General features: G+C 37.5%; 9 protein-coding genes across 12 annotated transcripts; 6 read left to right on the top strand and 3 right to left on the bottom strand.

Moving 5' to 3' along the window:
* Positions 1–2248: 2248 nt before the first annotated feature.
* Positions 2249–7137, top strand: LOC111191601 (lipid droplet assembly factor 1-A). The gene is made up of 5 exons (XM_022667037.2): positions 2249–2352; positions 2878–2987; positions 4900–5068; positions 5392–5527; positions 6862–7137. Exons 2-5 carry the CDS (start codon positions 2961–2963, stop codon positions 6911–6913), a joined length of 384 nt encoding a protein of 127 aa, XP_022522758.1. The 5' UTR covers positions 2249–2352; positions 2878–2960; the 3' UTR covers positions 6914–7137.
* Positions 7138–8851: 1714 nt separating this feature from the next.
* Positions 8852–15608, bottom strand: kdelr2a (KDEL endoplasmic reticulum protein retention receptor 2a). Its single transcript, XM_007241251.4, has 5 exons — positions 15320–15608; positions 11876–11976; positions 11592–11750; positions 10791–11043; positions 8852–10038 (listed from the first exon to the last, which is right to left on the bottom strand). Exons 1-5 carry the CDS (start codon positions 15408–15410, stop codon positions 10004–10006), a joined length of 639 nt encoding a protein of 212 aa, XP_007241313.2. The 5' UTR covers positions 15411–15608; the 3' UTR covers positions 8852–10003.
* Positions 15609–17314: 1706 nt separating this feature from the next.
* Positions 17315–23878, top strand: si:ch211-139g16.8 (immunoglobulin superfamily member 6). 2 transcript variants are annotated; one of them, XM_022667038.2, is made up of 6 exons: positions 17315–17457; positions 18663–19001; positions 20896–20993; positions 21106–21159; positions 22753–22866; positions 22956–23878. In XM_022667038.2, exons 1-6 carry the CDS (start codon positions 17409–17411, stop codon positions 23019–23021), a joined length of 720 nt encoding a protein of 239 aa, XP_022522759.1. In that variant the 5' UTR covers positions 17315–17408; the 3' UTR covers positions 23022–23878. The 2 variants fall into 2 exon arrangements, with proteins under 2 accessions (XP_022522759.1, XP_022522761.1); XM_022667040.2 differs by having other exon boundaries at positions 17333–17457; positions 18666–19001.
* A 2087-nt stretch (positions 23879–25965) lies between these two features.
* LOC103041837 (RING finger protein 151) lies at positions 25966–31483 on the top strand. The gene is made up of 4 exons (XM_049467869.1): positions 25966–25977; positions 26697–26866; positions 28338–28434; positions 29788–31483. The coding sequence occupies exons 1-4, from the start codon at positions 25966–25968 to the stop codon at positions 30253–30255; spliced, it is 747 nt and encodes a 248-aa protein (XP_049323826.1). The 3' UTR covers positions 30256–31483.
* Positions 31484–32755: 1272 nt separating this feature from the next.
* rps2 (ribosomal protein S2) lies at positions 32756–36169 on the top strand. The gene is made up of 8 exons (XM_007241252.4): positions 32756–32803; positions 33309–33446; positions 34432–34521; positions 34630–34737; positions 34824–34997; positions 35099–35258; positions 35870–35961; positions 36048–36169. The coding sequence occupies exons 2-8, from the start codon at positions 33312–33314 to the stop codon at positions 36126–36128; spliced, it is 840 nt and encodes a 279-aa protein (XP_007241314.1). The 5' UTR covers positions 32756–32803; positions 33309–33311; the 3' UTR covers positions 36129–36169.
* Positions 36170–37265: 1096 nt separating this feature from the next.
* ndufb10 (NADH:ubiquinone oxidoreductase subunit B10) lies at positions 37266–40161 on the bottom strand. Its single transcript, XM_022667031.2, has 4 exons — positions 39883–40161; positions 38715–38853; positions 38266–38405; positions 37266–37439 (listed from the first exon to the last, which is right to left on the bottom strand). The coding sequence occupies exons 1-4, from the start codon at positions 40028–40030 to the stop codon at positions 37345–37347; spliced, it is 522 nt and encodes a 173-aa protein (XP_022522752.2). The 5' UTR covers positions 40031–40161; the 3' UTR covers positions 37266–37344.
* Positions 40162–42420: 2259 nt separating this feature from the next.
* Positions 42421–55546, top strand: LOC103042136 (60S ribosomal protein L3-like). Its single transcript, XM_022667032.2, has 10 exons — positions 42421–42497; positions 43495–43687; positions 44370–44538; positions 44691–44826; positions 49498–49684; positions 52081–52241; positions 52337–52438; positions 52518–52613; positions 54400–54519; positions 55419–55546. Exons 1-10 carry the CDS (start codon positions 42495–42497, stop codon positions 55479–55481), a joined length of 1230 nt encoding a protein of 409 aa, XP_022522753.1. The 5' UTR covers positions 42421–42494; the 3' UTR covers positions 55482–55546.
* Positions 55547–57064: 1518 nt separating this feature from the next.
* Positions 57065–91390, bottom strand: LOC103042457 (testis expressed 2, like). Of its 2 annotated transcripts, XM_022667033.2 has the most exons (14): positions 90762–91390; positions 79241–79653; positions 76956–77779; positions 72798–72998; positions 70839–71151; positions 69869–70074; positions 68461–68610; positions 65964–66063; positions 64565–64700; positions 63489–63530; positions 63197–63334; positions 59939–60148; positions 59699–59819; positions 57065–57903 (listed from the first exon to the last, which is right to left on the bottom strand). In XM_022667033.2, the coding sequence occupies exons 2-14, from the start codon at positions 79500–79502 to the stop codon at positions 57739–57741; spliced, it is 2868 nt and encodes a 955-aa protein (XP_022522754.2). In that variant the 5' UTR covers positions 79503–79653; positions 90762–91390; the 3' UTR covers positions 57065–57738. The 2 variants fall into 2 exon arrangements, with proteins under 2 accessions (XP_022522754.2, XP_022522755.2); XM_022667034.2 differs by lacking the exon at positions 63489–63530 and having other exon boundaries at positions 90762–91389.
* A 5635-nt stretch (positions 91391–97025) lies between these two features.
* Positions 97026–102881, top strand: msrb1a (methionine sulfoxide reductase B1a). 2 transcript variants are annotated; one of them, XR_007427173.1, is made up of 5 exons: positions 97026–97181; positions 99512–99654; positions 99954–100068; positions 101146–101666; positions 101772–102881. XR_007427173.1 is itself a non-coding variant. In XM_022667036.2 (4 exons), the coding sequence occupies exons 1-4, from the start codon at positions 97127–97129 to the stop codon at positions 101160–101162; spliced, it is 330 nt and encodes a 109-aa protein (XP_022522757.1). In that variant the 5' UTR covers positions 97026–97126; the 3' UTR covers positions 101163–102881. The 2 variants fall into 2 exon arrangements, 1 of the variants encoding a protein (XP_022522757.1); XM_022667036.2 differs by having other exon boundaries at positions 101146–102881.
* The last annotated feature ends 21782 nt before the right edge of the window (positions 102882–124663 follow it).

Here is a 124663-nt window from a genome sequence, read left to right on the forward strand (position 1 = left end):
ATACACTACTGCAACAAAATGAAAATTAAATTTTATCATTGCATACAATATCATATGGCACACCCCTAACTGAGATATTAAAAAAATACAACAATTTTATCAGATTTGTAGCAAGTCAATAATACTCCAGAATGTCATGATACTAATAATAATGCACTCCAAATATCTCCATATATCCAAGACGAAAATTAAATTAAAGTAATATAAATTATATGAATTTGTCTTTTGCTAAAAACAGCAGAAAATTAGGACCTTAATGTGATAATTGGGGGTGGGAGATATTTCAGACGATATTTCAGGATATAATATTGTTAGCAATATTGAAAAACATTGGTAATATTATTGCATATGATATTATATGGCACACTCTTACAGAAGCTTTGCAAATTGTAACAGATTAACTGTTAGAAACTGTAACAGCTTTCAAAACCAATGTAACAATATTGCGAATTGTTACTACCTTTCTGGATTTTACAAGCTGGAGCAGCTTTGCAAATTGATACAAATTAAAACAGTTGTAACAATTGTAACAATTATTCAAGTTCAAAAGCTGCCCTAGCTTGTAACATTCAGCTGTAACAATTTTCTAAGCTGTAACAGTGGATTTCAGACTTGTTACGATGTGTAATTATACAGCTGAAACAATTCTATTTTTTTTACTGTTACTTCTCTCCTGGATGATACAAACTGGAATAACTTTGCCTGTTGTCACAAACTAGAGCAAACTGTTAAATAATTTCTACAGGCTGTGCAGAGCATTATACATGGTAATAGATTTACAAAACAGTTACAAACTGTTTAAAAAAATTAACAGGTGTACAAATGATTGGCGTTTTTAAAAAATTTGAAAATGATTGTTACAATATTAAGAACAATGTTATGAACAGTGCCAGCTTTATAAACTGTATAAATAATAATAAATATATTACAGATTGCCACTTACTTTTTCAAATTTGCAAACAACTTTACAACTTCACTGAAAGGTATTTTATTATTTTAAAGTTATTTTTATTTTAGAGACAAAATAAAGTGCAAATTGTTTGTAAAAATGAAAAAAAAATTCTGAATTGCATCCTGGTAAGATTTACATTTTGTAGTCCAATACATCTCCAAATAGAATGAAAACTGTATTGGTGGTGGTGGGTGGAGGGGGTCGACATAATATTTTATTAATAAGCCAAACCACATTGTTTTCATATCAGGAACAAAGTATATCTGCAACAAAATTGAGAAACTAAGCGGACCTACAGTGCTACAGAGAAAGCTCGGGACACGTCAGATTTACCAGTTGCCAGATTTAATGGTTGCCAGATGTTCCTTGGAAGAGGAAGATCATAAAATGTATAAAGAACTTACAACGCCAAAGCAGAAAAGTTTAGGACAATATGGAAAATGAAAATACAAAATACTGTGTTTCTTGGATTTCCTTACTTTTTTTGTTCATTGCAAATACAGTATTTTTTTTTCTGTTCAGCTTCATTTCATTTATTAATAAACATCCATCTATGCATTTTAGGCCTTCAACATATTCAAGATATTGGGACATTAAAGTTATTTTGCAATATTGAAGTATGTTGATTTAAATCTGTAGGTGGAATGTAATAGTTTTTTTATTAATGAGTAGTTACTGTAAAGGAGACTAGTTAATTAGTAAGTAGTTAATTTGTAAGTAATTCTAGGCATAGACTACAGGAATCATGTTAAACTTTTAATTTCTAAGTACTATTAGACATACTTCTTTTATTTATTTTATTTATTTTAGATTTACCTTTTGTCCTTTATATTTTTTTTCTTATTTCTTCATTTTAATTATTTTATTTTAAAATTTTAATTAAATTTTTAGTTTATTTATTTGTTTATTTTTATTTTTTTTGTTTTTACCTTTTTATTTCTCCCTTATATTTATTTTATTTTCTGTTTGACCTTTTTTATTGATACCCTTTACCCTTTTTATAATCTTTATAAATGTTTGTCATATTATTTTTTGTTTGTGTTTGTTATTTTATTTTGCTATTGCTCTAATTATTTATCTTTATTTGACTGCTTTAAAATTTGAGCCTGTCAACTTTATTATGTCCTTTTATTCTGAATTATTTAATTTTTTCTTAATTAAATCATAATTGTTTGTTTCTTTTTCTAATGCCTTTGCCATTTCATTTTTATAGTTTGGTTATGAACCCTTTTTTTTAGAAGTTGAAAATAAAGGTTGATTGAAATAATACAGTACGTGGCGCCCCCTCTGTACACAACCTACTTACAGCTGTATTGTACAGCGTGGATATCTGGCAACCCAGTTTCAAACTCACGTTTGTTTCTAAAGAAAGGAAGTGTCGGTTTTAATGGAATCAACAGGTACCTGGATTACTTTACTCATTAAAACATTACAGTCTGGACTAATAACATGGTGCTTAAGGGAACGTTTAGCCAGGTTATTGACTGTAACACCCAGGCTGGTCAGATAAATAACCTACCTTGTTACCTTTTTGAGTTAGCTAGCAAGCAAGCTATATAAGTTATTGTCGGATTTGCTTGTTGTTAAAGAGTTTAATTTTGCATTAGCTGGCTACATTGTTAGCTAGGAGCAATGGTTAGGTCTGGGTAGAGTGAATATTGCAAAACTTTTACTAAAATAATGAGTTGGTTTGTAGCTAGTTAAACTGTGTAATCTCAGCTGCAGCAGCTGCTTCTTCTTCTTCAGGTAGTGAGGTAACAAACAGCAGAAGCAACACAGCCCCACAACTAACCAACTAACTAATAATTAAACCATTAAATATTTAGTTAAAGACACATGTCATGGTCTACAGCTGCAGATATATTCATTTTGTATGTTGTACTGTTATATACAAGCTGTCTGACTGCTCTGTCCTTGCCACCCAGTGTAGGTGTAGGACAGGGCAGGGTGGCAATGAACCTCTGCTGCCTACAGGGACGCTGGAGCTCCAGGGAAACTTCACACCATCATGGAGAATTTACACTGTGACCCAAGGGTGAGATATCTTTATACAGTAGATTTACCCTAAATTAAGACCAGTGATAAAAATACTAACTCAGATTTGTCTGGTAAAAGCTCGAATTCAAGATATTTATTATATACTGTAGTTGATAATAGTAGAAGCTCTTATTTAGGATACAATCTATGAAATGTTTACTAGTGATAAAATCAAATCAAATCAACAAGATGAAACAGCTCTGGAAAAAAAATTGACCACCTAAAATTATGAGTTTCTTTAATTTTACCAAACTGAAAACCTCTGGAATCACAAGCCATCAAACCAAGTTGAACTGCGTGTATTTTTGCACCAGGAGTGGCATAAAGTTATCCAAAAGCAGTGTGTAAGACTGGTGGAGAAAAATATGCCAAGATGCATGAAAACTGTGATTAAAAACCAGGGTTATTCCACCAAATATTGATTTCTGAACTCTTAAAACTTTATGAATATGAACTTGTTTTCTTTGCATTATTTGAGGTGTAAAAGCTCTGCATCTTTTTTGTTACTTCAGCCATTTCTCCTTTTCTGCAAATAAATGCTCTAAATAACAATACTTTTTTTGGAATTTGGGAGAAATTTATTGAAGTTTATTGAATAAAACAACTATTTTTATTTTACTCAAACAAATACCTATAAATAGCAAAATCAGAGAAACTTTTTTTTTTTCCAGAGCTGTATATCCTGTAATTCTCACTAGTTATATGCTGTAAACCCACAGTTAGATTGAACTCAAACAAATTAAGTCTGTTTTATGTAAAATTGGATAGTTCCAAATATTACTTAACTATTCAAACAGAGATCTTTGAGTTGAAGCAACTTAATAATAATTAAGTTTAGTCTCTTGCCATTGGCAGCTTCTTTTCTTTTCATTGGCTTCTGGCAGAATGTATTTGCATTCTGGGTGTCCCCCCCAGTTTCTGACACCACCCCCCAGGACCTTAGGTAAACTTGTAGATAATATATTATGATTAACTGTCAGGTTTGTGTGTTATAGGCTGTAAGAACTTTTGGAGATGCTGCCATTTTTGGAGCTGCTGACTCTGTATTAGTTGTGCACTATACTGTCCTCTCTATAGATCTGCTTCAAATTATTGTGCAAAACAATTGACATGTAATTGTCAATTGATATTGGATGTGTCAATTGATAGTTGAGCAAAAAAATAAAAATAAATGAAATGTACTTTTAAATTAGGCATAATAACAAAAAGATTTTGGTCTAATTAACTCAAGTGTTCAGTTAACATTACTTTAAGATCTTAAGTCAACCGGTTTCCTAATTAAACTTATCCAGGCTTACAATGTTTATGATTATTGATGTACACAGAGCCTCATTTTCTCTTACGTTGTGTCCACTTACAGATATCTTATTACTACTTTATAACTGGTAGAAACTGAATTTTTTCCAAATCTTGCCAAAAGTATTCACTCACCCGTGTTAATAATTAGAGCTGTGAGGTTTGGATGGAGCTGCTCAGCCATGGAAACCAATTGTTCAATGAAGCTCTCTACACTCTACTGTTCTTGAGCTGATCTGAAGGCCACAATAAATTTGGAGGTGCACTATGCTCCTCAGCATCCGCTGACCCCGCTCTGTTATTTTACACTGACAGAGCACAGAGTCACTGTCGTTCCCAGTCTTTTTCACTGTGTTATAATATCACTGACAGTTGGCTGTGGAATATTTAGTAGTGAGTAGGAGTTTGATGATTTGGATGGGTGAGCGAATACTTTTGGCAGCATAGTGTATCTACACTGTAATTCAGACAGTAAAAACAGTAAATGAGACAGTAAAAAATTTGCAAATGAATTCTGGGTAGTACGTATACTAGATATTTAAGATATCTCTAGTTTGGACATACCCGTTAACCACAGCCACTGCAAATAAATGTATTGATCTCCATTCTTTTAGGTTGAGGAGCTCTTAAACACTAAGCTGGGGAAGTACCTCAGTGAACATCCCTTCTTAGCAGTGGTGCTGCTTGTGTTCGGTGTAACATCTGCACTTCCCATTGGTCTTTTCCTGATATTTGCTGCTGTTACGTCTATTGCTGTTACAGTATCCTTCGTGTTTGTTGAAGGTACGTAAGAAGTGGAATATTGAAGTGGAGTAGGACCCCCAATGTCGCAATATAAGTACTGCTCTGATTAATATTTTAAAACAATGTAATTTGCTTTTTAACACACTTTTGATATTTCTCATTCAAATTTGGCCAAGTATATTAGTATTATTGTAGTTTTCCATGAGTCACACAGGTGTTAAATTGCTCAGTGATCAGCAAAGAGGGTCTCTTTGTAACTGCCCTACCTGCAGTTTAGGCGTTTACAACACTGGGTGTACACAAAAGCCCAAATTCAGCTTTATATGAAGTCTAAATAATTTGTATTTCTTTTTCCTGTACAGTTTTCCTTCTGCTGATAGCAGGGACCACCTTGCTGTGTGTTCTCGTCTGCCTTGTTGTGGTTGCCTTCTGGGTTTCCTGTGTACTGAGTGCCTCCTACATCATTATATCACATGGGCTCAATTACTTTTCCATTAGGTATAGTATCTTCTATAAGAATGTTCACAATTTTACATCAGTCTTACACACTGACATGCCACCAGAGCTGTTTCAAGGCATTTGGTGGCAACCGGCAAAATGGAGGGATAACTCTGATTCATGGTTGCTGAAGTTACATATTTTGCCGGATGCAGGAATGACGAATCTCCCTTGAGGGGGAATCCAAAAACAGTATTGTACTTTTTTTGCATTGACCATCACAGAATTTAAAGGGGTGCTCCCTCACAGTTTGTAGTTGCATTCAATTGATAAACAGTGGTTGTCTGTTTGGGGCCCTAGGCAGTTGATTGGTTGGCTTGCCTTGTTGCAATGGGCCTGCCAAAAACGAGTATTTTGTATTGTGAATTTTGCCATGCCCCATTGAAGCAAAAGAACGCTGCAATAGCTTGTTAGATTGGTGTGTAGAGCCTTCTGCATTGAGTGTGGATGTGATTTTTGTTGTATGGACAGTTTTAGTCAGACGCCACTGGTCACAATCATCATTACCACCTACTGTGCTGTCCATTTTGGGTGTCTCTGGATGGAAATAGATAATAGTAGTCCCATCCATCTGCCACCCACTATTAGCCCTTTACTCACCTCACAACTTATAAAACAGGCACGGTCATTCCCAAACCCTCTCCTGAGGTAGCGCTTCATGATCAATTTACATATTGCTATCCCATGACTTTTTGCATGTCAGTGTACAATACTGCAACTATACAGCTCTGGAAAAAATTAAGAGACCGCTTCAGTTTCTGAATCATATTTGAGTAAAATGAAAATGTTTTTTTTTTAATCTATAAACTACGGACAACATTTCTCCCAAATTACAAATCATCCAGATCGTTTACTTGCAGAAAATGAGAAATGGCTGAAATAAAAAAGATGCAGAGCTTTCAGACCTCAAATAACACAAAGAAAACAAGTTCATATTCATAAAGTTTTAAAAGTTCAGAATTAATCACAGTTTTTATGCATCTTGGCATATACCCCTTCACCAGTCTTACACGCTGCTTTTGAATAACTTTATTCCACTTCTGGTGCAAAAATTCAAACAGTTCAGCTTGGTTTGATAGCTTGTGATCATCCATTTCCCTCTTGAGGTTTTCAATTGATTACAAATCAAAGAAGCTCATCATTTTTAAGTGACCTTTTATTTTTTTCCAGAGCTGTATATTATTGAAAATACACTGCTAAAGTAACATTTTAACCATACATGCTAATGTTGCTAACAGTTAATGAATACTAGTAGTCCATTGTCACTTGCATCCTCTGTTAGCAATATGCTCACTATTATCTAAACCATTGCTTCAATTTTTTTTTTTTTTTAGAATGCCTGAACAGACCATCTCTGCTGAGGAGACGGAAACCAAAGAAAACTGAGTATATACAATTTTGTTACACACTCCATCAAAACTCTCAGCCAGTGAGAATGCCTGACTTTATCTTCTTGAAAACCTCAGGAAAAAACAAAACAAAATGATCACTATTAGCACAGCCTGCAATCTGCACTTATTCTGGGAGAGGGAACGCAGCTATCTAATATGTTTACTATGCTATGCTTGTTACAGACCTTCTTCCAACAAATAAAGTGTCATTTTATTTTGTAGGGTATTTTTTATATACAGAATATGGACAAAAGTATTGGGACACCTAAACCAGCTTTTTTATGATTTTCCATTTTAAAGCCATAGACTCATTAGTGTGGAAGTCAGTCCTCCTTGACAGCTTCATTTACTATCTTTAAATGAGTCGGAGAAGTTTGTAATTGTGTTTCTGATTCATCACTAATCATCCTACATCAGTACCTGACCTCAGTAATGCTGGTGCAGTTGAGGGCAATCAAATCCTTGCAGCAATGTTCCACAATCTAGTAAGAAGGCTTTCCCAAAAATAGGGCCTGTTATTGCAGCAATGGGGGAACAAAATATTTTGTTTTGTTTATTTCACTAAATCAGCAGTTGTCCAAAAACGTTTGGCCATATAGTGTTATATAATGTTACTATTGCAAGCTACAGGATTATTATGGCACAGCCATAGTGTGTACTATATGCACTCAATGTTACTTGGCATAAATGAATAGGCAATTATAAGGTATTGACAATGAGAGTAAGTAGGGCTGTACATTGAGAATTTTTATTTTGTATCAAGCAAGCTATAACTCAATGGAAGTACTTCAATTGTGGATTAAAATCATCTTCATTTTGCCAAGAGGTATTATATAGGATACAGCTCTGGAACAAAATAAGAGAGCACCTAAAAATTATGTTTTTTTATTTTATTTTACCTAATTGAAAACCTCTGGAATATAATCAAGAGGATGATGGATGACCACAAGCCATCAAACCAAACTGAACTGCTTGAATTTTTGCACCAGTAGTAGCATAAAGTTATCCAAAAGCAGTGTGTAAGACTGGTGGAGGAGAACTTTGCAAGATGCATGAAAACTGTGATTAAAAACCAGGGTTATTCCACCAAACAGTGATTTCTGAACTCTTAAACCTTTATGAATATGAACTTGTTTTCTTTGCACTATTCGAAGTCTGAAAGCTCCGCATCTTTTTTATTTCAGCCATTTCTCATTTGTTTTGCAAATAAATACTGTAAATGAGAATGTTTTTATTTGGAATTTGGGAGAAATGTTGTCTGTAGTTTATAGAATAAAACAACAGTGTTCATTTTACTCAAACATCTACCTATAAATAGCAAAATCAGAGAAACTGATTCAGAAACTAAAGTGGTCTCTTCATTTTTTCCAGAGCTATATAACCTATAAAGCTATAATATAAACATTTTGTGCAGCCCAATGATAAACTTCTGGTGTTACTTTCTCTGTTAGTGTCATACAGAATCTCTCTTAGTTATTAGCCATAAAATGAGCTCCACCGAGCACGTAGGTGCACTTTTTTTCTCTGCATACTTTATTGTTATCCTCATTTCGCACTGTTCTTTAATCTTTAAAAAATACAGAAAAGCTATTTTTTGGGTGGCGGATCATTGTGGATCAATAGGCAGGTGGTGTTAATGTTATGGCTGATCAGTGGAAATGGTTATTAAAAAAAAGATGTAATCACTAAAAAAAAATCAATCTTTGCATTTTTTTAAATACATAAATGTGTATGGTACTTTTTGCTTTAAGTATATATAAATGTAAACTAATATAAACTCTGCTATAATGTGCATTTGTATTTTTGTCTAGATTGCAGTGATTAAAAAGTGTGTAATGCAGAGTGTGTATCATATTGTAACTGCAGTCAGTTCCACACAGTGCTGAAAATTACATTATTTATTTATAAGAATGAAACACACAACACTACACTGTAAAGCCTGTAAAATGTTTTTTTTTTTTTATTGGAGGTGGTAATATGTAAAAACGAAACAAAAAGAAAAAATTAAACCCTACAGGAATGACTCAGGTCAGGGGACGTATCTATGATGTTGAACCTAGAAATGAGCATCTTAATAACCTAAAAAAAAGTAAGTATTCTGTGAAAGCCATATACACACACTCCAGATTGCTCATATGCACACCATGTTCAATCCCATGGCCTCTCCTTTTTTGCAATAAATTACTGCATGTGAACAACAAATATTAAGCTGCAAGATCCTATTATCAGTATTATACCATAGCCTGGGTTGTGCATGTTGTATGTTACACCATGACCACTGATGAATGACTAAATCCCTAACGGATACAAAACCCACAGTAATCTGGAGCCAATACGTAAAGAGTACAAACTCAGTGCTGAATGAATTGGCAGTACAAAACATCCTCATATTCTCCTCTTTACACAAATACATTTACACGGGGGGGGGGGTTGATTCTCTGCTTATATACTGTACATACATAGTGTAGCTGAAATAAGGCATTTGAGTGAATGTGTGTGTGTTTGCGGTTGTTTTATGTTATATGGCTGATGGAAAAACGTGAAAAATACTTATAAAAATAATATAAAATAACAAAAAAGCATGGGATGTAAAATAACTGTTGTTACTATTATTCTACATATTTCAGAACATGTTTGCTTTTCAGCATCCTTGGAAATGTGTGGCAATATGGCAAGATGGTGAATATTCAAAAGTACATGTAATAAGCAGAGTTTGTAGGGTTTTTTTCTTTTTTTTTAATCAAGTCAATCTTTAACATGTGGTGCTTCATCCTGTAGAACACCTCACATAGAAAAGTTAGATTTTTTTTTTTTTGTTTTTTTTTTGTTTTTTACAGCACTAAAAAGGTATTGCAAGATGCTGAACACAAAAAACTTGGTTGCCAGATCCGAGAGAAATCCTCATTGCAGCTCTTGGCGCTGTTTCATTTTTTTTTTAATCCAGGTGACGTTTCACAAAAAAAAAAAGGAAAAACAGCAACAGTTTCACATACGCTTTCTGTCTTCGGCCTCTTGCTGTGGAATTACTGGCCCATGCCCCCCTGCGAGTCTGATTGGTGACATAGGTCTCTGTTATTTGGCACTCTTACGCTGGCAGGCTCAGCTTCTTTCCTTTCAGCACTGGTGTGAACAAGAGAGACAGACCATGTCAGGGATTTTAAATAAAAAGGTGTACAACAATTGCTGTTTAACTCTTTACGAAAATAAAATAAAAGAAATACATCAGTGTTTACAATCCCAAATTGTCCATCAGACTTTTTGTTCTGTGGCTAAAATAGATCATTTATATTACTATTTATATAGTAGCTAAGATGGCCACAGAATGGGGGCGCTAACAGAATTTTATATATAAACACTCACTGAAAATGAGTGGTGGAAAAGAAGGGGAGGGGAGGAAGAAGAAAAAGTTTTGCTGTAGTGGATAACACCACCTCCTGCCAGTGAGCTACCATGTGGGAGACTGGGAGGTCTGGGTGACTTTACTGCTCTGAGTCCTTGGGCAAGACTCCCAACACTACATTGGCCCACCTCTGTAAAGAGAATAACTTTTTATGTCCCTTTCGCTAAAAGCGTCAGCTAAATTATGTAAATGTAACATAATGTAATATAATTAGGGGTCCAGCTAAAGACTATTTTAGTAGTTAACTAATCAGTCAATTAGTATTTTGATTAGTTGATTAGTCCGCGCTTCTTTTTGTTCTTTATCATTTGTATGTTATTTGTCTATTATTGTTGTTCTATACATTTATAAAATCAGCATTCTCGATTAGGCATGGTCCACTAATTGTTACAGTCCTTCATATAATGTGGAAAAAAAAAATACTGTAAATAAAACACAAAACCTTTAGAAGTGCAGGTTCTCAAAAGCTCACCTTTTGTGACGTAAAGGTAGAAAAAGTCACAATACAGGATAGTCTGGACCACCCCAGCCACGATGGCGATCATGTCAAAGAAGCCCTCAAAGTAGAACCTCCAGATCCAGTTGAAAAGGTACAGAGCACGGTAGACCCCCAGGGAGAACAGATAGTGGGTAGTGATGGTCTCAGCCTCTCCTGTCTTGCTGATCAGGAAGAGCTGAGGCAGAATGGCCACTGACTCCAAGTAGATGGAGAAGGTCCACATGATCTGTTTACATAATAGATAATATTACATAGGCACCTATTGACAATGTAGGATAAAGCGTGTGCAACCATTTAAATCAACACAATGTAATACAAATACATTGCAAGTGCATAACATGAAAACAACCATATTGATTATATCAATATTTTCTTATCTAAATATACTTAATTATACATACAGGTATTTAATTAGCACTGCAGACAATCTACTGAAGAGCTGCATTAAGTCAATTGGACATAAAAGCTACTGTGTGTGTAATGTTTAGAAATCTGTATACTTCTGTATATATGGTGTACTTTAAATATTTGTTTAAAATAACCAAATTATGACATGTTTACGGACACACAAAAACCTTGAATCTCAATATTGGTAACTTTACAAAAGAAGGAAAAACTTCAGCCCAAACTGTGACAAGGTTTTTGTCATATAGTGGTAATATTCCATCACAGAGCATCTTTGTAACATTTTCCAACTATGGTTAATGCACATATTTGCAGACTAGGCAATTGCTGCCATAGGTACCGACTGCTAGACTTTTAGATCCTACATACCTCCAATGGAGAGAAGTCATGGTTGACCAGGAAGGCCAGACCTCCAACTGGAACGATAAGGAACTCAATCCTGAAAGTGTCATGGTTCCCATCATAAGTGGCTTTGAATTTCATATAGATCAGGTAGACAGTGGCATAGGCGCATCCGATGTAGATGACCTGTAGTTAGAAATAAGAAACCATATTTTGATGATTACAAACAGTATACTGTGTATTAGTCCAACCAGCATCCATTTGTTCTAGATCGTTTCACGGGTTCTGATATGATACGATGTATTGGTTACCTTCATGCATGTGTTGTAGAGGGATATGAAGGACGTGAGGAGATCCAGGTAGCGTGTTGTGAAAACCAAGGCAAAGAGTATCTGGCTCTTCCCAGAGATTCCTGTGGAGCAGAATGAAGTTCAGCCATTGGTTTCCAACTTTCAGAACATGTTTGCTTGATTGAGCCTAATAATAATAATAATAATAATAATAATAATAGTAATACTTATACTACTACTCACAATAAGGACAGTGCTGAGATAAAGGCATGCCCCTGTACAGCACATACACTATATTGCCAAAAATATTTGCTTACCCATTCAACTCATTGAACTTAGGTTCCAATCACATTTGTAGCCACCTTCTGTACCATCAATTACCTAGGCATGTTGACTGCTTCTACAAACATTAAGTGAACGAATGGGGCTCTCTCAGGAGCTCAGTGAACTCCAGAGTGGTATGATAGGATGCAACACCTGTGCAAGTCCAGTCGTGAAATTTCACTACTCACTACTAAACGCCAACTGTAAGTGGCTTTACAACAAAGTGAAAGCGACTAGTGCACAAAGGTCACTTTCTGCAGAGTCAATCATTACAGACCTCTATCAAAATTGATCGGTTTTATCTCTTTTTGATTGATTGATTGATTGATTGACTTGTGGCTGACCACAAAAAACTATCTAACGGTAGAAATGAAGTAAAAAAAATTAAATAAAAATTTAAGAAGTCACTGCTTGCAAGAGCTTAAGATAACCCTTAAATGAGCTTGAGGATTTACTGGTAAATCTCTTGCTTAATTTATTAACAAACTAGCTATCTCTGTAATTATGTTTTTATTAGCTAGCTTAGCTTATCTTGTAGAAATTCTGTTTAGCTACTACTAATAATACTACAAATAATAATATCATAATATCAGATCTATACATGCAAAAATCTATACATTTATTAGTTAGGACCATATATCTTTAATGTAATTCTGGCCTGTCATATGTTAACTAGCTTATCTATTAGTGGAAGCGACTGCTGCAGAACACAACTTTCTGCAGAGTCAATCACTACAGAACTCTTCTTGATTGATTGATTGATTGATTGATTGACTTGTGGATAACCACAAAAACCTAACACTAGCTATAAAGTGAAACTTACATTAAAAAATAAACTTATGTCACTGCTTGCAAGATCTTGAGACCTCCATCAAAATCCATGTGCCTACAGATTAGTGCAAGAACTGTAGGGCTTTGAAAACTTCATGGAATGGGTTTCCATAGCTGAGCAGCTCAATCCAAGCCTCATACATGTAACTATACTTTTGGCCATATAGTGTACCATTTACCTTCCATGCAAGTGCTGTGTGACTTATATCTTCCTAGCTAGCTAGCTAGCTAGCTAGCTGAGCTAGCTAACATACTGCCACGTCAAAAGAAAGCAAGTCATCTGTGGAGTGCATGCATGAGATGAAAGGGTTTAAAGTATCTCCAAAAACTCCAACATCTCCAACTGTCCTTCTCTCTCCACTTTGCAGAGATATGCTTAGTTTGATCATACTCATCACAATACTGCATTATCATACTCATCAATGCAATACTGAATTGAAGCATTGATCTCTTCTTGATTGGTTGATTGACTTGTGGGTGATAATAAAAAAAACTTTTGAAGAAAGCAACTTGCAAGATCTTGAGATCAAAATGAGACTCGGGATTTAGTGGTAAATCTCTAGCCTTATTCATTAACTAACTAATTAGCTATCTATTTAAACCTGTTTTCATTAGCTAGCTTAGCTTAACTAGTAGAGATTCTCGTTTGAGAAATGTTTAACTACTAGTCATAATATCAGATGTATTCATCCATAAATCTATAGCTTACATGTATTAGTTAGGACCATTTATCCTTAATATAACGTTAATTCTGGCTAGTCACATGTTAAAACTTGCTTTTAGCTCCCACTGATTTAACCTAACTACATAAAATTTCACTTTATTATCTAGCAAACTATAGCTAATTAGTTAACATAACTAGCCAGCATTACATCAAGAATACTTCGTCCCAACTAATTTTATAAATGTATGGATGTATAGAGCTGAGCTATTTATGTGGCTGCCACTGCAACTAGGCAATATAACTTAGCTAGTAGCTAGAAAGTTGTAGTTTCCAAATATGTAGGATCCTATTGTATGTTAAGTTAACTTACTTAATTTAAAAACTAAAAAATAAGGTTTTATATATAGCTAAATAATGTTGGTAACAAAACCGTTAACTTGCTTGCTAGTGCTAGTTAGCGTTAGCCAGCACTGCTAACTCTAACAAGCTAAGTAACTTAAGTTACTCCTTTAGCAGCAAAGAAACGGCAACAAATACAACAATAACTATCAAGCGAACTAATATATCTAAACAATGATAATATAAATCACACATCTCATTGGAATAAGCATTAAAATGTGCTAAAATAAGCTCTGTATCCATGCTAGATCAATTCAGATGATTATGGCTAAGCTAGCTAGCTAGTTAGCACCAGCTAAGTGTACTGCTTGGTAACGATAGCGACAGCTAGATAGTTAGCGTTAGCTAACAAGCTAGTTATATAACTTACGAAGTTATTCCTTTAGAAGCAAATGGCAACACGTACAGCAATACATATCAAGCAAACTAAGTTAACGTTACATATCTAAACAATAATAAAAATCATACATACAGCTCTGGAAAAGAGACGACTTCAGTTTCTGAATCAGTTTCTCTGATTTTGCTATTTATAGGTAAGTTAACATTAACCTAACGTTATATGTTTGAGTAAAATGAACATTGTTGTTTTATTCTATAAACTACGGACAACATTTCTCCCAAATTCCAAATAAATATAGTAATTTAGAGCATTTATTTGAAGTGAGAAAATAATAAAAAAAGATGCAAAGCCTTCAGACCTCAAATAATGCAAAGAAAACAAGTTCATATTCATCAAGTTTTAAGAGTTTAGAAATCAATATTTAATCACCGTTTTCGTGCATCTTAGCATGTTCTCCTCCACCAGTTTTACACACTGCTTTTGAATAACTTTATGCCACTCCTGGTGCAAAATTAATGCAGTTCAGTTCATCCATCTCCCTCCTGGTTATATTATTATATTATAAGGGGTCTCTCTTTTCCAGAGCTGTATCTCATTGGAATTATCATTAAAATAAGCTAAAATACACAAAAATAAGCTCTATATCCCTGCTCAGATCAGTTCAGATGATTAAGGCTAAGCTAGCTAGCTAAAGCTATGTAAAGATAGCGATAGCTAGCTAGTTAGCCTAGCTGCTAGCTGTTAGCTCTCATAGGGCAGCACAAGCAACACATAATGCAGCTATTTATCCAGCTAACTAAGCTGAGTTATATTTCCATTTACATCCAGCAGACAACCCTCCAGCACACAATCAGAGCACTAAACGCGTGAAATCTGCTCAGTTTATCAGCTACCCAGCTCAGCTTACCTGCGCAGGACCTGGTTTTCCATATTTTCAGCAGCAGGATGATGATAGCTGCTAAGTGGGACAGGTCTCCAGCCAGTCTAAAGATGTTCATTGTGGCTTTTCTGTTTAGTTTAATGTGTTTAAGGGGGTAAAATGAGATGGCGAGCTTTCAGTCTGCTGTTATTCCAAGTGTGAAACGCCTGAAATCCGCTTTAACCGGGTTTCTGCACTTTTCCAGCGCATTCCTCCAAGAAATATGGCGAACACGGGGCGACGTGGCCGGTGGACGTGGCCAAGAGTTAAATTACAATGCAAGCCGGGAAAAGTAGTGAGAGAGAGACGCGGGGCGAGCCGAGGCAGAGCAGTCCGCCTACAACAGTTGGGGGAGCCAACACTCTAATATTTCATATTTTACTGCTTTAGGAGTGAAATAGTTTTAATTTAGCAGCCTTAATTCAGATAAAGTAAGGAGCTTAAGCAGGTGAAAGTACAAATACTCTGTTACCTTACTTAAGTAGAAATATCTAGGCCATTTCACCGAATGGGTGCCATTTGATTTTTGTAACTTTTCCAAATTAAACTTATTTTTAAAATATTTTTTCAACTCTGAATCTAATAACACACATATTAAACTATTCAAAACATGTACTGGTCAAACTCAGGCAGCTTTGCTTATTTTTTCACAAGGTTTCCAAGCCAAAGAGGGTTGCAAAACTCATCAAAATGTGACATTTAAAAAGCCTGTTTAAAAGAAGCAAGTCCACTAATACCTTTAAATTTCTAAAATTCTTTATTTAAAAAAAAAGTGGTTGACTGCATGTTCATTAAAAAAAAAAAACCTGATAATGGCACTTATTCCTGTGACTGGCACTCATTCCTGTTACTTTTTATGTTATGAGTAACAGGAATTAAAGTAATAGGACCGAGTTTTTAGCATAGAATTAGCAAAAACATGAAAAATAGCTAAATGGAGGCTATGCTAATAGCATGAGGACACTGAGCAAATTCTAGTGATTTTCCTAAAATGTGTATTTTAAAAATAAACAAATAAGATCTAAGAATTAATTTAGCAAAATGACAGAGTTTTGAGATTGACCTTGTTAGTTCTAATAAGATCAAATATACAGAAAAACTAATTTTAAAAAACTTTATTTTGGTCTTCCCATGATCTTCAGAAGAACCAGCTGATGTCACTTCCTGTTGTAGATGTGATTTGTAGAATGTTCCAGATGTTTCAGATGGGGCAATGTGTTACAGTTACAAGAAACCCAGGGACACAACTAAAATGTGCATTTTAACTTAAATATTATGGATTTAGTATGAAAAAATATGTATTTTTAGAGCATAGATGGGATTTGAAGTCACACAACAACGCACAAAAGTTACATCTCAGAAGGATTTTAATAATTGTATTTCATGGTAAAGTTTATAGTTAGTGGGGACAGGTAACAAACAAAAAGTAACTTTTATAATTTTTTTTAAAGGACATATTTTACTTTTGCAATTAGGTCAATGTACAAGATACTATGCTTAATAATAAAATGTATTTTAAAGTTATTTTTTGTGCACATTCAAATATGTAATTTCCTAGGGACAGAAATGGCACCCTTTCAGAGGAATGGCCCATTTATACTTTACTGGAGTTATTATTTTTCATATGACTTTTTACTTCTACTTCTTACATTTACACAAAATTATCGGAACTTTCTACTCCTTACATTTTAAAAATAGCCTCATTACCCCTATTTCATTTCATTATGATTTTACAGTGTATAAAAATAACAAGCAGATTAAAGTGTATTTCTTTGTAAATTTCACACACATTAGTGTTGCCATTCTATATTTAGAAAACCGAACTGTTGCAGTATTTTTACCCTCATATACTGCCTGTGTTGCAAATTCCTCTTATGTCATAAAACAAACACCAAACATGACTCATTTGCAGCACTGGTCACTCCATTAGAGGAAGGAAGAGCCATGAAGACGGAGCAAGATCACTTCTCTCTTTTATCACATACAGTTTCTGTTCATCCGTCCCTCTGAAAAACCCTCATTTCAACAGACGACAGAGGACCGAGAGGTGTTACATTTAACCAAACCACTTACCAACATGGTCCTTTACATCTTTCAGATTACGCTGTTTCTCCTTTTTATCACAGGTAAGGGTGTTAAAGCTTGTTGGTTGGCTGAGATTGTTCAGTGTAAATATTGCTCTGTTGTGTTATAATTGTTTAAAACAGCTAAGACTTAATCCCAGTGTAACCGTGGTATATATATTAATACACCACAATTGTGACAATGTTTAGCTGTGTTAACTCATTAAAAACTATGTTAACTGTACTATCTTGTGCTTTGTCTGTTTAGGCATGGCTGTTTTTATATTTGAACTACATTATTTGTATGTAGACCACAAATAGCAGAAGAACAAAATGTGTGCTGTTTCAGCACATAACTGCACCCTGCTATACAAACGCAACAACTTCTTTAAAAGAGAAAATGCCAAACCTATTTTAAAACTCACAGGAGTGTATAGTTGTATTTCTTTTTAATCATTTTACTTGTACACAGGTTAATACGGTCAAAGTCTATACTTGTCTTGGTTTGACACTTTGTTAAATGCAATATGTAAATTTGGTGAAGTTGATCTGTGTTAAAGAGTCATACAGTACAAGTAAAAAATTTGGAAATGCCTTAATTTCAGTTGGTTTTCTTTAAAATGTAGTCAGTTAAACATTTCAAGAACTTTGAAAATATACCCAAGTGCAGTTTTAAAGACCATCAAAAATGTTGATGAATGATGAAAATGATGAAATTGGCACTCATCAGGACTGCCCCAGGAGTGGAAGATCAAGAATATGTTCATCAGACTTAAAAACATCCCAGATAAGAGCAGCTTTATTGCTTTACAAAGTATTTGGGTTTATGTAACACTTTTAAGTCACTACATGATTGTAGACGATATTACACTTTTTATAAACTGTTATAATTTTATTCGAAAAAGATTTTAATATAGTATTTTTCTTTTTTTTATCATATCACCAAGCATAGTGTTATTGCAAAAGTACCCTTAAATATCATGATATTATTTTAGGGCCATATCGTCCACCTCTAGCAGTAAGTAGTACTGGATGTGGGTAAGATGCCGGTAATGCATTTTTTTTTAAGATAACAGGCTCTGAGTGATCCGAGTGATCCACTACTTGTCATCAGCTGCCGGAGCCCTGAGAGAGCACAATTGGCCTTGGTCTCTCTGGGTGGGTGATGTTGATCAGCACAAGGCATGGGATGGATGGGACAATTGGCCTAGCTAAATTAAAAATAAAATTATAAGTAAAATCTGTATTTCTTCTGTATCTCCTTGCAGTAGAGCTCTCAGCCAGTGGCTGCAGTCTGGAGGTCAGACAGCCCAATAAGCAGCTCTTTGGGGAAGAACACCAGTCCATCTCCATCTCCTGCAACATCAGCATATCCAGCTGTTCAAGCAGTTCGCCGGAGGTGGTTTGGTATGTGTTCACCAGTGGCTCCCACCATCAGCTGGATACAAAGAATCATCCAACCAAATACCATCTGAAGAATCACCAATTACAGATCAGTCAGCTGACGAGCAGTGATGATGGGGTTTATTACTGCGCTGTGGCAATAAGCGACCTGACCACGGCCGGAGCACAAGCTTTCGGAACTGGCACCACAGTAACAGTGCACGGTAAGAGCTGGTTAAAGTGTTACTTGTCTTTAATTGCTAGTTTTGGTGTCACCGTTTTAGGAGAAGTGTATCAAACTCAAATTAATAACAATGTTTTTACTGACACTAAACTTTGATCAGTGAAGATAGTGGAGTGTTTAATGAGTCCAAACTGTGCTTCTTTAGTTTAGTAGTGGTGCCCCAAAGGTAATGTTTTTATGAGGCTCTTTAAATTTTACCAATTAAAAAGCTCTGAAATATAATCAAGAGGAAGTCGTCTGAACTGCTTGAATTTTTTCACCAGGAGTGGCAGTGTGTAGGACTGGTGGAGGAGAACATGTCAAGATACATGAAAACAGTGATTAAAAAGCAGGGTTATTACACCAAAAATTGATTTCTGAACTCTTAAAACTTTATAAATACGAACTTGTTTTCTTAGCGTCATTTGAGGTCTGAAAGCTCTGCGTCTTTTTTGTTGTTTTTGTTATTTCACATTTTCTGCAAATGAATTCTCTAAATGACAATTACAGTTTAGGAGAAATGTTGTCTGTTGTTTACAGAATAAAACAACCATGTTCATATTACTTAAACATATACCTATAAATAGCAAAATCAGAAAAACTGATTCAGAAACTGAAGTGGTCTCTTAATTTTTTCCAGAGCTGTATATCTGCACTGTCAGGCAAAAGACTGTGTATCTTAATTTTTACCCATTTCAGTGTTGACATAATGTGAATCTGGCAGCTGTTTTTGATATAGAATCATTAATTCGTAGTGAATGGACTAATAATAAAGGGATGGGAATCACAGGGCATCTTACAATACAAAATTTTTATGTTACGTTTCTTACCATAACAATGATTTCATAATATTAATGTGTTTCTGCAATACGCAATATATCCCAAGACAATCTCTTCAGCATCTGTGTTACTGAAGAGGATGAACCACTACTAAATAAGCAAATACTCTAGTTTTACAGAATTGAACAGTTTAAATTAGGAAGCGAGTCTTAGGGAGTATCACAAACAAAAATGATTAAATATATTGTAATATCATTATTTTATTCCACCCCTACTAAATATGCATCAAATATTTGTTAGTAGTGGCAAAAAATGCCCTTTTAATGTTTGGGTGAATAAGTAAAAGGCTGGATAACATATACCGAACAATGGTGTTTTAAACAGCACAATTAATTTGCAACAAGATAGCATTCTAAAGTATTATTTGTCAGGACTGAGCAGAAGTCAGACACATGCAGATTTAAAAAAGGAAAGAGGCTTTTATTACAAGACTAGGATAAATGCTAAAAAGCTACATACCAAAAGAAGCAAAGCCAGACAACTTTGCAAACAAGGGCCAGGCAAATAGTTAAAGTCAAAAATAGAGTAGCAACGGTCATACACAAAAAAACAAACAAGATTGCCAAAAATGCTAGTAATGCTAGGTGGCTAGTCAAAACTTGGCAGTGAACTGAACAAAGGAGAGGGTATAAATAGACAGAGAAGCAGGTGAAAACAATCAATAGTCAGGTAACTGAGAGTGTCATGTCATGATGATCAGGAATGTCAGCGGCATTGTAGGAAATGGAGTCCGGATCAGTTTGGAAGACAGAGGGATGCGTGAAATTATTAAATGGTAGTTTTAAAATGTTTTTTTTTCTTTTGCTTTAAATAGCATAAAAAATATTTCATTTGTTAATTATGATTAAAAAAGTGTGACATAATTACCAACAACCCATAAAAAATTTAATTCAGACAAAATGTTATTTTCCGTGCATCCCTATATGGACCAACAGAAAAGCCTCAAAATTTCATGTGATAAAATCTTTTAACTATGACTCCAATTAGAAATTTAGTAGGTATTTTGTCTTTAATAAAAGGTTAAATATGAGTAAACTCTGCTTTTCTGTTTTCAGAGCCTTCCCAATATGCTGGCAGATCCGTACTGCTGGCATTACTGGTCTTACTCGTCCTGTATGATATCACACTCCTGACCTATATGATCTGCATAAAGGTAAGTTGTGTATGAATAATATGATTACTGAATCAGAAAAATAAGCAAATATCAGCTGTATTACTTTCAACCTGACTAATGGAACTGAATTGTACTCATTTCTGTTAACCAGACTGGAAGAGGCTCTTCGTTCTTTAACGGAAGATTCAGGAAAAGTGACACAAAGGTATTATTTCTGCTTTGTTTGTTTTATTACACTTAAAGGTAGATTTTTATAGCCTAAATAAAGCTCTAATTAAATTTACACAACTATTTAAACTCAGCAGTCATCAACACACACCGGTGAGAAGCGATGGCCAATCGTACCCAGCATGCTCTCAACCGGAAACACCCGTCCACCTGAAAGGGCCACCACAGCATTGACCCAGGACGTGGCAGTCCATATTTGGGCATACATTCATACACACACTCACAAAGATATGCACATTAGGGCAATTTAAAGTATCCAAATTACCCGGTCTTCATGGACTGTGGTAGGAAACCAGATTCCCCAGTGAAAATAAAAAACACGGGGAGAACATGAAAACCCCACCCAGATAGGGACTTGAACCCAGGACCCCAGCACTGGGAGGCGAGCACTAGGTGGCACACAGTGGCATTTAACATATCTCAATCTACAGTGTCACGTGTACCAGGAGTGCATCATAATAGGCTGTTTGAGATTGAATCCAAATACAGGCGCAGAACTAGTATTGTTCTTTTAGCTTCCTGAGACCCAGACTGTTGCTTGGTGTGCAAACTTAATTTCCCCTAGATATATGGGATTAGTAGGACCTAACAAGTATAAAAAACTTTGTCTTTGTACAGGAGGTCATTTTGCCAAAAAAAACAACAAAAAACAGTGTACTCATATGGGGACAGTAGTTTATTTTTTATTATTCTTTTTTTATTATAGCATCTTATTATTGCTAAAATTGACAAAAATGCATGTCACATGAATCTAGAGATTAGAGCTATTGTCAAGTTCTCGTCTTGTTCTGTGTCTCTTCTGTCTGTCTCTGTGTTTTTCCTGCTCTCCTATTTGTTTATTTACCTTTCCCCTGCACGTGGACCTATGTGTTTCTCCCGTGTATCCGCCTTAGTAGTTTCACCTGTGTTCATTTGTAGCTCCTCCCCCTTGTTACCGGTCCTAAGGTGTTTCCTGTTACTTCTGTTTGTGTGTGTGTGTGTGTGTGTGTGTGTGTGTGTGTGTGTGTATAGTCCCTTTGTTTTAGTGTCTCTTGTTGGCTCTTGTATGTTGTTCCCTCAGTCCGTTTTTTTCCAGTCTGTTGTAAGTATCCTCTGTGTTTCCTTGTTGTTTAAGTTTTTGGTTTATTGTTTGTTTGTTTGTTTGTTATCATTCTTATTAAATATAAATCACAATTGCATCTTTCTCCGCATCTCGCTTGCTGCACAACCTGACAGTTATTGAGCATAAATAATTTAGTTTCAAACATAAAATTCAGTGAGAATTTTGATCTTGCCTACGTTTTTGTCTGGACTGGCTGTAGAAACCTTTGACTGGGATTCCCCCTAGCTTAGTTTGAATAAATTGAGTGTTTTGTTGTGATTTGGCCACTAGACAGTACATGCAGTGTCTTCATTTTAGGTCAAAGGGTCAAAGTTTTACAAAAAGAAATTTAAAAAGTAGAAATGTAATGTCTTCATATGAATAAAAATATTCACAGTATATTAAACATGCTAAATTATAAGCACTCCTCTGTATGTTATTAAAAATGATCTAAAAAGGCTAAATGCTGCTTCCTGTTACTATTCTCAGATTGATTCATCCAAGAAAGTCCACTTCGGAGCTGTGGTGCAAGAACTGTACAACAGGAGGAACTTACACAAGAAGAGCGCCAGCGCTTCGGGAGAAGCGTCGCCTGATAACAAGGTCCTGCTCTTGTTTCTATACTGTGTGATTTTAATAATGTGTGCACTGTTAACATGAGCATTTCTGCTATACAACCTTTTTTTTTACAGATTGAAAATCCACACTTTCAGACTGAGGGAGAAGACATCTACCAGAATCTGGAAAGGACTGGATAAACTGGGAGATTCCACGGATTATACTGTACAGTGAACGTCTGGAAACATACAGGAGAAAAGAGGAAGAGGCTGCGTCCCAATTGTGTACTGCACTCTAATACTATTAGGTATAGACTTTAAGGAGCACTAAGCCCCCTGGTTTTAGCTGACTCCACCCTCAGCTCAAATTTGAAAAAGGCAAAAAAATGGGAGAGGTAGATTTGGAGGGGCACTGGGTGATGTATGGGTTTAGAGGCGGGACAGGAGGGAAGTATTATTGATAGACTTATCTGCATATTGTGTGTTGTGTCTGCATACCAATATACACAGACACATCATCCACACCTATAGCACAGTTGAACCTGAGAGGGCCCTCACAATAGTAAAAGCGTTTTTTAAAGGTTAGGAAATGTTTATAAAAAATGTTATGTGTCATCATTTAAAAAAACACACATTTCAGATATTAATGGAAAGAAATATGGTTTAAGGATTAGTGGCTCTATTAGGGAGATTAGCATACAAAATATGATTTTCTTACCAGTTTTTACATAACCTATTCACATTGCATTGTGGTATATTTCCTTGCATACAGTATCTCAATATATTGCAATATATAAAAACACATATTTGCCCAGTTCTTTTTTTAGCTATACTACATACTACACACTCAAACACTAGTTAGTATGAGTAATAAGTATGCAATTGGGACACAGCCAAAGAAAAGACAATGGGATGAATGGACTGAAGAGGACCAAATCAAGTGGACTACTGGACATTGCCTCTATATATGCAGATTTAGGACCAACTTCTTTTTTAAAGTCCTAATTTAATATGAACCATCACAAAATGGACTAAATAATAAATCTCAGATAAAGTGACTGTGGAACCTGTATATTATGGTAAATACTGTGCTGTCAGTTACTAATAAAAGGCCATCTTCTTCTTTTTTTCCTTTAACCTCTTCATACCACACTGTATACAGTGACTAACCCAAGAACATATTGTTTAAATGTATATGTGTTAAAATTAACACATTTTAAAGGGGCTACTTTATCCTTTTTTAATGCTGTGTCAGTACAAATGCTCCAAAATGAGTATAAATAAAATATTTTCACACTGACTTCTATTGAAGGATAAGAATATGTTTCTTTTACTCCCCTGTAACATTGTCATTGTCATTCATTTGCAAAGATACTTGATCAAATCATTAAAAAAGGGCTGGGTGATATGTCCAAAGTTATGCCACAATACATTTTTCATTTTATATATCCTCAATACATTATATTTCAGCGATCAATATAAACAGTATGACACTGAGATGCTGTAAACAATGTGTATCAAAATCTCATTTCTGAAACTTTTTAAATTAATATTCATATTTTTATTTGTATAAAAAAGTGATTTTAGTGTCAGACTGTCATACTTAATTTGATAAAAGAATTACATAATTGATATTGAGTTATTGAGACATTGCCCAGCCATAATTACATAAAGTAATAATTAAGTAAACAAATAAATGTAATTATTTCATATTTATGTTGTCTGAAAATACCTAATTTTAAAAGCTTGTAATAACACTAAGTTACCATATTCCGTTTCTGATTAATCTGTGCTGTAGATTTTCATTATGTAAAAATGAATTTTAAAGCGAATCAGACACAACACGCCTAATGGACGCTGCTGCATCTGGCGCATGTGCTGATTGGTTGAGCGCTTGGACGCGTCTCAGTGGGCGTGGTATGCTGCGTTTGTCCCCCCCCCCCCCCCCCCCCCCCCATCAGCACGCAGTGAGGCGAGTTAGGAAAGCAGCTCCCTGAACAGAACATGGTGAGTGAGTGGGATTTATTTTGGACTAGTATACAGTAGTTTGTTGGATATTGGCTATTTCTCCTTCAGTAAGCAGAATTCCCAGTCCTGAATTAACAGCTACAGGGTTAAATTCACACACTGTTTATTTAGGAGGAGCTGGATAGGGTTAATATTTTAACACAATGCTTTTAAAGCTGGGAAAAATGGTGCTGTTTAGCTAATAGCCTAAAAGCTGCTGAATCAAACTAAACTAAACTGAACTGAGCTGAGCTGCTGAAATACTGTAATTTTAATGAAACTGCATGTTTTTAGTCTGAAGTTATTAATGTTATACTAATCTGTTGTAATATGATATAATAAGAAAGTTTATTTCTGCCACTTAAAAAAAAACAAATTCTCATTACTACCTACATTGCCATAATTGTTATTTTGAGATACCAAGTCGTTATTTTGAGATACTGTCTCATTATAACAAGATATTAATTATATTAAAATACTGAGTAATTATTTTGAGATAGTAAGTCATATTACAAGATACTAAGTCGGTACTTTGAGATACTAAGTCGGTATTTCGAGATACAATATAATTATGACAAGATACTGCATCATTATTTCAAGATTGTAACTCATTATTGTAAAATACTGAGTCATTTTGTGATAGTAAGTCATTATCACAAAATAATACGTTGTTATTTTGAGATACTAAGTCGTTATTTTGAGAAACTAATTTGTTATTTTGAGATACATTCTCATTATTACAAGGTACTGAGTCAATTATGTCAAGATAGTAATTCATTATTACTACTTTTCATTATTACAAGATACTGAGCCATTTTTTCAGATAAGTCATTATTTTGAGATACTATCTCATTATTACATGAAACTGTAATTATTTTTAGATATTATATTTTATTATTACAAAATACTGAGTAATTATTTGTAGATACTGTATTTCATTATTACAAGATACTGAGTCATTTTGAGATATTTGTGTTTTATTAAATGTACAATTCTTCTGTGTTTACTGTAGGTTAGTTATGTGGCTTGAGCTCAGTGTAAAAGTCATGTGCTCCCTGTTTCCAGAACACCATTCATTGTTGACCCTTACAGAGCCCCTCCAATAGCCTGGCCCTGAGTACACAGCATATTGCAGTAAATGGGCATCAGGGTGTGCAAGTTGGTTAGCATATCGTGTGCATTTGCTTAATTTTGGTATTGAGGAGAAAAATGCAACCAACCAGAGAATCCTACCAATAATAAGCAGATTAATATATAATAAAAATAATCATTAGCTGTAAAATAATAAAAAAACAGCTTTACGTAATGTGCAGCTTTCATATTTATTTAGTTTCAGAAGGGAGACATTTTACCAATCTTTCTGTTAATAAATAGTTTCACATTTTAACTCTAGCAAACCTTTTTTCATTAAAACATATCAATATTTTTGAGATAGTAAGTAATTATTACAAAATACTGTGTCATAAAGAGATACTAATTCATTATTTTGAGATACTATCTCATTATTATAAGATACTGAGTCATTATTTTGAGATAGTAAGTCACTATTACGAGGTACTGAGTCATTATTTGATATAGTAAATCATTATTTTGATATAGATAATTATTATTTCGAGATAAGTCATTAAAAACATCTTTAATAACCATCTCACAATAATGCCTTAGTCTCTCAAAAATAGATAGCAACTTACTAAATAAGCTTTTTTTATCAGTTTATAATCATTTTAAGACAACAACAATGACAAGAGGAATAATGATAAAATACTGTATACTGACATACCATTAGACCATAATGGTTATGGTGGTTATCATGCTGGGAAAATCTCATACCGTTGCACCTCTTCTATAATCGTCCATTGTTTTCTGTAGGCAGAAGCAGAAATGTGTTTACACTGTGGTGGTTATGACGTGGAGATGTTTGTGGACGTGCCGGACGAGGACCTGATATGCAGCATATGCAAGGGAGTTCTGCGCTGCCCGGTGCGAGCTGCCTGCCACCATATCTTCTGTAAGAAGTGCATCATGCAGTGGCTAAAGCGGTATGTATTACTTTTAGGGCTGCACGATATTGGAACAATTTTACATTGCAAATGTTTTTTTTTGACTGTATATATTGCAATATTAAACAGTGCAGGGCCCATGACATTACCAGCCTCGACCCCACGCTCGCATTGTGTTGTGTCCGGAAGAGCACTCAAAACTCAAGCACCGAGCGCTCAAAACCTGAGGAAAACGGCAAAACAACAGTAATCTGCCCTTTAATCAGGCATTTAAATGACTTTTTAAAAGGTAAATAAGAGCATTTTTCTAGGATTAAAATGTGAATTTAGCTGTAACTGAAAATATCTGCGCAAAACTGTGCTGAACCGAGGTGGACAGTTTTTGACATGAGGGTTTACAAGCACATGCCCAACCATGTGGATGGAGACCATGCAGTTACCTTGTGTTTACTCCTGCCCTCCCCCTCGCGCTCCCCCTTTCCCTCGTGCTTGTCAGGCAGCAGCAGTCTGTCACTGACACAGACACAGCACTGTGTATATACTTCTTGTGTCAAGAATCAAAACATTGCGACATGACGTGTTTGATTTAATTGTCTTAAGTGACATCACACGTCCTGAGATGTGACTATTGCGCTTGTGCACACTGCAATTACGATGCTTAAGCGATATATAATGCAGCCCTAATTACTTTTCAATACAACAATTCATCGGGTCCTATCATACACCTATTGCAAGACGCGTTGCGATGATATTTGCTATCTTACACCCCCTCAACAGTTTATTTTCATGCCTTGTGTCCGTGCTGTTAAAATTGCGCCGGAGTTTGATAATAAATCTACAATGTTGGGCGTGGTGGTCTGAGAGTGTGGTGTGTTCAGTGAGGTAAATTTCTGGTGTGTTGATATTTTAGCGATAGAAAACACAGGTACGAGTGATTAAAACCCTGACAACTATCAATCGTCAGAGTCCATTCCTATAGGTATGCTCAGTGCATGTATACCCCTGTGTTAACTCGTTAAACACACACACACACGGATGCACTGCAGAACCTGAAAAATGTCTTTTAACTCAACAATAAACAGAATAAAGAATAAAATAACATTGCCGTTTCCTTAAATGAGCTGCTGGCAATCCTTTACAGCTTGAATATGCAGATCAGTTTCCTCTGCTGAGACGCACAAAAGTGCCACACTGTTAAGATAGGAACGCGCCAAAGTCAGAGCTCACCTTTCTCTTAAAGGGAATGATGAGTGGCACACTGATTGTTTTATTTAACTTTACGCCCAAAACACACACATGATTAATTAAGAGAATTAGTTCATGCCTTTTTGCGTGTTTTAAGCTGTGCAAGGATTTATTTTTTGTGCCCTCACGATACCAAAAACACACCGACATGCTCTGAATCCAGCTGCATGATCTGCAATTGACCAGCGTGCTATAGATCACTAAAATAGGGCCCAAAGAGTTAATTGCATTGATTACATGTTGTCTTTTTTATTTGTGTCTCTAGGCAACAAACATGCCCATGCTGCAGAAAGCCTGTCAGCCAGAGCCTGATATACGTCATGTTCAAGCTCAGTAAAGCCATCGGGCGGCTTAAGATCAAGGTAGGATGCTGCTGATGAAGATGATGATGATGGGGTGCCACTCTGAAATCCCTTGTACTAATAGCCTATAAATAAGTTAAATTATTAAAAATGTAATCTACTTCAGTTAAAAATGGCCTGTAAAATGATCCTGATGTGAGGAAAATATTTAAACCAACTCAGGTTCTGGCTTGTTTGGAATGAAACGACTGCACCCACAGTGACACCTTGTGGATAATAAAATGGGATACCCATTGTATTACTGTAACTGTGGACTAGTTTTTCACTCCTATAACTAGATCAATGCCACAGTTAGCTGTGTTGTTTTTTAACTAAAACATAACTATGTGAAACAATTGGCTAAAAATATATAATTATGACATTTCTGCTTTGGGACTAAATACTAAGAAACAGCTTAATTCCAGAAGTTTATTTAATTCCAAATGTGCCTTATGCTTGCACACTGGTGTCATGTTGCTGCAGGTAAAAATGTAAAACACAAATATTGTATAGAGGTATTAGACACAGAGTGATCTACTTTAAGTGTTTATTTCTTTTAGTGTTGATGATTATGGATTACAGCAAATGAAAACCCAAAAGTGTGCCAAGTCCTGCTGGAAAATAAAATCTCCATAAAAGTTGTGAGCAGAGGGAAGCATGAATTGATGTAAGATTTTGTGGGAAAACACTGCACTGAAGACTTGATAAAACACAGTGGATCAACACCAGAAGATGACATGTCTCTCCAAACCATCACTGATTGTGGAAACTTCACACTAGACCTCAAGCATTTTGGACTGTGTGTTTCTCCACTCTTCCTCCAGACTCTGCTTCCTTGATTTACAAAAAAAAATTAAAAAATTACTGATGGTCAGTGATAGTTTGGAGAGACTGCTGGTCTGCTGGTGTTGATCCACTGTGTTTTATTATCAAGTCTAAAGTCAGTGCAGTGTTTTCCCAGAAAATGTTACAGCACTTCATGCTTCCCTCTGCTGACAACTTTTATGGAGATGCAGATTTCATTTTCCAACAGGATTTGGAACACCGCCCACACTGCCATAAGCACCAATTGGTCTTATAAAATGACACTGATTTTTGGGTTTTCATTGGCTGTGAACCATAATCATAAGATTAAAGATAATCATCACAATAAAATAAATAAATGTTTAAAATAGATCATAGATGTAATACATCTATATAATTCTGTATATGAGTTTCACATTTTGAACTGAATTACTGAAATAAAGTAACTTTTCAGTGATATTAAATTTATTTGAGATGCACTAGTATTTTCATTTTGGTGCCTCTTTAATATAAATATAAAATGTATGTTCAGTAAAACTGACACACCACTCCTTTCTCTCTTCTCTTCAGTGCAGGAATGAGATCCGCGGCTGCCGGACCACCTTCGCTCTGTCCGAGCAGTACTGCCACAGCATAGTCTGCCCTTTCGAGCTCATCTCCTGCCCCTTCCAGGGCTGCAGGGCCCAGCTGCTGCGGCGCGACCTGGAGGTCCACTCTCAGCACTGCGAGCACTGGAGGCAGCCCTGCCACATGGGCTGTGGCACAATGCTATCGCAGAGCACCCGCACCCAGCACAACTGCTACCAGGACCTGCGGCGGCAGTACGAGGTCAGGCAGCAGAGCCACCGCGCCATCGCCGCCGCCCTGCAGAGGAAGATGAGGAAGATGCAGAACACCATGGCCCACATGAAGAGGCAGATCAGCCTTATCTGTGAGAGCCTGCAGGTGATGGACGACCTGGAGGAGGTCATCGAGGATGAGGAGGAGCCTGTGATTGGCCCGGCCGGCAGTATCACCAACAGCAACAGCAGCTCCTGAGGACTTAAGGTTGAACTAGTGATGGAAGATTCAGTATTCAGTATACTGAACATGGTGGGCATCACAATACAATACTATCACTATACTATCCCAATATTGTGATTCTCTGTGATACTTCGTAGTCATCTCTGTTACCCAAGAGGAGAAAATACTCATAAATGAGCAAATACCACAAATAATTGATTTATTGGTGTCAATTTTACAGAATTTTACAATCAATATTCTTCACCACAGGTTTATTTACCCTATTCATTTGATTATAGCGCCACCAGATGGAGTAATGAAGCAGTACATTTAGAAAGTCAAATTGGGGGCGAGTCTTGGGGGGTTTTGAGTGCCTATATACTTCAATAAAATATAGATATTTAATGACACTTATCGATACAATATATCGTGCACTGAAATGGGTGAATAGCTGATATATTATATTTTCATAGCAATACATGTACATTTATAAATGTAGCATACATTTAGGCCTGCCCTGATTATAATTACTTCATCAACTTATCCTACAGTATGTGGACATACCATAAATTCAACCTCAGTATTGCCTATTGTGTTTAATTGCGTACTTTTTCCGTAAATTTGTTATATCAACTCATATTATAGCCAATGAGATACTGTACTTTTGCTTGAAAATGTAAATATAAACCCAATATAAGCATATTATAATGGCTTATGTGTACCTTTCTATATTCTACCTAAAATAAGCTGCAATTAAACAGGTTAAAAAGTTCCCAAACTATTACAGAATTCAAGTTCTTTGCTCTATAAAAGAGTGCAGTTGCATTGTTATGCATTGTTACTGTTATTTTCATGTTATCGTCAGATCACTGACATAAACTCCTATACTAAAGTACTAAAATTATCTGACAGGCCTAATAGAAATTAAGGGTATTACATGGTACTGTGACTATCTGCACTGTTCACTATATAAATTATACCGTACTAGTCAAAAGTTTGGACACACCTTAAATTCAGTGTTCATTTTTCATTATTTTAAACAGCTCGTCATGGGACTACACATTCAGAGGTATTGATGAGCTAGGTTCAATGTGTTGGAAATGTTAAGAGTTTAGAGTGACCTCAAGTGACTCAAGTGAGAGAATGCAAGTGTTCAATCATTAATAAATGTGTAATAAAATTGCAAAAATGGTTGGAAAACAGTGAATTGTTTACTTGATAATTTGTACAGATTGTTTGATAATAAAGAATGATTCTAACTTCATTTTCTTACTTTATTCCATAATGCAGATATAATACAAATATGTCAGATATTTATCAACAAATGACAGGAACATAACCTTCAAAAAAGTTGAAATACACAAACATTCAGATAAAGAAACAATATTATTTAAACAAAAGGGGGAAAACAATGAATAAAGCTAACCAAATATCATCATTGTAAAGTGAGAATGTCATAATAACATTTGATAACAATAACAATAGGACTATTGATTTTTCTTTGTTTGAATAATGCTTAAAGATTAGAGAACTATTTTATTACTTACTTTTATTTAAGTCAAAGAGAAAGAGATGGATGGATTATAGTTAGGAAATGTTTCATTGTGAATGTTTTTTTTATTTAAGTAATGCTCTAATGCATATTATGACAAGAACAACTCAACTAAGTAAAGATTATTTATTTTGAGAAATATAAGAAATGAAGGAATTAATTAATTTTAAAGGTATCCTAAAGTGTGGTAACAAAAATAACATCAAAACTGCATGAAAGGAATAGAAATTGTAACCTTTGTTGTACGGGATAAGTTAATTACCAGTAGTGGTGTGCCATATCGTATCCTACACAATAATATTGCCAATTTTTTTGAATATTGTGAACAAAAATTATACCCTGATATACGAAGCAATATCCCCCAACTCCTTTTATCACATCAGGTTACTGATTTTTGCTGTTTTTAGCAAAAGACTCACAATGAAATTTCACACTTTTCTTTTTTCCCATTATATATCTACTAGAGACAGATTATATCTGTCCAGTATTATTTATTATACTTTAATCCTGGATATATGGAGATATTTGGAGTACATTATTATTAGTATCATGACATTCTGGATCATTGACTTCTGTTACAAATCTGATAAAAGTCTTGTATTTTTTAATATCTCAGTTAGGGGTGTGCCATATCATATTGTATGCAATAATAACATTTCATGTTCATGTTTATTTTGTTGCAGTAGTATATTCTTGAAATATATATATTTTTAATTTAGTGTTTTGTCATATCACAAAGAGGATTAATATCTTCATCAACGTTTTTAAGTTACTACATGATTCCTTATTTGTTCCTTTATAGTTTGGATCATAGTTTAGTATTTATTTATGATATATATAATATGAAAAATGTAAATAAAAAAAATTAACTGCGTTTCTCTATAGGTTTGCTCTTCTCTGTTTGGTCTCTTCTGCCTGTGGCCACTAAAGGGTGCGATTTCACAGCAGCTGCAAATATCGCGAGATTTCCTGATGCTGTATAAATGGTGACGGAACTCGTGCCCGGCCTTCTTTTTCTTGAACCCACATCACGTAAGTAACGGCGGATTTTTGATTGAACTGAAATAATCCGTTTAAATCTTCTGCATCCGTCTGTATCAGCGCAGAATGATGATGGCAGAGTACAGTACTGATATATTCACGCTATTAAAACGGGAGATTGATTGTGTTTGAAGTTGTTTCATGGGTTTTATTTGGGATAAATTAATGCTCTGTGACGCGGTAGCTAAATAGCTAGCTAGCTAGCTGTCCACAGGGATTACTTTTTCTTATATTGTGATATTTTTTTATCGCTAAATAAAGCTCATACACGCGTTTGAGTTGCTGTAGCTGTCATATAAATACTTACTTTTACTTAATTATGGTAATTATTTGTGTTAGCGTGCCAGTAATAAGTTATATTATTGATTAACCTGATAGCTAAGCTAGCTAGCTAGTCAGCATCAAGCATGACTGTTTTGCTGCTGATGATGATTGGTGTAAATTAAGTGAATTATTGTTAAAATAAATGTTAATAATGTATTTTCGTGTCTAACAGCAAATGGCGGACGACGCCGGTGGTAGAGGAGGTTTTCGCGGAGGTTTCGGCACCGGGGGCCGTGGACGCGGTCGTGGCCGGGGTAGAGGCCGCGGCAGGGGACGCGGAGCCCGGGGTGGAAAATCCGAGGACAAGGAAGTGAGTAAACACCTGTTATTAATAATGCTTTAATTTAGGAATTCATACAAATATTATACAGCATTATAACTGAGGATATTCTCAGCTTGACTCTTGTTTACTTCCCTTAGATAATTTACGTATATCAAGATTTTTATGGGAAATATTTGTTGTGAATAATATTGTAATTTAAGAATATTTAATGCCAGTGATGTATTGGAATAATATTAGAAAGGTTTTTTTTCTTTACCTGTTATAATCCAGTTATTGAAGCATTGGTCAGTGCACAACTGCCTAATCTCAAATTAAATGTGTAAATGTGTTGTGTAAAAAAAAAATAGTAATAATAATTGATTATTAATGCTGCTCTGTTTTTGGAGGTTCATGAAAATGTTAAAGCATGGTAATGGGAGAATCTTAGTATGCCTTGCATCTCTCTGACCAAGTCTTATTATTCACTCAAATATATGTTTCCTATTTAAAGGCTAAGCTAAGAATAGTGTTCAACAGTGGATTGTGCCAAGTTTAGTGTTCGGTAGGGCTGGGAGGTTAATTTAATTATTTTGATTAATTCAATTGTTTTAATTCTACATGGAGTAGTTATATATATTTTACATTGTTATATTAGGAAACTGACAGATTGAATCTCAGTAGTTGGATGTTTGCTTCAGTCAAACCTGTGAATCTTTTTCCTAAGCTAAAATATAGGGAGGAAATTTTCCACTGTAATACAAAAGTCACTAAGGTTGAATGAAGCTTATGCATCACATTAAAGGGTGTTGAGCAATCAATGAAACTTGGAACATACTAATTGGGACAGTTGGACCATATTTGCTTTAAAACACCAGTACATTAAATCCAGTTGTGGTAAACTTAATTTTCTTCCAGCATATTTTGGATTAAAATGATTAATGATTGCTCATTATGAGCATTATGAAGTTTAATATTGACTGAACATTTAACTTGATGGTCTGAAATTAAAAGTTTTTTTTTGTTTTGAATTTAGTGGGTGCCCGTGACCAAGCTTGGTCGTCTGGTGAAGGACATGAAGATCAAGTCCCTTGAGGAGATCTACCTGTATTCTCTGCCCATCAAGGTGTGTAAACCTAACTCTACAATCACATAGTATAAATAACATAATGTAAATAAGCTTTTTTTTTTTAAGGATTTAATTTGAGATTAAATCTTATGTCACCTTTTTCAGGAGTCTGAGATCATTGATTTCTTCCTGGGGTCTGCCCTTAAAGATGAGGTGCTGAAGATCATGCCTGTCCAGAAACAGACCAGGGCCGGACAGCGTACCAGGTTCAAGGTAAGTCCTCCCCTTACACAAGTTTAATTTGATAGAATCAAAGTAAGACCTTGTGGTAACCTGTTGGTTTATTTTATTTTTTATAGGCCTTTGTTGCCATTGGTGACTACAACGGCCACGTCGGTCTGGGAGTGAAGTGCTCCAAGGAAGTGGCCACTGCCATCCGTGGAGCCATCATTCTGGCCAAGCTGTCAATCATTCCAGTCAGGAGAGGTTACTGGGGTAACAAGATCGGCAAACCCCACACTGTACCCTGCAAGGTGAGATGTTGCACAGAATGAAGAGTTGCTGTTTTCTATGCAAGTTCCTATTTGTTTAGAGTATCTTAGATTAATGTTAATTTGTTGGATTGTCTCTTTAGGTGACTGGTCATTGTGGTTCAGTACTGGTGCGTCTGATCCCTGCTCCTCGTGGTACTGGCATCGTGTCTGCTCCTGTTCCCAAGAAGCTGCTCATGATGGCTGGTATCGACGACTGCTACACCTCAGCTAGAGGCTGCACGGCCACCCTGGGCAACTTTGGTAAGGAGGCTCTGTTTGGAAATGCATTTTTCTCTTTTGTTTTGTTTGCTGCTTTGTCAACAATTGAATAAACTGCGTGGGATGAAGGTGACTAAGTTGAGCGTAAATTGAATGAGCCATTTACCCACCTCTAATTTAGCTTCTGTCCCCAATACTTGGTGTAATGCGGTACTTTCACAAATTATTTAGTCTACAATGAAATCTGAATTCAACAAATTTAAAATTGACCCTGTTGATTTATATTGACTAATCGTTAGTCCTACTCCAATCTATAAATAAACAAAGGTGGCCAGATTTTTGTTCAAACAAACAAGTGCTAATGATACAGCAGCGAATGCTCAGATTCTAGCCCTGTACATCAAGTATCTATTAGCTTGGAAAACAAATTTTTAAATGATTTGTAGAGTGTGCCAAGCTTTTAACATGCTCAAAAATGCCCCTGCTGTTTCTCAGCTTTTTGTAGTCTGTCTGCTTGCTCTTCATTGTGTACAAGAGCATTTTGATATGCACTGCAACTGAGAAAATAGTGAGTGCATTGCATCCCTATGCACAACAGGATTTTTTATTCCCTGTTTTAATTTGGTGATTGTATATTTTTCCCCCCTTTGCAGCCAAGGCTACCTTTGATGCCATCTCCAAGACCTACAGCTATCTGACTCCCGATCTCTGGAAGGAAACTGTGTTCGCAAAGTCTCCTTACCAGGTGAGTGCAGCACTACTTTACCTTGTATTGTGTAAATCAAAAGCTGATTTTGTTAATCACTGATTGACTTTCTCTGTTCTTTTCAGGAATTCACTGATCATCTGGCCAAAACTCACACCAGGGTCTCGGTACAGAGGAGCCAGGCTGCTATTCAGGCAGCTACCTAAATTTTGTACATCAGACTGAAATAAAGTCCTGGAAACAGTCTTATGAGTCTGTGTTGCTTATTTAAATTCAAATGAACAACTTGGTTGGCTGATTTAAAAGGTGTATGTATTGGAACACTGGTAAAAAAAAATATGGCTTTGAAATCAGTTCAGTACAATGAATGTTTTTAGCAGGGTTTGGTACACAATGTATATCTTGCAACAAATTTATTACACCTTTCCATGCCACCTATTTACTTCTCTTTGCTATGTTACATGGCTTATGTATATCCAAGTGGGTCATACATAAATATGTGCAAGAGTATGTAAAGTATATTTAGCTGTATCATATTCTTGCATTGTTGTAAACTAAGATTTGTTGCTTTCTGCAGTTCAGACCACTATTGTAAGTTTAAGCTTAACAAAGCAGTGGCAACTGTCCATTGTAACCTAAGCTTATACTCTGAATGGATCAGTTTCTTAGCTTGAGTATATGTGGCTTGGACAGATCTTGACTAGCCAAACTGGTTATTCGTTTTTCTAAATGAATTAGCAAATTTCTAATTCGAGATGTTGAGTTGGTGTCTTAAGCTTTTTGTAACCAATTTCCTCCTGTTTAAGACCAGACTGGTTGAAGCATTAATTTGTATACATGGTCAAATATTCTAATGGGTGTTGTGGGCGAGTTGGTCTGAGAGTTTGTCAGCTTTGGGTTTAGAGGTCCAGTCACTGGTTCTAATAGAAAACCTTGATTGGAATGCTTTAATGTTCTGATTCGTTTGATAAATGCTTTTAGCTGATGTAAGTCCTGGGAATTCTAAATAAGGAAGCAACTTTAATTTGTTAATGGTGTAAAAATAGTAACTTATTTTCATGGCTATGCTATGACCCCATTACTAGAATTATAAGTCTGTTGGGAGCATGCAGGTAGGCTATTCATTAGGTTTCTTTACACCTCAACTCTACTTCACACTGGAGTTCTCCTTTAATAGTGTTGCCATTTATTCAATTGGTCAGTCTTTAAACTGATGCCATATTTCTGTTTGGCTGGTTTTACTCAGCTGCTGCTAAAAGTGGACACCCCTGCCTTAATGCCAATGTTTCTAATGAGATGGAAGAAAAGACTTTCTTAGAGAGAATTAGTTGAAGAAACTCATATTTCAATAAACTTATTTATTTTACATGTTTACACAGACATAAGAGAAAGCAGAACAGAGCTGAAATAAGAAATCAGAGTTTATGCGTTCTGTGCCTTTGCCTGCGCCTCTATCATCCTCTCTTTCTGCTTCATCAAGCACTTCCTTCCACTCGCATGAGCACCAAGGTCCCCATCTGAAACACAGAAAAATGGCTTGTAAGTGGATGAAAAAAAAGTGTGGAAAATATTCAGATTCATTACTCTGTAGGTAGAAGTATGGATACTAGCGTTAAAATACTCCTGTAGAAGTTAAAGTATCAACTCAAGCTTTTTACTCTAAGTAAAAGGGCTAGGTTTTAAAACTACTTAAAGTATAAAAGTCAAAGTAATGTGAAGGGGAAAGATGCCATTAAGCACAAAAGCTTAGGCTTTGCCACAGAGTCCTATTGTACACCATGTGTACTATAGGACGTGTGCAGGTGTGTTGGAATGGTATATGTTAATACTTCTCTACATCCAAACACACTCAGATTAACTATCTGGATGGAGAAATTTATCTGGATAGGGGTTTTATTGAACGATGAGAAATGAAATAGGAGTAACGAGGCTATTTTTATAATGTAAGAAGCAGATGGTTGTGAAAATGTAAGGAGTAGTAAGTAAAAAAGTAAAAAAAATTGTCTGAAAAATAATTACTACAGTTAAGTATATAACCAACATTTCTACTTAAGTAAGGAAACTAAGTATTTGTTTTCTTAAATGCCACGGTAAATGCACCACATGGATTCCAATTTGACTGCATACAAAAATCTTTTTAAAAAAATATTTTGTGTAGCATTAACCATTAATGGGAGAAAGTCCAAATTCACAGCATAAAAAATGTGACATTAGGTAAATGATTGGGGCTTTAGGAACAATAGGGAAGACAGTATAGTTCTACAGAACTGTTAACATGAAATTTCTGCTGGAAATTTTTTTTTAACAGATGCAATAATAGCTAGAGAGGAGAACTGCACTCACAGCGTGAATGGTATGCCCTGGAGACTTCCTTAAACTGCTCAATCTCCTTGACACAATTCTGATGGTAGCTGGGACCTTCACGCTGCTGGCAGGCACGAGCACGCTCCTGAACGATCTTCACAATCTCCTGATCCACCTTACTGCAGAGCAATACACGGAAACAGGGTATCATTAGATTAAATTCCATTTAAATTATACACTATATTGCCAAAAGTATCCGTCTGCATTGTGTTTGGTAATGTAAGGGTTGGATGAATTTAATTTATTTACATGATTTCACTACTATATTATGTTGATGTCATGGAAATCAACGCTACATATTTTACTACAATATATGTGAAATTATACATTATTAAAGCATATTATCATAATCAAATTAGGTACATTTGCTCTTTTAATTCACAAAAACAAAAAAAAGATGGAAGCACAGCTACTACATCACTACTTACTGATCTCTTCTCCACTGCATCTCTGCTTCATAATAGCAGACGTAGTCACCCTCCCGGCACTCGATCAGCTCTGGCACACGACGAAACTTCTGGTGGTAGTAGTAGTACTTGTTCTTGCCCCGAATGCTGTCGATTGTATCTAGAGACAAAAGAAAACAAAAGAAAAGAGCATGTGTGATTAACTGTACAGCGACTCCGTTCCGATACATTGGCTCACAATTGGCTTCGGCAGCTGCATGGCGAACTGCATGACCAGGATTCGAACCAGAGATATCTTAATCATAGGGGCAGCGCCTTAGTCTGCTGGACCACTCGGATCCCCGGTTAACTGTATTTTATTAACTGTATTCTGCAATCAGTTTTTGCTAAATTAAAAAAAATAATTAGACACTTCATAGTATTAATCATACTAATTAATGCCTTCTATAACTTATTCCTGATGCAAACATTTTAATCATGTTATTCATGTTTGGGTTACAATCAGAATATACATCTCTGGGAAAAAATAAGTGACCACTTAAAAATAACAAGTTTCTTTGATTTTACCTAATTGAAAACCTCTGGAACATAACCAAGAGGAATCATAAATCCAAGCTGAACTGCTTGAATCTTTGCACTGTCTGTAAGCCACACATAAACACGTAACATAGATAACGCGGTGTGTAATACATCTGTATAATACATAAATTAAGTAACTTGTTAATGATATTTTACTTTTTTAAGACTCACTAGTATTTATTAAACTAACTAGCTAACTAAACATCTCACTAACATCAACAGTTAATCTAGTTAACCAAACTCTGTACAATCCAAGTTACTGAGTTTGCTAACTAAATAGGTAACTCTAGGTAAAATAAAACGTGATCTGTTAATACGTTTATTAATTTATTAACAAAATCCTGTGATTTGATGGCAAGCTAACACACTAAGCTAGCTATGCTACCGTTTGTTAGGTAGGTTATCTAGTTAGTTATTATAGCTAGAGAAAGGTCAACCGGCTGCACCGCATTTATACACACAGCTTTAACATTAAATCTCTCTATAGCACTAAGCGATAAATTACTCATTACCTCATTAAAAACAGACACAGATCAGCTAAAGCTAACTGTTATAATCTGTATCCAGGCAGAACAGCGCTAGCATTAGCATTAGCCTTGGCTACACTCACCCCTGAAAGTGGTCACAGGCAGATCCACAGAGTAGTAGAACAGTTTGGCCAGAATTAAAGCGGGATTAGGAAGCGTCGTCTGCTTATCCACCACCGGAGTCCGGGGCGGGGGCTCGGTGTACACATCCTTATCGTGGTCCAGCGGCATTTTAACCCAAAACCCGCGGAGAAATTATTAATAAATAAAACTATTCTCCTGTTCGACCTCCAGTCCTCCCCCTTTCTCCACAGTGCGCATGCGCCGCTCCGCCTATCAGCATGGAGGAAAGGTCAGAGAATGAACATTTTAGTATTTTATATTCAGATTAAACCATATTACTTTTTATTTTAACTATGGTTTTAAATGTAATAATATATTAAATATGTTAATTATAAATTAAACAGCTGTTTTATTTAAATATGTACACATGTTTGTTAGTATAAAGAGGTCGAAGGTGAAAGGGCTTTAGCAGCAAAACGTCTTTTTGCCACTAGATGTCACGGTTGTTCTATTTTATTTTATTTTTGTATTTTTATAATTGAATAATGACATATAAAAAAGACGTCAGTGACCATAAGTGTACAAAAAAGTAAGCTACTTTATATATGTAAACATGTTTGTTAGTATTACGAGTTTTAAGATGAAAGTGTTTTTGTCAACAAAACATATGTTTGCTACTAGATGTCACTGTTGCTTTTTTATTTTATTGTATTTTTTTTATGATAAAGTAAGGACATATACAAAAGATGTCAGTTTTTAATATTAATCATATATATATATATATATATATATATATATATATATATATATATATATATATATATATATATATATATATATATATACTATTCACAGTTTTAATCTCCACAAACCGTAGTGTCCCATAAAGGCTTGATTGGTGATTAATCTTGTGACCAGTCTGGCCAAGGAAGTGTTGCGTTCATAGACATTCCTGGAAAACCCCTGCTGTGTGGGTGCGAGCATTGTCCTGCTGAATATTCCAGGTGAAAAAAACGTAAAGAACGTGAAAACAAACCTAAAAGTCTAGTATGATTCATGGTTCTAATGTGTTAAAAAACATCACTCACCTAAAGCGTGTTTTATTTGCTTCATTCTCAGTTGGGTTGAGGTCAGAACTAGGCCACTTCAGAAGGCGTATTTTCCTCTGTTGAAGCCATTCTGTTGTTGATTTACTTATATGTTTTGGGTCGTTGTCCTGTTGCATCATCCAGCCTCTGTTGAGCTTCAGTTGGAGGACAGATAGTCTTAAGTTTTCCTGCAAAATGTCTTGGTAAACTTGGGAATTCATTTTTTTCGATTGATGACGGCAATCTGTCCAGACCCTGATGCAGCAAAGCAGCCCCAATCCATGATGCACCCTCCACCATATTTCACAGTTGGGAAGAGGTTTTGATGATGGTGTGCTGTGCCTTTTTTTTTTTCTTCTTTTTTCTCCACACATAGCGTTGTGTGTTCATTCCAAACTAATCAATTTTGGTTTCATCTGTCAACAGTAAATTGTGCCAGTAGTGCTGTGGAACATCCAGGTGCTCTTTTGCAAACTTGAAACGTAGGGTAAAATAAACCTCCTGTTTTTTATAATAATAAACCAGAGACTGTAAAGAAAGATGGACGCCGTGTCGCTGTTCCCATTCATTTAATGAAAATGAAGCCAAAATCTTCCGCCATGTTGGCGATCCCGATACCCGAGTCTGCGCAGTAGAGACCAGAGGAGGGAGAAAGACTGTGGAGAGACAGCCTACTCATTTGAATAAACCCTCCCCTGAGGGCTGCCTCTCGGTCACAGGCTGCAGAGCGGAGTGGAGCTGAGCTGACGGTCTGTTATTGGTCCCGCCCATAACCAGCCCTTTTACAATACCCACACCTTTTTTGAATATAGCTGAATAACGTTTTTAAAATCAAATTATGTGGGGATATAAAAATATGACAATAAAAGCAGAGGTTACACTAGCTGTTGCATTTAAATAAAGGAGGTAGAATTACACTATATTAAAAAAAACGTGATTGAAAGTTGTCTCTTTTGCCATTGAAACCTATGGGAATGGGTGAAGTTTCACAGCTTTCTGAAACTGAACAGCAGGGGGCGCCCGACCTGTGGTGGCTTCACTTTTGAGAGATGATGCTCTGTCCAGCTATACACAGTCTATATAATAAACCAAACCAAACCAAGTACAAACATAAAAAAACAAACTCTTGAACGCGTGACAAGTGTAAGTAGGAATTTCCTTGTAAGTAGGAATTTCCGTGGAGGACTTGAAGGCAGCATTAGCTGCTGTTAGTGTCCCGCGTATCACTACTTGGGGCGACTGACTGACTGACCTACTGAACATCAAGTGTGTTGCATCACAAGGTCTCCATACTTGAACATACAGGCACCACCAAAAAATCCTACAACCAAAACTGTGTCCTTTCTAAACCACCGGGTTCTGCTTGGACCCCCTTCAGTGTCATCTCTTGGCAGCACCGGACCTGTATGAAAAGCAATACCGCTCCATAACTGGGCCAGCCACCAATTTAGAGCGCTTAAACTCTGTGTCGTCTTAAGCATGAGTCTTAGAACAGCACTTGGCGCTGTCTCTTTCTGCCTCGCGCTCGGACCGATAAGACAGCCATGGTCAGTGATCTCGCTTATTTTCGGGCCTTAAAGCTGGTTAGAGGGAGTGTTCAGGCATGGATTGTTGTTTAGGGGTTGTAGTGGAGGGAGTGTGATGAACTCTAACCTTTAGTTGGCATTCTGTGGTTGTGTAAAGTGGATTAATAGAAAGATTTTGAGGTTCTTTTAGGATACACGTGTGGATGTGACATGGCGTCAGGGCATGGGTCGTGGCAGAATGACCTATTCATGATTTTGTTACCTCAATTAGAACTTAAAGAACTTAAAGCAATACTAAATAATGAATTTAAGAAGTGAAAGCATCTAGAATCACATAGAAATGTGGATTTTTATAATATTTTTCAACGTAAGCTTGTAAGAATATTTTGAGTGTATTAAATCAATTTTTAACTGTTAGAAACAAGCTCAAGAATAACGGGACAAAATAACAATATTTGATATGGTGTGCATAGCCAATAATTATTTTTAGGAGTGTATGAATTAATTTGATCTAAATATAGGACAGTTTGGCCCTATATACAGCTCTGGTAAAAATTAAGAGACCTCTTCAGTTTCTGAATCAGTTTCTCTGATTTTGCTATTTATAGGTATATATTTGAGTAAAATTAACATTGTTGTTTTATTCTATAAACTACAGACAACATTTCTCCCAAATTCCAAATAAAAACATTGTCATTTAGAGCATTTATTTGCAGAAAATGAGAAATGGCTGAAAAATAAAAAAGAAGCAGAGCTTTCAGACCTCAAATAATGCAAAAAAAAAAAAAAAAAACAAGTTCATATTCATAAAGTTTTAAGAGTTTAGAAATCAATATTTGGTGCAATAACCCTGGTTTTTAATCACAGTTTTCTTCTGCTTTTGGATAACTTAATATAAATATAAAAGTATATTGGCAAACAAAAGCACAGAAATGTTACAAACAGGGATTTTTAAACATGTACTTTTAAATACAAGGAGTATCTATTGATATGTGTCTGCTGTGTGTCATCCTCACAGTCTCATCGTAAATTCCATGCCCCTCGTCACGGGCATATGGGCTTCCTGCCCCACAAGAGGAGCAAGAGGCACCATGGGAGGGTACGCAGCTGGCCCAAAGACGACCCCAAACAGCCCGTCCACCTCACTGCGTTCCTGGGATACAAAGCTGGCATGACCCACACACTGAGGGAGGTGCATCGCACTGGCATGAGTGAGTCATCGATAGTATATATAGTGTTCATCAACATAATAATAATAAAAAAGACAAATTGATCAAAACGTAGTCCTTAAACAAGGATTATATTTCAGTAAGCGAGTGAATTTTTAGCTGTGTTTCTGAACTGACACTAATTAGGTAGTGTACATATTGTTGTTTGCTATGATAGGTACTGTATATTGGTTATTCTGAAGCTTAGTTCTGAAGTCTAGAATAGCAGGTTGTCCATGATTCTGACAATCAGCCCACCGGTAAGTTAAAGGAGAACTCCAGTGTGAAATGAACTTGGGTTGCATTGAAACATGGTAATGAGTATGAACTTTTGTTGAATAGCCCACCTCCATTCACTTCCAGCGTTACAAAATACAGCACTTTCAGCCAATGCTCCCAACAGCCTTACAATGCAAGTGATAGGGGCATAGAGTTGCCCATATAAAAAAATCTCCCTTTAACAAGCTCAAAGTATATCCACACTTCATTGGTAGAATTCTGAGGGGCCTTAAATTTTAAATGAGACACATACATGAACTTTTGGTTCTTTTAGGCCAGATCGATCTTTAATTCTGATTAAGCATATACCAGATATTTATTACATGACATTTACAGTGTTGCCTAGATATGCAGTAGAGTAGAGTAATGTTTTATAGTTTAACCCTTTTTATTTACTCTCTCACAGAGATATCAAAGCGAGAGGAGGTGGAGGCCGTCACTATTATCGAGACTCCTCCCATAATCGTGGTGGGCGTGGTGGGATACATCAGCACCATAAAGGGTCTGCGCAGCTTCAAAACCATATTTGCTGAACATCTTAGCGATGAGTGCAAGAGACGATTCTACAAAAACTGGTGATGAATGCATCTAATTAATTATTTTCTCTAATTATTACATTACTGGAGAGCTTGCAAATGTATGCAATGACATATATAATTTTTGCCATATATGACTTTCTGCTATTTAATCTTTACATCTAACCTACAACCTCATAATTCCTCTTCAGGTACAAGAGTAAGAAGAAGGCCTTCACTAAATACAGCAAGAAGTGGCAGGATGAAACGGGCAAAAAGCAGCTGGAAAAGGATTTCACCCTGATGAAGAAATACTGCTCTGTCATCAGAGTCATCGTTCATTCTCAGGTAGTTAATAGAACATCGGCTTCACTTAGTAAAATACTGACATACTGATGCACTTTAGACCCAGAATAAATATATACACTAACTTATAAAATGTTAAAGTAAGAAAGTTCTATTAATTAAACTACACTTTAATTTAGCATTTCAGCCTCTTTATTTGAAAGTGACAGTCTGTAAATTTGGGGATTTAGAGACCACTCTGGTGAGAATGTGTAATTGCACAGAGAATGCAGTGAAGTACTTTTAAAACGTGACGTGTGGTGGAGTCACCTTTCAGAGTAAATGAATCTGGTGATTATAGCAAGGACTCATCAGCACCACATTCTCTAGCAGTTTGCCAGCTTTCTTCAGTTCTAATTCATTCATTACTTTGGTTTAAAGCAGCACTAGGTAGGATTTCCTTGATTTTTGATCTTTTTAAAGAAGTAAAATTACAGCTTGAAACTCACTGCAGCACTCCATTGAGGTGTAATAGGAGGAAAAGCGCTGCTCTCGTGTCTGTGCCGGAGCTCCTCTGAGAAGTTTTCCGAGGCGGCCGCGACCAACGCTCGCAAGAACTGTGACCTGCTTTCCGACCTTTAGTTCTAACAGTTCTACAAGGACTACTGGTTCATTCTTTACAAACTAACATACAGACACTCTGGCAGAAGCTGGAAAGAGACCGAATATGTCAGTAAATGCCAGAAAACGAGAAAGAGAAACTAATCTGCCTGAAACTTTAATTACACTCTGCGACTGTAGGGGGAGCCCACGAGCACAAAATCTCAATCCTACCTAGTGGAGCTTTAACAATGCAAAAATAAGCAGATGAAGTCTAGGGGCCCTATTTAAGCAATCTATAGTGCATCAGTAAATTGCGTATCGCTCAGCTTGATTGAGAGCTTTGGTCATTGTGTCTTTCGTATCTTGAGGGTGAAAAGGCATGCACTAATTGTCTTAATTATTCATGGGTATGTTTTGGGCATAACATGAAATAAACCAATCAGCGTGCCAGTTGCCATTCCCTTTAAGAGGCAGGTGAGCTCTCGACGCATTCGTATCTTAACTTTGCATTCGTATCTTAACGATGCCTTGCATGTCTCAGCAGAGGATACTCACCTGCACGTTCACAATGTGAAGATACACCAGCAGCTCATTTAAGGGAACAGCAATGTTATTTTATTCTATATTCTGTTTATTATTGAGTTAAAAGTCAGGTTTGTGTTCTGCAGTGCATTTATTTGAGAGCACACAGTATGCATGGTGCTCCCGCATTGCTCGATAGAATTGGGCAGCTGACTGTTGACTGTTGCCAGGATTTTCATCAGTCAGTGGCGCACCTGTAATTCCTGCAGCCAAGATTGAAACACACTAGAAATTTACCTGAACAAACCTCACTTCCCGACCACCACGACAATCAGTGTAGATTTATTTATTTTAACGGCGCAGGTGCAAGGCATGAAAATAGACTGTTGACGGGGTGAAAGATAGCAACAAGCATCTCGATGCACCTTGCACAGGCTGTACCATAGGGCACCATATTTGTCACTTTGATATCTCCTTGTTCACAGTAACTCTTGTATCAGCATCAGTAGCATTGCCATGCTTTCACATGTAATCAGTAAAAGCTGTCAGAAAAGTGATTTGCAAGAAAAACTCCAAGAAAACCTACCAGACATCTATGTTTATAAAATTAACATAATAAATGTTAGAGGGATGTTGCAAAAGCACTTGTTACAATATTGTGCCACTCCCTACTCGAAACACACTACTCCTGCTTTAAATTAAAAGCAAAAAATCTTCAGTACTGCTGCTTTAAAATGGCAAAGGTCATCGCTCCTACAATGCTAACATTAGCTAGCATCAGGTCTTAGCCGTCCACACACTCCCTCTATTTATCACATGCAATAGATGAGTCATCCATTACAGCCCAGCTCATAATAAATGTTCCTCGCCTGTGAGCCTGAGGCTGCGGTTTCAAATAGCAGGTTATAAATAAGCCAAACAGAAGTTGGCAGTGTTTACTCATAGCACAGACCTGTTACATGGCCATTACACACCAAACACTCTTCTCATAGCAGATGATGATGTGTTGTGTTATAGACGTCCAGGTATTTCTTCAGGTGCAGGTGACTAACAGGTTGGTTGAGGACGGGGGGGGGGGGGGGGGGGGGGTGAGTGGGGGCAGGGTGGTCATGTATTCCATTTGGCAAACCATTCACGAGCATAGCTGGCTTTCTAATGAACAGATACTGAGACAATAGTTTGTTATTGTAGTTAAAGGCTTTTTTAAATATTGATACTGACTTTTCTTATTGAATTCATGAAAGCTTGCAAAGACAAAGCTTACAAATATTCTGAAAATAACTCACATACTCAAATAAATTCGAAGGAATGTTAAAAAAAAGCCTCAAGAAGCGTCCCGTGTTGGGAGAGCGCACGCTGCTGGGTGGACGTTTCCCGCCTTTTATGTATTTTTTTGTGACTAAAATAACGTAAATACTGTAAATTTTAGTTATGGAACTTTATTCTCATAACATTACGACTTTACTCTCGTAATATTACGACTTTAATCTCGTAATTTTACGACTTTATTCTCGAGAGCCCCTAAAATGCCTACATAAAAATACTATATGCTATTTAGGGTTAATTATCTGACATTTATCTCCTTAAGATTTAGGATTTTTGTGAATACAGACATTTTTTTTCTGTCACATAAAACCACAAAATGATTGGATGATTCACACGTAAATGCTTATTGTTATTGTTATTGTCGTAAAAGTAGTTTAGATATTGTATTGGTCTGAAATCGTAAAAGGTTACTAAGAAAAATCTTACAAACAATCTGAAAATAACTCATATACTCAAATAAATTTGAAGGAATGTTCAAAAAAGCCTCAAGAAGCGCCCCGTGTGGGGAAAGCGCTCTAATGTGTGGACATTTCCTGCCTTGTATTTCATTTTTTGCGACCAAAGAAACATAAATACTGTAAATTTTACTTATGGAACTTTATTCTCATAATATTACGGCTTTAATCTCGTAATATTACGACTTTATCCTCAAGAGCCCCTAAAATGCCTTCATAAAAATAGAAGCTTACTAAGAAAAAGCTTACAAATAATCTGAAAATAACTGATATACACAAATAAGTTATTAGGAATGTTCAAAAAAAGTGAGATATTCTCCTAATATAAAGAGAGAATCCAAAAATGTGGTCAACAACAATCAGGGTCAAAAACCACAAAAAAAAATAAATGTAAGGATGAGATAGCAGAGATCAAAACATGGCAAGGCAGAAGCAGAGGGCAAAGCGTCACAAGGGTCACAGGATAAACAAAACACGTACAAGAGAAACGCTTTGCAAGTGACGTACGGAACCAGGTCAAATACTCGGCGAAGAGTGTGTGTGGTGAAGGGGCTTATATAGTGAGTGTAACAGTGTGATCAATATTACGGTGATTGTGGTCTGGGAGGTGTCAGCTGATATGTCATGTGAGGGAGTGAATGAGCGGTGTCAGAGTGTGGTGCATTCTGGGCAGCGAGAATTTTTGAGAATACACATAAAACCACAAAATGATGATGATGGCCTGCACCTGAATGCTTATAAGCAAATGAGCTACTTCAGTGAAACTGTAAGTAAAAGTACCTTTACTTTGCTAAAATTCTACTCAAGTAAAAGTAAAAGTACCTATCTAAAAATCTACTCGAGTAAAAGTAATAAAGTACTCAATTTAAAATGTACTTTGAGTAAAAGTTACATAGTTACTTTTATTTATTTGATGTAAAAAAAAAGTACAAATCGTAAATTAAATAATTATTAAATTAAATTATTTGGACCTTTCAGGCAGTATTTGTTCAGACCACCCCATAAAACATTTTCAAGAACAAGTGGCATAGATGATGATCTATGATCCATTTTTTTTCTTTACTGTTAAAAGGTTATGGTCGTATAGGTGACTATAAACTATATTTTTTATAGTTTTACAGTTCATTATTATTTTTTTTTACTTTTTCTTAGCTTTAACTGCTATTTACATGTTTTTTTTTTTACATTCAAGCAGATTGCTCAGTGTTCCCAATATAAACTTAAGGAATTATCATTAAAAACATGAAAAAATACAAAAAAATGTTGGTCTGGGAATGCGCAGTGCCGCAAAGAAGCACATATCGATGGGTAGCATAACTCGACAGAACACCGGTTCCCCCAAGCCGCGTGCACAGACCCCAGGCTACACAGCTGATCCACACAGCGTCTCTCCTGCTAACTGTAATAAATACTGCTGGAAAAAGTTCAGCTGCGCTGCCATGGAGAACAAAACTCAAATTCGTTTTTTCCCCGCAGCATTTCATTTTTTACTCAGTAATGGGGAGTTGTGAGATGTAGTGAAGTAAATTACTTGTGTCAAAATGTACTTGAGTAAAAGTAAAATTACCTTTTTTTAAAAACTACTTAGAACATTACAAATTACTTATAAAATCTACTTAATTACAGTAATGTGAGTAAATGTAATTAGTTGCTTTCCAACTCTGGAAACTGTACACTTTAGTAAAGCTGTATAAGTGGAAATACTTGATGTTTTAGACAGGGATTGAATCATATTATACATTTTCAATAAAATGTAATATACAATATACATATAATTATATAAAATAATGTTTTGAGGTTGTGCTCAGCTCTGTGTTCGTTCCTGTAGATGCGCTTGCTGCCCCTGAGGCAGAAGAAGGCCCACGTCATGGAGGTGCAGCTGAACGGAGGAACCGTAGCGGAGAAGGTGGACTGGGTCAGGGAGCGTCTGGAGCAGCCGGTGCCCGTGTCCGCTGTGTTCTGCCAGAACGAGATGATCGATGTGATCGGGGTGACTAAAGGCCACGGTGTGAAGGGTAAGATGGATGGCGGGAGGGTGGCTCTCAGTGCTTTGTCTCGGTGCAGACTGAATGCTGATGCAGGGCTATACTACACCTCTGGGAGGATCACACTCATTCAGCACATTACATCACTTTCAGCTGAGAGCTATCGCATACGAGCTACAGATTTATAATGCTGTCCAGATTCAAGGTCAGTAGATTCCTCAAGTGTGATTTGATTCTCGGAATGAATATTTTAAAGCAACAAAAACAACTGCTAAACTTCTTTCAACCCCAAGAAAAGTCAATCAGTTTAAAACCATAAAACCCAAGATTAAAAATATTAGATTATTACTTTGATTAAAATATGCACACACAAGCAATGATTTATGTAGACGTTGGTACATGTAAGCCAATGACAGTCTCAAGAAAGCAGGACTTACATTTAATCTTGTAAGATGGTTAAGAAAATATTTGTATTTCTTTTATGTGTGTCTCAGGTCCTGAAGTAATTAGAAATAATGGAATTTATATCCATTTAAATCTTTCTCAAGCCATCTCCTAATGGTTTAAGAGATCAGATTTGTATCTGTTTTAAGTGCATCTCAGACCACCTCCTGAAGTGGTGTGAGTGGTTCGAGTTACATCTGTTTCAAATGCGTCTGAGAGCATCTCCTGAGATGGGTAGTTTAATTGATCCGATTTGTATTTGTTTTAAATGTGTCTCAGAACAACTCCTCAAGCTGTTAGTTTGAGAGGTCAGATTTGTATCTGTTTCAAATTCATCTCAGACCACCTCTTAAAGTGGTTAGTTATAGTGATCAGATTTGTATCTGTTTTAAATGTGTCTTAGACCATGTCCTAAACTGGTTAGTTTGAGAGGTCAGATATGTATCTGTTTCAAATTCATCTTAAACCACCTCCTGAAGGGGTTAGTTTGAGTAATCAGATTTTTATCTGTTTCAAATACGTCTCAGACCACCTCCTGTACAAATACGTGTCAGACCACCTTGCAAGTGGTTAGTTTGGGTGATCAGATTTGTATCTGTTTCAAATGCATCTCAGACCACCTCCTGAAGTGGTTAGGTTTAGTGATGTGATTTGTATCTGTTTTAAATGCATCTTAGACTAACTCCTGAACAGGTTAATTTGAGAGATCAGATTTGTATCTTTTTCAAATGTGTCTCAGACCATCTTCTGAAGTGGTTAGGTTTAGTGATGTGATTTGTATCTGTTTTAAATGCGTCGCAGACCAACTCCTGGAGTGGTTAGTTTGAGTAAAGAGATTTGAATCTGTTTCAAACACGTCTCAGACCATCTCCTAAACTGGTTACTTTGAGTGATCAGATTGGTATCTGTTTAAAGTGCGTCTCAGCTCACCTCCTGAAGTAGTTTGAGTGATCAGATTTGTATCTGTTTTAAATGTGTCTCAGACCACCTTCTGAAGTGGTTAGTTTAAGTGATAGGAGTTATATTTGTTCAAATATATCTCAGAACATCTTCTGAAGTGGTGTGAGTGAATTACAATTCAATTACATCTATTTCAAATGCGTCTCCTGAAGTGGTTTAATTGATCAGATTTGTATCCGTTTCAAATTCGTCTCAGACCACCTCCTGAAGTGGTTAGTTTGGGTGATCAGATTTGTATCTGTTTTAAATGCTTCTCAGACCAACTTTACAACCTAAAGTAGTAGCGATGGCATTTGTATTTGTTTTAAATGAGTCTTGCGTGATTTCACACTTATTTCCATATACTATAATCCTGGTGCTCAAGTATCATGAAATGACCAGTTGTAAACAGGGTCTGAATTATCAAATGTTTCCCTCAAACCACATTGAGTTGTTCCAAAAGCTGTGCGGCTCTTGACTGTGTATACCAGGTGTGAAACATCTGGTCCGTGAGGTTGCTTTAAGTATTATGAACGATAATGATTAAAAAAATACAAAATAAAATGCTTTTCTGGTGAGCTTTTGTTTACATTCCTCCCCTGTCTCTCTCTGTCTCTGCACTCCGTGTGACTTTAGTTACTACCTGTTCTCGTTTTTCCGCCTGTTCTTGGGCTCCCTATCCCTATCCCTATCCTTATAAGGGCGTTTTTTTCCCCCAGCCGTGTCCCAATTCACTAGCTGGGGCAGCAATAGTGTATTGGGCCGAGACCCTGACAACACAGGTTAGATCCTGCGTGAGGAGCGGTGTGTTTATTTTATTTTTTTCTTTCCCTCATGGGTAGGAACTGTCTGTAGCACTCCATCCCATTACACTTCATTTTCCAAAACAGAATTTTCTTTTTTGTGGCCCGCCACGTAATGACTTGAAAAATATCTGATATTGATTTTTATGTATGAAAATGGACAGAAGTCCAGCTTAGCTTAGCTGAAATCAGTAGGAGAAGTTATTATGAAGCCCAAATTTGGTGCCTCTGCTCTTCTAGGGGTGACGAGCCGCTGGCACACCAAGAAGCTGCCCAGGAAAACTCATAAGGGCCTGAGGAAGGTGGCCTGTATTGGAGCCTGGCATCCTGCCCGTGTGGGCTACACCATTGCCCGCGCTGGCCAGAAGGGGTACCACCACCGCACAGAGCTTAACAAGAAGGTTATTATTTAATTATTAATATAATTTATTTATTGTAATATTATTCCTTCAAACTTTAATGGATATCCAATTTTAATGTTTATTTTTTTTGCCAGATTTACCGTATTGGGAAAGGGGTGCACATCCAGGATGGCAAGGTGGTTCACAACAACGCCTCCACCAGCTACGACACCACCCAGAAAACCATCACTCCAATGGTAATCCCGTTAATCATGTTAACAGAAATTATGGTTTTATCTTTGCAAAACTGACTGTTAATTATTGTCACCCCATCAGGGAGGCTTCCCTCGTTACGGAGAGGTTAATAACGACTTTCTGATGCTTAAAGGCTGCGTGGTCGGGGCAAAGAAACGAGTGCTCACGCTCAGAAAGGTATGCTTTAGATGAGTAACCCTTTCACACCTGTATTTTGTGTTATAAATATATAACATAAACAGAAATGGCAACAGTGAGCAGAATTTTGCAAAATAGTGATTCTACACTCATACTGTCAAACCTCTTATATCTTTCTAGATACTGATCTTACTTTGAGTTTCCATCAATCAGCATTAAACCTGTCATATTAACATATTAATAATCATGTTTAACTATTTACTATAAATTAAATGACTAAGCTGTAAACAATGGATTAACGTTGCCTTTTTAATTGATGTGTTGTAACAGCTTATCCGTGGTTTTTAAGGCATTTACAACTCATTCAATAATAATTAATAATCTGATTTATAAACAATTTATAAATTCTTTATAAGGGTAGTCTTATTTTAAAGTGGTACCAATAATAACAATGCTGTTTACTGTATGTAATGCAAACAAAGCAAGATTCTAGATCTATATAAACATTAAATGCAATGAACTAAAATAAGTAACTGTTTTGTATGTCTCCTTTCTATTATGTCTATTTTAATTTGCCTCTTTGGCTCTAGTGCTGCTTTTTTTCAGTGCAGTGGGCAGGGCTAGGCTGTTGTTTCATTGGCTTATAAACTTTTTCATTTGCTTATTTATAGTCTGTTCCGATTAACAACACGTCTCAATTAGTGTTATGTGCAACAAAACATTTGAAAAAATATATATATATAGGAAAATACATGGAAACTGAAAGGGTTAAGAAAGCCATTCAATACAAAATGCATTGAATCAATCTATTTTTAATATACACTGATAAGCCAAATCATTATAACCACTAAAAGGTTTGGAAAATAACAAATTTTCTGTGATTGTATGCGTCTATCTATACCTATCTATCTATCTATCTATCTATCTATCTATCTATCTATCTATCTATCTATCTATCTATCTATCTATCTATCTATCTGTCCGTCCGTCCGTCCGTCCGTCCGTCCGTCCGTCCGTCCGTCCGTCCGTCCGTCCGTCCGTCCGTCCGTCCGTCCGTCCGTCCGTCCGTCCGTCCGTCCGTCCGTCCGTCTATCTATCTACATCTACCTACCTTTCTATCTACCTACCTGTCTATCTGTCTATGTGTCTGTCTGTCTATCCGTCCGTCCGTCTGTCTATCCATCCATCCATCCATCCATCCATCCATCCATCCATCCATCCATCCATCCACATCCATCTATCTATCTATCTATCTATCTATCTATCTATCTATCTATCTATCTATCTATCTATCTATCTATCTATCTATCTATCTATCTATCTATCTAAAACTGGTATGATGTTTATTTGGTATAGAGATGTACAGTGGCTTGCAAAAGTATTTCTTACCCCTTGAACTTTTCCACATTTTGTAACCTTACAACCACAAACTTAAATGTATTTTTTTTTTAGATTTTATTTTAAAAACACAAACACAAAGTTTTGCATAGTTCTGAAGTTGTGGAACGAAAATGATACCCGGTTTAATTTTACCCGGTTTAAAACTGGTAGAGACAAACCCCAAAATAGTGGCTCTACTAAGTATTGATATAGGGGGCTGAACACTTTTGCACGTCAATTTTGAAAACCACGTATCATTTTCGTTCCACTTCACACTTACTTCACAATACTTTGTGTTTGTCTTTCATTTAAAATCTCAATAAAATACATTTAATTTGTGGTTGCAAGGTGACAAAATGTGGAAAAGTTCAAGGGGTATGAATACTTTTGCAAGCCACTGTATATCAGATATATTCACTTGTGTGTGTGTGTGTGTGTGTTTCAGTCAATGCTTGAGCAAAGCTCTCGCAAGGCCAGAGAGAGCATTGAGCTCAAATTTATCGACACCACCTCCAAGTTCGGCCACGGCTGCTTCCAGACTCCTCAGGAGAAGTTTGCTTTCATGGTAAGTCAGGCAGCACCACTTAACCAGAATGGAGATTATAGGTATAGGAGACAAATTCATTTTAATTCTAATATTTCAACCCCATGTAAAAAAATGGAATATGTACAGAACTGTGCAAAAGTTTTAGGCATCGAAGCAAATTACACTAATCCATTTATCTCAGCAATATTAGTGTTTTTACCTGAAAAAAGCACCATATATGATTTAAACAGATGCAAATAAACATAAATACAGTAAAACACAACAAGGAATTCTCATTTTTAACTAAGTATGTTATATCCTGTGAGGCAAGCTGAAGAACTAAGTGTAGAGATTCCAGATTTCTCCTGGATGATTTCCCTCAGCCAGCATGTGTATATTATGTTCAGTTCCGTCAACAGCTCACCTGATTTACCACATTTACCAGTAATTTACCGAACCAGGTGTTGATTGATATGATGAGAACTAGAAATAACTCTATTAAACTCAGATGAGGAGAAGAGATTCGGTGATGTTTTAATCCTGTGAAAACAGGGCTGTAAAAGCTTTGCTTTTTGTAAATTTGCTGTTTGTATTTATTGTAATGCTTTAGTGTTTTACTGAGCTAATAAACACTTACTTCACAGATAAGAAGCTTTTTCTTTACTGAAATTCCCACAGGTGCCTAAAACTTTTGCACAGTACTGTATATTGCCAGCATTTATATTACGAAATATGAATAGATACTACAATTTTAATATATCGCCCTTTTTTTCAACACACCCTATTAAAGTCTGAGTGCTCTCCTCATCCTTGGGTTCAAGAACAATTTAAAGACACTGAATACATTGAATAAACTCTTTTATTATCATTATAATCATTATTATACTTCTGACTCTCACTCTCTTTCCTCTCACATTAACTATGTCTTACACCCACAGGGCCCTCTGAAGAAGCACTTGCTTAAGAAAGCTCCTGAGCCTGTCCAAGAGGAGCCCCTGTGAGGCGGTACCTGTTGTTCCACTAATCAATAAAAAAAATGCAGTAAATAAAAGGCAATTAACTTAAACATTGGCTGAGGTTTGTCTTATTTTAGTAACCATAACAGCACCAGGTCAAAATGTCTTGAAAAAACAATCTATTTTTAGTGCTATACTAGTGCAATTTTAGTCATGGATGTACCTCAGTAGTGCCACTGTGACACACAAGCCACATTTTGACTGAATAAAATTGACACAAATAAAGGCAGCCAAACAAAAACTGGTGCTAATGCAAAGGATAAGTAAGCTTAGCTAACATTACAATCCTGGCCCTGTTGTACAGCTCATCTTATCTAGATTTTCTCTTGATCCCACATTCTGGTTCTGAGTTTCTGCTGAAGATGAGCTCATGAGAAGACATCTGTATCTGCTAATTACTGAATACTGACCTTACTTCCTTACTTCAGCAGACATTTCCTGGTAAATATATACAATATAATCTTATGTGGGGATTCTGTAAGTAGAATGTGGGCTAGGTGGGTTCCTAGTGGGCATAAATGTTTGTCTTATTTTAGTAACTATAACACCACTAGGTCAAAATGTCTTGAAAAAACAATCTATTTTTAGTGCTATACTAGTGCTATTTTAGTCATAGATGTACCTCAGGAGTGCCACTGTGACACACAAGCCACGTTTTGACTGAATAAAATTTACATCAATAAAGGCAGCCAGACAAAAAGTGATGCTAATGCTAAGGATAAGTAATCTTAGCTAACATTACAATCCTGGCCCTGTTGTACAGCTCTTATCTTTCAGTTGGAAAACTGATACTAAGGGCTCTATCGAACACCCTGCTCAAAGCGTGTTGCGATGCTAATTCCTACCTTACCACCTACCTGTCAACTGTCTATTTTCACGGTGCGGTCTCCGCGCTGTTAAAATAGCATCGAAGTTCGAGAATATATCTATGCTGAAGTGAGGATGTGTTCATGTAAATATCTGGTGTTTTGCTACTTTGGCAGCGGAAAACACAGGTGAACCACTGACTGATTAAAACCCTGACAACAGTCAACAGTCAGCCTTGCCATCATACCTTTACACATATACATAAACGCACATCAGAACGCAAACTCAGCTTCTACAGCAACAATATAATACAGAATAAAAAATAAAATACCATTGCTGATCCTTAAAACGAGCTGCTGGCATATCTTCACAGCATCAACGAGCAGGTCAGTGTCCTCTGCTGAGACGCGCTGTTAGGATAAAAACGCGCCAAAGTCAGAGCTCACCTGCCTCTTAAAGGGAATGTCAACTGGCACAATGATTTGTTTATTTCATGTTACGCCCAAAACACACCCATGATTAATTAAGAAAATTAGTTCATGCCTTTTGCATGTTTTGAGCCACAAGAGGCATATTTTTTTGCAGCCTCACAATTCCAAAGACACACAGACACGCCCTAAATCTAGCTGCACGATGCAAAATTGACCGGCGTGCTATAGATCGCTAAAACATGGCCCTAAGTGTGATAAGTGACGCTTAATGCATGGTTTCATTGGTAGATTAGTCTATAAAAGATCAATGATAAATCAGGACAACACGTAGACAGTTGTTTCCAGTCAGTCTTTATTGGCAGAGACATGCAAAACTGCTTCAAACTCATCCTTCATAAAATGTTCATATGTCGGTCAGAATAAAGGCTACAGTAATATGGTCTCTTTGAAAATTAGCAGAGTTTTTTTCCTTCTAAAGCAGGTTTTTTTTTTTTGGTTCTGAATTGCTTCTGAAGATGAGCTCGTGATACGAAATCTGTATCTGCTAATTACTGAATACTGACCTTACGTCTGTGTTTTCAGAAGACATTTCCTGCTAAATATATACAGTATAAGCTTATGTGGGGTTTCTGTAAGTAGAATGTGAGCTAGGTGGGTTCCTAGTGGGCACAGATGAGCTCTGAGTGGGTTTGTACTCTATGTGTTGTTGTTATTGGGACCCAACCTGGCTTAGCAAAGGGGCTTTACCATCGTTACAGACCACCTTAAAACCCACATGGGTCCCATTTTTAATGGTTTTCCTTCTTTCAGATCACTGGAAGCCATGGACTAAGCATACAGATATCTGGGCACTTTATTAGAAGTCCATTAACCATTTTTCATTTCCAGCTTTGTCTCCAGTGTATGCAGAGCTGCAGCACCACCAATGTCTCCTGGTCCCTCTGCCAGCTCTGTAGCGCCTATACCCACATGTGCCTCATTCAGGAGAGGAATGCATGCTCCGTTCATTCCTCTGTGCTCCTCTGAGTGCCTGTCTTACACTCCAAACCTTCGCACTCCAGCCGCTCCTGACTTTCTTCTGAGGAATGCTGGGAGTCTGTAGGATTGTCCATCCCAGAGGACATGAGTGGCAGGTAGAGGTCGTCCATGTTGGGCATCACGAAGACTTTCTACATGAGGAGAGAAGCAAACAGTGTTTGTTATATATATATTTATATATATATATATATATATATATATATATATATATATATATATATATGATATTTTATCATACATTTTTTATATATATTTCATTTTAATGGGGGTCTATAGTATGAATGAATGTCCTGTAAAACAGGACAGCAGTATGTCAACTGATCATCAAGTGTCATATCAGTATTTTCATTCATAAGGCGCATCGGATTACACGGCACAATTTAAGCGACACTAGTAAGGAACAAGGGTGTTGCCATGTTATTCTACAAAGATTAAGTGAATAAAGGACTTTTGTTTATTTACAGTAAGCTAAGATTTCCTATTTTTCAACAATGCAGTTGGCAGCACTTAGCGCTAGTAAATGCCACCCGATAGCGCTACACTGAAAAACACTGAATGTTTCGGAAACGCAGGGTGCTATCAACTAGCGGTTTGTGCCATGTAACTTGTTTTAACCTGGTAAACATGCAGACTACAGTCCAATATACTCGCCTCGGAAAACACCTTTGAACACCTCTGAAAGAGCTAGCACTTAATGCATTTAGCGGCTAATGTTAATACTGCTTTGTTCTGAAGAAAATTTCACTGAAAACTCACCCTTATAACACTGTACTTAAACAGAGTGGCTTTATTGCTACTTGATTCCTGACTGGTAGAATTCATACATGAGGCGCATCAGATTATAAGGCGCACTGTCCATTTTTGGGGAAAATTAAAACGAAAGATTTTAAGTCCGCCGTACAGTGCAAAAATATGATATTAAAATTATATGGTTTTGTCGTTAATTTTGTGGAGGTCTATAGTATAAATGAAGGAGGAGTGGGCAATAAGAACTTACTCATGAATATCTAAGACATGCAACCATATCGCCTCTGATTGGCTAACAACACTAAGATGCTCCTTCCACGGTTTAGCAGTGGGCGGTTGCAAGCCACAGTGGGCGAGGCCATCAATCCTAATCCTAATTTTACATCAGTCTCGGGTCTTTTCCTGATTCACTCGTTTTCAGTCTAATTTCTTTTATTGGCTAATGCTGGCAATGGGACCAAGTACTAAATTATGTTTCTAGTCAAATGACATCTTAAAGTTGCATTGGATGTATTATCGCAAGACGCCATTAGGAACCTCTACAACTACATACGGTACATATGCACATAATGTACATATAAATTACTTCTTTATGCAGTGGTGTGCAGTAAGGCCCTTGTAACCCTTCAGAGAAGGGGCGACAATAGGTGCATGTAATTCCTTACATAATATTTAATAAGGAAATATATATTATAGTTATTGTAAACTATAAGCATATAGTTTATAAATTAACTAAAATAAAAAACAGCAACTAATTCAAAGCACTAGTCTGCATTTTTCAGTTGCTACGGGACTGACAGCGGTACTGACCAATCAAAGCTTTTTTCCTGATTTTGAGAAGGGTTTAGTAATGAGTATGTTAGCAAAGTTGCAGGACAATCTAACAAATCAGATTCATGATTTTTACTCCGGGGGCGGGGCCATGACTGTCTAACCCCTTCTCGGCTCTCTGTTGAAGGGGCTACGCGTTGGTTAGTCGTAAAACGGAGTGCATGCTGGAATAGTTCAATAGTTAGCGAACTATCATGAAATTGCAACGTTAAATGAGACAGATATTGTGTCACATCATATTAAAAAGCCTTTGTAAAGGCTGCCCTTCAATGTGAAACTAATTCACAATAATAGGCTGTCTGACTGGTGTGTGTGTGTATGTGTGTGTGTGTGTGTGTGTGCACTTACCTGAAACTCGCACTGAAGTTTATTCTCTATCCACTCAGTGACATGAGAAAAAGTGACCTCCCTCTCGCCCAGCATGGGCTTCACTCGAAGATCCAGCCTTGGGGGCAAACGGAAACTATACCTACACACACACACACACACACACACACACACCACCACCATCATCTTCATCAGCAGTTTCTACAAAGCACAGCTGCATAAATTATTTATTTCATAATTTCTCAGTAAGGCCCTTAGTACCATATTCGGTCAGTAGGGGGAGGTGGAATGTTGACAGCTAGAGTTCCAGAGAGTTCCAGCACCTCCACAGTGAGCAGCAGGGGGGTGTTGGACACCTCTGCAATCTTCTTCTTGATGTACTCGTTCTCTGTGGCTTTCTGGAAGTACTTGGACTTGGCTATCTTGTCCACAAAGCGCAGAATTTTCCTGCTGGTGCTTCCACTGCTGTGCCTGCAGCGAGAGAGGTGTCACAGTGACCTTTCTAAGAACACTTTCAGAAAAAAAGAGTTCAGCTCTCAGCTGTACTCCCCCTATCACTAGTGATGCCCCAACACCAGGAGGGTGAAGACAAGCATATACATGCCTCCTCCGATACAGTGCCTGTTTTTGAACTGCTGCTGATGCAGCATTGTCGAGTAGCATCACAGCGCTCTCAGAGGAAAGCGCAGCAACTAGGTTCTGATACATCAGCTCACAGATGCCTTGGGCTGATCGATATCCAGTGTTGGGAAGGTTACTTTTAAAATGTAATCCCTTACAGATTACTGATTACATCACTCAAAATGTAATTTGTAACGTAATCAGTTACATTACTTCAAGTGAGTAACGTAATCTGATTACTTTGGATTACTTTAAATATTGTCGTTTTTTAAGCCTGAATGAATGTAGCAACAACATATTGCATATTATTATTTTATTTTTCTTTCCAGTTAACAAATAGATAAACCATTAAAAAAGCCTTTTCAATCACTCTATAAAAATACTTATGAAACCATTTCATCAAACAATTTTATGAAACACTTCTATAAATTGATAATAAAACAATTTAAAACCAAACAATGTAACAACAACTGTAAGCTATCTACTTGCAGGTTTGCCACCAGTGTTAATTTTGACAACAAATTTTGATTTAGTCTTAGTCATAGTCTTGTGACGAAAATAGTATTTAGTTTTAGTCACAATTTAGTCATCTGAAATGTTTTTAGTTTTAGTCGACTTAATGTCATAAGAATATAGTCTACTAAAATTACAGTAAATTTAGTCGACTAAAATGTAAAGGGTGTAAATGTAAATGCTTTTTCATCAGTTCCCTTGAATTATTAACTATACACTTATATGAAATGAAACGTTTAATAACCACTTGAGTAATATTGTTAATGTTTGAATGTGAAATATATTTATATATGATTTAATGTATATTATTATTATTATAGGTGTGTGACTATATATATTTTACATTTAAAATTTTGCTCTAGAAATCAGGTCATAAAACAACTGAATAGTTAAATTATAGTTTAAACAGAGCTGTAGATGCAAAAACAGCTTTTAAAGGATCTAGTTTTATCTCCAGCACATCTACTGGAGCTACAGTCTATAAATGAGATCAAAAACACACCTTCACACACTGTCCTGTAGAGATGCTCTCAGGATGTACTGAGAGACTTCATGAGTTAAAGTGAGAAACTTATGAGAAAGTGCTGTAAGGAACTTTACACAGACTTTTAGGTTCATAGATTCACTTATTTTATTGTTTTATTTTGGATATATTATTGAGTTACTTTCTGACCTGTTCCTGCTTTAACACTAGCTATATCTTTCCCAGTGTGAGACTAAACAGATGATCTGATCTTAATGAGTGAGTTCTGTATCAGTTCTGTGTTTTTGTGCACTGCCGAGTTAAACACATCAGCTCATGAAATAACATCAGCATTAAAACGTGGATCTCTGCATGGAGATCTGTGTGACTCTGCTCTGCAGAAGCTGAAAGATTAGTGGTGTTTTTACCGGAGATGGAGTCGCTCCACGCGGTTTACACGTTATCTTGTTTTTCGCGACGTCAAAGGAGAAATATATCGCCCCTCTCTCTCTCTCTCCCTGCTGAACACTGTCGAGTTAACTTCCAGTCGAGCTCCGTATCGACAGGTTAATTCCCGGGTTTGTAACTGAGCGCGCGGCGCTACTCCACCTTCGCTAAAGTAGCAGTGATTGGATCTCTTCCTAACTGGTCCCTACCTTTCACAGAACTAAATCAGTTCTGATTGGATTTCGTCTCTGCCAAACATTTTCGTCTTGTTTTTATTCGTTGACCAAAATGTCAGTTAATTTCGTCTCGTTGTGTGTGCGGAGCCGCTGTCTGCCCCTCCTCCCTGTGTGTGTGTGTGTGTGTGTGTGTGTGTGCAGCGAGATGGGACGAGGGGCAGACAGTTCCCTTTCATCAGAGCGATTTCACCGCAAAATGTTATTTGCGTTTTGTCAGTGTTGGAAGAGCAAAAATAGGAAAGTACCGCAATGTAATCCTTTTATTTTAGCAGAGTAACTGTAATCTGATTACCATTTATTGAAGCAGTAACTGTAACGGATTACAGTTACTTATAATTTGTAATCTGATTACGTAACGCCGTTACATGTAATCCGTTACTTCCCAACACTGTCGATATCACCCTAGAAGTGATGAGGGGAGAGAGCGCCATCTACCCACCCAGAGAGAGCAAGGCCAATTGTGCTCCCTCGGGCTCCAGCAGCTGAAAGCGAGCTGCATGACTATCAACTAGCGGTTTACTGCTCCTTAATTCCTGACTGGTAGAATTCATACATAAGTCGCACCAGATTATAAGGTGCACTGTCGTTTTTTGGGAAAATTTAAATGAAAGATTTTAAGTGCGCCTTACAGTGCAAAAATATGATATTAAAGTTATATGGTTTTGTCATTAATTTTGTGGAGGTCTATAGTATGAATGAATGTTTCAGGCTCTTTCGGTTTGGTGGAGGAGTGGGCAATAAGAACTTACTCATGAATATTCATGACATGCAACCATATCGCCTCTGATTGGCTAACAGAACTCAGACACTCCCTCCACGGCTCTGCAGTGGGCAGTCGCAAGCCAAGGAGGGCGAGGCCATGAATCCTAATCCTAATTTTAAGTCCGGGGGCTTTTCCTGATTCACTCGTTTTTCAGTCCATTTTCTTTTATTGGCTAATGCTGGCTGAAAGCGAGCTGCATGACCGGGATTCAAACCAGTCTTAATAAATATGTTGGGTGATTCCAAATTGCTGAGAAAACAGGTTAAAATGAGAAATAAATAAAAAAAATTATATATATATATATATATATATATATATATATATATATATATATATATATATATATATATATATATATTACTCTTTGGTTGATGCTGCTGCAATAAGAACATTCAACATTTTAGGGCTAAAATAACTCTAAGTGAAAAATCCCATCTGTCCTGAAAGTGTTATTAAGGAGAAGGGAGAATTATTACCCATCAGCCCCAGGGGGCGTGCTCTTGTCCCCGAGACTGCCCTGCGGCTCACATGGCATCGGATCCTCTTCATCAGACGAGCCTGCACTAGACGACTCTTCATCACTGTCTGCTATGATACAGAGCCTAGGCCTGGAGCTAACACACACACACATAAAAAGAGATTATAATAAGGAGACAAAGCACAAAGTTACTTAATGAAATAAACTAGAGCCTACACTATTCATTTAGCTTTAGACTGCAGTCTGTGTTTTCTTTCTGTAATCTACACACAACAGTGCTGAGCTCAGACCTCGTTCTGCTGGACAGTTGTGTCATCTGACTCGCGGTTAGACTGCAAAGCAAAGCAACGTGCAGTGGAATGAGTAAGAGTGCTTTTATATATGTGGAGGAAGATCTAGCTCTAGTCTAGCTCTAATCTATAGACTAATCACAGAACTGATCAATACTGCTATTGGAGATTCACTATAAAACAGAGAGGATCTGCAAAAAACTCTTGAATAGTATTAACATACTGCTGTATAAAAATAGCAGTAAAGAGAGAGAGAAAGAGAGAGAGAGAATAATAATAATTTATATATAATAATATATATAATTTTAAATAATTACAAATAATAACACTGTTATTGATTTCTTATTCATTTATCTATTTGTTTTATTTATTCATTTATATGAGACAGAAAGAAAGAGAGAGAGAGAGAGAGAGAGAGAGAGAGACAGACAGACAGAGACAGACAGACAGAGTCAGAAAGAAAGAGAGAGAGAGACGGAGAGAGACAGACAGACACACAGAAAGAAAGAGAGAGAGAGAGAGAGAGAGAGAGAGAGAGCGAGAGAGAGAGAGAAAAAGAGAGGGAGAGAGACAGACAGACAGAGGCAGAAAGAAAGAGAGAGAGCGAAAGAGGGACAAAGACAGAAACAGAAAGAGAGAGAGAGAAAGAAAGAGAGACAGACAGACAAAGACAGAGACAGAAAGAGAGAGAGAGAGAAAGAGAGACAGACAGACAGACAGAGATAGAAAAAAGAAAGAGAGAAAGAGAAAGACAGACAACGACAGAGACAGAAAGAAAGAGAGAGAAAGGCAGAAAGGAAAAGAGAGATAAAGAGAGACAGACAGACAGAGACAAAAACAAAGAGAGAGAGAGAAAGACAGACAAAGACAGAGAGAAAGAGAGAGAAAGACAGAGTGAAAGAGAGACAGACAGACAGAAAGAGAGAGAGTATACTTCTCTAAAGACTTTCTCTACATCATTTCTCAGTGTCAAAACTGCAGTGACTGCAGAGGAGTGAGCTTTACCCTCCCACTCCCTCCCACACACACACACACACACACACCCACACACATTAATGAGAGAAACCGGGTCCCACCCCAACACTCCACTGCTCTCTGTGATGTTCTCTGCCTCAGACACGCTCTCTCTGCCCAGCTTCCTCAGATTCATCTTCGTCTCCAGAGTCATCTGCAGAGAGCCGGTGTAGACCACCTCCAGCTCCAGCCACAGGCCTACACACACACACACACACACACAGATGCATGTACAATTTATTGATGCTATGAAGATTTAACACCCTTAAAATCACTGATTTTATGGATATTCCAGCTCAGTGAGTGTTATTTGTATTCTGTGTGCTTCTCACTGACGAACAGTAAGGGCCTTCTAGACCTTCACACACACACTGCCTAATTCATTTAAAACTTACATCACTGTCGTCAAGCTGAGGATAACGAAAGTTACCCACCACCACTACCAATATGATTCAACATCTGATCTCAAAAACACTAAAACAGTAAAACTATTAGAACATGAACATGATGTTAAATTAAAGAGCAGTTACTGCAAATAGAAGTAAAACACTGTTTAATTTCTCCATCCAACCGTTTTTAGAAATGATGTGGTGATGAAATATAAAATGCTAATTTAAAAGACAGGAGGTTGAGGACATTTTAAACGTTAAATGTTGATTCAACACTAAAATTTCAACGTTAGCACAACCATTGAACATTAAACGTTGATTCAACGTTAAAATTTCAACATACACACAGTGTGGACTGCACTAGGTAAAGTAAACTATAATTATTTAAAGTTTTGTTGTAAAAGGGTATAAATGCTTTGTTATGCTAAACTATTATCATTAAGTCAGTGACATTTAAAATGAAACTGTCTTAAAATGACAATATTATCGTTTATTGCAATAATTTCTGAGATGATGTATCGTCCACAAAAAAAATGCTATTGTGACAGGCCTAACAGAGAGCAATAAAAACACAGAGACAGACAGGAAGTAATATTCTGTTTTCTTTAACACTTTTTTCGGTATATACAGTATATAATCACTTCAAAATAAGACTACCTTTATAAAGAGTTTATAAATGGTTTACAATTAGTTTATTAATAGTTACTCATTAGGTTGTAAATGCCTTAAAAATAATTAATAATCAGTTATAGCACATACGTAGCAAGGGCAACAATGACCCTGATATTGTTATCGTTGCCCTTTCTACGTATGTGTTATAACTGATTATTAATGATTTTTAAGGCATTTACAACCTATTTAGTAACGATTAATAAACTAATTGTAAACCATTTATAACCCCTTTATAAAGGTAGTCTTGTTTTAAAGTGGTACCCTTTTTCTTTAATAAATAATTGCATATATTTTCTTCTGAGTAGTGTGAGCTTTTCAGTCTTTTGTCACAGTGTGTAAAGTACCAGTATGTGCTACTTTTGCTATTGTGTGTGTGTGTGTGTGTGTGTGTGTTGCTCACCTCTCTGATCCACTGAAGGTTTGGAGGTGCTCAGCACTTGCGGCATGCAGGTGCCCATGTCCAGCTCAGCCAGCGTCAGCTCGTTCATGAAGTACGGCAACTGCCTCAGGACAAAAAAGCTCAATCTCAGTGACACTCATATAAAATCAGTGAGATTAAATATCTCTGCTGGAGACTCTATAACAGAAAAAAACTGAGATTTAAAATGAGCTCTGTAATGAAGTCTAAGCATAAGACCATTATACACGGTCTGGTGAGCATCTCATCCTCCAGCTTAACACCTCATTCCCATTACAGCTCCCGCAAAACTGAATCTTCATTACACTGCAGAATACTTCACCTTCACACGAGGGATGAGGAATAGGTTTACAGAGAGAGAGAGAGAGAGAGAGAGAGAGACAGAGAGCTGTGGCGAGCTGGTAAACACTGATTAGCACTGGCAACCTGTACTTTTACTGCACAGCATCCAGCCACCCACATGTCACAAATCTACATAAAATAGGAGGATGGTACTATTATTACAAGATGTAAAGGAAAGGTGTTATTAGTAGGGATGTCCCGATCCCGTCTGGTGACTCGGGATCACATATCTGTTACTTTAATCCAAACTTATTCCAGTTCAAAGTCTTTGTTTCCACTACCGTATTCAGAGCACTGGTGTCTGGTGTCCTCAAGGCACCATTATCTGACATTATAGCTAGGGCTGGGTATCGTTTTTAAAACAATTGGTACCGATATGATACTTCAATAAATTCGATATCGATACCTAAAAAATACCTGATTTTTTTCATTACCTTTTTCTAAATTATAACCACTCCACACACATACAGCTCTGGAAAGAATTTACCAAATTTTACCAATTTTAAATCCTCTGGAATATGATCATGAGGAAGATGGATGATCATGATTTTTTGCACCAGGAGTGGCATAAAGTTATCCAAAAGCAGTGTGTAAGACTGGTGGAGAAGAACATGCCAAAACCCAGGGTTATTCCACCAAATATTGATTTCTAAACTTATTTTCTCTGCATTATTTGAGGTCTGTAAGCTCTGCATCTTTTTGGTTATTTTAGCCATTTCTAATTTTCTGCCAATAAATGCTCATAACGACAATATTTTTGTTAGTAATTTGGGAGAAATGTTGTCTGTAGTTTATAGAATAAAACAACAATGTTCATTTTACTCATACTTATACCTATAAATAGCAAAATCAGAGAAATTGATTCAGAAACTCTTGTGGCCTCTTGAATTTTTCCAGAGCTGTACACAAAAAGTGACTTGACTGCAGTGTTTTAAACTTGTTGTATAAGCTGGCAACTTCAGTTTTGGCAATCCTGATGAGAGCCAGTTTCATCATACCGTTTTTGATGAGCTTTGGGACTGCACTTGAGGTCAGTCAGACTAGATAATAAGATATTAAACAAACAGGAATTATGTTTACTACTAAACGAATTAAACCAGTCCAACTGGACTCTAATTCAGTGGCTAAGAACTACACTTCCCAGAATTCCCCTGTGCTTTCTCCCCCCGGATTCTCCCAGTCACATGCCACTGTGTCTCACAAACTCTCCTTCATACTAATTAGTCTCATTGTTTCACCTGTTCTGCCCTGTATATATACCCCTCGTTTCCTGTTCTCTGTGCCTGGTATTGAATCTATTCTCCAGTCCTTCTACCTCACATTCTCTCTAAGTTCTCTGCCTTTCGTGACTACTGATTTAGCTTAGCCCTTCTGGTTAAGATTGTGTTCTGGTGTTTGCCTGTTTGCCTGTTTTTGGACCTTGCTCTCTGCCTTGCCCATGGTTTGTGTTGTTGATCTCCTATGTATGACCTTGGGCTTCAAATACTCTGATATGTTGTTTATTTATGCTGCCTTGTTGGTGTTAGCTACACCTGTGTTTGGTTCTCTTTGTGATACTTTAACTATAAATAAATTAACTAATTAATAAATGGCTAATTTTTTTTTTTTAATAACTGCATTATTATGCATTTTTTTATCATTATATGAGTGCAATACAATGGTTTTAAAATGGAAATGATATTGTTCATTGCAGTTATTTCTGGGACAACATATAATCCAAACCACATTATTGTAAATGTGACAGGCCTTGTCAGAACAGATTGGGGTGCATAACAGCTTGGGGTGCATAAAATAATTTGGTAAACGTTATTTTCCCAAAAACATTTTAGTATTAAGAACATCTTAACAAGCTTGCTCGACCAACTAAGAATCATTTTATTGCAAAGAAAGTTTCGGGAAACATATCCCTAGTCATGAGCTCACTCTTTATGTATTTTTAATAAAACCTATGGAGAAATTGATCACACAAGCAGATTCTTCAGTGGACGTCCGCCAATGTTCTTACTCTGCTTGATCTAATTTATTTGACCTTCACTTTAGCTGACATGGCTGTCCTGGCCTTGTATTAGTCTAGATTAACCCCTTCCTTATTCTGGATATGTTGTGTTGGATGGGCCTCAGGCTTTTGTCCTCCTACCCTGATCTTGGTCAGCTTCTTCTGGATCTTGTGGGCCACCTGGTCAGCCCAGTACTTCTCCCGCAGGAAGTCCCAGAAGATCCTTCCGATCAGAGCGTTGATCCAGGCTGGCCGGCTCTCTCCCTGCCCTGATATCGGATCACAGGACAACTGCAGACAACAGAGTTTTGTGACAACTGGAGGGTCAAACTTATAAAACAATGAAAAAATAGACTGATGTTGCATAAAATTGCTGTGTAAGTTCATAGAAGCTCTACAAAATTGCAATGGTTCCATACCAACCGGTTTAGAATGAGACATTTAGAACTTATAACAAAGTATATTAGTTTAATTTATATACTATATACTAATAAAATAAAGGGCCTGGCTGTACCTTACTGGATCTAATATACTTCTAAATGCAGTAAAACTAGTATTCAAGACTTGGTTTTCAAGGCTGAGTTCACATTACCAAGCTAAAGTGACTAAAATCTGATTTTCTGCTTTAATATTACACAGAAACCGTGGCTACTGCACTTGCACAGATCTCCACATTGAGTTGGGCTTCCCTTCTAGTCGCTAGTTTCAGGGCATAACCAGGAATATGATTGCCTTTTTTAGTTTTTGATTGATGTATTTGATGTATTTGTATGCCATGTTGAGAGTTACGAAAACTCACAGTCATAATTTAACAAGAAATCTGTCTATCAATTGTGTTTTAAAGATTTATTTCATTTTTATTGATTTTCTCCCATTTAGCTAGGCCAATTGACCCACCCATTCAGCTGTTTGGAGGAAAGCGCTGCGACTCGGTTCTGATACATCAGCTCACAGACGCCTTGTGCTGATCGACATCACCCTTTGGAGTGATGAGGGGAAAGAGCGCCCTCTACTGTACTCACCCAGAGAGAGTAAGGCCAATTGTGCTCTCTCAGGGCTCTGGCAGCTGAAGGCAAGGTGCATGACCGGGATTCGAACATGGGATTTTTTTTTTTTGCCAAAACTGAAACTAAACAAACAATGACATTATCTGAAACACAGACTTCCAGTCAAGTATTTTTTCAGGTTATAATTTTTGCCACTTTTTTCAACAACGTATAGGTAACCGAGGTTTTGTAACATGAACATAGTCTAACCTGTGTCCTGACCTGACTGTCAGATCTGGGTTCCCAGCATCCAGTCTCATGCTGAGCTAGGTTTTTCTTTATCTGATTTTTTAATATGAGCTGCTGTTTTGTCTATTTTATATCTATTTGTCAATATGGATTAGATGACAGGTCTTGGGTTAAACAGGGATAAAATTGGATTTCTCTGACAGCCTGGAATCTGAGAAACATCATCAAGTGCCACACAGAGAGCATTTTAGAATTATGGATCTGGGCTTTTATCCATAATGTCACCAAATTCAGATGAATTATTAGTCTCTCACCTTGCGAGTGTCAGTGGGGCTGCCTGGTTCGCTGTGGGTGGGACTGGGAGTCAGGCTGCAGCTCTCGGACATGACGAAGCGAGCCATGTAGGAGCTGTAGTCCAGCAGGATCTTCTCTCGGACTGAACCGGCCAGCTCCCTCAGACCCAGCATGGAGGCCAGGTCATCAGTACTGCCCCGACTGGAGCCTTTAGCACTGCACACCTCTAGACAGAGAAACAAACAGCAGAAATTTAAGATATAGTTTTATTAGGAACCAGAAACACCACGTGAATCTAATCCCAAAGGTATTGGATAGACATTTATCTGTCTAGAGCTCCAAAGTTCAGTGCTGCAGGCTTTAAACTTGGGGTCGGCAATAGGCATGAAACATCTGGCCCATGAGGATGTTTGAACTACAATGAATCATAATGAAAAAATAAATAAATAAATAAATTGCTTCTCTGGTAAGCTTTTGTTTACATCCCTCCCCTGTCTCTCTGTTTCTGCCCGTTCTCATTTTTTCCGCCCGTTCTTGGGCTCCCTATCTCCTTACAAGGGCGTTTTTTTTCTGCCGTGTCCCAATTCACTAGCCGGAGCAGTGGTAGTGTATTGGATCGCGACCCTGACGACAAGGGTTTGATCCCGCGTGAGGAGCGGTGTGCTTATTTATTTATTTATTTATTTACTTCTTCTTGGGTTTACCTGCTTTGAGATCAACTGTTCTGCAATTGAGCTTAACAACCCTCTGGGCTGGAGAGCTACTAGTCTGTGAAACTCCATCCCATTACACTTCATTTTCCAAAACAGATTTTGTTTGTTTTTGTGATACCCCCATGAAATGGCTTGAAGAATATCTGGCCCACAGCTTAACTTAATTGCCGACCACTGCTTTATACCATCACTGCAACCTGGCCTCAATGTAGCCCATTCTACTGGCATATATTTGCAGATATGAATAAAGATATACAGTACGTCAACAGTTCAGCACCTGTCTTTGACTCTTCGCCGCTGATGTGTGGCTCAGTCTTTGAAGCTAACAGGAAGTGCTGGTACCACTCCTCCTTCTCTCTTCCTGTTCGCCCAAACAGGTAGAGCGTGGTGGTCGCTCCTGCCTCCTTCTCCATCTGCAGGGGTTTCTCTGTTTTCTCACTCTCTTCTTCTGCTTCTCCCTCCATCGCCTCACTCCACCGCTCCTCCTCTCCTCGCTCTTCACCCTCTTCTTCCTCAGCCAGCATGATGCAGATAGGATACTTCCTATTCCACACCCTCTTTTTCGCCAAAACCGCTGGCAGAAGAGACACCTGTTGAAAGAGGAAGCAGTGGAAAAGGTCTTAAGCTCAAACAATAAACTGCAATAAGGGCAAAAAATGCAAGTGTGAAAACAACCTTATTCTATAATTTGGAAATATCAGAAAAACTGGTGTTATACACTGAGCAAAAACATTTTTGCAACCAGAAGGAGATGTGGACTTGCAATTTATTTATTGTTACAATGAACAATAAATTATAAAAAATGTAGACTGATACGAATATACAACTCTTGGTCATATTTATTGAGTTGCACATACAGAAGTAGTGTTTAATGCATGGGTAGCATGGTAACATGCAAGGAGTCTCAGCATGTCTGGATTTGTAGAGGTTCCTAATGGTGTCCTGCAATAATACTGTTAGGGTGTAAAGAAGCAAGGAGACGTGTAGAGCTATTATTTTATTAACAAACAAGAAATAAAACTATCTATAAAACAACACCTAATAAAAAACAAACAGAGTAAACAGAGACTGAAAAACAAAGAAACACCCGCAACCTGAACTGACGAGGTAACGTAAAAGAACTGACAAATACACGCAGAAACAAAAGGGCTATAAATACAATGAAGAGAACAGGAAACAGCAAACACCTGGGGACAAGTAACGAGGGGGAGGAGCTACAAATGACACACGTGAGAGCACAGAAGACAAGGGTGGAGACAAGGAGAACACAGAGAGGGCCATGTGCTATGGATGTAACATCCCTTCTTATACAGCTCTGGAAAAAATTAAGGGACCACTTCAGTTTCTGAATCGGTTTCTCTGATTTTGCTATTTATAGGTTTATATTTGAGTAAAATGAACATTGTTGTTTTATTCTATAAACTACAGACAACATTTCTCCCAAATTCCAAATAAAATATTGTCATTTAGAGCATTTATTTGCAGAAAATGAGAAATGTCTGAAATAACAAAAAAGATGCAGAGCTTTAAGACATCAAAGAATGCAAAGAAAACAAGTTCATATTCATAAAGTTTTAAGAGATCAGAAATCAATATTTGGTGGAATAACCCTGGCTTTTAATCACAGTTAAAACAGTTTTTATGCATCTTGGCATGTTCACCTCCACCAGTCTTACACACTGCTTTTGGAAAACTTTATGCCTTATATTCCTGGTGCAAAAATTCAAGCAGTTCAGCTCGGTTTGATGGCTTGTGATCATCCACCTTCCTCTTGATTATATTCCAGAGGTTTTTAATTTAGTAAAATCAAAGAAACTCATCATTTTTAAGTGAGCTTTTAATTTTATCCAGAGCTGTATAGTTGGTCAGGAACTCTGGTCTACTTTAGTTTTAATCCTGTTGTTTGATTCCTTCTGGATGCACCTATTTTTTTGATGCTGAGTGGACACTTAGTCTTCATTTATTAAAAGATCTTAAATAATTTGTATCCCCATGTTATTTTAAACAGATATTACAGAGAAAGTGTTTCTAATGAAGCAGATTATCATTTTATGAGCACAAAAATACTGTAGGTCTTCTCTGGATACAAACACAAATGATAACTGTAATATTCGGCAATCGTTCTATAGTAAAGCTGCCCATGTATTTAAACTGTAAAATTTACAGTATCATACCCTTATCTGAGGTTTACAGTGTATGAAATATGAAGAACAGGTTTATACATGTTTAATCTGACCTTGCTGTTGTTGAGCCGGAAACAGCGCGACCGCACAAACGTGGTGTCATAGGCGGGTTCGTGTGCGCTGGCCCGGCGCGGGGCGTTGGAGCGCGGGTACGCCAGGCGCAGGTGGCAGCCCTCCAGGGTGGCGTAGACAGAGTGGCACATTGAGGGCTGGAAGGTTTCCGGATCATAGGAGTGCATCTCATTCATCCAGCCCTGTGGCACAGCACAAACACACTGAGTTAGTAAAATGTGCAAATGTGTGCAGAGCACAGATTAAGTCAAATTAAATTAAATTTTTTATTTCATTTAAGGTTTCTCACATTATTTGTTGTGTTGAGATCTCACCCAATTATTTTGATAAGAAATCTTTAGTTTGATGTGAGGTCTTTCCAAAAAGGCCCAAATTTAACTAAGAAAAAATAATAAACCATGTTTACAGACAAACTAGACAGTATACAAAAGATACAAAATGCATCCCCTTGCTGTAAGGGAGGCCAGGCAGGAAGACGTGGAGGCGGACGTTAATGCAGGTAAGGGGAAATTTATTAAATAAATAACAAAGAAACAAATAGAGCAAACCAAAACAAATGAGGGGTAATGATAACAAAATAATAAACAAAAGAAATAAACAATAAACAAACGAGAGATAAAAATAACATAAACAAACCAGGAGTAATAAACAAAGAAACAAAAAACGAGGAACAGAAATAAAACAAAACTAAACAGGGCAGGGATATATACATGGAAATAAACAGGGAACTAGAAAATAACAAAGATAAACAAAGATAAACACAAAGCAGGGAACTAAGGAGCGCAGAAATAAACAAGAGAAACCGAGTTAAGAAAAACAACAGGAGAAGGTGCAAAGACCGACAAGCAAACACTGACACAGGAGGACTATATATCACACACAGGAAGTGGAAACACCTGGGGTTAGGGGGCGGAGCTACAAATGAACACAGGTGGAAAAGTACTGGGGAAGAGACACAGAGGAGCACGAGTCACGTGGGGATAACACACAGAGACATGAGAACAGACAGGAAACAGGGCAAGGACGCGACACTTGCAGTCAAAAAGAGATGCATGGATGCTTTAATGTGTGTTAGCCTGTTTGTATGACAGTTCATCAAAGAAAATGTAGACACTCATTTAAAACCTATTTTTAAATATACATTAAAGGTGTCCAGTTTGCCTCAAAACTATATCTGTGACTGAACTGGGAATTTGCAGAATATACAAAAGGATTCCAGCTCCCTATTTGTCACGGCCTCGCTCTGTTCCCGTGTGTTTCAGCGTTTCCTAGTGTGTGTCTCAGTAATTTTCCGTCACGTGTCTGTAATTTGTAGCTCCGCCCCTCGTTACCTGTCTCCCCAGGTGTTCATTGTTTTGTGTTAGTATATATAGTACCCTTTTGTCTATGTATATCCGGTCTTTGCACCTTCCCCCGTTGTCTGTCTTTAATAAATAACAACAATAAAACAACAATGTTCATTTTACTCAAACATATACCTAAAAATAGCAAAATCAGTTAAACTGATTCATAAACTAAATTGGTCTCTATTTTCTTTTCCAGAGCTGTATTTGCAATGCACAACCATAATTACCAGATTTAAAGTTTTATTTCATACACTATATTGCCATAAGTATCAGTTTGTCACTATGCAGGTATGGGTGTTCCCTAGTATTTCCCTAATAATGCAAAACACTACAATGATTTAAATGCAATAAACATTAATATTAAACAGATATAGCACAGAATGTGATCATAGACTCTTTTAAGTTTTATGTTTTCTCAACTGCAAGATGGCCCACTGTTTCCAACTGAGCCTACAGGCTTTTCTCCATGACATTATCTCTCTCTTTCTCTCTCTCTGTGTGAAATATCTATTCTCAGGTTTTCTTAGTGGGGTTCACACTATCAGCAGCACCTGCTCCCATAGAGACCATGCTGGTGACATGCTGGGAGCTGGCACCAAAATAAAGCAGCTTATCATCAGAGATCCTGTGTGGAACTACAGTAAAAGTGTCTGAGAACAAGAATATTGTGAAAACAAAGTAAAATTGATTAAGGGGCTCTTTTTCTGTTCTGACGCAGTAATTGGGATGTGTTTACAGCACGGTAGCTCCCCCGACGTCTGGCTAAATGAAGCTTAAACAGATGAAGAATTGTCTGGAGGGCTGAATAATGATACTGAACAGATGTGAGCTGAACGCTTCGCATTGGCGGGATCGCTCAGGGAGCGTTGTATTAATCACCTTTAACCACTAACATCTGCCCCAGCACAGAGGCTAGAGCGTGTGTGGGTAAGAAAGAGAGAAAGAGAGAGTGAAGAAATGTAAATACTGCATTAGAATAACTGAGATAATAAAGGTAATATACAGTGTGAGCAATAAGACATAAACATATTGTATGTGGGTTCTTTAGCGCACTTACACAGTTGCAAAAGTGTTCAATTATTTAAAAAATGGCATGTGAAAAGTCAAGGGATAAAAGTAAACACAACAGGAATGCCTAGACCTGTATAAGTTGTGAGGTTTTATCTTGTGAGTGCAGTTTTGAGGTTGTGAGGTTACATTTCAACACTTTTTATACTTTACACAATAAGTGCATTCATTTTCTATTGGCTCCTGCTGTTATGTTTTTAATTAATTTAATTTATTTCCAATAAACTAGGGACTGTCGTCCGTGCACACAAGACTACACACTAATATAGTAAGTAAGTTAGGGATGGGGGGTTCATGCCCATTATGTTAATAAACAACGCCAGAATTCAATATAGAGACATTCCATTTCATTAGCTGTGCAAATACTTAAGATTACTAGAATGCATTACCACCCACTGCACTGTGCTGTCCACTGTGGGTGGTAATGATTGCGAGCCGCAGCATCTGGCTAGTACTGTCCATTAAAAAAAAAAATAAGACAAGTGACCAGATGCCAGATGCTGCGGGTCGCGATCATTACCACCCACAGTGGACAGCACAGTGCAGTGGGTGGTAATGATTGTGACTGGTGACATCTGGCTAGAAATGTCCATGCAAAAAAAAAAATAAGACAAGTGACTCCAGCAGAAATCACATCCAATTTAATGCATGGGGCCACACAGCCATATCCCACAAGTTCATTTTCCATGAGATTTAGCAGGTCAGTGTATAGACCCAATAGGCAATGATTGTAAGGTCTTAGAGTGTATAGCCATAAATTTACTGTTCACACTGTACAAAATGTAGGTCTAATGTTCCAGTCTATTCAACTATTTCTGTGGATTGGCAAAAAAAAAAAGGTGATTCATCATTCACTCTATGTTGCCTCAATTACTATGTGTGAAAGGTAGATTAATAAAGACACAATCCAAGTACCTCATACCCCTGACAAATATCTGGCAGGTTTTATATCTGGACCATTTGGCAACTGCTACAAATTACAGCATAATCCCCATCCGGATGGGATTAGTTTTTCAGGGGGACGTCTGTAAAAATATTACACACTTCTACTCAGTGATAAAACTCCTGCATTCGGACTGCAATTGTAAAAAAAAACAGGAGGATCAGTGAGTCACATGACATCACGTTGTGATGTGAGTAATTGGTTCAGTAGCTCCTCCATTTCCACTCACTGTTGTGATTACGTGGATCTCTAAGGAAACTCACGTCCAGAGTGTAATTACGGTGCGTGGCAGTGGAAAAATAGCGATATTATTAAACGCGAGGTGCCGAAACTCAGAGATGTGCGTCCGGACGGGACTAAATGTACTGGAGGACCACAGAGTTCAGTGAAAAAAAACCAGTAGGTAATTCAGCCTGTAATTTTCTCAGAGGGTGTCTGAGAAAAACACACACATGGTCATTCCGGACGGGAATAAAATTACAGAGGATTCCCTATACTCTTTTCAAAGAGAAAGTTACCCGAGGACCCCCTGAGAAACTAATCTGTCTATAGATGTTCAATTTGTAAGAAAAACAAACTGATATCATGTTTTGTCTCGTTCTTCTGTGTCTTTCCTGACAAAATGTGATTTTGGAGAACAGACAGACTTGTGTTGTGTGTTCTGTTCGTCCTGTTGGAATGATTGTGTAATTTGTGACTCAATGTTGTTGACCAACAAAGGTTGCATGGTATGAAAGGTGCAATAACTTAAAGACGTAAGAAAAAGGAAGGTCTAGACTGACCTGCAACGTTCCTGGCTCTCTCTGTGCCCTGCTGAAGGAGTCTGTCGGCAGGCTGTCGTCAGGGGAGGTGGCTGGCTTCTTGTGGGCGATGGATGGTCGCCGCAGTGCCAGCATTAGCACCACTGCTAACCCCATCATGAAACCGCAGGCCATTCCCAGCAGTAGTCCAGTCAGGTAAGATGACAACGGAAGCACAAAGAAGCCGTAGGCCAGCAGACTTACACACACCAGCCATCTTCCTGGGTTTGAAGACGTTGGTTTGACATCCCTCAACCGCAGGTCTTTAAACCCTGGTCCTGAGCGTCCTTTGATCTCCAACACCTGCATGACATCACCGTAGGTGCGGATCTCGTAACGGCTGCCTTCACTGCCCAATCTGCTGCACAGTTCAGACGAATGGCCCAGAAAAGGACCTTTCCTCGGCTTCCTCAACGGAGTCTCGCACACGGCCTGCGCGGACCTGCTGTCCTCAACCCGAGCAGATGCAGGGGACCCTCCTCCAGCAGGTGAATCCCCAGCTGATGCCCTGATGCTCTGAGTCTTGGGGCTGCCGCCTCCCTCTTCGCCCATGATCTTGCTGAGGCGGCTGAGTGGCTCCTGCATGGCCTCGGAAAACTTGCGGCGAGTGTCCTCCAGCTCCGCCAGCAGAAGCCCGCCGGGTTCTCCCTCGTACTCATCCCGGAGTTTTGGTGCCTGCTTCCAGGGCTGCAGGTGGAGCTTGGAATCCGACCTGGTGAGGTAGACCTCGGGTTCCCGGCGGGTTATCTCAGTGGAGAGGGACTTTACAATGCTGAGCAGGGGCTTGGGCCTTAGCGAGGCGGTCTCTGTTAATGAAGTATAAATCAGTTTAGCTCCACAGTACTGTAGTGGAAAGAGTACATACTTCAGTAATAGATCAGAACAACCCGTTAAAAATGCCTCAAAACTACAGCTGTGACTGAAATGGGAATTTGTTGAACTGCAAGGGATTGCACCTCCCTATTGATAACTTTTAAGGGGTAAAATACCTGAAGGAAATCTGGACTGGATAAAGCGAACGATAAAACGACTTGAAATCGAAGCCCCAAGGAAGCAGGTAATATACGGTAATTGTAACAGCAAAAAGTCCTCTAATAAAAGAATTACTTTCTGGATATCAAATTTGGAAAACGAGATGTAAAATTGCCAATGAAAATGTTTTTATATCAAGCACAAAAAGTGGTAAAACAATGCTTAATTAAATTAAAACAAAAACAAAGATTTGAAAGGCAGAAAAGTGTAATTTACATAGTAAATACATTTATAAATATATGTATGTAGGTATATGTATGTAGATATGAAGATATATTAGTCTATATGTTATTTAAATAATATATTGTAAATATGATGATTTGCAATGCCTAATTATTGTATGATTGTAGCTATGTATTTTGTAAGTTGTAAATAAAGTTTCTTAAAAACCTCAAAACAGGTTGGTTACTCAGGTTGGTTACTCAGGTTGGTTACTCACCAGTGGTATGGTACACCACACAGTTGCTATGGCATTGCCAAAGGGTTGCTATGATGTTGTGATATCTCTATGGTATGACAGGAGGTTTCTATGATATCTTAGATATAAGTTGCTATGATGCTTCTATGGCATTGCAAGGTGGCTGCTACGGTGTTACTGAGCGTTTTCTTGCTGGTGGTTTCTATAGGTGATTGCTACGGTATTTCAGGTGGTTGCAAAGTGGTTGCTTAGTTGGTGCTAGATGGTCAGTATGGTATCCCATGTGATTGCTAGGATTGCTTGATATGATTGACATGTTTGATAGGCGGTTGCTAAGCTGTTGCTAGGTGCTGGTTGCTAAGGTTATGAACTTGCTGTGATTTTTTTTTACAGTAGTATAAGATGCTTGTAAAACAAATTAATGGGATCTTTTGGGATAAAGGGATAAAATTCAATGTAGTAGGTGAACAGGTACACATTTTTCAATGCACAATATATTGCCTTAAATATCTATTTATTTTGTATTAAATAATATTAATGTAACATACAAAAATAAAAGGGCAGAATGTTAAATCCATGCATATAAGCTGTGCAAACATAAACAATTATACAAAAAATACTCTTAAAGATTCATAGTAAGCATGAAAACAAATATAAAATGCTGATTTTAAGACTATAATTAAGAAAAACTCTATTATCATAAAATACATTTTTATTTTTAATTGTTTTAAAAATGATTAACAATATTATTGTGTATGATATGATATAATACAATATGGCACATCCCTAATATGCGATCCCTCCTTAGTTACTGTACCTTTTGACTCCATATCAGAGGAAGATGACGAGGACTTGATGATGCTGCTAGATGTAGAAGGACCGTGGACGATGGTGCCGGGGGCGGAGGCCGACAGCTCGCCCAGAGAGCTGGGGGTGGAGGAGGAGATGGGGAAGTTGAAGGCAGAGGAGCGAAGAGCTGGCCGGCCGTCCCCTCGGCTGCGAGGTCTCTCCTTGGAGAAGGAGACGGTGGGACCCTCCTCGTCATGGTCCAGGGAGAAAATGAGCTCACTGTCCTCCATGACTGCAGGTTTTAGAGCTGACCCAGGTCAGGGCTGCGTCTCCATGTGCTGCATCTAAAGCTACAGTCAGGCTGATAATGGGCTGTGGTGACCGTAGGCCTGGGTCTCACAGCTTTATTGGTCATCTTCTTCATGTAATCCAGGAGTACGGCTACAGAAGATACAACAGACGACTGTTAATATGAAGCATTAGGAGGGAATCAGGGTGCAGTTTGCTAGATTATTAGAGCTAATCTAGCCAATGTCCAGGGTCCAGAGTGGCTGTGGTTTAAGGCTTAGACAGGCACAGTTAATGAAAGTAAATCTAATCCATGATTAGAGTTATAAAACAGGTCAAAACCAGAATGAAAAAATCCTTTCAGTGTTCCTTTCAGCATAACAGTACACAGTGAACAATCTTTTATATTAAAAAAAAGTTCTATGTGGTACTGAAAAGTGGTTCTTTGATATGTAACAATAGTGGAACCCTCTATTTGAGTTTCTATTTTAATTAGGTTCTATTTAAAAAAATCCTATTCAGTACCAGTTTACCAGAGAGAGAACAATTAAAGCTATTAAAGCTTACATTATGGTTATACCTCTATAGTTAGGCATTATGTCTAATTTTATATGCCTTTACTGAAGAACCCTTAAAAAGAATCCCTTCAGTTAATCCAATCAGTTAATCCGAAAAATTTCAAGAATTTAAAATCCAGTTGTAAAGTCCATCAAAAAACGTTATGATGGAACGGGCACTCATCAGGACCGCCTCAGAAAAGGAAATGCAAGGGTTTCCTTTGTTGTACAGGATAAGTTCATCAGAGTTACCAGCCTCAGAAACCACAAGTTAACAGCACCCCAGATAAGAGCGCATAAATACAGTACTTCACCGAGAATTTCTGCTCTTAACAGAAATTTCTGACCATTTGTATGTATGTCCAGAAATTTCCAGAAAATGTTTTAAAAAACCTAAAAACGTCCATTGTACGAAAACCCTACCGTGTATTATGCAACATAATTCAGTATAGTTAGGTGGTTGTTGTGGTGTTGCTAGGTGGTTGCTGTGGGGAGGGGGAGTTCCCGCTTTCTAGGGAAAAATCTAAAAACGACTTAAATGATCAGTTTTACAAAATCCGTACCACATATTGCTCCAAAAAGCACAAGCAACATAATTCAGTACAGTTGTTAGTTGTTGCTAGGTGGTTGCTGTGGTGTTGCTAGGTGGTTGCTGTGGTGTTGCTAGGTGGTTGCTGTGGGGAGGGGGATTTCCCGCTCTGCAGGGGAAATCCCTCTCCCCTCCAAAAGTGGCCCTAAAAACGAATAAAAACATCTGTTTTACGAAAACTTTACCAGTATCACTCCAAAAAGCACAAGCAAGCACAAACAAGCGTAATTCAATACAGTTAGGTGGTTGCTGTGGTGCTGCTAGGTGGTTGCTGTGGTGCTGCTAGGTGGTTGTTGTGGTGCTGCTAGGTGGTTACTGTGGTGCTGCTAGGTGGTTGCCGTACTGCTGCTAGGTGGTTGCTGTGGTGTTTCTAGGTGGTTGCTGTGGGGAGGGGGATTTCCCGCTCTCTAGAGGAAAATCCCACTCCCCCCAAAAGTGGTTCTAAAAAGTACTTAAATGATCAGTTTTACGAAAACCTTACCACGAATCCCTCCAGAAAGCACAAGAAACGTAATTCAATACAGTTAGGTGGTTGCTGTGGTGCTGCTAGGTGGTTGCTGTGGTGTTTCTAGGTGGTTGCTGTGGGGAGATCGATTTCCCGCTGTGCTCTCCCCTCCAAAAGTGGCCCTAAAAACTAATAAAAACATCTGTTTTACGAAAACCTTATCATTCCAAAAAGCACAAGCAATGTAATTCAGTACAATCTCTTCCATCCTGCAAAATTCAGCATTTCCACATCAAAAGCTGTGGGAAGAATAGCGTTTAAAATACGTGAATAGAATAATAATACGATTACGAAGAACAGTTAGTTGACTTTTAAGCTAACTTAAAAACATACAAATCTCTGGTCGGTCCTTTATGTGAAAATCAGCACCTGCATCTGAAGACAACAAGGACCCATTTCTAGAATCCTATTTTGCTGAAAACTACGGTACTGATGGAGAGCTGTCTCTGCCCACACACTCTCCTGAGCATCTGAGCTGGCAGGGGGGCTGACTAATGGTTTTAGCCTTACGGCAGCTCGTTCACAGAGGACAGAGAGAGAGAGAGGGAGAGAGAGAGAGAGAGAGAGAGAGAGGGCTCTCCTTGGTTGACTCTGGTGTTCAGCTGGATAAGCAAAAGTGAAGGATGCGAATAGAAATAGAACAGACAGACACAGAGGGTAGACAGGTAGTATGTGGTAGTACCAGCCTGTGATGCTTTCACATAGGAGTATGTTATACTGCTGCTTATCATCAGCACAACTACATAAACCAAAAACACTCATCATCAAAGAAATAGTTGCACCCAGAGGTTTTGGATTAAAATGCTATTGAGAGGAAGACATAAGTCAACAGCAACAATATACAGCATCCTTCTTCAACTCTCGCATTACAACCAGTTTCTTAAAGAAACACCCTTTTAAAGTAATATGTAAAGTGTAATATCAAATCAGACATACAATTAATGTTAACACGACCGTTAAATGCTAAATACACTCCAGCTAAGCATGCAAGTGTTCAATCCTGTACGACCAGGCTCCCCGCAGTAGGATATCAACTTGCTAGCTAGCTAAGCAGGCTACTCTAAAGAGCTACGGCTTGACTAACGTTAGCCCCCTTTAGTCGTTTTGATGTTAAATCGAGAAAACAACCAGTTCAGGGTTAATGAAGTCATAGCCGGAGAACCAGGTTTGGCAAGCTAGCTTGCTGTCTCTCTGCTAACATTCATCTGGCTAGATTGGCTGGCTGGGTAATATAAATATGGCTAGTCTTAAATTGAAATGGCGATCTCTGCTAAGTTTGTGAATCTGTTCATGGTAAAGTACAGGGTATTTTGGGAAACTATGGAAGGTTTGACCTTTGTAAGATTTCTTTTTTTGAAGAAGAAGAGTATTTGAGAGTGAAGCAGTGAGGCAGCATTGCTAGTACTCAGCGGTCTATCGTTACTTCGTCAACCTCACAACCTCCTTTTGACAGACGATGGTGACGTAGGTGAATAAAGCGTATAGCATTCCACACATTTTAAATCAGGGATAAACCTGGCAATGTCTCTGGCCATGGTTTAGAATCAGTGTTTTCAAGGAAATCTCTTAAATGAGAGCAGCAGTATGTGGATGAGCATTGCCCTGTTGGAAAAGTGTATTAGAGTTTGTGTTCAGAAAAGGTAGAGCCACTGGTTGCAGGACCTTATTAATGTAACTTTAAGCTGTGAGAGTGCCTCAAACTGCTAACTGGCCTCTCGGCCTGTGTAGTAAAACCACTCCAAATGATCCAGAATGCAGCAGCACGTCTGGTCTTCAACCAGCCAAAACGGGCACATGTCACCCCACTGCTCATTGAGCTCCATTGGCTACCAGTTGATGCTCGCATCAAATTCAAAGCTCTTACAATCGCCTACAAGCTGATGACAGAACAGCTCCTTCCTACCTGCACTCACTCCTGAAGGCTTACGCTACCTCCCGGCCGCTGCGCTCCTCCAATGAACGTCGCCTCGCTTTACCAAACAAACACTCACACAAAGCAATCCAGACTGTTCTCATACAGAGTTCCCCAATGGTGGAACAAACTACCTTCCACTACCAGATCAGAAGAATCTCTCACTATCTTTAAGAAACTCCTGAAGACAGAGCTCTTCAAAGAGCACTAGCTCTCCTAACACCTAAAACACACTAACTACTTCTAACCTCATTTCCTTCTTCCCCTCCTTCACTCCTCTATCCCTTTATTTCCCTTCGACCTCCTTTAAGCCCTATCTAAAGATGTTTTACCTTTAAACTTCTATTACTTTTGTACTTGACTATTGTAAGTCGCTTTGGACAAAAGCGTCTGCCAAATGTAATGTAATGTAATAAAAAAATAAAATAAATAAATAAATTATCTGGAATCCTATGAAACTGTACCCATGACCATGACCATAGACTAGAGCTTAGATCGGACCCAAAATATCCAGCCGGACCTGGCCTGAGCCTGTGCACGTTCTGCCCGAGCCTGAACCGACCCGCCCCATAAACTCAAAACTCATTTTAAGTCTGAGCTTGATTTAAACCCAACATTATAAGTCAAGTGCATAATACGGAGAAGTGGAGTGTGCACTGTTCACTTGTGCAACTTTTTTTAAAACACAGTTTGATTTGTTACTTTCCTATATTGTGATTATCACACCATATCTTTATATAAAATGCAAATATTATTAAGAAACAGACGCCTACGTCACAGATTATTTTATTGAGCCCGACTCAATTGAACACGGCCCGAGGAAAGTGGGGGTAAATCTCGGCCTGACCCGACCCGAGTTCGGGCAGAGAATCTAAGGTCTACCCTAGACCTTCTGGACATGTGATCACGGTGCCTCCACGCACTGGTATTCGCTGGTCATTTCCACCAAGAGAAAAGCAGGACTCGTCACTGAAAATCACCCACTGCTGTTCTAAATCAATCTATGACAATCTGGCACGACTACCCACCAAGTTTCTTTTTCTGTCAGCTGATTCTTTCTGGATAAAATCATTGGTTGATAATAAATATATTGTATTGCTCTCCTCAAGTGTGACTGCAGGTGTCTGTATGTAGAAGGTAAAGGAACATTACAGGTTTAATCTACTTTCACTAAAATAAAAGAAATCCAGAAGTTAGAAGGACCCCAGTAATCATGCTGGAAGTTTCTGAGTGTTCAGAGAAAGCCCTGTGGAGCTATATTTGTCTCATAATCTTGTGAAAGCTGAGCAGGGCTATGAGGAAGGAGCTTGTTGTCACTCCAGTGTGCAGATTAGAAATGAACTGGGGGGATTAGCTAGTGGCTTTATGAGTTTCCGTCATATTTAGTGTCTCTGCAGGAACATGTGTTCCTTCAGAACAAGACGAACTTTACAGTCATCTCTCTGTTATGCCTCTAGCTCTCTTTCTCTTTCTAATGTTCCTCCTAACATTCAGTTTCTACTTTTTTTCCTCTTCTCCTTCTCTCTTATCTTTCATCCCTCTTTAACACAATGTTCTTTGGGCTTGAAATTCATTTGCATTAATGATTACTAAAACATACTTAAGGGTGTTTATACATTTGTAGACAATGCACATCCATGCATATATACACCTGTTAAATACTTTATTTTAATTTAGCAGATTTTCTACAAATGGTCACAACCATAGCATGCATAGTGTGCATCATTTAGAACTGAGTGAAATACACCTGTGATAAATGAGCACATTTTCCCAACCACAAAACAAATGTACAACACATCCTATGCTATAAACTAGTTAATATTGGGCGCCGAGTGGTCTAGCGGACTAAAGCGCTGCCACTATGAGCGGGAGGTCGCAGGCGCTCAGAGGGAGCAAAATTGGCCCTTCTCCCTCCGGGTTGGTAGACGGCGCTCTCTCCCCACATCACTCCTAGAGTGATGTAGATCAGCACAGGGCGTCTGTGAGCTGATGTATCAGAACCGAGTCGCTGCGCTTTCCTCCGAGGGCGCTTGCTGCGGTGGCTGACTTCACATGTATCGGAGGAGGCATGTGTTAGTCTTCACCCTCCTGGTGTGTTGGGGCATTACCAGTGATAGGGGGAGTCCTAATGAGTGGGTTGGCTTATTGGCCGTGTAAATTGGGGAGAAAATGTAAAAAAAAAACACAAAAGTAATATCGTAATATAGTGATTTGACAGGTTAGTACACAGTATATTCCAGCTGGCACATGATCGACATTTAATGCTAAAATGTAGTTTAAACAATATAGCAGTTGTAGTTTCAATGTTGCAAACACGTTGAAACAATGTGACATGGCAAATGGTTGCAAAAAGGTTACCAAAATACCTCTTTATTTTATAAATACAATAATTATTATGGTTGTATTAGCAACAAATCATAAATAAAAGTTTCTGAAGAAAATTTGAGTTGTTTATTACTGGTTTAATATTAAGAACCATTGTCTTAAAAGGAGACATAAGTAAAAAAAAATAGCAGGATAGCTAATGTTGGATATACTAATACTAATGTTATCGGGGAGAACGCTAACCTTAGCCACGAGCTAGCTAACCTTAGCAACAAGCTAGCTAACACACTAATGTTACCGGTGAGAGAAATAAAGCTAACAACAAATTGTATTTTAATGAAAAGCAATCTATAGTATGAGAGAAGGATGCGTGAACATTCTCCTATTCATATAATTCCAAACGTCCCTTATACGGTCCAATCTTTTCCGGAAGGCCAATATTACTGAGCATTACTATACATTATGCAGAAAGCCTTGAGGCAAATAGAGAGATAAAGAAATTGAAAGATACAGAGAGAAAGAGAGAAAGAAAGGAAGAAAGAAAACAGAGAGAAAGAGAGAGAGCGCAACAGATTCTTCACTCTTTAGATGTGTCACCATCTTTCACCTAACGATACCTTTCACACCCAAAGCTGCGTTCACACTTTCTCTGATCTTTAAATAAAAAGAACCCTGTGGCAGCTTCTCCAGATGTTAAGGGTTCTCTAGGAGAGAGAGAGAGAGAGAGAGAAAGAGAGTAAGAACTGGTATTTTATTTCATTGCATTTCTCATGGGAATATGACTGCTATTCTGCAGCACTGTGTACAAAACACCATCATTCTGTCTGGTCATATTTCGTATGCTGTTCTGCTTTCAGATCAATTGAGGACAATGAGGACATTCTCGTTTCTCAGTCCTGACCCTAACTGACCCTCAGACCCATCAGATTTACTGGGTTTTAATGCATACAAGAAGTCAATGCCACTTTCATGGACATCCATTTACAGTATCTATATATCTGAAACTTAATTTAGTAGGTTCTTGTTATCATCAGGTCTTGTTATCTACTGAAACTATCTCATTCCATTGGCTGATATTTCTGCTTTTATTTCCTAACAAAAGTTATCTGTTAACTTTTAATTAAGCTACATTTCCTGGAAATGCAATAAGACACTATCAGTGGATTAAATCGCTTAAATATTACAATTTAAATGAATTATTTTAAGATAAGATAAGATAGCCTTTTATCATCCTACTTGGGAAAATGTGATTTGTTACAGCAGCATACAGTATATAATAGAAAAACAAGTGCAAAGAGTATAAAAAAATACATAGACAGCTTAAAAAAGTTATCTAAACAAAACAAATAGAAACATAGAATATAAAGTATAAAAATATAATATTACATTTTTTTTTGCTATTTATCATATTTATCATTAAATTAACTATTAATTAATTAATTGGACTATATCAGCTGTCAGAAGATTTTCTGATTGTCTGATAAGCCTTTTTGGAGCAGAAAAACATGAACCTGCATGCAGTGGAACGTGGAACTGTGTTCTCTAAAGTTATGAAGCTCCATCCAGTACTTTTAGATGGAATGAGTTGGGGAGCTCAGGCGTACTTGGGTTCTGCAGCAGGACAATGATCCGAAGCACGCAAACACGTCCACCTCTGAATGGCTTAAAAAGAAAAGGTTTGCAGTGGCCTCCTTCCTTTAATGGATAAAATGATCATTTAAAAGTGCTTTTTATATTTACTCAGCTTATCTTTGTTTGATATTAAAGTTTCTTAATAAAAACATATATATCAGTATGACCAAAAAAGCAAAAAGGAAGATATCTGTACTTTATAAAGTGTAAGCTTTAACCCTAAGCAAAATTGAGTTCTGTTGTATTTTAGTACATGTCAGTTTAACGTGTGATGGGGTGGTGGGGGCCTCTAGCATGCCTAAATCCAGCCCAGACGGTCTGGTATCGGTGCAGACGGGCAGTGGTGGTGGTGGTGGGCCGGCATGCTGATGTAATCAGACTGACAGGCCTGCCTGCTGGGGAGCCGTTCATCAAGATTTAAGCACACACAGCGTGTCCATTAAACAGCGAAACCATCATCAGCCCGGCCAAGGTCTGCTGGAGGAAGATGAATGGATGAGCTAGAGACTCTAAATTGCTTCTGAAGGAACGTGGTTGACAGCTTTGCTTTTGCATTGATACACATGACCACGACACATTGCTGCCAGAAGCACTACTAAAGGCCTGGACTCACAGATGAAGCAAACGGCACTGACCTACATCATTAGCAGCAGCTTATTAGACTCATAAAGCAGTTACACTGCCTCTCACATATTGTGGAAACCTCATCATGCTCATGCCAAAATCTGGATTTAACATCTAAAGGATTTGTGTGCTCGCAAATATTACCACAAACATTTACTTGTGATTGACATCCTGCATTGACAAGTTTACAACTGTAATTATTTAATTTATTAGTATAGCTAATATTATAGCTTATATACATATATGAAAGGTTGCATTTTTCAGTAAAACAGTTAAAAATGCAAAACTCATATATTATATAGATGTATTACACACAGAGTGATCTATTTCAAGTGTTTATTTATTTTATTGTTAATGATTATGGCTTACAGCCAACGAAAACCTAAAAATCAGTGTCTCAGAAATTAGACCAATAGTACTTTAGGCAGTGTGGGCAGTGTGTCAAGTCCTGCTGAAAAATTAAATCCTTATCTCCATTAAAGTTGTCAGCAGAGGGAAGCATGAAGTTATGTATGATTTTCTGGAAAAAACACTGCACTGACTTTAGACTTGATAAAACACAGTGGATCAACACCAGCAGATGACATGTCTCTCCAAGCCATCACTGACCATCAGTAAATTTTACATTTCATTTGTAAATCAAGGGAGCAGAGTCTGGAGGAAGAGTGGAGAGATACACAGTCCAAAATGCTTGAGGTCTAGTGTGAAGTTTCCACCAATCAGTGATGGTTTGGAGAGACATGTCATCTGCTGGTGTTGATCCACTGTGTTAAATCAAGTCTAAAGTCAGTGCAGTGTTTTCCCACAAAATCTTACAGCACTTCATGTTTCCCTCTGCTACTGACAACTTGTCTGAAATGTCTGAAAACGCTTTAAATCTTAGCAGTATAATCCTTTGCAGGCTTAAACAGAACACAACAAACTGCTTATAGTCATCCCTGCTGTTTGTCAGGAGGCAGCACAGTCCTTAATCACTGCAGGCTTGAGCAGAATAGATTGAGTTACACTGACTGCGCAGGATCTTTAAGGCCATTAATGAATGAAACTATTTAATTTGGAGCTGTAATGTCATTACTGCTGACCACAGAACTGCAGCACCTGTTAACGAGACAACTCAATGGCTCCATTATCTATATTAAATGCTTTGATTTTTGTCAGTAACACTCTTCCGTTTATTTACTATCAGCGTAAATTACTAGTGTTTGCTTGGGTGTGGATGTAATTAGGGGAATCTGTACCAGGTTTGCCTGGCACCTGTGTGGCATAAATGTGGCATTTGGCCCCGCCCATGATCGGTATCGGCGATCGGCCAATCAAGATGAAAGAAGATCTGCGATTGGAATCGGCCCCAAAACACTGATCGGTCCATCTCTAGTTTAGAGTAAGTTAACAGTGGAAAAATACAACCAGTATAGGACTGATTAAGTCTGATCTCTTTTTTTTTGAGTGCTACTAAATGACACATACTAATGCATGACAACAAAACGAACCGCCTACGCCATTCCACTGAATGGCACTGACTCAGGTCACAATACAGCAGCGCTTAGAGTCTCAGACAGAGGTCTCCTCAGGTGATGTGTGTACGTTCAGCCCTGAGAATCAACAATGTCGGCCTCCTTTTTCCCTGGTTTGGAGCAGGTAAGGCTCTTAGCGCCAGGCGTAGGCCATAGGCCAAAGGCTAGTTAAACATGGAGAGGCTAACAGGCTGAGATGAGCTTAATGACAGAACAAGAGTCCACGTCCAACCACCGAGAGGTTTATACAGTAAAGCAGACTCTGGAGGAGGAGCTGCTCTTCTGTCAGTGGGTCAAAAGTAGAAGCTCTAATCACTGGACAGCAAGTCTGGGGTTAATAGGGGACGGGGTCGTATTAGGAGCCATTAGGAGTTTCCAGTACAGAATTTTCAATACAAGTGCGTACGTAGGTGTGAATTCATGGAAAATGTGTGCTAAAAGAAGGAATAAATTCATTTATTGAAATTGATGGCATTTATTTAGGTTAATATTAGCACTGACTGTCATTTATCACTGTAGAGTAAAGGCCTAAATAACAGTATTTGTTGTGACAGTAATAAACATTGTTAACTGGTTAAGTAATATCTCCACTAATCACTATTAACTGACACTAGTAAAGTAATTATTAAATATTACTACATTTTATCCATCCTGTTACCTTCAAATTTACTAACATCTTTTATGTTTGGGGTCAATTTGAAAAGTCACTAAATATGAAGTAAATAAAATGATATTAACCGCTTATTTTAAGGCGTTAAACATTGAATGGGGTCAAATTGAATCCAAACATAATAGGAAGGTTAATTCTGAAGAATTTTGTAAATAATAATGAATTGAGACAAAAATTGTATTGATTAAAGATGTCTTAACAAGTGTCAATTAATAATTAGTTACGGTTAATTAATTTATTCTTATTGCAAAGGGAGCTGTAAACTTGTGGTTTCTGAGGCTGGTAACTCTAATGAACTTATCCTGTACAACAGAGGTAACTCTTGCTCTTCCTTTCCTGGGACGGTCCTGATGAGTGCCAGTTTCATCATAACGTTTTTTGATGTTTTTTGCAACTGAGTAGTTTCTGCCATAATGTGGATTAAAACATTACTCAAATAGGGCTATTCACTTTATACCAACTCTACTCAATTCTTGATGCTCTCAAACACATTAATTCAAGTAATTACGAGTTCAGTTGACGAGTTCAGCACAGCTGTTAACTGAAAGTCTGACTTCTCGGTGACTCTACCTCATAAATCTGACTAAGAAAATCAAGCCAAGATGTGCAAAGCTAAAGTTATTTAAGCAAGAGGTGCTACTTTGAGGAATGTAAAATTCACATGTCTTTCTTTTAATAGTTTGGATAACTTTAGTATTACTTTACAAAGCAGAAACTAGCACTATTGTAAATTTTGAAACAGGAAAAGGTCACCATGAACAATCCAACATGTTTAGAACTCTAGATCAACCATGCTTGCATTAAATGCATTCACTTTACTAAAATTGAACATGCATGACAGGATGGAAATAGTGGTATAAGTGAAAATATAATGTTGTCAAAAAGAGTTAAAAGAATGGAAAATCTTAAGTCCTTTATAGGCTTTGAACTTACCGGGATTTGTTCATCATAGGTGGGCAGGAGTCCAGCAGGGACCCCCATAAAAGCTCATGTCCTATTCCCTACTCATCTTCATCACTGCAGTTATTATCATCCAGGACAGTGAGAGGACGGAGGATTCCCCTGTGAGGAGAGGAGCGTAGAGGAGAGGAGATGGGGGGATAAGGGATGGGTGTTGGGGGGATGCAGCTGGTTTCCAGTGCTGCCCCAGAAGCTCTTCGCAGCTGGTGAAGCCTGTCCGTACTGCAGAGAGTGCAGCACGGAGCACGCGCTGCTGCTTCTGCTGCTGCTCGCGCACGCTGAAGCAAAACCAGCCCAAACACCAGAACCACTTGCAAACGCGCAGCTGCAGAACCCGCCCGGTACCGGTCCAGTATCTCCCGCACTCTGTCCTCGCGCGGCGTGTTAGAGCTGCATCGGCACTTTCTAATCCGGATTAAATCATCAGCGTCAGCAGCGGCTCGTGCCTGCACTCTGCTGCAGTGAGGCTCGCGCGGCTCCGGCGCTGCTTATGTAATGCAGGAGGGTAACAGGTGGGCTGCTGGCTGATAGTGGGGGGCTGCGATTTTTGCGATTCGGTTTATCGGTGGGAGAATCGATACTGACTCAGATAATAATGTAATGTTTGGGTAGTAGAACGTTTTCTGAACGTTCCAGTTAACCATAATGTTACCTTCAAATGTACTAATATATTTTAATGGCCCCAGCAATTTTAACCCTAAGTAAATTATTTAAGCAATAATACACTAGAGGGAGCGCTATAACGTGTAATATTGGAACTAATTTCCAGCTCTTTTTTCCGTTGTATATTCTGCTCACTATTGTATATACTGTGTAAATCTATTCTGTTTATAATACGTACTTATATTATTTATTTATTTATTTTGTTTATACCACTTCATGTTTATAATCTATTATAATCTATATATATTCATATTCATAACCTGTACATACTTATACATAGTTACAACACATTCAGCAATTTATTGTACATTTGTAATATACATATTTATTTTTTGTTAAGCACTTATACTGCATTTTGTTGCTCTGTACTTGCGACATGTGCAATGACAATAAAGTTGAATTCTGTTCTATTCTATTCTATTCTATTCAAATATTACACATTACAGCACAAACCTCAAGTGTATTATTGCAACTATACCACAGTTCCATTATCGCTGTTTATTAAAAAAAATTATTTAAAGAGGACAAGAAAATATGATCTGTTTGGTTATAAACACTCCGTGAATTAAAATAGTTCCATAGCTGCTCTGTTTGTAGCTGCGCTGTTTTAAACGCTGCATTGTTGCTAGTTTAGCGTGGTGGCCTCTACTTTCGGCCATTTTAGTCAAAATTGTGGAAACCTAAGCTTACTGTAAATAAACATAAGAGCTTTACTCACCCAAATAAACAGTTTTCAGGAAAGAAATCTGTGTAGATTTAGTCTAGTGCTCATTTGACTTTGAAAGAAGTTTGTTTTTTTTTTAAGAATTTTTAAAAGGAAAATGTTTTGTTTAAATTAAACTGAAGCTTTTATTTTAATAATAACAACTCTCAACCTGATATTGGTGGCTGATAATGTGTGTAATAATGTGTATTTTCGAAACGCTGTGGTTATTTATTTGTGGGACCGCGTCTTTGCCTACACCGCCTATTGGAGACATGGCGTTTCTTCACTGTGCTTATGGTATTCAGCTCCCCCGGTGGTGTATAATGACATCGCATATGGGTTGTATTTGGTTTGTAAGTGCTGCCCGTTGCTAGGTTTCCTGTATGTGGCGGAGTAATACACGGAGAGCTTTGGTTACAGTGCATTACCGGCTGATAATGTCACTCATAAAACTCCTCTCAGGAGTGGGAACTAACTGTGGTATAATACATGTTAAAGCATGAACCTCAAGTGTATTATTGCAATTATACCACAGTTCCATTATTGCTGTTTACTGAAAGATTTTGAATTAAAGAGGAAGAAAAGTTATATGAAATAAAAATAACAGTGTTTAACAAAATATACATATAAATATTGTGTTCGATTTTATTTATTTATTTTAAGTATTTATTTACTAAATCCTGTTTTTGAGCACATTACACACAGAAACAGCATTTCTATATTCTCTTTAAAAGGATTTGGCAAATTTTGGACAAAAAAAAAAACATGCCTTAATAATAATGATAAAAATGCGATGCTTCCATTGTCATTCTTTATTCTTCTTTAATTTTTGGTTCTTGGTTTATACTGTACGCTTAAAACAGTAGAAAATGGGAAGGTACATTACTTCAAGAACCATGTGATCTGATAGGAGTATATATAGGTGACCTGATAAGAGCACTGCCATCTTTAACAGGCCTACACAATGCAGGTGTTCAGCTCCACATTAATCACTGTATGAAATACTGTACATGCATCTGAAACAGCAGGGTGCTTATTTCTCTGAGAACAAGCTCCTCCATTAAGGAAGAATTGAGGAGGAGAAAGATAACTAAGCATACACTGACATCAGCTGGATTTTCTCCAATGCAAATAGGAAGAAGGCAGGCTTGTATTTGTATTGTATTTGCTTTACTGTTCATTTTAATTTCATCATTTACTTCAGCATTTATTTCCTGTTCTTATCCAGAATGAGTTACAAGGTTATTCCCAATACAGGAATAGGCCAACAGAGTGTTAGGAGTCTTGCCCAAGGACTCTGTTTGGTGCGCTGCAGCCGAGTCACCCAGAGCAGGAATTGAACCCCATTCTCTCCCACATGATGGGGTAGCTCACTGGCAGGTAGTGGTGTTATCCACTGCACCCAGTCAGATTTCCTACTCGGAAGGCCAGGAGAGTCAGTCTCATCCACTCAGAGTTCAAAATCCAAGATTGATTCAAATCAACAGTAGTAAAAGCAGTAGTATTATACAGTTTTTTTTTATCTCTTATATCTTTTATTGTCTCATTAAACCAGTCGTACACACAGAACTGATGTCTTCCTGGAACATTATTTCTTTAACGTTACAGGCTAAACTTCCTGGAACCTTTTCAAAACATTGATCAACATTCTTATAACCTTCTCTGATAGCTGGGATGTCATTTCCAGTCACAACATACGACTTCTAAGGTAAATGTAAAGCAGTAAAGTTATGCTCATTAAGGAAAACCTTAGCTCATATTGTAGATCAGCTGTATTTTGGGAATAGAGGCCCCAAAGACAAAGAATTTCTGGAATTTCAGCTCACAACAAGCTAAGAGAAATATTTCATACCCACTGAAACGGCAAGCCTTACAATTTGTGTTTCTTCCTAAAAAATATCCAATCTCCATTTTATCAGTATAAACCTCACTCATGAGGTAAATTAAGTTTATTAATGTGGCATTAAGTAGAAGCTTTATTGATATAGCCCTACTCTTCCAAAGAGTCAGTGATGGGACATCCCAGGGTCTCCTGGCATGTAGGAGAGAGCCTTAACACTAATGCTAAAACTAGTAACACCATCACTAATGTTAGGTATACACTGTAAGACAAGTTTTGGAACCCTTCTGTATGTTGTATTTTACAACATACAACATCACATAAAATAAAAAGGTACCATGGATGACCCTATAAAAAAGCAGTAACGTAAAAAAAATAATGCTGCTGGGAACTTGGTCTTTGGTCCACCCATTTCTTGGACATGTGAGCGCCTGATTTAAACACACAAACACTAGCATTAGGTAAATTACACCCATAAAATATCTCACTCTCTATCACTAACGTTGGATGAAAATTACCTGAACCCATTCCTCTTGAAAGAAAAACATAGATGGGAGGAGGAATCAACCACAACAATAATGACATCAATAATCATCGCCCTGAAGCTCCCAAAAATCCCATGCAGCTCAAACAGCAGCAACACATGAAAAAATTGTATGGGTGAAAATTATCCGGCTTAGCGTTCTAGGGTTAATCAAGAAGCACACACTAAAGCAAAGGAATCTAAAGGTTTTATATACGAATCAAAATATATAAATTATTAACTGACACTAAAGACACTAAAGGTAGATAATAATAAAAATGATTTATTGATTAATTGAGAGCATACAAAAGGTTTGTTAGTCTGCAGAGGATAAAGGAGCGCTGAAGTATCATTTGATAGGTATTGTTTTAAGAGTTTGGTTAAAGAATCTGCCCCATCCTTTCTGATCAATCAATGTTTGAATGTAGAAAAAATAATAGCAATAGAGCCAAACACAGAGTGGTTCCTGAAACATGATTGGAGGGGGGATGCTGCACCATCCACAGGTTCAGTTCAGTGTGTTAGCACATTGGAAAAACAGAAAGAAGAGAAAGTGTGTGTGTGTGTGTGTTTTGGAGTGAGTGAGTGTGGACAGTAAGTATGTTGTGGCCTACCGACTTATCTCCACGGTTGGCAGATGAGGTTTCAGAACCTAGCACATCAAGTACCCTAGCATATCTTGTACTAAGTTTCACGCCTGGGTGAGAAAGCGAGAACATTGTATGAAATGTTTGATAATATTGAAACATCAGGCATGTTCTCAAGTGTGGGAGAAAAACACATACCATATGAACCTTTTACTGCCAATATTAAAAGCCATATAACACAGATTGTAACATAAATTGTGTTACAGTCTGTGTTATATGCCTTTTAATATTGGCAGGATAATACGTAAGTGAGATTATTAATACTAAAATAAGTAATAACAGCATAATTGATTTTTCATCATTTTTCTCTATGCTCTCTATTTTACTCATTTATATTCCAGCTTCTCATCATTAAATAAAACCCTATCCAGATAAATCTCTCCATCCAGATAGAGTGAATCTGATTGTGATTGGATGAAAGGTATAAACATATACCATTCTTGACACCCAATTGGTTTATACTGTGATTCATCACACCTGCACATCATGTCACGCCCCCCACACTCCAGCAAGAACATAGCAGATGTATATAGCCTAGTATGAAGATCTTAAAACCTCCAACTAAACTTCTTATCTTATATAATATATTTACATTCTACTAAAATGCATTCATTTTAATGGGCATATATGCAGCTGAAACATTAGGGAGCCTAGTGCATCCTAAATTATATTTTTCAACATCATCATTTTAATATATTATAATAATATATATTTAACATTATAGTCATTATGGCTTTTTAGAAAAATGTGTTTTGGGGAGGGGGGGCGTAGGGCACTATAGGACTCCTTTTTTTTCCTTTTACAATTTTACTTAAATAGTTTTAAAACCAGTACCTTTACAGTTTTACTTAAACAGTAAAATGCTTGAGTTGATACTTTAAATTCTACAGAAATATTTTAAACCCCAGTATCTATACTTCTACATACAGATTAATGAAAAAGACTACTTTTCACATTTTTTTGGCACCAACACAAAATGTTGTCACAGCTCTGTTTGCCGATTAGTGTAGAGAATATCAATTGATCGATCAATCAATCAACATTCATTTTCACTCTGTAGTACATTGAGGGTCACCCTCATTATCAATGCAGCCAGACATTTACAACTTTAAGTGACTAAAAAATATTTATTTAATTAAAAAATTAATTTAAATCAAGTATTTATTTAGGTTAGCTAAAATATATACATTCATAAACAAAACAATAAAAAGAATTATAAAATAATTTAGAAAACAAGGATAGGTGGACAGGCTGAAATGTAAAGCAATAAAATAAAGAGATAAATAACTTGCATGATAAAATATAAATAAAAAAAAAATAGAGGACTAAAAAATTAAGTAGTTAAAATAACAACAATATTACAAAGTAAGTGCTGGAAATAAAAAAAGGTAAAACAGAAGATATAATAAGTTAAAATAAAATAAAAACACAAAAACAGGAATAAAATAAATAAAAGGATAAAATATTTTTTTAAAAAGGCTAAAAAAAAAGACAAAATAAATAAAAAGAAAAGGAAAAACTCAGTTACAGACAGTTACAGACTGTCTAAAGGTGGTTAAAAACTAAAATTTAGAATTATTTAGTGAGTTTTAGCGTTTCCTGTAGTGAATTCCAGCTCGCTGCTGCTCTGTAGTTAACAGCAGATTTCCCCAGTTCATTAAAACTATAGTACCATGACAGGTAATGCAGTCAATGTGTAATTTAGTGGTTTGATATGCTGAACTACAGTCTGTTTTATGTGAGGATAGGTTCTGTATGAACTGTATGGAGCTAGATTGGGGTAATGCTGCCCCCGCGCGGCTCAAACGCTCCTCACCCACAGTTGCGTGAGCGTGACGTGCCCGGTCACATGGGTATAAAGTCTTAAATTAGACTCTAACCGGAGAAGAAACCGGCGAGGCGTTTTATAATTCCAGAAAGTTCCACTCCGGCTCCAGCGGCTCTGCAGCAGCAGCAGCCATGTCCTTCTGCTCGTTTTCCGGAGGAGAGATCTTCAGAGATCACTTTGAAGCCGGTAAGATCTCTGTGTGTTCAATGTGGAGCTGTACCCGGAGTTACAGTGAGTTCCCCCGGGATTCAGGGTGATAAAGACTCGCTTTACTCAGTTTATTCGACTTTACAATTTACCTTTATTATTCAAAGTTTAAATATTAAAACTGATCAGTAGAATCAGGGAGAAATGCGACTTTTCCTGTTTTTTTCTTATTCCCAGCTGGACACCAACGTCAATAGACGTTTATTTCAGGCTGAACGTTGGTCATGACGTCAGATGACAACAATTTTATATTAGAATAACGTCTAATACTATAACGTGCCTGCAGGGTTGCATCTTTATGTAGCGTTAAATTAATGAACTAATTTAACCAAACCAAACCTTCCACATCTGATTTCTTTTTTTTCTATTATCACTTTCTGAATCAGTTTCTGTGATTTTGCTATTTATAGGTATATGTTTGAGTAAAATGAACATATGCAGAGCTTTCAGACCTCAAATAACAAAAAGAAAAACAAGTTCATATTCATAAAGTTGTAAGAGTTCAGAAATCAATATTTGGTGGAATAACCCTGGTTTTTCAATCATAGTTTAATTCATGCATTTTGGCATGTTCTCCTCCACCAGTCTTACACACTGCTTTTGGATAACTTTATGCCTGCACTCCTGGTGCAAAAAAAATCAAGCAGTTCAGCTTGGTTTGATGGCTTGTGATCATCTATCTAACTCTTGATTATATTTCAGAGGTTTTCAATTTGGTAAAATCAAAGAAACTCATCATTTTTAAGTGGTCTCTTATTTTTTTCCTGAGCTGTATATATATAACTTGCGATTTCTAAGGGCTGTTAATTCTGATGAACTTTCCTGTGCAACAGAGGTTACTTTGCTCTTTCTCTCCTGGGCCGCTCCTGGTGAGAGCCAGTTTCATCATAACGTTTTTGATACTTATTTGAGTATTAAGTAATTAAGCAAATAAATATGTTTGTATAGTTTATGACCAAACACGTGTTGTGTAAGTCCTTAGAGGATGGTGTGTTTGTTTTAATTTGTGTGTAAAATAGATCTTTTTTGTCAATAACATGGTTTTGGAAAGCTGTTGCAGAAATGATCATATATTATTCCTTTTTTTAAATATTACCTCCTACAGCACTGCTAACTGAGTAAGAAGTGTGATATTTAGTAGGATATTAGGCTTAGCCTTTAAAATTGCAACTCAGCGTTATCTCCAGAGAGGATGTTTAATCTCAGGATTGTGGTCTTTACCCAACCTTTACTGACCCCAAATAATTAATGATTTCTTTGGTTTGAGACTGCTATTACACAACATCCTGTGTGTGATTTAAAATTTGACATCTGTAATGTCAGGTGGAGACATGTCAGATTACTGTCTTTCCAAAATGACCCACCCACTGAATAACCAAAAGAACCAGTTATTTTATGTATACTTAGAAAGAGTACAATTTGCAATCAATGAATTATATAATTACATGGCTAGATCAGCCCAACCCAGGATTTGTTGCTGTAATACATTTTATTATTTATCTCACTTTTTTAAAGTTTTATATATATATATATATATGTGTGTGTGTGTGTATATGTTATATGTTATATGTTAGCAACCACTTTTTGACACCAATAACAACACCCTGGGATATCAAAGCAACCAGAGAGAAACACCACAGAAACCACCTATGAGATCCTAGCTTCCAACTAGCAAGACTATTAGCACCCTTTTGTGACACCTTAGCAACACCCTGGGATATCAGAGCAACCAGAGACACCAATAACAACAGCCTGGGATATCAAAGCAGCCAAAGAGGAACACCAAAGAAACCACTTGGGAGACCATAGCATCCAACTAACAACACTAAAGCTAACACTTTGCGACACCATAGCAACACCCTGGGATATCAGAGCAACCAAAGAGGAACACCACAGAAACCACCTGGGAGACCCTAGATCCACCTAGCAACACCATTAGCAACCATTTTTTGACACCAATAACAACACCCTGGGATATCAAAGCAACCAGAGAGAAACACCACATAAACCACCTAGTATTTAAAAAAAACACAGCAACCACCACAATCACTTTACTATACTTTACCAACCACCCATGAACCACCCAGTTTATCATTTGTTGAGTTCATTATCTATTTTGTAGCTCTAAATCAAACAGTTAATTGCCACAGTTATTACATAATTTCTTACACAATGCTTACAGTTTTTGCAGGAACTGCACTGCCTACCTGTAGTACTGAGTTTTATTTCAACACTAGGCTAATAAAAAAATAAAAAAAAAATAGTGATAGTGATTTTGTGTGTAACATACAGCCTGTTCTCTGTTGCAGGTAAATATGTGTGTGCAAAGTGTGGCTACGAACTTTTCTCAAGCAAGACTAAATACGAGCACTCCACCCCCTGGCCCGCCTTCACCGAGCCCATCCACGAGGACAGCATCTCCAAAGTGGAGGAGAGATGGGGAGCATACAAGGTACATCTCGCGTCTACTTTACACTGTACACTGTATCTGTTTTCCAAGAGTTAACTGAATTCTGTACATATTCACCCACTCTGTCTTTTATAATAGGCCCTTTTTGCTGGCACAGTCATTAATTTGATGTATTGCCCTAATTACATTCACATATATGTATATTGTACTGTAATTGCATTACGTTGGCAGTTCAAAAGACTGCAATAGATGTGATGACAATTGCTGTTCCTGGGGGTGTTGTAAATGTTTTATTTGTTGTGTATTATGAAGTGTACACTAAATGTAGCTGTGTGTTGCAGGTCAGTTGTGGAAAGTGTGGTAATGGCCTGGGTCACGAGTTTGTAAACGATGGACCCAAACATGGAGTCTCCCGATTTTGAATATTCAGCAGCTCACTCAAGTTCATCCCTAAAGGTATTTAGTAACAGATGTTTCAAGTAATAAAGTACAAACACTTAAGTAGAAATGTTGGTTACCTATACTTTAGAGGAGTAAATATTTTTTACATTTTCACACAATTATCTAAACTTTCTTCTCCTTACAATTTAAAATGGACTCATTACTCTTATTTCATTTCAGCTTGTTTTCATTCCGGCTTCTCATTGTTCAAAATAAAACCCCTATCCAGATAAATCTCTCCATCCAGATAGAGTGAATCTGATTGTAGTTGGATGAGAAGTATAAACATGTTCCATTCCGACACACTATTGGTTTATATGATCTATAATAGTGTGTGCAGTGTGCCAAGTCCTGCTGGAAAATGAAATCTGCATCTTCATTGGACAATGAAACTGAAACACCCGTCATTTTAGTGTGGGAGGTTTCATGGTTAAATTGGAGCAGCCTGGTGGCCAATCTTCATCAACTGCACATTGCACCAGTAAGAGCAGAGTGTGAAGGTTCAATTAGCATTATGGGTGACACACCAGAGTTCAAAAGAGGACAAATTGTTGGTGCACATCTTGCTGGCGCATCTGTGACCAAGACAGCAAGTCTTTGTGATGTATCAAGAGCCACGGTATTCAGGGTAATGTCAACAAACCACCAATAAGGATGAACCTTCCAACAGGATTAACTGTATACGCTGTAAAAGGAATCGGTCTAAAAGGGATGTTCAGGTGCTAACCCGGATTGTATCCAAAAAACATAAAACCACGTCTGCTCAAATCACGACAGAATTCAATGTGCACCTCAACTCTCCTGTTTCCACCAGAACTGTCCGTCGGGACAATAAATTATTGTGGTCTAAAACCAGGTGTTTCAGTTTCATTGTCCAACCCCTGGGTATAATAAATGAGTTTCACATGTTGAATTGGAGTACTGAAATAAAGTAACTTTTAATTTTTTTTTTAAATGCACTACTAGTACACTTAAGAAAGCTGAATAAAGTGGACAAGGCAAATAAAAAACAGTACTGAATGAATTTATTTTATTTAATATTAATAATGTTTTGATATGCTGTTTTTTTTTTTTTTTTTTTTTTTTTTACAGAGAAGGGCGGACAGTAGAGTGAGCTGGTGAATGAAGAGGAGAGGATGGGTCAGGATCTGTGGAGTGGCGCTGTTCTGGGACCGGGGTAGACGTTCCATGAAGTGTTGTGTGATAAAGCCCACAGTGGACGTTCAGAACGCTGAAGCTCGCGGCTTCCCTGGTGAACATGGACAAGTCTGCTCCAGACTATCGTTTGCTGTGTATTCATGTCTTCCTAATCTGGATAAGTTAATAATTACTGTATGTAGGATTTTTAATATGTGATATTGCTGTGAGGATTTAATGGCATTCAGTCATGAGAGCATTTGAGAGGTCCTAATGTAGTGATAACTGATGATTACTTCTAGTGGCATGGTCAAAATTAGGTACTGTACACAGTTAAGCAAAAAAAATTAAATGATCTCAGTCAGATAATTTTAAACCAGGGGTGTCCAAACTACGGGCCGCTGTTTTTATAATGTGAGATTCAAAGTTTGAACGCTGGGTATCAGAAACGAGACAACGAGTCTAAAGGCGGAAAGGTTGCGCATTTCTAGCGCAGAAAAACGGGCCAAAGAGTCTAAAAGCGGAGAGGATGTGCATTTCTAGAGCAGAAAAACGGGGCAAAAGAGTCTAAAAGCGGAGAGGTTGCGCATTTCTAGCGCAGAAAAACGGGGCAAAAGAGTCTAAAAGCGGAGAAAGTGCACATTTCTAGCGCAGATAAATGGGGCAAAAGAGTCTAAAAGCGGAGAGAGTGCGCATTTTTTGCGCAGAAAAACGGGGAAAATAGTCTAAAAGCGGAGAGGGTGTGCATTTCTAGCGCAGAAAAACGGGCCAAAGAGTCTAAAAGTTGCCGTAATTAAGTAGTTTAATATTAAGAGACCTCATGAAATTAAACATCAATTTGAAAAATCTTAGTTTACACAACACTGTCAAAGATAAAGATAGTTAGTCAAGTAAAATGGTGTGTAAATGAAAGTAATCAGGAAAAATGTACTATTTGAAGTGGTATATTTCATTATTTGTTTTATTACAGAGTCTGTGGCCCAGGACTTCAAATATATTTCTGCTTCTGGCCCCCAACAACAAAAAGTTTGGACACCCCTGCTTTAAACCATATCAGCAATAATGTATTATTTATAAAAAGAACCCTAAGAGATTTAAGCATTTAGATACCTTAGACCTCAATTAGCCTGTTAGGGTTATGGCCTGTTCACAATAATCATTAGCATATTTCAAAGCTCTATAAACACTCAGGTTCCTGTATCCTTGTTCCAAGAAACAGCAGCTGTGAGTTCCTCTAAGCAGCTGAACATGAATAAACCCACAAAGCAATAGAAGCCTATAAGAAGATAATAAAGCACTGAAGCTCATGGCTTCCCTGGTGAACTGGTGAAGTTTGCTCCAGACAATCATTTGCTGTCTGTAAATCCAGTCTTAAATTTACTAATGATTAAACTATGTATGCCTTCCTTATCTAGATGGGTCACTGATTAGCATTTGTAGTTTATTTTTATGTGAGATGTTGGCAGGGGTGCCAATAAATATGCAAATCACTTTATATCTTTATATCAATACTGGACAAACTGTCAAACCTGAATAAAAAGCTTGTTTGAAACTAAAAGGAAGAGAAAAACGCTGCTTTTGCTAAGATTGCGTTTTTGCACCATTTTTTTTCAAGTTTGAATGAAAATGAAAATATTCACCATTTGTATGAATATAAAGCTCAAACAATAAAAGTTGTACTATTTTACAAATGTTTCATTTTGTCTTTTTTGTTATAGATCTCACTTCTTCTCTCACTTAAAGTTTAATAGTATTTCAGATTTGTTTATATATCATTTCAATGAGATTTAATATAATTTTTTTAATAATAGATGGACTGCTGATCTCATTTTGGACAATTTTTGACACTTTTGCAAATTAATCAAAAACTACTATTTAAATGTTTGAATTACTTGTTTCATTATTAGTCTTTTAGGGCTGGGCGATAATAATATTATTTATAAGCAAAAATAAAATCTCAAAATGTTTCCAATGAATTGCGATATGATTTACAGTATATCTTGGTCACGCTTTTGTCCTGTTCCTTGTTGTTTCTAGTCTGTCTTTAGCTCTGTTTTGTTTCACTCTTGTCTCCTCCCTTGTATCTGTCCTAGTCATTAGTGTTTTAACCTGTCTTTTTTGTAACTCCGCCTGTTCATTACCTTTCCCTGGTGTTTCTTAGCCCTCACAGTGTGTGTGTATATATATTTTGTTATAGTGTTTTCTTGTCTGTATGGTTGTGCCTTTTTTGTTCAGTGCCATTCCCTGTATATTAGAGTAGCCTAGTAGTTCTACCAGCATTTATGTCAAATAACACAAATGATTTAAAAAAAACAGATTCTTCACATAAATGTTTTTTTTTCCAACTGTAAATAGCCTAAAAACAAGGGACACAAAAATAAAAATATATACAATCCATCTAAAGTGCTTAAAAAATTAAATAAGTAAATAAAAAGTATAAATCTGGGCTGTCAAGGCCATTCTCAAACCCACTGAAGTTTAGATAAAGTTGAACTGTCGGAGCTAATTTGAACAAAACAAACTAGTGCAACTCAAAAAAAAAAAAATAGAACTAAAAAGTTACTTTATTTCAGTAATTCAGTTAAAAATGTGAAACTTATATATTATATAGATGTATTACACATCTGAGTGATCTATTTTAAGTGTTTATTTCTTTTATTATTGATGATTATGGCTTTTATTGTATGGATTACAGATTACAGCTAATGAAAACACAAAAATCAGTGTCTTAGAAAATGTGAATGTGGCAGTGTGCCAAGTCCTGCTGGAAAATGAAATCCACATCTCCATAAAGGTTTTTATTAGAGGAAAGCACTGCACTGACTTTAGACTTAATTTAACACAGTGGACCAGCACCAGCAAATGACATGGCTCTGACATGGAAACTTCACAGTAGTAAGTGGTGGTTATTGAAAGGTGGAATCTGAAGTTTATGAATTCTGTTAGGCAGCTGATAAGAGATGGTAGATCTTAGATCAGTACTTTTACTCTGAGATGTTTGATAAATGAAGCTCATAAAGCAGGGAGCTAAAAAAAAAAATGCTCACAGACTGTAAACCCTAGCTTGGCCAGTTGGTGGTGCTGTTGTAAAGTATTTGTGTGAATATTCTTTCCATGTGTAAATAATGTAACAGCACCTGCTGACCAGCAGAGATACGTGTTCCTAATCCAGTACAGGTTCACTGCAGGGGAAATCTCCAGAGTACTGCAGCTGTGTCCTTCATAAAACACACAGTCAGAGGATCAGGATCAGGTGCTGAATAGCAGAGACTGGCGTGTAGTTAAAGTGTGACTGATCAGCAGGTTAATGGTTTATTGGACAGTGTCATTATCACTAAAACGCATATTTGTACTGTAATGTAAATATATTTAACATCAATTCTTAGTACATTTCTAATATACCTGGTGTATAATAGTAAGTATAACAGTTGTAATGCTCATTAAATGTATTATAATTTTACTGTAAGCATATTTAAAATATTGGGTTACATACATTAAGTAGTTTAAGAATGTTTAAATGTTACTTCAGTATATTTAAAATAGTTCAGTTTTAGTACAGTTAAGTACACTTAGCACAATTTAAGTAAGACTTTTACAATTAAAGTATAATAAGTACAAAAAACGTTGTTCCATTTTAGCTCTCTTTAAATATACTGATTAACAATGATGTGGCTACAAGAACACTTTAGTGCACTATAGCATAATAATGCTTAGTATACTTTAATCTACTTTTTTCACTAGGGTTGTAAAGTATGTTTTTCATTTTTTTTTTTGGACAATATAATAAATTCAGCATGTATTGCACACAATGTACAATTTACAATCCCATATTAAACACTACTCCTTATGTAGTGTACTATTAAAGTCACAAAATTACAAAGTTTATTTATGTATATATTACTATTTCTATTTATGTTAGTGTGTAATTTTATGATTTCATTGTTCATTAACAAGTAATTAATGGCATATTCAGCGGAATCAATGACATTTCTGTCCCCAGGAAATTACATGTATAAATGTGCACACAAAATAACTTTAAAATACATTTTATTATTAGGCATAGTGTATTACACATTGAACTAATTGCAAAAAAATATATATGTAGTTAAAAACATTAATAAAAACGACTTATAACACTGAAAAAAGAGCATTTTTCAATACTGCCCCCCACTCTCTTACTATAAAAATGTATATGCCATAAAATTATTAAAATCATCCAGATCTCATTTTTTTGCATTGTTGTGTGACTCCAAATCCAATCTATGCTGTAAAAATATTTTTCATAATAAATCCATAATATTTAAGTTAAAATACACACTTTAGTTGTGTCCCTGGGTTTCACTCAGTCCTGTTACTCTAACACATTACCCCATCTGAAACATCTGGAACATTCTACAAGCCAAATCTAAAACAGGAAGTTACCTCAGCTGGTTCTTCTGAACATCATGGGAAGACCAAATTTAAGTTCCCTCATTTGTTGTTCTGTATGTTTGATCTTTTTGTAAATATGACTGAGGAGATCAATCGCAACACTGTCACTTTGTAACAGGAGTGAGTTCCAGTAACAGGAAGGAGTGCCAGTAACAGGAATGAGTGCCAGTACCAGGAGTGAGAGCCAGTAACAGGAGTGAATGCCAGTAACAGGAGTGAATTCCAGTAACAGGAGTGAGTGCCAGTACCAGGAGTGAGTTCCAGTAACAAGTCTATATGCCAGTAACAGGAGTGAGAGCCAGTAACAGGAAGAAGTGCCAGTAACAGGAGTGAGTTCCAGTAACAGGAGTGAGAGCCAGTAACAGGAGTGAATGCCAGTAACAGGAGTGAGAGCCAGTAACAGGAGTGAATTCCAGTAACAGGAGTGAGTGCCAGTAACAGGAACGAGAATTCTACCCTGGTTTATTGATTTATTAATGTGACTCTTAGTCAATGTAAACAACTCTTTCATAATTCTGTTTAGTTCATCATGTATTTAATTATTTTATTATTATTTTTAGATAAAGTTAATCAATTTCATGTTTGAGTCTTCTTTATAAGATAAAAATAACTTTGCATCTTTTAGAAAAATACAATTTTCATGCATATATATTGTACAGACTTTCTTGAGAGAAAATCAAAGAAATTTGTGTACTTGCTTTTAAACATGCTTTTTAAATGTCACATAAGGTTTGGTAACAGGACTGAGGAAAATGTAAACATTTTCAAATTAGAAACCTTGTAAAAATTAAGAGATTAGAATGTTGAGAATATGTGTGTTATTAGATTCAGAGTTGAAAAAAAAGATACAAATTATTATAATAATTATAATATAATATAATAATAATTATAATAATTTGGAATAGTTACAACAAAGCAAATGGCACCCATTCGTTGGAATGGCCCTAATAATTCATTGTTTTGTTGTATTGTATTGTATATGTTAATTCGCTAACACTTTACTATTGGGTTACATGAATTAACAGTACTTATTACAGAATATCTCATGATAACGAGTATTAACTGCACTATTCTGAAATACAAAAACTCTAAAACTCTGTGTTTACACACACAGTACCTTCAGTTAGTTCTCTGGGCAACGTCACCTAAAAATGTTTTCAGCAACAGCTGAAATTCATGTATTTCCGTGCTCTCTGTGAGAGTTATGGGGTTTTAATAGAGCATCGAGAGCCAGTCGGATTTCACGATCTCTAGAACATCAGTCCTGCTGCTGAGCTGCAGTGAAGATTTAGCTGTCTGTCGGTCAGAGAGAGTGAAAACAGGTGTGGCTGCTGAAAGCTAAGTTGTGTCTTTATGAACTGGTAAGTGTTTGGCTCCCACAGACTGATGTTCTCCCGGTGGGAATAGCAGGGGTCCTGCAGGGGGAAGCTGTGATATAATCTAATCAGTGGTCTCCTCCTCTGTAATTAGCTGAATTAGCCTCTGAGGTCAGTGCTCAGAGCACCAGTTAGCCTTTAATGCTGGGGTTAAGATCAGATTCCTGTACACAGACAGCCTGACCTGAACTGTCCTGAGAAAAAAAAAAAACAGGACTGGTCTTCAGAACCAAATATCTCAAGCTTTTCTGTTTGAGTCAAATTATTTTTGATGGAAAATGTCACCCAATAAAAGGGAAACAATAGCAAATCGCAAAAGCAAAAAGCAAAACAGTATATACATTATTACAGGCATGGTCTGTTTAGACACTGGGTCTAATCAGAGGCTGTAAATGTGCCTCCCACACACTGTAGCCCTATAAAAAGACTCTCAGAGGATACTTTTGAGTAGAGCACCTCCTGGTGAAAGATTATTGACTACTAGACATGGCTCTACAACACACTCTAAGATATTTTGCCAAGTTGACAGAGTTTAAGTGGGGACACTTTATAGGGTTGAGAGAAGCAGGATGGTCATTTCCACAAATCGCCTGCCATCTAAATTAGCTTAACCTACAGCACTCAAAGGATCCGCTGCTAACATATTGGTAGCCTTCTAAAGTCTTTTGGAATCCATTCCTCAAATGGTCTGATCTGTTGTGACAGCACAATAGGGGGACCTATACAGTTTTAGGCAGGTGGTACTAATGTTATGGATGGTTATCGTCAGTGTTGTGCGTGAACGAGTTCAAAAGAACGCGTTCATTGAACACGCTCATTTTTGCATGAACGTTGAACTGAACGCAACATATTTTTTAATAAAGAACTTGAACGTGAATTAGTTCACATTATGTGTCATGAACGTCAGACATCCCTGTAAAAAGAGAGAGAGAGATACAGAGAGAGAGAGAGAGACCAATAACGGGAGTGAGAGAAAGCGCTGCAATTAAAAAAAATGGCTAGTGGAAGTGATGGCACGGAGACAGACACCGATTCTCCTTATGAACATTTTCATCACCTGGTAAGAAACCCACAGTTGCAGTGCCATGAGCAAATGTCTACAATGAGCAGTTTCAAAGAGCCTATAGTGATTTCTAGCTTGTAGTGTGAAAAAAAGTATTTATTTGAATATCTCACGAAAAAAGTAAAATGAACTGAACTTTGAACTAGTTCAGAATTAAAATTGTGAACTTTGAACGTGAACTGTTCACTTTGAGCATGTATTAACCTGAACTTGAACTAGTTCAGAAAAGCTTTGAACTGGCACAACACTGGTTATTGTAGTCTATATGTGTATATGAAATATTTTTCATATAAAAAATTTCATTTAAATAAAAAAAAATACACTTAGCCATACTGCTAAGAATGCACTCTGTCTCACCTTACATTCTTGTGAATTTGTCAAACTGGCAACTTGCATTGCATTAACTCCCACTCCAGTATTGAGGTTGTGAAGTGTTATCTAGTGAGTTAGGTTGAACACTGGCTAGTGTGCTCATGGCAAGGTAGTGCAATTTACGGGAGTTGGAGCAAGGCCTGATAGTGGTAGCCAGTGTCGAAAGTTTGGACATTACTTATATTAATATTCATTATTTTTAGAATTGTTCTACATTGTAGATTAATACTAAAGTCATTCAAACTATGAAAAAAAAATGGAATTATTAAGAAAACAAAAAAGTGATAAACAAACCAGAATATGTTTTATAGTTTATATTCTTCAAAGTAGCACCTTGTACTTTAATGACTTTAGTTTTGCACATCTTGGCTGGATATTCTCAGTCAGCTTTATGAGGTAGAGTCACCTGGAATTCAGGCTTTCAGTTAACAGCTGTGCTGAACTCGTCAAGAGTTGATTACTTGAATTTCTTGTCTCTTAATGTGTTTGAGAGCATCAGTTGTAAAGTTATGAAGAGGTAAAGTTGGTATACAGTGAATAGCTCTACTTAATTTATGTTCTAATCCATATTATGGCAAGAACAACTCAACTAAGAAAAGGAAAAATACTTGAAGAACTGTTCAGACCATCAGAAATGTTATGATAAAACTGGCTCTCATCAGGACCGCCCCAGAAAAGGAAGACCAAGAGTTTCCTCTGTTGTACAGGATAAGTTAATCAGAGTTACCAGAGTTCCCCAGCTAAGAGCCACCTTAATGGTTTGTTTAACACTTTTAATTTACTACGTTTCCTTGTGTGTTCCTCCATAGTCTGGATGGCAAAAAAAAAAAAAAGAAAATGTTGGGGCTCCAAGTGGTCCAGCTGAATAAGGTGCTGCCACTTTAATTGGGAGATCGCTGGTTCAAATCCCATTTATGTATCTTGCCTTCAGCTGCTGGAGCTCTGAGACAGTACAATTGGCCTTGCTCTCTCTGTGGGTGGGTAGATGGCGCTCTTTCTTTCTCCTCATCACTCCTAGGGTGATGTCGATCAGCACAGGGCATCTGTGAGCTGATGTATCGGATGGGGGGGGTCTGAATGAGTGGGTTGGGTAGAAAATGGGATACAAATTTTAAAAGAAAAAATTTAAACTTTGAATTAGAATGTCTATATTAACTTTTGATTGGTACTGGTGTCATACTTAAAGCTAATGTGATATACTTATTGTATTTATTCTTTTTAGGTGTATGTATGGAAATGTTGTGAGTACAAAGTTCAGAAACACTAAGCAAAAGCACTGGAGGGTTCTTCAGATTTTTTTTCTCTCAGTATGATACTGATATGTCAGTTTTGGCTTGCTGCAGCTAAAGCTTTCAGCTGAAGCTTTCATCAGAGCAGAACAGAAGGATATTTTCATCTTCACTTGGTTGCTTCCAGAATTTCCCCAAATACAGCAAATATTTCCAGGACATATTTTCAGACGCATTTAGAACGTGTTGCGTTTGATGCCTGTCATCCATATGTACTGCAGTCATGAGGGCCTTTTTGTTGCTTGGCCAAGTATGCGTCTCACTTCTTCTGATGGATGGAAATGTAAACATCTTTTTGAGGCTGAGTTAGTGTGAGATTTATTTCACCGATCAGAGCAGCTGAGTGCTGTTTAAACAGCCTGTTAGCGCTGATCAGCTAACAGCATGCAGCTATTACAAATTTACAACTGTTCTAGTTTCAGAGAGCTCTAGCTGCCACTTTCATAGGTTTTCCCAGTCCTAGACCTGACGCCCAACCCAACTCCCACCACTTCCCTTGGTCCAGATCAAGCTGGGCTCAAGAAAATAGCCTGTGACTTCTGTGGCATCTGCTTTTTAATGCTATTTTTATTTTATATAAAGCTATGGTGTGATAACTGCAATATAGTTAAGGAACAAATCAAACTGTCTTGTCAACAATGAGCATTTGACTTGCAGCGCTGTGTGTGGCTGTTCTTAAAAAAAAAAAAAAACAACGTTTTTCTTAAATAATAGGTCTATGCTTCTTCAGTGTTGCAATGTTAATAAACATCATTCTGAAAAGATTTTGCTCATTCAAACTGCACGATTTTTTTTTTTTAAAGTTCAGTTTTAAGGCTGTACTTACTAAAAGAATTTCGGGGTTACCGGTAATTCAGGCTCGGGCTCATAATAATCATAAGTTTATGAGGTGGACTCTATATTCATGCAATCACATTGTTTACACCTTAAAACTGCAACCGTTTTCATGCTACCAGATTGCTTCCACCTTAAAATCTGCAAAAATATTCACACAATCACACTAACAATAGCTGATTTCACTTTAAAGCAATTTCATCTGCTTAGATGGAAATGAAGCTGCAAGTTGTTTTGGGCCACTTTTATCCCCAGTCATATCTACATGTACCTTCTTTGTACCTTCCACTATCCCACTATCATCAGGAGATCATTGGTTTGAATCCTGTTTATGTAGCTTGCTGTCAGCTACCAGAGCCCTGAGAGAGCACAACTGGCCTTGCTCTCTCTGGGTGGGTAAATAATGCTCTTTTCCGACATCACTCCAAAAGGTGATGTCGATCAGCACAAGGCTGCGTCTCTGAGCTGATGTATTGGAACCGAGTCGCTGCGCTTTCCTCCGAGTGCACTGTGATGCTACTCAGCAATGCTGCATCAGCAGCAGTAAGAAAAGAGGCGGAGTCTGACTCCACATGTATCGGAGAAGTCATGTGCTAGTCTTCACCCTCCTGGTGTGTTGGGACATCACTTGTGATAGGGGGAGTCCTAAAGAGTGGGTTGGATAAATAGCCTTGAAAATTGGGGAGAAAATGGGAAAACATTTTCTTTATCCACAGTCATGTCTTCTTTGGATGATGGTGGATACAAATGATTTGGTGCCCCACACTCTGATCTTTTTGTGATGTGATAGATGTGCTGTAAATAGCTCCAATTTATGTTAAAATAGCCTGTTGGAATGTTGGGTTAGCATAGCTAGCTGCTTTGTTATCAGTAATATAGTGTTTAGGTTTAATTCTACTCTTCTGTAAATTATTGTGACATTATTTTATTGATTTTAGCATAAGATAAAAAATTCTTTTTTTTTTACATTGTGTCAAAACATTGTGACAAGCTGATGAAGATGAAGATGGAGGTGGACATGCACCTGGTCACCTGGATCACTGACTACCTTACTGGGAGACCACAACATGTCAGGATCAGGGACTGCTCCTCTGACACAGTGATCAGCAGCACAGGTGCACCACAGGGGACTGTTCTCTCTCCAGTCCTGTTCACACTGTACACATCAGACTTCAAATACCACTCGGAGTCATGCCACATGCAGAAGTTCTCTGACGACACTGCAATCGTGGGGTGTGTGCGTAATGGTAATGAGAGGGAGTACAGAAACCTGGTTGAGGAATTTGTGGTTTGGTGCAAAATGAACCATCTACAGCTGAACATCTCCAAAACCAAGGAGATGTGCATAGACTTCAGAAGGTCCAGGCCCTCTGCTCAGCAGCCAATCTCCATCGAGGGGGTCAATGTGGAAGTGGTCAAGTCCTACAGATACCTTGGTGTGCACCTGGACGATAGGCTGGACTGGTCAGTGAACACTGACTCCCTCTACAGGAAGGCCCAGAGCAGACTGTACTTCCTCAGAAGGCTTGGGTCCTTTAACATCTGCCAGAAACTCCTGCTGATGTTCTACCAGTCTGTGGTAGCCAGCGTCCTCTTTTACGCTGTAGTGTGCTGGGGAGGCAGCATCAGCAAGAGGGACGCTGGACGACTGAACAGGCTGGTGAGGAAAGCTGGTTCTGTGTTGGGACTAGAGCTGGAGTCCTTAACACCACTGGCAGAGAGGAGAGCCCTCAGCAAGCTGCTGAACATCATGGACAATGTTCACCACCCTCTGCACAGCACCATCACCAGGCAGAGGAGCTCATTCAGCGGCAGACTGCTGTCCCAGTCCTGCTCCACAAACAGACTTCGAAAGTCTTTTGTCCCTCAGGCCATAAGACTTTTCAACTCATCTCAGCACAGCAAACTGAAGACTCTGTGACACCTTTTCTTTCCAGCAATTCTGGCCACACCATGGACATACCCCCATCTATGGTCACACTATCTTGCTGATGCCCATAACACTATTTTTATAGTTCTACCCTTTTTTGCACTAGTAGTTCATTCACTAGTTCATTCATCTACTGTTTACGTATCATTTGCACTGCTAAATTTAAATTATTATATAACTGTGTTTGCACTTTCTGTATGGCGGACATCAGTTATCCTTATCCTTACTTTATGCACATCAACTGGTGTTCGCTGTCTATTGTGTTCAACTGCACTACCTCCATTTTACATCACACACACACACTAAAGACTGTACTTTTATAATTTCATTTTATTTTTTATTTTGTTGTATTTATATGTATCATATATATATATATATATATATATATATATATATATATATATATATATATATATATTTTATCTTTTTGTAACTTTGTGTACTATACACACCTGCTGCTGGATGTCAAGAATTTCCCCTCGGGGATCAAGAAAGTATCTATCTATCTAAAATATAATGATGAATGGTTTAGTAAAAATGGTCCGATGTCTGGCTAGAACTGTCCTAAGGTTTTGACATTGCTACTTTACCCAGTTAACACTCGCAGGATATTGAATAAGTGGCAGTTCTGTTCAGCTTCCAGAATATTCCACTGGAAAAAGGAAATCAGTGATTGGTGATGCCTTGGAGTGATGTTTCCATTACTGTGGGTTTATTCATGCTTCTGCACACGACACTGATTGACAGAGCTGGGATGGTTTCAATTAGGCAGAGGCGTTTTTGAGGGAATATGACTGAACTCTCTGTCGCACTCAAATCTTCTTAAAGCAACACTTAAAAAAATAGCTGCTACTGGATCTGTCTTTTAAAAAGCAACTCTTTGCTTATGGTGTCACCTGAACTTCAATAATAATAATAATGAGCATTAAATGAACATTTAATCTCTGAGCCTTCAAACAGGACTTTATCAAGAACCATCATTCAACATTATTACATTACATTACATTAAATTTGGCAGACGCTTTTGTCTAAAGCAATAGTCAAGTACAATAGTCAAGTACAAAAGTAACAGAAGTTAAAGGTAAAACATATTTAGATAGGGCTTAAAGGAGGTTGAAGGGAAATAATGGGATAGAGGAGTGAAGGAGGGGAAGAAGGAAATGAGGTTAGAAGTAGTAAGAGTTTGTTAGAGGTGTTAGGAGAGTAAGTGCTCTTTGAAGATCTCTGTCTTCAGGAGTTTATTAAAGATAGTGAGAGATTCTCCTGATCTGGTAGTGGAGGGTAGTTTGTTTCACCATTGGGGAACTCTGTATGAGAACAGTCTGGATTGCTTCGTGTGAGTGTTTGTTTGGTAAAGCGAGGCGACGTTAATTGGAGGAGCGCAGCGGCCGGGAGGTAGCGTAAGCCTTCAGGAGTGAGTGCAGGTAGGAAGGAGCTGTTCTGTCGTCACCTTGTAGGTGAATGTAAGAGCTTTTAATTTGATGCGAGCATCAACTGGTAGCCAATGGAGCTCAATGAGCAGTGGGGTGACATGTGCCCGTTACATTATTTGATTTGGGAACCACGTGGGCAAGGGATTACTTTGCACTACAATAAATTCACTAATACTATTCACTAATACAACTTTACTGCACAAAACAGAAGCCTTATGTATGTTCACCATGTCCAGAATTGATGTTGATTAAGTTCCCCTCATTTGTTTTTCTGTATATTTGATCTTATTGTAACTATGACTGAGGAGGTCAATCGCAACACTGTCACTCTAGAACAGGAGTGAGTGCCAGTAGCAGGAGTCAATTTCAGTAACAGGAGTGAGTGCCAGTAGCAGGAGTCAATTTCAGTAACAGGAGTGAGTTCCAGTAAGAGGAACGAATAGAGGAACTTTCTGGGCTTGGAGGAATATGGGATGGACCATCACACAATGAAAAAGTGAACTTTATCCATAAACCTCTTCTCATTTACAGTTGCAAGAAAAAGCATGTGAACTCTTTAGAATTACTTGGATTTCTGCGTAAATTGGTCATTAAATGTGCTTTGATCATCTGATCATGTTCATCAAGTTCAAGTCACAACAATAGACAAACACAGTCTGCTTAAACCAGGAGTGCACAACTTCTTTTAACCAAGGGCCAATTTCACATTAACACCTAGACCAGAGGGCCACACATTTTTACAGGTGTCTCCACACAAATTTGGAATACATTGTTTTACTATGCTACTATTGCATAATATCAGCTACTTACAAGAAATATCTTGGTCAATGGGAGATATTGCAGCGCCGTTCTGACACAACCTGATTAATGTCAGGCTCCAGTGAGGTGGTTGCAAGTCTGAGCACCGCCTGCAGGTTCTCATCAGTTAGTCTAGTCCGCAGGGGAGATTTATTCAGCTTCATCAAGGAAAACATCTGTTCACAAATGTAAGTGCTTCATGGAGATCCACTTCTGTGCATTAGCAAAAAGGTTTGGAAACTGTTTCCTGTCCAAGGATTGATAAAACTCTAGGAGAGGCATCTCCCTGTGCTTAGTTCTCATTGCAGTAGAGCACTTCAGTTCAATTACTTCAAGTTGTAATTCACCAGGTACAGTTTCAGTATCTACAGAGATGAAATTAACAGCAGATACAACAAAGTCCATTATCTCTTTAAACTGCAAATGTTTTCCACACAGTGCCTCTTGGTGAATTATGCAGTGATAGTGTTTAAGTTCTGCTGCTTGGTCTGGTCTTAAATGCCTCTTCAGATGTCCTATAAAACCATTCGTCTCACCAATCATGGAGGGGGCACCATCGGTTGTTACAGCTGATAGCTTGCTCCACGGTAAATTTAGGTTCTCCACTGCTGTTTTAAATAAATTGAAAATTTCAAATCCAGTTGTTCTACCATACAAGGGCACTAATGCTGCAGGTTCTTGATAGACTTGGCAGGTGCCAGTGACACCACAGATGAATATTGAGAGCTGTGCTGTGTCGGTGTTGTTGGTGCTCTCGTCCAAAGCAGCAGAAAAATATATGATGTCGTTTATCCTGCTTTGTAACTGGCAGTATGAATTATTGGACAAATCAACAATTTTTCGCTGAATGGTTGTTTTCGAAAGACTAATGTTTTTAAATGCATCTTTGGCCTCTGGGCAAATGACATCACAAGCCTCCAACATACAGTCTTTAACAAAGTCTCCATCATTAAACGGGCGAGCAGATTTTGCTACGAGGTTAGCAATCCTGTAGCTAGCAATGGTACACTAGGCGGCAGTGTTCCGTGATGTCATCAAACTTCCCAGTGAATTTAAAGTGACAGCATTATTTATTAAAAATGCATCAGCACTTTCTTTAGCGGGCCGGACTGACAGTTTTAGCGGGCCGTATCTGGCCCGCGGGCCGTATGTTGTGCACCCCTGGCTTAAACTGATACCACACAAAAATTATATATGTTTGCATTGTTTTATTGAACACAACATGTTAACATTCACAGTGAGGGGGAAAAAGTATGTGAACCTTTGGATTTATTAAAACTGGTTGACCCACCTATGGCAGCAAAAACCTCAACCAAATGTTTTCTGAAGTTGCAGATCAGACCTGAACAACAGTCAGGAGGAATTTTGTAACATTCTTCTTAACAAAAATGTTTCATTTCAGCAATATTCTCTGGATATCTAGTGTGAATCGCTCTCTCTTGAGGTCATGCCACTGCATCTCAATTGGCTTCTGTTGAAGCCATTCGGTTGTTGATTTACACCTATGTTTTGGGTCGTTGTCCTGTTGCATCATCCATCCTCTGCTGAGCTTCAGTTGGCGGAGAGATGACCTTAAGTTTTTCTGCAAGATGTCTTGGAAAACTTGGGAATTAATTTTTTCACATACTTTTTCCACCCTGCACTGTGGATGTTTTGTGTGGTATGAGTCTAAGCAGACTGTGTTTGTCTATTGTTGTGACTAAGGGTGCTTTCACACCTGCCTCGTTTGGTCCGGACTTTCGGACTTTTCAGTTTGGTCCGAACCAAAGTAGCCGGTGTGAAAGGGGCCGCGAACCACGGTCCGGACCAAAGGACCAGGTCCGACCAAGAGAGGTGGTCTCGGTCCGGATCTTCTGAACCATGGTCCGGTCCTGCAGTGTAAAAGAGCTTTTCTAGATGGTTCGAACTTTTGGACCAATTTCAGGAAGCTGAGCAGGCGTTCATCAACAACGGCAGCAGAATAAGCGGACCAAATATATTCAATGTAGCAAACACATGAACCTTGGTTTGGACCACGGTCCGGACTTTCAGGTGTGAGAGCACCCTTAGATGAAGGTCAGAACACATTTAATGACCAATTTTTGCAGAAATCCAAGTCACCCCAAAGGGTTCACATACTTTTTTCTTTCTTGCAACTGTATATCGGCTCTGTGGATGCAACTTGCGTAAACATATCGTCATTCACAGGTATGCTTAATCTATTTTGAGCAAAAAAAATGTGAATAATCTGATTGACGAAGCTTATAATGATGACACAACCAAAAAAAACTTCCACTTTTGTGAAGCTCAGGAACCAATACTAAAACTAAGTAGAAATGCAACAGATCTTAGAGTTTCTCCTTGTTGAATTGAAGATATTTCTTCTTACACAGCCCAGCTTTACTCTTTGTTCTGCCACACATGAGCAGGTAGACATGTGGCTGTTGGTTGACATTCCTGTAGCTTTTTTGTTTGGGTTGAATGGATAGTTCAGGTTTTTGAAGATGACTGCTTCACAGGGGCGTGGGTTCCTGTCTTCTCTCTCATCCGTCCCTTTGAGATGGAGCACTGAAAGAGTGTGTGTGAGTGTGTGTGTGTAAGAGACAGTGTGTATGTGTGTGTATGAGTGTTTGTGATGAGAAGATGAGCTGTGCTGGTAGGGCAGCCTTGATCTGGCGAGTTGTTTCTTTTTTCTTGTCTTTGTGCCACAAAGCCGAGATTGAGATAACAAGCTGACAGACTAAAGAACGATAGAAGGTTCCCAATGTTGTTGTGATTTCCCCACATGTTGCCCACCTTCTGCACATTTCCAGGCTGAAGGAACAGAAGTTTTTTTCGTTGAAACGAACAAAAAAAAAAAACAGCTTGTTGCATCAGTTTCGTCAAAAATATAACTGTTTCTAAAGTCTTTACACATTCTCCATTGTGGACAGCTCAGGACTGCATACAGGCCAGTCCAGTACCTGCACCCACTATGATCAGGAGATCACCGGTTCGAATCCTGTTTATGTAGCTTGCTGTCAGCTACCGGAGCCCTGAGAGAGAACAATTGGCCTCTTTCTCCTCATCACTCCGAAAGGTGATGTTGATTAGCACAAGGCTGCATTTGTGAGCTGATGTATCAGAACCGAGTCGCTGGGCTTTCCTCCGAGTGCGCTGTGATGCTACTCAGCAATGATTCATCAGCAGCAGTAAGAAAAGAGGCGGAGTCTGACTTCATGTTTATGGGAGGAGGCATGTGCTAGTCTTAACCCTCCTGGTGTTGGGACATCACTAGTGATTGGGGGAGTCTTAATGAATGGGTTGGGCCATTAGCCTTAAAAAAATTGGGGAGAAAATAGGAAAAAAGTTTGAAATAAAATTATATATAAAAAAAAAACTTCACAGCACCATAGTAATCAAACATCAACCATCAACTCTGAAACAGAAAACATAATGGTGAACACATGCTGATAATGTTATACTTTCTAGTATTTATTTAAACTCCTTCATATACATCAATACACTCTGAAAGTTCCTTACTATTCCATTCCACCTTTAAACGTTTAGCAGTTAATGTTTATTTGAATTTTGAAACATTTTTTTTGGTCCACCTTAATTGCTGCCATTATATTCACTCAATCACACTAATTCCGCCTTAAAAGCTGGCACTATATTTATGCTATCACATTGGTTCCACCTTAAATGCTGCCACAATATTCACACACTCACACTAACAACAGTTGATTTCACTTTTTAGTTACACCTTAAACAGTGAAGCAACTTCACTGTCTTGGACAGAACTGCTGCAACATTTAAGGCGGCACAAAGCTGCAGATGGCTTCTTTTTCTTCTTTTCCACCTTAAGTGCTACAGCTGTTCTTCCACAGCTATGGATGTCACTGGAAAGGATTTCTTACTTCCTGTTGTGTAAGAAATCCCATTGAGTGTCCAGTAGAGAAGTGGGTGGAGCTTCTGATCATGGTGAACATAAGGCTTGTGTTGTGTACAGTAAAGTTGTAAGTGGTATTAGTTAATATAGTAACTCTGTATTGTAGTAGAGAAGTGGGCGGAGCTTCTGGACATGGTGAACATAAGGCTTGTGTTGTGTACAGTAAAGTTGTAAGTGGTATTAGTGAATATAGTAACTCTGTATTGTAGTAGAGAAGTGGGCGGAGCTTCTGGACATGGTGAATATAAGGCTTGTGTTGTGTACAGTAAAGTTGTAAGTGGTATTAGTGAATATAGTAACTCTGTATTGTAGTAGAGAAGTGGGCGGAGCTTCTGGACATGGTGAATACATGGCTTGTGTTGTGTACAGTAAAGTTGTAAGTGGTATTAGTGAATAAAATAACTCTAATTTCCCCAGTGCTATTTTTTTTACATGTACTGCAGGCCTGAAATGCAGGAATGGATGTATATTAAAAAAATAAATTAAGTTGATTAAACAAAACATAAAATATGATTGGTCTGCAATGAAATTTTAAGAAATGTAAGATTCTCTCTCTTTTTTTTTTTCATTATTGGATTTTCTGTACTGTCTTAATGTTGTCCGATTTGCATAGTGTATGTATGTATGTATTAATGTATGTATTGAGTAGAATGTAAATTTAGACATTTCTTAATTCTGAAGCTTTCAAGACCCTGGAAGCTGGAGCAAATGTAGCAAAGCCATGAGGCTCCTTTGACATGAAATATAAACACACATCATACTCACCCAATAGCCTGAACATGTTCGCACATAATGGCAGCAGAACAATGAAGCAGAAAACACGTGTTTAGAAAATCCACTCCAACAGACCCTCATTCAATTCCATGAGGGTCACAAATGTAAAGGACCACCATGTGCTCCATAAACATTATGCATCCCGTCCAAACCTCTGTAGAGCTACAGGGATTCAGCTCGGCCCAATGGGTGGTCATGTTCACTGTGTGACCTCATCCCTTTCAGCACTCTACTGATTTCCCAGTCTTTCCAAAATTTAACCAGTTGCTGTATGACAAGTTTGTTTATTGGCAACTAATATATCCCCTTTAATATGGCTCTTACAAGAGAGGATAATCTTCATATAGGAATTATCTTTAGGAAACAGCAACAACATACTCGGAGGAAAGCACCAGATCCCAAGCTCTGATACATCAGCCAACAGAAGCCAAAAAAAAATTGGTTAGTAGAACATTTTCTAAACATTAGAGTAAACAATCTTAGAACATTTAACCTGCCAAGTTTTCTGGATGTTCTTAAAATGTTTTTATTTAATTTTTTTTTTTAAACTGTTTGCATCACTTGTTTCAATGTTTTCATTTTTAGCTTTTTCCTAATGTTAGTATTTATCTAGCTTGTTACATTATGGGAGAAATGTTGTATTAACAATGTTGTGATAAAAACTAATTATGTCATAAGATTTCAGAAAGTCCCTGCAACACTATTTCTGTAACGCTACAGGTTAAACTTCCTGAAACCTATTCAAAACGTTTCTTAACATTCTTATATAAATATTTTCTGTTAACAGGGATAATAATTTTGCTGAAAGCAACACGGCGACAAACAACAAATTAAGTTGAAATTTTCTTAACGCTAATTATGGAGTCTGTTCAAGGATAGGAATTCCAGCCCTCCAGCAAAAAACAGCCATTCAACTTGCAGGTTGTGCAAAGAGTGGAGGAGATTGGAGATCTGCGCAGGTGCAGTAGCCATAACAAGGCAGAAAATTGTGTTTTTTTGTGCATTTTTGAGTCGAACACTGAAAATTGTTCATGATTTTAAAAATTTATATTTCAAACAAATCAACCCAAACTGTCTATTATCCTTAAAGGCACAGTACCACAAAATCCTATTCTTACACTAAAGGGAACTTGAGAAATAGTCACGTTAAAACCACACAAACTTTATTAGTGTGTTTAAGTGGAAAAGTGGAAACAATGAAACGGGTCCTTTAAGCAAACCTAAAGCTTTTGTTTTCCAGACTCCACCCTTCAATGTCACAAGAACAACCACAAAGCTGAAGTTAGATCAGTAAGCAAGGGCTCCTGGCGGCGGCGGCGGCCTGCACAGGTGACGAGGCCCGGGGCCGGGCGAGATGAGGAGGCTCCTGACTCGCCCTGCACTCTTTCATCACCTGAGAGAGGGGGAATTCCATCTTTTCATCCTGCGCAGGTTTATGCCCCACAGCATTTACACTGCATTCTGGCAGCTTTTGTGTGTTTTTCAGAGAGTCCTCCTGTGAAACGCTTAAATGAAGCCAAGTTCAGTGTTGTGAAATTTCGTCTCTCTTGTCTTGTCAGCATGACAGCTGGGAGCTGCTGTTAAATTACCAATGCATGCAACCGTGTGTTGTGTCCTCCTCATTACAGGCATCACTTACCTGTACAATGGGTTTGAGTCTCACAGTGGGCAAAACCTTTTCTCAAGTCTCAAGTCAACACTCTAAACACATTTTCTGCTTTACACACATATTACAATCCAAACTGTCACTTTTTAAATGCACTGAACACGATTCTCTACACACAATCTTATGATTTGATTCCATTAAGTCATTTGATTCCATATCAATTCAACACTTCCATTCAGAATGACATGACATGGGCTAATTGGCCAATATACTGTATGTGTCACCTCGTCAAACCCCTCAATGCTTAATTGTTAACACTTCAATCAGGAATTAAGCACCATAAAAAGATCACAAGTGAACCTCTATTTAGAGATTGAGCTGTTTTTGTGATTAATCTGATCTGAACATTTAGACAGTAAACACAGCTCTGGAAAAAAAATAAGAGACCACTTCTAAATGACAAGTTTCTTTGATTTTACCAAATTGAAAACCTCTACAATATAATCAAAAAGAATAAGGATGATCACAAGCCACCAAACCAACTGAACTGCTTGATTTTTTTGCACCAGGAGTGACTTAAAATTATCCAAAAGCAGTGTGTAAGACCGGTGGAGGAGAACATGCCAAGATGCATGAAAACTGTGAGGTCTGAAAGCTCTGTGTCTTTTTTGTTATTTTAGCAATTTTTCATTTTCTGCAAATAAAAGCTCTAAAAGGCAATTTTTTTTATTTGGGGGAATTTGTCCATAGTTTATAGAACAAAACAACAATGTTCATTTTACTCAAACATATACATTCTTCTGAGTTATGGTTATAAAAAATCATAAAAAATATAAAACCCTTATGTTTTGTGCGTGCACGCCAAGGGGTAGGGGTGTCCTGATTCTTGTTAGGCTAGAGGGGTAGATTAGGGGAATGGTTAGAGCTTGTTAGCCCTTTAAACAGAATTTTTTTTTTATCGAGGCACACTTGAAACAAAGGGGTATGGGATTCACTCGTAAGATCGCAACACAAAGTGACACTTACCACTATTTTACCAGAGTTTAATGTGTAATTTCGATGTTTTATGGCCGAATTCTTCATAACAAGCATAAAAAAGATCGCTAGTAGTTTGACTCAGTAGCTAGCTAGCTACTACCTAGCTAACTTTCCCGTTCCACCTTAAATGGTGCAACAGATGGCAGAAGCTGATTAAATTAAAGCTAATAAAAGCTAATTAAAGCTAATTTCAGCTCCCCATCACAGAGAAATTAAGACATTGACAATAATAATTATATTCTGCACCATTTTCCCTTCTTTCTGAAGACATACAATAAAGCCCTAAAGTTAACTAGTTAACCAGCAGCAGCTAGGTTACTGAACTTTAGCTCTGCTGATCATATCAGGTGCTTGAAGGGTAGTCTCAGTTCTTAATGGGAGGATTTCACCCCTTCCCCTTTATAACTCCGGGGTAGAAAACAAGGGGTAGGGGTAAGTGGTAGGACCAAGGGGTGAAATGGGATTGGGCCTTAGTTTTGGCGTATTCAAGCCCTTCCTCTATTCTAACCACGAGTGAAGTTTCATACTGATGAAAGCTGAGCCACAGTGCTCTGGCACCCGTTAGCTATAGGAGCACAAAGGCTGTTAAACATTGTACAGATTCCTGCTGGGGGCTGTAGGGAGTAGAGTTGGAGAGCGGGAATGATGGGATCACTACAGCAGATTCCCACAAGACTTTTGTCAGTGTGTGTGTGTGTGTGGTGCCAATCCCAGGCCTATGAGCAATCCTCTTTAGATCTTTTTTGTGTTCCGACCACAAGACTAACCATGAAAGAGAGAGTCAGAGAGGGGGACGAGCACTCGGCGAGCGGTCGCTGTCCCTCAGGGGACAGTCTGAAGCTGCAGCAGCGCTGAGGGATGACCACAGGCTAATGTCCCTTGCCTGCTCTTACACAGCAGTGCAGCCACATCATACAGGCTATCATAAAGCAGAACCCCTAGCGTGAGACAAGAGTGTGTGTGTGTGTATGTGTGTGTGTGAACACAGTGGATATATGGAGGATGTGGTGCTTTTAACAGAAGCAGTGGTTCAATGGTGGCACGCAATAAACAAGAGGTGACTAATTCCTTATTTGATTTAGGAACAATAAAAGATTACAAATTAGTCCACACCATGGGCGTCACCGCCGTTAAATCTGAAAGAAACGTGTCCCGTCCCCTTAACTTTATAATTAATTGTTTGGACCCCACTAAGTGATGGTATAGTTACTTTGAAAAATTAACTTTAAGGCTATTCTTAAAATAAAACTAGAAATACACTCATAAAGTCGTTGTTGGTGATGAATTACAGTATTGTGTAAAATGTTTTAGGCAGCTGTGTGAGTTACAGAAAAGAATACATGTCTTTTCTGTGCAGTAAGTGTTTATTAGCTTAGCAAAACCCCATCATTACAATAAATACACACAGCAATTTTAAATAAAGCTGTGTTTTTACATCACTCTGTTCCTTAAAACATCTTTTAGTAGTTTAGTAGTGTTATTCATAGTTTTTTTCATCATATCAACACCCGGTTTGATAAATCTGGAAATAAATTTATTCTTCAGCTCGGCTCACAGGATATAACCTACTTACCAAAAAATGAGACATTCTTGTTACTTTTCCTTAATTTATGTTAATTTACATCTTTTTAAACCATATGTGGTGCTTTTTTTCAGGCAAAAACACTTGTATTGCTGAGATGAATGGATTAGTGTAATATACGTAGGTGCCTAAAACTTTTGCACAGTACTGTATGTCACATTAATTTTATTATCTCAAGCATAGCAGTGGGTCTAGAAACAGGATGATAAATATATGGACTAGTTGAATAAGGATTGAATGAGGAAATGTTGAATCTGTCTCCAATATAGTCATTAAATTAATCAGTAATTTTGGTACCATTTTAAAATAAGAGTACCTTTATAAAGGGTTTATAAATAGTTTACAATTAGTTTGTCAATGGTTACTAATTAGGTTGTAAATGCCTTAAAGATAATTAATAATCAGTTATAACACATACGTAGAAATGGCAACAATATAGATGGCTGTGGGTTCACTATTTGGCAAACAACAGGTCATTGTTGCCCTTTCTACATATGTGTTCTAACTGATTATTAATTATTCAATTTTAACCATTAATAAACTAATTGTAAACCATTTATATACTCTTCATAAAGGTAGTCTTATTTTAAAGTGGTACCGTTTTTTGTAGGTAAAATTAGGTGTTTAAAAACCTTTTTAAAATAGACCACAATTCAGGAACTGACATCTAATACATAAAAAGGAAATTTGGAAGACCCACCGAATAAACTAGTGATTTTTTAAGTAATGGCAAAAGATTACCACAATTCGTCACTAGTTTTAAAGAAACATAATGGATTTGCCATTATTTTAGTGGGAGGAGCTTGTGTAGGTCAGCTGATCACTTTTCTATAAGCTGTTTTGCTTTGTATAAGCAAGTCTGCCTCCATGAAAATGATATACCGTATTTTTCGGACTATAAGGCGCACTTAAAAACTTTTAATTTTCACAAAAATTGACAGTGCGTCTTATAATACGGTGCGCCTTTTGTATGGATTTTACTCGTCAGGTTGTAAGGAGCAGTAAACACACACTCCGTGCAGCGTTATAGAGAGTTT

The sequence above is a fragment of the Astyanax mexicanus genome, chromosome 19 (genome assembly GCF_023375975.1).
Source record: "Astyanax mexicanus isolate ESR-SI-001 chromosome 19, AstMex3_surface, whole genome shotgun sequence".
Classification (NCBI taxonomy): Eukaryota; Metazoa; Chordata; class Actinopteri; order Characiformes; family Acestrorhamphidae; genus Astyanax; species Astyanax mexicanus.

Excerpts from the sequence above, each read along its gene's own strand:
- LOC103041837 (XM_049467869.1), top strand. Across the intron at positions 26,867-28,337 it reads ATCATGCAGTGGCTAAAGCG|GCAACAAACATGCCCATGCT; the intron begins GTATGTATTACT and ends TTGTGTCTCTAG. Across the intron at positions 28,435-29,787 it reads TCGGGCGGCTTAAGATCAAG|TGCAGGAATGAGATCCGCGG; the intron begins GTAGGATGCTGC and ends TCTTCTCTTCAG.
- ndufb10 (XM_022667031.2), bottom strand. The coding sequence starts at position 40,030 with ATGCCGCTGGACCACGATAAGGATGTGTACACCGAGCCCCCGCCCCGG. Across the intron at positions 38,406-38,714 it reads ATGCAGTGGAGAAGAGATCA|TAAGGTGGATCAGGAGATTG; the intron begins GTAAGTAGTGAT and ends ATTGCTCTGCAG. Across the intron at positions 37,440-38,265 it reads CAGGGCATACCATTCACGCT|ATGGGGACCTTGGTGCTCAT; the intron begins GTGAGTGCAGTT and ends TCTGTGTTTCAG.
- LOC103042457 (XM_022667033.2), bottom strand. The coding sequence starts at position 79,502 with ATGGAGGACAGTGAGCTCATTTTCTCCCTGGACCATGACGAGGAGGGT. Across the intron at positions 77,780-79,240 it reads CTCTGATATGGAGTCAAAAG|AGACCGCCTCGCTAAGGCCC; the intron begins GTACAGTAACTA and ends CTTCATTAACAG. Across the intron at positions 59,820-59,938 it reads CCCCCTACTGACCGAATATG|GTATAGTTTCCGTTTGCCCC; the intron begins GTACTAAGGGCC and ends GTGTGTGTGTAG.
- si:ch211-139g16.8 (XM_022667038.2), top strand. The coding sequence starts at position 17,409 with ATGGTCCTTTACATCTTTCAGATTACGCTGTTTCTCCTTTTTATCACA. Across the intron at positions 19,002-20,895 it reads CACCACAGTAACAGTGCACG|AGCCTTCCCAATATGCTGGC; the intron begins GTAAGAGCTGGT and ends TTCTGTTTTCAG. Across the intron at positions 22,867-22,955 it reads AAGCGTCGCCTGATAACAAG|ATTGAAAATCCACACTTTCA; the intron begins GTCCTGCTCTTG and ends TTTTTTTTACAG.
- rps2 (XM_007241252.4), top strand. The coding sequence starts at position 33,312 with ATGGCGGACGACGCCGGTGGTAGAGGAGGTTTTCGCGGAGGTTTCGGC. Across the intron at positions 34,998-35,098 it reads CCCACACTGTACCCTGCAAG|GTGACTGGTCATTGTGGTTC; the intron begins GTGAGATGTTGC and ends TTGTCTCTTTAG. Across the intron at positions 35,259-35,869 it reads GGCCACCCTGGGCAACTTTG|CCAAGGCTACCTTTGATGCC; the intron begins GTAAGGAGGCTC and ends CCCCCTTTGCAG.
- kdelr2a (XM_007241251.4), bottom strand. The coding sequence starts at position 15,410 with ATGAACATCTTTAGACTGGCTGGAGACCTGTCCCACTTAGCAGCTATC. Across the intron at positions 11,977-15,319 it reads GAAAACCAGGTCCTGCGCAG|GAATCTCTGGGAAGAGCCAG; the intron begins GTAAGCTGAGCT and ends TCTGCTCCACAG. Across the intron at positions 11,044-11,591 it reads ATGACTTCTCTCCATTGGAG|ATCATGTGGACCTTCTCCAT; the intron begins GTATGTAGGATC and ends TTATGTAAACAG.
- LOC111191601 (XM_022667037.2), top strand. The coding sequence starts at position 2,961 with ATGGAGAATTTACACTGTGACCCAAGG. Across the intron at positions 2,988-4,899 it reads ATTTACACTGTGACCCAAGG|GTTGAGGAGCTCTTAAACAC; the intron begins GTGAGATATCTT and ends CCATTCTTTTAG. Across the intron at positions 5,069-5,391 it reads ATCCTTCGTGTTTGTTGAAG|TTTTCCTTCTGCTGATAGCA; the intron begins GTACGTAAGAAG and ends TTTCCTGTACAG.
- LOC103042136 (XM_022667032.2), top strand. Across the intron at positions 44,827-49,497 it reads GAGTCATCGTTCATTCTCAG|ATGCGCTTGCTGCCCCTGAG; the intron begins GTAGTTAATAGA and ends TCGTTCCTGTAG. Across the intron at positions 49,685-52,080 it reads TAAAGGCCACGGTGTGAAGG|GGGTGACGAGCCGCTGGCAC; the intron begins GTAAGATGGATG and ends CTGCTCTTCTAG.